The sequence below is a fragment of the Cololabis saira genome, chromosome 13, assembly GCF_033807715.1.
Source record: "Cololabis saira isolate AMF1-May2022 chromosome 13, fColSai1.1, whole genome shotgun sequence".
NCBI classification, from domain to species: Eukaryota; Metazoa; Chordata; class Actinopteri; order Beloniformes; family Belonidae; genus Cololabis; species Cololabis saira.
This window is the reverse complement of record NC_084599.1, coordinates 19,288,475-19,432,653: the sequence shown is the minus strand read 5'-3', so window position 1 is coordinate 19,432,653 and position 144,179 is coordinate 19,288,475. Positions and strand designations below refer to the sequence as shown.

General features: G+C 40.0%; 2 protein-coding genes across 2 annotated transcripts; both read right to left on the bottom strand.

Annotated features, from left to right (window-relative positions):
• Positions 1-37,800: 37,800 nt before the first annotated feature.
• Positions 37,801-109,365, bottom strand: trabd2b (TraB domain containing 2B). Its single transcript, XM_061737122.1, has 7 exons — positions 108,873-109,365; positions 105,823-106,392; positions 67,207-67,353; positions 61,627-61,801; positions 42,257-42,353; positions 40,079-40,363; positions 37,801-38,656 (listed from the first exon to the last, which is right to left on the bottom strand). Exons 1-7 carry the CDS (start codon positions 108,993-108,995, stop codon positions 38,428-38,430), a joined length of 1,626 nt encoding a protein of 541 aa, XP_061593106.1. The 5' UTR covers positions 108,996-109,365; the 3' UTR covers positions 37,801-38,427.
• Positions 109,366-133,371: 24,006 nt separating this feature from the next.
• Positions 133,372-141,956, bottom strand: lpxn (leupaxin). The gene is made up of 9 exons (XM_061738153.1): positions 141,742-141,956; positions 140,848-140,933; positions 140,605-140,672; positions 138,702-138,798; positions 138,120-138,380; positions 137,825-137,998; positions 137,228-137,309; positions 136,998-137,146; positions 133,372-134,800 (listed from the first exon to the last, which is right to left on the bottom strand). Exons 1-9 carry the CDS (start codon positions 141,752-141,754, stop codon positions 134,534-134,536), a joined length of 1,197 nt encoding a protein of 398 aa, XP_061594137.1. The 5' UTR covers positions 141,755-141,956; the 3' UTR covers positions 133,372-134,533.
• Positions 141,957-144,179: the final 2,223 nt, after the last annotated feature.

The following is a 144,179-nucleotide window of genomic DNA, read 5'->3' as shown; positions in this document are numbered from 1 at the left end:
TTCCCTCACTCGTGAACAAGATCCCGAGATACTTGAAATCCTCCACCTGAGGCAGGACTTCTCCAACCACCCGGAGAAGGCATGCCACCCTTTTCCGATGGAGAACCATACGTATTATATGAAATAAAAAAATATTCATACCCATCAACCGTGTTTAAAGTGATTTATTATTTGCAACGTCTGTTTTGTGAAGCACTTGAATAATAAAGTGAATAGTAGGCTGTTATAGTAGACTTTTTTTAATTATTGCTATGGTTTAGTAAATAATTACATTTTGGGTTTTTTTTCATGTAGGTTATCTTGGATTTATCTTTAGAGGTTGTTTATTATTTTGGTCTTTGCCCACCCTGACATCTAATCTAGCTAATTTTGATCCAGTGATTCTTTTGTAAACCAATCCAATAATCTTCAAATCCTAGCAATATGTTGTTAGGATTTAAGAACTATGTCAAATGAGTCTTATTATGTTGTATCTTGGCTACCTCTACCTGGGGAGTATGTTTTGCTGATGGTCAGATAATACCTGAACAGGACCACGTCATGAACATGAATAAGACATGTAAAGCACATAGCGGTTGAAGGAAAAAAACATAGCCTCCTCCGCTGCCTTACTTATGTTACTGTAAGTTGGATAAACTTTTCCCAACATGTATCAATCGGTCTGCCATTTGTATGGACAGATGTGGGGCCTCAATATCCAATAGCTGTGAAAGTCTATGCCACATGAACTCGTTTGACCTGAATCTGTAGACAATGGCAGAATGTTGAAGGCTTTATATACGTTTGCACCTGTATAAAGGCAAGATCGTTACGACTGTAAGCCAAGCATTTATGACTTTTTCCTTCTTTCCTTTGGTAGAGGTCACCACAGTGGATCACTGTGTTCCACGAATAGATTTGGAATAGGTTTTTATGTCAGATTTCCCACCTGACACCACCCTCCGCACTCATCTGAGCTTGGGATTGTCACAATATGAGACATGTCCCCTGAGACAATGGGGCAATGCTGGGTTCATTGTCCTGCAGAGACAATTTGGGGATCGATCTGAGAACATGCTGTTGGGTTGCAACTGACTCCACCCAATATCCTAGCCATACCTAATTTCTTACTTTTCATTTTGCACAAAACCTTCACATCTTTACATTGTGCAGTTGATGCAAATGTGTGAGCTCAGCAACTAAATGGTGCAGGCGAGAAGAATATATCAGCAAGTTACGATAACAGTAGTTACAAGTCACTGTGATCGTGATTACGGAACGATCTAATTTGTTGTTCTGAAGTGCTAAAGTTCAACTGTGTGCCATGTGACAAATCCTGCCGGGCTTTACCTTTTAATGACATGGATTTAATAGGCACATTTAGTTTAGAATAAGAATAAAGTGTTTGTATGTCAAATGAAGTATTTGGAAATAAATCATCTTTTGGTTTCTAATATGAAAACTCTGGCCCAACTAGCTCATTCAGTCTTTTTAAAAGACTTATAACTTTGATGTAATAGTGCTGTAGCCTTCAGTTTAGTAACCATGAATGGTTTTGTTACAAGAGTAGAGGAGGGTTATTGTTATGTGTTATGAAAAACTCTGTTCAATGAACAAAACTGAGACAATAAGTAGCCCACAGGGAAATGCTGAACTTAATTTACCATAAACTTGGTGTGTTGTGCACAACTAACTTTCATTATAAGTTTTATTAAATGATTATGCCCTTTTTGTCACAAAAACACTATATTTAAGCTATAAACTGATTCCAGTAACCAAGAACAGGCTGCTGTGGTTTAAGACAGTAATATGATGCAGATGTTTCCTGACAACAAATTAAGTGTTGTCATAGTAAACCATGATGCCTTCTCTTCTCTGAAGTTAATACCTAAGAAGAATAGTCCTGCTCCAGCTGCCTCACAGCCCAGGCGGTAGAGCAGTTATCTGCCAACCTGGGAATCAGTGGTTTGATTCTTGGACTCACAGTCCATGTAGAAAGTGTCCATCTACGACTTTGGCACTCCAAAGTGCCTGGAGAAAATCTGCCAAAGCCAAGAATTTAACCGGGATTCGTTGATGTGAGGCAACAGTGCTAACCACCATGCTGCATAATCCATAAAAAAAATTCCTTTGACTGGAAGTGTGCTGTTTCCCTCAATTTCCAGTGTTGATGCCATGTCTTGTGGTTTAGCAAGAGAGCTCTCACATATATTTATGTAGAAAGCTCCTTATGCTTTTCAGCTTACATTCTGCGACATTTCAGATCACACTACTGTGCTTTTAGCTTTGATGCAATTATGTGGATCCGTTAGTAACAACTTATCTTGCATGACCTCATGTAGCCAAAAGATTTTCATAGATGTTAAAATTAGTGGGTATGGATATTTTTTTCACCTCTGACCACAAAAAAAAAAAAAACAATGACGCTCACCTTGTAATTCAAACAGCCATAAAAGGAACTGGTAGCAATAGATTTGCATTATTTTTACCCTGCAAGGATCCGGCTGGCCTCAGGGAGGTTTGAGTTTGAGTAATGCAAGTGGAAGGCACTAAAACGCCCTCCTAGAAATGACTCCTTTTCTCTTTATTTTTCACCATCACCCCTTCTCCCCACCGTTCCTGCTCTGTTCTCTCTTTATGGGGACACCAGACTCCCTGACAGTTTGTTTTAAATTTGACCGTGCAGATGTTTCTCTGGGTGACTGACTTTTATAGTTTAGAAAAGATTATATCAGCTTTCCCTCAGATTGTGTTACTGTATTTAAAATGACTGGAGAGTGAAAAAGAGAGGTGGGGGACTTGGAAGAAGGGATTTGTGTGGTGGGAGAAGGGAGGGGACATGAGGGATTTTGTGAGTCTCTAAATCTTCGGTCTGCTCCTCTCCCTCAGTAGCACAGGCTGGACAAGGAGTTACTCGGGAGCATGGAAGATGACAATGGTTAAGATGGAGATAACTACAAGAAGGGCGGCATTCACAGCTGCCAAGTTTGGCTTACAGTATTAGACACAGATTCTTTCTAATTTCATTCCTATTTCAAACGACAACATGAGTGTCAGCTCTGAGGATACAGAGGATGGATAGAGGATAGACAGTAGGGGTAAAACACATTAAGGCTGGTGACGAGGACAAGGGACTCCTTTCCCATTATAGACCCTCATAAATGTTTAAAATTATGTTTCTGCAGGGATCTTTTTCTTATCCTCTGTATATCCACAGAACTCATTGTCCCCTTTATTGTACTAAAGATCAACTGTGCTGAGCTTTTGAAAACCAAATGGAGAACATTTGACTTTGAACAGTTTAACTTTTTACTTTTGTGAAAACTAGAACAACAGTGTATTTTAAAAATGTTGTTATATTTTCTAAAACTCAAAGTATATAGTTTGGAAAAAATGCATGAATAGGACCCAATCATTATTATTATTATTTTTTTTTTTTCTGTGCTCGAAAGCATACACTCTGGTGTCTATAAGAAAACTTTCTTTGGAGTCGCTTGGGTCTGAAAACTTGTCATTCAGTAATCTGTTCAGATTTTCTGGGGTACTGTGACATCAATTACTGATTATCCAGCTTTTCCATTTTTCTCCCACCACCAGGCTTCACATCATACAGTATTTGATGTACTTCAGAAGTGGGTTGCAGTAACCTGTAACACCAATTTCAAAATATGAACACTTGGTAGAGATAAGTGGCTGACTCCAGCCTCTAAAACCAGCTGCTATGAACAGTGACAGACATAGTTTAAAAGGGTCAATTATACTGCATTATCCGTGGAATTGTGGTCAAAGCATTTCTACCTTTGTGTATTTTGCAGACAAGCAAAAGTAATGATAAAGGAAAGATTAAAGAAATGGGACTATAGCACTGTAGAACGGGGGAATTTCGGTAACAGATGAAGAAACAGAAAGTTTTCTTCACAGGTTCAGCCTGTTTGTTTAACAAGGAACTCAGGTTACATTCATTAAACCACAGGCTTGTGCTCCACTGTAAGAGTGTAATGCATACTTTATCAGACTCCATGGCTGAGACATTTTTTTTCTTGCTGACTCCTGCCCTGGTTTGGTGACCAACTCCACCCTGCACACCAGTTGACTGTTATGACCAGGCCCAGTGGATGACTGAAAGATCAAAAACCATGACATGAAACTTACTCAGACTAAAATAAATATCCAGCGTTGATGAAAGAGTAGCACAGAATGAATAACACAGGAAATAATCTCCAGTGACAACTGACCTATCGTAATCATTTAGCGGTATTCAATGCTGTTGTTTCCAGTTTTTCAATGGAATTGCTTGCGTGAAAACATTTTCACAGTATGTTTTCAACCTATTTTGGAGACAAAAGGACCAAAATACATGGAGGAGCATTCAAATGGGACTCAAAAAAACCATGGAGAGATATGACGAACGTTTTAGCCAGAGATAACATGTGAAAGCTCAAAATAGAAAAAACCTTTCTCATTGGGTTGAAGCTTTAGGGAACCAGGTTACTGCAGACTGGATTAATACATTGCTACAAACCTAGAAAGAGCACTCACTATTCTGCCTCAGTAGTGAGTCCCCCAGCACATCTACTATTGTTGTGAAAAGTGAAAAGGAAAGCAAAGCCCGTAATCTGTTTCTATTTCTAACAGGTAATGCTGGCCCTGGTTGCTGTCCTTCTCATGTGTACTCTGCATACACAATCTTATGTTTAATTTTAAGGAAAAGGCAGAATATGGCTGTTTCATCAGTTAAATATAACTGAAATTTTGGCAATTTTGCACAATGTGGGTAAATATCCTAAATTTAAGAAACAATAACATTTCCTTATATTTGTTATTGTTTGCAGATATGTTTTCCTTTTTCAATTTATTCTTCCTTTAGTTTACACTGAAACAAGTGACCATCACTACCATCCATGTCTTGTTCCGATTACGACAATAATCCCAGCTTGCTCTACACAAAAAGAAAAATACCTACTTCTACACTACAGAGCAAATGCAGCCTGGCCGGGCAGCAAGGGAGATTCAAGCTCAAACTGAGGGCTGGACCTCCTGTCCTAAATGGCACGAGTAGTGATAAGGAAGGTTGATGGCGTCTAACTTTAAAAAGATAATTAAAATGAATAAGTTCAGTCAAAAGTTCATCGAGTCCACTTAATACCCGAAACCCCTTTGCTGCCAGAGCAACATGGTACTGCCAATGAACCAAGAGCAAAGCTGGTCTATCAAGAAAAACACCCAAACCAGCACATACATGAGGCTGGCGTGATGCTACAGCCAAACCTGCATTTTATTGGTGCAACACCTGATACTATAATCTGTGATGAGACAAGGAGAACTGGCCTGCTTCAAGTTTATGTCCTTTTGGAGCAAAAGACCTGACAGTAAAAAAGGCAGCCATAACCATCAAAGCCTTTTATGTCAACAATGGAGAAGGCATCCAGATATCAGAAAGCCACAACTGCAATTATCGAATTCAAGGACAGCCACTTTAAACTGGACTTTATTTTGAGATTTTGGAAAGAAAGATTTGTATATTAAAGTATTTCATAGGGGTGTCTAGTTTATCACTACACTGATTTTAAAGCTATATGGATTTCGTATAAATCACATATGGACAAGTGTTGCGAATTAGCACTTGTGCTAAAACACTTAAACAATGCATCTCGTTTGTCCAATGTAATTGCTATGCCCATATCAAATAAACATAAAACATTTAAAAAAATAAAGAACTGGTATCTTGCCTCTTTCTCTGACATCTTTGTCCTTGTGACAGATTATTCACTGTTCCTTCATAAATGTTGACCCTTTACTACCATCAAAGTCTGGTAAAATCATCCATCTGAAAACAGGAGGTGCAAGAATGGCAGACATTTAAACGTAGTTTATTATCAACATTTTATTTTTCAAAGTCACGGTTCTTGTTGCTCGGTAGGTTTGGGAAAAGTCCTTTGTGGGTCCTCCGTTAGCATAATGCTAAAATAATAAAAACCACTACAGCTTGTTAAAAATTATTACTCAGTAGATCAGCAAAAACCATACCTTTATATACTGCATTAGATATCCTCATATCTAGTGTGGTGCTAGTAGGCTAGTAGTAGATCTGATTAAATGTAAAGCTTAACTGCATAAGTTGACATTTACTGCTAGATACTTATCACTACAACTTTCTGGTTGGTAGCTACATTATCTGAGGTAAACTCTCGTGATTAGTGGTGATCAGCTTTAGCTAACATTAGTGCGAGCGAGTTAACTTATTTGAGACAAAGCCTGGTATGTTGTGATATGACTATTGCGATTAAATAACTTTAGGTAACGTTGACAGTTTTCTATATATTGCTGGTGTGATTTATCTTGGAACAAATGTAGACATCCTTGATCATGTTAGGGTTGACTCCTTGTGCTGCCACATAGCTTAATGCATGAGTCCTTAAAAAGGACCCATGCAGGACACATACAGCTAAAAACACCCAAGAATGGCTAAGGACAAAAAATTTGACTATTCTGAAGTGACTTTTATGAGCCTTGATCTAAATCCTACTGAACATCTGTGAAAAGAGCTGAAACAGTCTGGAGGTGAAACCCTTCACACCTGAGACAGTTGGAGTAGTTTGATAATGAGGCATATGGTGCAAATTATCTGTTTACAGGTGCAGAAGTCACTTGATTGCAGTAATTGCTTCAAAAGGTTGTGCAACAAAATATTAAGTTGAGGGTGCCATCATTTCAGTGCAGACCAGTTTCATTAGCTTTTTTAAAAAAATGAATAAGTCTATTAAACCACAGTTCAAAAACAATGTCAGATTTTCATTAGTCAGTTTTCAGTAGACTATTATTTATTACTATTTTTGCGAATTCCGAGTTATTTCAGTGACCATGGGTTTTTCTTTCTTTAATAGAACTGTACTAACAAATTTGTCCATGTGTGTATATTTCTTTCTGCAAAAAAAGGAAATTGGCCTTAGCGGTTGTAATTTTCCTCCTGTGGTTGCCCACCACTGCTGAAAAACGCAAAGGAAATGTTGAAGGACAGGAGAATCACTAAGTAAAGTGTGGTAGACATACTGGCACCCTCACTGACCTGCTGTCCGTCTAATCCATAATGCTGATTCACCACTACAGCCTTTCTCTCTGCTTGGGAGGTATTGGGGTGAAAAGTCTGGATTACTGTGTTCGTTTTAAGATGCATGACATGTTCACAGTGGGAGTGTAGCAGAGTCATAAGTACACCTAGAAAGATTGTATCTAACATCTATTCCTAAATCTGAATTTGTTGTCCCTTCAAATGTATTCATGAACAATTTAGGTGAAGTAATTGTTGTCAAACACCAGACAAAAAATACACATTTCAGCATTAGTTCATTATTTATGTAAGGGCATTGTCATCTATTGGCTTAGAAGCCCATTTTTCAGAGCTCTGGTTGATTCCATTCTGGCAGGAGCCGACTGTGGCCAAACACGGCTAATTCAAAAATGAGAATAAGGGTGGAAAAACCAAACCTGGCAGTTGGCTGGTCAGTTACTGTAAGCAAGCCATTTAAGCTATGCTTAGCTAAGCTAGGATGCTAACTAACATGACATTTAACCTCAGGGCTTTCAAGTTTTGAAAGTTTGTTTGAAACAGTTGGAACAGTTAGAATGAGGAGCACATACTGTATGTCTATATGGTTTGTTTTGTTTCAAAACAAAAAGTACAAATTAAAAACTCTTTATATCAATAAAGAATGGAGATTAAAGTTCTGAGTCTCCTGAAATAAGACGTAGATGGAGGTAATGTTGCAGTGAAGGTAAGTTAAGATGCAAAATATGTGTGAGGGCATGCATGTGTGCATGCGTGAGTGTGTGTGTGTGTGTGTGTGTGTGTGTGTGTGTGTGTGTGTGTGTGTGTGTGTGTGTGTGTGTGTATGTCCAAAAACCAACTCATTCTTATCTATTCATTTTATATTTATTTTTTATTTATACCTGTTTTTAATCCTGTACAGGGTCACAGGGGTATGTCCATCCCAGCTCCATTCTCATCCATGGATGAATACTTAAACAGTGTTCTCTGTCCAGGTCCTTGAGGGTTGTTGTCCTGCGTGATTTAAACGTTTCCCTCATCCAGCACACCCGATTCAAGTGAAATCTGGTCATTAACAGATCTGTGCAAACCTTACTGAAGTTGATGGTCCATTTTAACCAGCCGTTTTGAAGGAGAGGAACATTTAAAACAAGCAGTGTCCCTCAAGTACCTGAATTGTGGAACACAGACTTTGACTGAAGTTCTGAGGTACATTACTTTGAAGATAAACAGAAAATAATAATCTTAAAACGTTAATAACAATAATTAATTTTTTCTGTTAGCGCTTTACTTCCACAGAACCACAAAGATAAGAAACACAAATTATTTGACAGAACTTGGTTGTATCACCACGTCCTCACTTCACAATACCTTTGACTCTTTCTTACAGGTTTGAGAGTTTGCAGTAATGTACATGTAGAACCTGGCATGATTGTCTTGAAGTAGATGAAAGGGCATGTCTGCCTTGAACTTTGAGTGCCTTCTATCTTTTTACTATCTGCTGTTCTGTTCACCCCTCCAGGCTACTCAGAGACGAGGAAGATGGCAGGGGAGACAAAGAGCCTGCACCTCCACCATCTTTCCTTCCCTTTGTAGCGCTCTCTCCATTGCTGTTAGTCACACATGATTATGCCCTGTCAACGGCCGACCAAGTGTTGCTATTTGCCTGTAAGAGCATGACAATCAGAGTCAATCTGTGCTGAGCTCAAATGTTGGTCACACCGTATGCCCTTTGATTACACGTTTTACATCTGGTTAGCATACACAGATTTTGCCATGTTTTCAAACTTCCCATCCTTTACATCTTTTCAGTGTTTCAGAAGATCTTGCGTACAGTTCCTGTATATAAACTGTTAATAATAATATATATTCTTCCATGTACATACCCACTTGAAATAATATTATAGCTTACATCTCAAGGATTTACAATTGTATACAAAACATACTCTCACAAGTGAGTCTGTTTGAAATTGCTTCCACTGTCAACACCAAAGATGGAAAAGAGATGAGGTATAAGGGGGAAAGGATTGACGGAGGGTTAGGGGAGGACTGAAGGTAGCGAGGAATCAATTTTCATCTCCATGTAGTGCTTCTGCCTCACCTTTAGTTTATGGAAATGTATGAAGCACATTAAGTATAATTGTAAGGTGGACTTTAACCACTGAAATCTTTCAAGTGCTTGTTCCAGGAGGAACCACAGACAGGGCCATGCAGTAATCACTATGGGTTCACCCTGCTGATGATGGGGAGGGAATTAATTTACCCAGGAGAAAAATAAATTAAGGTCCTTCTTAGCTGAGCTCTCCGTCACACAATAGCATATATAAATATTTTATCTTGAACGATCCAGGTTACCAAAGGTTTAGTACATCTCCATTTACACAAGAGTCTGCTCTCCAAGCTGTCCTCCTCATGAGTGCATGCTGCCCTCTCCTTCACCTCCCTGTCTTCCTCCTTTCACTCTCCTCACCAGCCCTCCATCTAAAAGTGAAATATTTTTCTTTCTCCTCTTGCACTGTCTTCCATGTGAACTCTCGTCATTGTCGTTTCCATTTTTATCATTTGCCAAAAAAACCCAACAACTAAAAAAAACCTAACAAATTCTGAATAGTCAATAAGTGTCTTAATCCCCTCTGACGCAAGCGTATCACTTGTTGACAGACAGGACTGTGTAAATGAAAAAACAGGATTCGGCAGACAGTAAAAAAAATTCTGCAGAGATTTGTGGACGCATATAAATTAAGTGTGGGGCTGCTCTGTATTATAGAAACAACTTTCTTTCCCATTTAAAACTGAAGCTCTTACTCTGTTGAATGTTTTGGACTGCTATAAATTTGTCCTGGCAAAAATGAAGGGCTTGTTATTTTAGCATCTTGTTTCTTTTGCTTTCCAGATGAACAATAAAAATAAGATGGTGTCCTACTATATTATGTGAAATGGAATAATATAGTAAAAAAAAGAAACTTTCCATTGAACTGGATTTTAACTTTGCTTTTGCCCCTTGTAAAGATATTATCTCAGTTACAGGTCTCCTGAATGTGTTTATTTTATCCCAGATCTGGACGGGGACAGTGTTAAAAGTGGTAACAGTTGCATTTATCTCAAAATATCATTAATATCTGTTTATAGTAGTAAATGATGGATATCTGATAAGCCTGTCCAGAGTGTTTGACTAACTCTTTCTGAATTCATGTAAGGATATGTGGATGCAGAGGTTTTTTTTTCATCAGCACTGCATTAAATTTTGGTGTCAGTTTGTATTTTCTGCTTTTAGTCACCTACTTCCAGCGCAGCTGAGGAAATATTGGGAGCTTTGTACCCATTTGCATTATTTGCCAACTGTAGTTGCTTTCTACTTTAACACAACAGTTTGGTAATTAGGTCTTGCATTGGACTGCACTTTATCATCCATTTCACTGTACGTACTGTACTGCTGCTTTGACAAATTTGATATTTGTTAAATATTTTTGCATATCTTACATTCCCTTGTATGTGTACATAGTGTGCCATCCATTTATTTTTATTATTTAAAGCTGGGAAAATACATTTCATCATGTGGAAGGATAATGGAAATAAAGAGTCTTGATAACAGTAAAGCTGCTCTCGCTTAGAAAAGTAAAAATAAGTAATAATGCAGTGACCTTCGTGAATGTCAGGCTCACTGGCTATCTTATTCCAACATTAAGCACATCGTGCTGATAACACCTGTGTATAGGGAGCCTATTTTAGTTCAAGTCACCATTTGAAGGGTCTGAATATTTTCCACCGCTACAACTCCTGCTCGAGCGGAAATGTGCGTGTATTGTCGTGTTTACGTGATGTTGTTTTTCGAGCCAAATGAGGTAATTAGAGCCGCAGCGGGCCCGTAATGAGTGCGGTGCGGCGTGAGCGCGCGAGGCCCCGCCGACACCCACGGTGAGAAACAGCACGCGCCCGCGCTCCGTGTCCCGCCTCGTAATGAGGCTCGTGCTCTGATGAGAGGGATTTAATGGATTTATAGCGGTGGAGGATTCCTGTGGGTCCGCAGGCTCTTGGCTCGTCAACATAGTAAGGTCTGTAATGAATTGGTGAGCCTCCTCCACATTAACACAACCAAAGAGGAGGGGGGGTCAAAAAAAAAAAAAGGAAAAAAAAAGAAGCATCGCAACTGTTTTCCCACGATGAAACAGGTAATTAGGCCAACAGAAGCTGCGCAGATAAGACGATTGTTGAAGGGGTGTTTGCAGGCAGTATGTGGCCATTCATAATACATTTTTCACATTTCCTGTTTTGGTTGTCATCCGCAAAATTTCTTTAATTATGCTAAACACGGTCCGTCTGTCTGTTAAAAGTGGATAGGCCTATAATAATTTCACTTTATAACGTACAATCTACAAAACACTTTATTTGCCATATGTTATTTGGGGACATGATACATCTTTTCATGTATTCCCAGTTTTCCCACTTATACATTTCAGATAGGACTTCTACTACTACTTCTCTGTATGTCAGGAATCATGTACTTTTTACACTGTGATACCGTAACTTTAGTTAGGTTATATTCTGATTTACTACAAGTTGTACACACAAAATACAAGTGGATGCATTGAAGTGATTTGCACTGCTATATGGTAAGTTATTCAAGTGGAAAATAGTTTTAGAAAATCCTCATTTGATGATTTTTATGATTAGTTGCAGATTTTTTATAGGCCATTTAGTTGGTCTTGGAAAAAAATAATCAGAAGGTTAAGGCATAATTAAAATGATGATTTGGATCATTTTAAATAAATCATTTTAAATGGATTTCCCTTTAGCCGGCTATGTACAAGATCAACATCCTGTTATAACCATCTGCAGGATACAAAAGACTCAAAAGACCCTTTTCTACATCTGTACTTCTACTTTGAATCTTTTAAATACATGTCTTTAATAGGAGCTTTTTTTCCCCCCACTTGGACAATGTTTGCAATAAAGAAGTACTTTGACAATCAGATATTAGTACGTTACCTGATGTATGTATAAAAACTTCTCCTCCAGTGTTAAACCTAAGGAGCAGTTGGCAGGAAGCTCACAGCGCTTAGTAATAAATATACTTTAAAAGTATAACTTAATGGCTCCACAGATGCAGGATTAGGAATGTGTCCTTTAACTGGAAAATTTGAATGATACCAAAACAAAAAATTGAATCGGTCCCATAATGGATAGTCAGCCTGTCTCCTCTCACCAGATTGCAGCTTACATGCCTCCAACAGGTTCAAGTGAGGACAGAGGATGGATGGATACAAGCTGTGAAAAGATCATCTGATGGCCGAAGCAGCTTAAACAGTGTACTTTGAAATAATTTTATTTATGTTGTTTAATACCATGTTCATGTGCATTAAAGATCACAAGCACAACCTGTTATGCTACAAACCAACCTAATGTACCTTGCCAGTGTTTCTGCAAGTAAGACTTTAGATTCTGAGGGACAATTCTTCCATCCAGTCTTTTAATGCCTTTAATTATTTTTTTCATTCAACCTTTTCAGGCTCTGCCTCTTACCAGATGTCACTGACTCGAATTACCCTCTTTTTTGGTGATCAATAGACCAATAGTCTGCTAATTTATAGTTAATATGTCCATTGATCAACTGCCCTTTGGGGCAGGACAGTCCGTAAGCCTATTCTAACTACGTGCAAAGTAATATGACATGAAATTTATGCCAACAATAAAATTAAAAGTGTATGGTGAATCTGTTTTTAGAATAAAACATTTATGTCTCACATGATCAGTTATCGTTGCTATACATGGCAGTTACTAAAATATACAATCCTTGGTATGAACAGCAATGATGTTTTTCTGTTGAAGTCATTTGAAGTCTTTGCTAGCCTGAGCAAAGATTATATCTGAGTTTCCATATTTTGTGTTTTCACATGTGTTCACAACGGATGACAAATATATCAACAACAATACACATTTAATCCAAATATCCTGTCTTACAAACCTCGTCTGAGTTTTATGAATCACCTCAAAATAAAAACAGTGGTCACAAAATCATTAGCATTTATAGAGTTGACAAGTTAAATTCCTCTTTTCCTCCCAGCTCACCGCCCACAGGATGAAGAGAATCCCAGAACAAAAGAAACATTCAGTGTCTCCTTGTTTATTCCTGTGCTCACTCTGTATTTATTCAATTCTGTCACTCATCTTTTTTTCCTCTTTCCACCGCCTTATCCCCTGCGGCTTTCTCTCACACACAGCCGGAGCGATGGCGCTGCAGCAAAGGGAGAAAGATCATGGTGACCATCTGAAACCAATTATGGCGGCTCTGCAGCCACCCAGAAACTAAGTGACGGATGGGGATCTGTATTTATAGCTGGGGTAATTGGCAACATTCAGACATGCACACGCATAACGTGCACACAACGCAAGGAAGTACAAAGAAATAGTAACTTTAAAATGTACACACAGTTAGCGTAGGCACACATTCTGTTTACCCAGAGGAATAGACATCACACACATGCATAGGCCTCACAGGAAGCAGGGAAGGTGCACAGTTCCTCGCCGCATGCATACAAAGTGATGCACCCTGTTTATGAATCAAAGGTCTTTGTCAGGGAAGACAAACAAGGTTCAAGGATGGTCAGAGAAGCGTGTTTGTGTTCTCCATGGACTAATCAGAGCTGATGCTTACAGCCGTTCCTGCAGTCAGGACAGAGGTTGTACATCTCAGCTATCAGTCTCAGCCTGTCAGCGCGTCGAACCTGCATGTGAAAACATATACAAAACACATCTGCCTCTTGTTAGGCGCCATAAATGGCTGCCATGTGGCCTGCTGATAAATAGGCCAGTCTATTTATTGGAGCACAACAAATTGGCTACAAACACTGACAAGGAATTGAAGAACTATAAATATTGCTCTGTGATGAAATCTTTAAACGTGCTGAAAGTATTTTACAAGCGTCCCACTACTTTGCCTTTTTTATGTAGTAGGAGGTATTTCTTTTGACTGCTTTCCTCTTTCACACACCGCCTTGTTAAATTGGTGGGGGGAACAATGGCACTCTCACACTGAGCAGGTCCACGGCTGAGTGTGAGTAGAAGGCTTGGCTACACTAAAGCCGAGCAGATCCGCCACTTGAGAACGATAAAGAGCCCTGTTACGCCCGAAGTCTCTGAGAGACGCAACCAGAAATTCCTGAATGAATCGGCAACAGACAAGCCCTAAACCCCGTGTAATTACATATTTGGAGTTTATCAGGGTTTATGCGAAAATGCACGAGTTTCCCTTCCCTGGTGGTCCTTAAACACATCCATATGTCCAGCATGTTTCCATTTCTGCTCCTCCCTCAGCTCTGTCTCCCTTTCTCTTTCTCTTTTCCCCCTCCTTTATCTTCCTCCTTTTCCCTCTAAGAAGAACGGCTCCGGTGCTCAGATGTATGATATGACCCGTTGGAGTGGTGTTTTCTTATTGTTAAGTTGTTGTTGACTCTCGAGACTCACAGTGTGAGGGATCCAGATTGGTGTTTGGGAGTGTGTTGAGGCCATCAGCTCTTGGTGGAGCTGTGTGCAAACATAGGAAGCCACAGCCTGTCCACATCGCACAGACTGGATCACACACACAAACGTGGGGAGGCCTTCAATCGTGTGTGGGCCGCTTTTTTTCATTTCTTTTCCTCCCAGTCTGACTTTCTCTAACTCCTTCTCTGTCCGTTACTCCCTGCCTGAGAAAAGCGATATGTTTTAAAACACGTGCTAAATATTACCATATTTACATTTTGCTGTTTCAAGAAGGCAGTAGGAGTGTGTGGTGTGGATTTTTCTTCTTTTTTTTCCTGTCAATGGAAAGGTCTCAGTCTGGGGTTAGGCTCTGTTTGAAACTTTAAACCTTTTTCATGCTTATTTGTTTTATGATTCTGCAGGGCACTATGTTTACACTGAGAGTGCAACATCTGGATTAGATAATTTGTTGAGAATTAACCAGGCTTGAATGCTTACCAGACTCATCTGATTACATCTGTTTGATGTTGGGTGCTCTTTTTTTTCTAATATTGATTGTTTTTAAGCTGCCTCATCAGGGTTCACTTTTTGCTGTACTTTTTTTTTCTTCTTTTAGACAAATGGAGATTAACTTTGTGCAGCGTTAACCTTGCCTCTAATCACCAGCAGCAGCAAGCGCCCCGGGCGCTGTCACTTCTCTCCAGTTGCAGCAGAACTGGCTCATCCATGAAGGCTTATAACCATTTTAATCTCGCTGGTAATATTTGACTTTCCAGTGACGCCAGAGGTTGTTGGAGTGAACATGTCATCAGCAACTGCTTCCATGGTTGTGTGTGGTTATATTAAAACAATACCTTCCTTAACCCTCGTAACACTGGAATATGAAACAGGACAATGATAATAAAATGTATATAAAGTGTATACATAATTATCTCTGACATCCTTTGAACTATAAATTTGAGTTTGGAAGACAATGGAAGCAGAAAGATGATGACAAGATGACAAATGCCTACACCATTGTGTGGGCGTTTTATTGGCATTCATCGTATATACAAGTCATGACTTTGAATAGTCATGTTAAATATGTTGTCATCGTGTTTGTGTCAGTGTTTATAATATAATAATTCTCTTTATTTTCTCTCTTTTGTGTTCCTCTGGTCTCCCGGTCTCTGCTCATTCCTCAGTGTTCATGTTTCTCTTTCCTCTTTATCAGTGTCGCTCCTGTGTATTTTATTAGGTGCAAACAGCAGCAAGACCACTTCTTTATGTCACACAGTTAGTTAGACATGTGTCCCGAATAGATTAACAAACCTGCCACAGGCATTATTTTGGTAAGAGCTTTGCCTGTTGCATTACCGTATCAGTCGTGTGTACTGCATTGCCTTGTGGGTGATTAGCTGTCAAAAAAGTTTTTAATATCACACACCCTGCTTGCAGGCATACGCCTTAAATTTAACTTTAAGATGATACTGATGAAAATTGGGGAACATTTTTAACATGTGCTCTTCTTCAAGTAACACCGAAACACAACCTTCAGGCCCCTATCAATGCTACGTACTTTATCTGATTAAAACATGTCATGCCCTCAAGGCCCTATCATGCTTTGTCTCCATTCTGCAATCCATTGCAGAGCTGCCTGCTGTCCCACGGGCGATCTGCCTCCTTCCCTCTAATCTGGCCGAGCTGCTGTGATTCCATCACTCCCATTGAGCCACACAGAAAGATTAGTCAGTCTCTACGTACAACAGATGTGTCCAGTGCTTGATTTGTGTGTGTTTTATTGACTCTGGCCATCTGTTAATACAGTTGCTGGTTTCTCCTCTTGTGTTTGTTGATGCACACAGACAGGGAGCTGAGTGCCAGAAGAAACATTCAGCCGAAGAGAGATGAGAGATAAGGAACAGCAGAGGGAGAATGAAGCCGAGATTTCAGAAAGGCTTGCTGGTTGATCTGCCGTATCTCTGCATGTAACACAAAAGCATTTACCTTTGTTTTTAATTTAGGTGGATTGTTGATTCAGAGTTGCACATGAGCAGTGTTAGATGATGAATGAGTCTCAGATGTTGAGTGCTCTCAAAACAGTAATAGCTTAAATTCCTCCACTAGGAGGAAAGTGAAAGATTGCTTTAGATATCCAAAATTCCTTGTGGTACCATTCCCTGAATTCTCTCTCAGCTCTGAAGACACATTAACAGCAGTTGCTGTCAGCATTCTCTGGATTGTCCGTGTGTGTCCATATGTATGCACATGTATGTGCTTGTGTGTGCTTATGTGCATTGCAGGAATATCTGCCGTCTCAACAATGATGATAATGTCTAACAGTTGCAGTCACTTGTGTTGGGTTGTTGTTTTTTCCCCTCTCGGACATTCCACTGGACTCCTCTTCGCTATCCTTTCTGTGTCACTCCTCTTCACATACTTCACTCCCATGGTGTCTTTTTCACTCTCCTTCTGTCTCGCATAACACTTGTACGAATACCTTGGAAGCCACACAGCTTATGAAAACTTCTGCCTCACATTAATTATCCCCTGTCTTACTAAACTACCGAAAATGTGAGATAGATTACATCTTAAAACTTAACCTGCTCGCTCAGCATGAACTGTGCCATTTAGTTTCCACAATCTGGGAATATTTTCAGAATGACCTGTGGCATCTGTCCTTTTCTCCCTGACTGACTTTCCCCCCTGCATTCCTCCACCCATCTCTGGTGAAATTGACCACTGAAAGGAAAGTTAAAAGATGTCCCCATTCAACTATACTTTGCTCTGTGAGACAGTAGTGATTCATACTACCCTCCCTGCCTTATCATTATGATGTGAGCTCTTAACATAGGTCAATCTGAACCCTGTAAATCCATGTGAATATGGTGAAAGTGAGGTTATATCCAGCTCAAGACTTAAGGGGAGCTAGGGACACAGCCTGTTTGTCCCAGACTCACAGGAATAAATATCCAATAAAGGGTTTGTAGAAACGGGCAGGTCTGGGGTGCTAAACCTCACTCATGGTTACTGAAACCAAGCAGGATTTAGATGACAGCTGCTTCCAGACATCTATAGGTAACAGTTGGGACTGGGTTATGCAAACAAAGATATTCCAGGGAGAGTGCAAAAGACCGATATATATAATATTTTTCCATGGGCAATAGGTACCGAACCGTGCAATACCTGCCATAGAATCGTGCAATACCTGCCAAATGTGAATACTGTATGTTGTCTTCCTGTTTGTGTCCTTTTAGAGATTATTTATTTTTATAGTTGTTTTTGTTTTAATATATATATTTTTTAAACCATGCACCTTAAAGAAGATTGCATCCAATTTCGTTGTACCTACCTGTACAATGACAATAAAGACATTCCATTCTATTCTATTCTATTCTATTCTATTCTATTCTATTCTATTCTATTCTATTCTATTCTATTCTATTCTATGCAAAAATGAAGTAAAAGGGACCATAATAACCATTTTGACAATGCATAAGCAAATGGGGATTAAGTTCATGCTATTGTTTAATCAATTAAAGTTTTAAATGACATCTCAAGAGTATATGACAGTTAAACTTCATGGATGTGCACCTCTACTTGAGTGTCCAGCCTGCATCTTTGCAGCCCCCCCCCCCTCCCCGAAGAAGTATGGGTCTTGCTTTTCATGCTTTTTACCTCGCTGAATCTCTGTTCCCACTTCAGTTTTCAGCATCTAAAGCTCGAGTGCAGTCCATACCAGCGTCAGGGAGACATGGGAAGGAAATCAAAGAGAACACCACACAGAGCTCATTATGGAGAGTTAAATTAGATGCATGTATGTGACACATAACTTAACCACAATTAAATCAATGATATTTAGAAATCATTCTTTTGCATTCTTTTACTTCATTTTTGAATAGAATAGAATAGAATAGAATAGAATAGAATAGAATAGAATAGAATAGAATAGAATAGAATAGAATAGAATGTCTTCATTGTCATTGTACAGGTACAACGGAATTGGATGCAATCTTCTTTAAGGTGCATGGTTTAAATATAAATATATATATATATATATATATATATATATATATATATATATATATATATATATATATATATATATATATATATATATATATATATATATATATATATATATGTTACATCAGAATGTTACATCAGATAATAAATACAAATTTGAAAAGCACAATGTAAATGTTTTGTTATTCTGGGAGGTTTTAGTTTCCTGAAAGGTTCTTACTGCACAGAAATATGCGACATTCACAGCAACTGTAAGGGGGGGCAAATTTTGAAACCAACTCTAAATTCTTCAAATATAAATAAAAAAATTCAGCAGCCATGTGCTCCACTAAGCATGTGCTTGACACTGAACATTAAAGTAATGGGAAGGATCAATCATGCTTTGAGTTTTTGTTGCAGGCAGCAGAGGGATCGTTTGACTGTAGCAGGGAAGAGCTTAATTTAAATAAAACTAAAGGGTATAAGTAAATTTTTGTTGAACAGATAAGAGATGAAGTCAAACCAATTCCTTTCAATTTACCTTTATTTGTTTGGCAACAATTCACAACTAAAGTAATCTCAAAGCACTTTACAAAGGCTTGTCCCTCCACCTTAGTGAGATCCCCAATCCTAAACAAGCACGCGGTGACAGTGGAGAGGGAAAAAAACCTGAGGACTAATAAACCTCCAACAGAACCAGACTCAGACGGGTGGCCAACTGACTCAACCAGTAGGGGGTGTCATCTGAGATGACAGGAAAGGGAGACGAATAAACACGGAGAAATTGGCACGGGGTATATGTGAGACACGAAATAATAGAATATTAATTGTAATAATAATGACATGAAAATAGAAGATTGAAAAAGAAAACAGTGAGAGAGGTAAGAGCCCAAAGTGTTGGAGTTGCCCCAGTCTAGGCATATACCTGCAAAACTAAAGGTGATGGTTAAGGACACCGGAGGCAACCTTAATTATGAGCTTTAATGAAGAGGAAAGTTAGGCCTCATCTAAAAGCTAGATGGTGTGTGCTTCCTGAACACTAATGGGAGCACTAACTGAAAGACCTAACTGAAGGCTCTGCCTCCCTGGAAACTCTGGAACCACAAGTAAACCTGGAGTCTGAGAATAAAGGGCTCTGTTGGGATGATATGAAGCTATGAGTTCTCTAACCGCTTTAAATCTCAGCCTATCCTCAAGCTCCTGCTCAAAAATGACAAGTGTTCCCTTTAAAGGAGGCTCTGATTCTGATCAAGATAAGAAGGACCTAGGCTTTGAGCGTTTTATATGTAAGAAGAGGAATTGTAAATTATATCCTGGATTTAGCACAAAGCCAATGAAAAGAAGTTTAAATTGGAGAAATATAATCTCTCCTGCCTAATCCTCAGCAGAAGCAAAGAGACCACATCAAGGTGTTGACATGCCCCCTAACAATCCACAACCATAAAAAAACTTAAAACATTAAAATCTGTGGACAGACCTCAAGGGCATGAAAACCAATCAAATTTGAAGTCATATGAAAGTAACAATATACAGAAAATCCCCCACTCAAGAAAAAAAGACAAAGTCTCTTCTCAAAAAGTTTTAATGAGTTTTGATAGTTGACAAAAAAAAAGGTATTGTGAAGAAATACTATATTTGATTGGAATAAATCAAACTAATCTTTTTTTTTAAGTTTTAAAAATGCAAAAAAGATTCAACTTTGCATGGATTTAGCGGGTAAATCATATGTCACAATTGGCTCATTCTAATTTGGCATACAATATGCCAAAATAAAGGGTACTATTTCAAAGTGTTTAAAAAAATCTTTGGTTTATATTTTAAGAACTTTAACTGTGCAGTTGTGGCATATGAATGTCAGTGAAGTCATTCTATCTCATAGCAATGGTACATCTTAGTCATCCAGCCGTATCACCACCTGACCCACGCCACAGCCCTTCCTAGTGCTACTCACAACATCTGGGTAGCAGTTAATGGTTTAATTGGCACTTAATTAGTTAATTAACCCCAGTTTGGTAGGAGCTGGGGTAACGGGGTGACAAGGGCTTTGGGGAGAGCAGGTGAGACTTGAGAGGATTGGCCCAAGGTGCTTCCTGTGTCCCATCCACCAGCGGACGTTTCTATTAAGCCCTTTGAACTGCGTCACAAACACTGGAAACACTTTCATCAGGCCGAAGTGTCATCACAGCCGGGTCCAATGTATATGTATGGGACCATCTGAAAATATACAAAGTCCAATTTGCCCGGGAAAGGCCAACCTCAGGATAATGAATCACATGTGATGTGCATCTGATACAGTCTGAGTCATCACCAGATGTTTCGGCAGAATTACATCCAGTTCTGGAGAAAAGCTGTGGACTTTCAAAGAGAAACTAACAACTACTTCTCAAAGACAGACAAAAGATGTCAACAAACATTTACTGCCGTGATGAGCAAAACTGGAGAGTTTATAACTATTCTGCACTGGAATGTTCTCTTAAAAGCAGACCAAAGTGCTTCTTCTACTTGTAATTGGGAGTACATATGGCAAATGAGAAGAATTTTGAGGTCAAGCACAGAAGAGGAAGTAAGTTGGGCAACAGGCCTTCAGATAAAAGCTTACAGGTGGAACCAAGTACAGTGTTACACATGTAAGCAAGCTGAGGTGCTTGTTTGTTCTGGTGTCTGTTTGTATGTAGAAAATGCTGCTCCAAGCATATAATATGTTTTCTCATTCAAAGCTTTTCCTGTACTCTTGATAGTGTTACTTGTCTCTTTCACTCTGACATGAAGCAAACTGTGAGCTTTTGCACATTCAAGTGACTCAAAGCATTGCAGCCTCTCATCCCAACTCATGCCCTTCTGTGTAGTTCAGGCACATATGCAATGTCTGGAGTTTAATCTACCTTGCGTTGAGGGTGTCATCTCCTCCTTACTTAATAAGTAATGGGATTTTTATGGGAGAAGATGGGGGACATGATTTGTGTGTGAATCTGTGTGTGGGTTCCAGCATTTGCCCCTGTATGTTTGTGGCCATGTGTGCATTAGAGAGGGAAGCCCAGCGGGCAGTGTTGTTGTAGGTGAGGGTGAGGAGCCCCCTGATGGGCAGCTGTGGCAGAGAGGCCAGCTTTGATCAAAGCTTAGAGAGGAGGGAGGGGGCAGCAGCCCATCCTGGAGAGACAGGAGGTGAAACAAGGGCTGCAGAATAGGAAACCGGGCTGTGTTGGATGTGTCCTTAAACCCACGGTGGGACCCTTCAACAGCCATGAAAAACCACCTGCTTCTCTATACCATCCTGACTCACTGGAACGCACTTCCCTTGTACTATTTGAAAGCTTGTCATGTTGATAACAGATTGTTGAGGAAAAAGTATTTTAAAAGTTACATTTCTTTGAGCTTTCCTTCCTTTTCTTCTGGGTAACGGGATGACAAAACCCAACTTCATCTCTGATATCTGCTGCTCCTCTGATGAGATTATTATTTAAAAATAGGAGTGTGTGTGTGTGTGTTGGGGGGGGGGTGCTTAGACTACTCCAAACAACTGAATAATGCATTTCTCCAGTAGGCTCTGGGCAGTGTATTGATTGTCGACAGATTGAGTTACAAGAGAATCTGTGGGAAGTCTCGCAAAAGGAGACGACCTAACCAAGCGCATATGTGCAGGGAGCTGTGCGGCTAGACAAATGTATTCAGACGAAATTCATGTGGCTGAGGTCATTATGGCTGCACTTTTGCCTTGAGGGAAATGTATTTAATTGAGATCCTCAGCTCTTCCAAATAAGATGCTATTCTTGCAATCACTTGCTGTTTCGTCACTTTGTTTTTTGTGTTTTCTTTCTTTTGTTATCTGATCATACTGCGGCATGGTGTCTATTTCAGTTTATAAGCACCTTTCACGCATCATGCTCGTTTTTTGTTTTTTGTTATAAAGAAGAAGATGCACTGTCCATGCTGGAAATGTCAACCTTTCACCGTGATAAATATTGGATTATACAAAGTGAGGTAACCTACAGCCGATTCTACAAAGCTCCGAAATTACATTTAGAAATGAAATCAAATCATGAGACTTGTTATGAACCACGAAGCCGCAGTGGAGCTTTCTCCGCCAAGCACAACTGCAAACATCCATCTGAAACATGCATTCGCTGGCCTTCACCAACTCCGAGAGAAGATTAAATTTGACAAAATATATGAATAACAGCGCGCCACTTGATCAGACGTGCAGCTGCACCATGTAACTCATTCTGGGCAATGGACACACTTTTTCTGCTCTCTGGCTCTCGTTATTTGACTTTGTTTATCCTATAAGTTTGTATTCTTTTCATATTAAAATATGTGCAAAAAAAAAAACGATAACATAAAAAAAATGGAATAAATAAGTATATGTATTAATCTCCTAAATCTTGGTGCATTTTATTTGTTTCTCGTTGTTTTGGGCCCCCATTATTAAAAACTGAATATTATGACATTGACCATAAAACGTGTGATGTGTGCGCCAGTTTTTTAGAAGGTTACGTTTATTTCTTTATTGACTTCACAGAGTAGAGTCGGCCCACTGCCAGCGTGTTTGTGGGGATAGGGAACATGTGTTTCAACTTTAACTGTAACACGTTTCATGTCGTGTTACAATGAAAGATAATTATTTATTAAACCACTGATTCACCTGCATAGTAGGCCTTCCGTTTCTATGTCTCTAATGAATGGCGTTTAAAGAACGATGGATTGGGGCCGCATTCAAATAAATAAATGAATAAAAATCTGTCTTCGGGCTGACAAATGGGATTTAGGGTGGGGGGTGATTGACATTGTTAGGCCTCGTGTTATAATGTGTTATAATGACGGGTTCAGCACAGGTTCTGCAAATTGGTGCGTGGGAATGACCATTAAAAAATCTCTCGTTTGCTCCTTTATCGAGCGCAAAAAGAAAAATAAACAACCACAATAACAATTGCCTATAGCCTACTTTAATTAAACGAAATCAGCCTGGAAACATTTATTTCGCGCTGAAATGCAATTTTAACATCGAATGCGTGTCTCTGGTAAATGTCCAGCACGTATTTTTAGATCTTCATTTTAGACTTGTAGGATACTAAAAGTGACATTTGTTTCGTCATAATTACGGCTGTGTACCGTAGTGAGAATGAGGCCGGCCCCGCCGCTCTGCATGCGATGGGAAACGCCGGCCATATGCGTCGCCCTTTACTGTGGTTTTTCGAGCAGTTAAAAGGATGCAGTGTGCACTGTCTGTGCTGAATGATGCATGCGCGCCTGGTGGGGTGTGCTTAAAAAATACAAACGATCAGAGTTGAATATGTGGGTCCAAACAAACGAATCAAAGGCCTGTTGTGTTTGTGTGAAGACAGACCTTCCGCTGTCTCTCTTTTTCTCTGGGTCAACCCTGAGTCCTGCAGAGCGAGACCGAGACAAACAGATGGACTGCAGTCTCTTTTACTCTGACGCCTCTCAGCGTTCATCAGCAGCGTTTTAGCCTCAGTTCACTTCTCTATCTATCTATCTATCTATCTATCTATCTATCTATCTATCTATCTATCTATCTATCTATCTATCTATCTATCTATCTATCTATCTATCTATCTATCTATCTATCTATCTATCTATCTATCTATCTATCTATCTATCTATCTATCTATCTATCTATCTATCTATCTATCTATCTATCTATCTATCTATCTATAGTGTTGCATGGGTTGACACGTGAGGATGTGCTTCTGCTCCATCAGATATTATGACAGGACCAAACAACTGTTGTGCTTAAATTGTTTCATTCCAAAGCAATGTGCTGCTTTGTGATTTACCAAAGCTGTCTGTAAACTGCAGAGCAATGATTAAAAAACAGTAGCTCTGCACAAACTGCAAAATACACTAGGGTTTCTAATTTGTGATATATATATATATATATATATATATATATATATATATATATATATATATATATATATATATATATATATATATATATATATATATATATATATATATATATATATATATATATATATATATATATATATATATATATATATATATATTCTGTCTGTAACGCTAAAAACAAATGGTCAAAAAATAAAAAAACAACCTCATTCCTGTCCCGACACCGCACTATTTGAGCCCCAGCCTCTGCTCCAGACTCTTCCAACTCCCAAGTAGCACACAGAAGCTGCAAGCTCCAGAAGTATATCGAGCCTGAATAGATGGGGGGCAACAAAGCCGTGGAGCCGGGGCCCCAGCCTTGCAGGGTATGCGTCTGCAAGTGTCCAGTGCTGGAAGAGGAGGCAGCATACGGGGAGGGCTGGTGTTGGTGGGGGCTCTCAGTGCATTAAGCAGTAATAGGTTTGGGATGACCTAAACGATTTGTTGACTGGGACAATAAATCTGTTGTGTGTTTCTTGGCATGCTGAGGGGAGGATTACAAGTTGTCACACAAAGGAATGCAAATTGCAAGCCAAACTCTCAGAGAGGCCTGTGGAGTAGCCAGCGATTTGGAGCATTTGTGCAGATCTCTGCTTCTGTCTCACTATTTTATGTTTCTCTATTACTCCTAATAACCGTGAAGGGCCTGAGAGTAGCCACTGTATTCATCTCAGATCAATGGCTTTCCCGTAGCAGGCCCTATGGACCTCCACATTTGCATTCCACCCTGTAGATGACCAGCAGGACAATTGGCGTTAGGGCCCTTTCTTTCAATAAATGGAAATCTTGAATTCTAATTTTTTTTCTTCTTTTCCCTGGGCTCAGTGTGTAAAATGTCACTAGCCTGACTTTTTTGAGCCACATATCCATTACATATAGTGCAAATATGTTTTTTCCTTTTCTTTTTTTTCTATCTCGGCTGTGCAAGCTATCGTTTGCCCATATTTTTCATTTCTTAAAACGACCTTATTTATTTACATCAGGATTTGCACAGACACATCATATTAGTGGGTTAAGTGCAGGTGGATCAAAGTCTATTGCAGAGGAATTGCAGCAGAGGAGCCTGCTCTCATTCACATCTCCTCCTAGTGCCTGCAGGGTGAAGTACAACACTCCTGACTAGAGCTTTGGCGCGCCTCGGCGGAACTGCAGCAGCTGTGATACACAGTTATGGATGAGATGTTTTTTGAAAATCTTGTTGCTTGTTGTTGCGTCTCGTCAAAAAGTGCACCGGTCACTGATTTGCATTCGTCAGATTTCTTTTTCTCTGGCTGCGGGGCGCCTGGGTCAAGTGGACGGAAACGTAAAATATGGATCAGCGCTATCGAGATATCGGGATTAAAATGTTTTCATATCTCCGCAGTAAGTCGGCCTGTAGCTTCTTGAGCCGAGAGACATTTAATATGGAAGAAGCTGCGGGTTCAGGTTAATGTATCCCAACCCTGACACCGACTCATCCTACCGTCAAATATACCTCAGTTTATGGTTGTTGGTTTTTTAATTCATTTATTTTTGATAGTGATGGCAGTTCACATTTTTTTAAAGAGTCGCAAAATGTTGATACTTAGATGTCATTAGGAGTAAGAAATATTATGACAAAATAAGCACTGAATAAAAAAGCAAAATACAAAATATGTTTAATGGAAATTATTTTTTTTAGGGTTATTCTGGAGTAATTGCTAGGATATCCATATTTGAATGCTTTAATATGTTTAAAAATATAAATAAAAGCTATACATTACACTTTTTTTTTTTTTTTTAGAAATGTCTTATGTATTCAAGCATTTCATGATGCTCATTTTCAGGCTGTGCAGTATTTAAATGTGTTTGATTCTCCATTCCAGGTTTGTAAATGAAAGCTGCTTCACAAGTTCTGATGCTTTACTAATTATAATTGCAAAAGACTGAAAAGAAGGATGAAAGGAGGGTTGATTTAATTGTGTATCAGTCAGGAAGTGCTCTGCACACAAACACACATGCACCTACACCACAGTGGTCAACAATGTTTACAGCGGAACAACAGCACTCCACACAGTTCATTCACAATGCATTGTTATACCATTTAGTCACATACCCAACATCCACCCATGTGCCCAAGATGACTGTACTTGGAAGCCCCTTTTCTCCCCCGCTTCTTTAAACTGCACTGCAGAGATAATTTAATTAAAGAACAACATTATCTTATGGAGCAGCTGCACTCCTTGTACTGAGGAGTGTTCTGTTTTCAGTGCTGCGTCAGGCGAGACAGAGGGCATGCGTCTGCTTTTAATAGTGTGTAAAATATGTTGCCACATGAGAGAGTGACGATGATGTTTTACAGCCCCCAGCTTTCAAAGATGCACCATAATATTGCCCCCTGTGATATTTATTATGGGCTCAATGTGTGCTTGCATTTGCCCATGGGTCATTATTTTTAAATGCTCACCTAAAGACAAAATATTTAAGTTTTGATGTGCATCATAAAGTGAGCACTCAGACTTAAAGTTCTATTAAGCATGGTTTGAACACGCAGGTTGGCGGTATAAGTACAGAAGCTAATAAACGCGCGTGGACCTGGAAAAAGAGATACTGTAAGTAGTATGTCATTAAAAAAAAACCTCAGACAGTCAAATACAGAGAAAACAGAGAAAGCAATTACGTATTGGTAGAAAAAAAATCTCCTCTTCACCGAAATATCATATTATGTGTAGAAAAATGTGGTTCTAGTAGTTGTTAAATTGCATTCCTTTATCTAACCTGTTTTAATGGGTATTAACTGGTGTTTGAATGCTGATGTGTTGGCCAGGTGAAGTCCAGTCGGATACAGGATGTCTGAGGCCAGCAGAGGGGGCGGGCTGTTAAAACATTTTCCCCCACTAATCAACATGATCATAACCCCTGCAGAACAAAGGCATTAAATATCCATTTCCAAGGAAAAGGGTGAGTGCCCTCTCCATGCCCCCCTCACCCTCCTCGCCCCTCTGTCTTCTGTAGCCGTTGCCCCGGTAACCCCATGGGCAGAATGCAGATCAGGGGGACCAACGAAGCAGCGGCCCCTTGTCTCCCCTCACAATCCGTCCTGATGATGACTAACACTTTTGTTCATGGAGAGGGCAGGTGGGAGTTACAATACGCACAATACGCTTCAAATCATTGTCCAACCAAGATCCCCCCCCCCTCAGGTTTCCTACCTTTCATACTGTGGTTTCCTACCTTTCTTACTGTGAAAATCTTTTTTCTTTCTTAATTCAACCCTCTCTTTTAATCCATTTTGTCATATTTGTTATATTTCTATTTTTTTTCCTCGATTCCTTTCACTCAGTGGAGACGGCAGGCCCCGCAAAGCTCGCTCACAGCAGCTGTGGCAGTGGTTTGTGAGAGGTCAGTGTTATCTAAACAGACCCATTGGGCCATTTGCTATAGCACCCTCCATCAGGCAGGAAGCCCTGAGGAATCAGCCCATCACTTCAATCAGTCACAACAGCACGCAATGAATTTATAATGGCCGGATCTGGGTGAGGAACGAAATCAGACGAGAACTGAGAGAGGGAGAAGGGTCAGGCTTGACGAGAGAGATAAAGATGGAGAGCAGGAGAGCGTAAAGTGAAGAGCCAGAGGAGGTTTGAGTTTTAGCTGCTGTTAATGACCACTATGTAGCAGAGTGTGTTGTTTGTTTGTGGTGTGGAACAAACAAGATCGTGATGAAGTGAGGAAGCGAGGAGATGAGCTGACTTTGTTTGACAGTTAACTGTACAGCAAGTATTTGTGTGATGTTACAGCCATTCGCACAGTCACACAGTATGTTTGTTTGTCTGGGTGCAGTAATGCTATTTGAATTTATGATAGAGAATCTATAGCAGCATATCACATCAATTTATGTTCATGCAATTAAGTGTATTTATTGGCCTGTGTACAAGGAGAAGCAGTAATCTTATCACTGTTCCGAGGGTAAGTATATGTGACAGTAGATATACACAAACTCTTGATCGCTATCTTGATAGATTGTCTGATAATGAGTTTTGAGACAGACATGGACAATCGCATTAGTGTGCATGTTTTCACTGGCTTAAAGTGGCGGTCCAAAAACTGAACCTGGTCCATTTCGGCCTGGATTTACAAACTGTCCCTCCCACCCATCCTCCCAGAGCAGCCTCTGACCTTTGACCACATTAAGTGTAGTCAGACTCATCTCTGTGTTCTCTTATCACCTGAAATCAAACATTAAAAGAGGGAGGAAGCCGGAGCTACTCATAAAGATGGAGAAATATGGGCACGGAAGAGGGTAAAGGTAAAGACTGTGCGAGGAACAAAAAGGAAAAAAACTAAAACAAAAATAACTTAGCTTGAAGCTGATGAGTGCAAACAAAATGGGATGCAGACAAAGGAAGATAACTGAGCATCGCTATGAGCACAGAAACGGTGAAAAAGAGTTGACAAGCTAGAAAGACGTGCAGCAGAAAAAGAAATGCTTAACTATTGCATTGTGCACTGTCACTTCCAGTTTCTCAAAGTTTGGCATCTAAAGCACATGAGGCGGAGCTCTGTGAAGGCAAACAAGCTGTTTTACGAGTGCCATTCTGCAATTACCTGTTACCTTGACTGTTGTGGTTTAAAGAGCGGCATGGCCTTGGAGTTACCTGGATACACCTGGAGGAGAGCGATAAAAAGAGCAGCGGGTGTTGGAAACGCAGAGTGGGAGCGAGCTCCTATCTGAGCGGCTGCACAGTCTGCGTCCGAAACTCCATCTGTCCGTCTGACTGTCCGTCTACTGCACGATGGCTGGCGCCCCTACTGTACACACACCTTGTCTGTAGATCTGTCTGCTTGACAGTCTGTGTCTGAGTGCACGATTCACCAGCTAAAAGTGAATCCATGCTGCCTGGACCCCTGCACACACACACACACACACACACACACACACACACACACACACACACACACACACACACACACTTCAAGATTTCTGGCAGGTGGTCCGCTGATAGTGACGGGTAGGAAAATATTTGATGTCTCCTGTCTCCCCATTTAACATTCTCACACCATGCTCTGACCTTAAAGACTGTGTCGCACACATACAGTGTGCATGACTTCATGCGTGTGCTGTACTGTGTGTTGTCCGCTTAGCTTTTAGCCTCAGTTAGCCTGTCCAACCCCCTTAGCCCTATTCAAACACCCATACACACACAAAAACACACAGCATCCTATTAGCAGGACTTATCTGAAGCCCATTTGACCTCCACCTTCTCCCTGACCTCCAGCTCCATCCCGCGGGAGAGACAGTCAGCAAGGCGAAAGTGTGTGTGAGACGTCGGGGTGGGGGGGCTGTTCCACCGTCTGACTATGAGCAAACACTGATGGTCAAACACACAGCCTGCTCCACCCCATTGTCTTTGCACTTCCACTGCCATCTCCCTGCTTTCCTTTTTAGTTTTGGATCAGGTCAAGTTCCATTCTTCCATTATAATAACCTTAAAAATATAGATTGTGCCCCCACTCAAAATAAAATCTGGATTTATAAAAAAAGGAAAATATGTCACAGTACATGTCCAAACTTGGTAACTTAAATGCCTTTTTAGTATTCTATCATCCATCATTCACAAAGGGTTCAAATGTGATGGCAAATTATGGCAGTATGGTAGCTGGTTTTGTCCAATTTGACTGGCCGAACTCACTTTGTCCCTCGTTCAACGGCATCAATAAGTCATCTACTAACATGGTAAACATCTTGTCATCTACTATTTACAGTATATGAACCCAAACTTATCATCCAACCCTGCAGTCTGCAGGTGGCTGACAGTGTAACAGGCTGTGTTCCCCACCTTTTGATGCATCTCATTCTGAAAGATGTAGGCAATCTTCTTAGGTTTGTGATGTGTAAGCTTAAATCAACACTAACGGTTTCCTTTAAATTTATCTCCTTCCTAAATGTATGTATCTATTTATATTTTTCCAACCACTCCTGAGGTATCTACTGGAATTAAGTCTCAGTACTGCTAAATTTCACAGAATTTCAAGTCAAAGAAATACATCTATTGCTACAGATCGAGGAAATAAATTAAATGCTGTTAATTTTGAGCAACAGTGTGCTTTCTTACCCTTCCTTTCCTCCACTTTTTCATCTTCCATTCTCCAGTTGAAAAAGGAAACAATAAGGTTAATTATCAGAGGACCTTTCCCCCTTGCCTGTTCCCGGGTCAACTGATGGCCTATGCTGCTTTGTGGCAACTGAACAACATAAAATACATGTTTATGAAAAGGAGAATTAATCACAGTGGATATCTTTGGATAAAGTCATATTTGTTTTTTATACCCTTTCTCCGTCTCTATCTGGGAGGGCTTTCATGTGGCTGTAATTACCATATTTCATTAGCGTGTGGAGTGTCACCGCTGGAGCATCAAAGCGGTTGGCTCTTCGTGTTTGTGCGGTAACCGCTGCCAGGGAAGTACACAACTATCTGTTTTTTCCCCCAGAATAAATTCGCCCTTGCCTGTTTTTGAGTGCACTCTCTCCCTCAAGCTGCTGTCGATATCAAAGAGAACCCATTCCACATGTGAAGTGCCCCTTGTGCAGAATAATAAAGCAGTGCATCATGGCAAAAAACTGTGACACAACACTCTCACCACCACCTCTCAATGCACACACGGACACACATACACACGCGGTATTCCTTTCTCCTTTGTACCATCTTTACTTTCCTTGGTACACATTCACTCTTTCTACTTCAGCACTTAAAAACATACTATATTTGTCTTATCTTGTGTTGTATTACACAACAAAAGTCTAGTGCAAAATGTCTGTTTAGGTTTCTTTTGAAGCACATGGTTACTCTCAGTAATAAATGCATGTAAGTTTTATATCAAACAGTGTGTACTTTGAAAAGCATTTGCAATATATACTTAAAACATTTTCTACTCTGGTGATTTTAAAATGTATTTTTTATTCATGAAAAAAGAAACAAGTGGAAGTTTGTTAAGTTCATCCTTTTTAGCTTTGAACTTACAGTGATTTTATTTATTTATTAAACTTGTCAAACCAAATAAGTGGCACAAACACTGGAAAGTCTTTTTCTTTTCTTTAAAATGTAATTGGAGCTGCAATCACAGAGATGCATGTTTACAGTGTTGCTATAATTCTACATAAAAGTTATTGCTGTTTTTCCTTTTTTTAATTTTGAGTTTACATTTATAAAACCAATAACAATTTATATCTTCAGCAGATACCGTCTCGCTCGTGACACTTGCACCTGACCTGTCTTAATGCTGTTGAAAGGTCACGGGCCTCGATTCTGCCGCTCAAAGCTGCACATCTTCAAGGGGATTTGGACAAAGGGAGAAAATAATGTCTCAACCAGCACAAACACAGATGGGCTCAGAGTTAGCAGAGCCTTCCAAACAGTGCAGATTTCACACCACTATCAGTGGGATTATCTAAAGAGAGAGGAGCTATCTGCCCTGGGACTAAACACACTTTTGTTTTCCCAAAGCTTTATGGCTGCCCTCAGTATGACAGAGAATCAAAGCTGTGCTCGCCACACAGGACATTGCAAGGCCAGGCAGACGGTGGCTGGGAGTCATAATTACAGATGTACTGCTTAGAAAAAAAAAAAAAATGTATAAACATCCCTCAGCAGCAACCATAGGGAACCACAGTGTGTTGTTACAATAGACACAGTTAGCTGAGAGAAAATGGATTTGGACTGGTCACCAGTTGTCAGGTTTGTGTGTTTAACTACTTCCTCTGGCTATTATACTGCAGCCCAAAAGTCAAAGCATGATGCTATTGAAATGCTCTCCACAGCTCCAGCCACCTACGACTGATGTTCTCCTTGTCTCCAGTCACGCTTTATTAGGTATTGATCACAGATTAAGCTGCAACACTTCTTGCCTGCTGTTTTGCATTTAAGCATCACCGTGTCATTTAAAATGTTGACAGTTGTTGCCTCCGTCCAACAACAAGTTAACAGATGACCCCTTATTTCTGTCCTCCCATCCTTCAGTGAGTTGTGAGCTGTCAGTGAGCACTTTAATGTCCTCTCAGGGAAAACACCCCAGTTTGATTCCTAATCCTTTTACCAGAGGTGATTTTTAACAACTTCCTGGTCCCCTTTGAGTGGGTCTGAAAGCCTGTTCCACCGCAGGTTTTCCCCAGGCCCACTAAGCCTTAACCTTGGAGTCCCTAAGAGGCCCAGTCCAACAGGGAAGGAGATTGGGAGAAGTGGAGGAGAGGGGTGGGTAGACCAGGGGGCGTCTGAGGTGTGTGGAGAAACCAAGGACCTGCCACATTATATGCTCTAACATGACTGGCAAATCCACCACGGTTAAACAAACTTAACCTTCATTTGTGAAACGGTGCGAATCAAAGGGCAAAACACGACTTGTGCAAGTAATTACCACAGGGGGAGAGCAACAGGGTGAAGGAAGGATGGAACCGAGGCAGGAGGGAGGGGAGACAAGGGGCTGGACGAGGGGCTTGTGGTGGGGATGAGGGGGCAGGGTGTTCGGTCTCAGGGACAGCGAGCCTTTAACAGGTTGAATGGAAGGAAATGGGAATCATTTAAGGTGAGGGGCATTTTTAATGAGTTTGCTCAGAAATTGATTTTCCAGTGTAATCTTTTATTTATATGCGGCTGACGGCGCGTCCCTGGCGGAGTGAGGGTCAGCCCTCAGAGCACGCTGTCAAGGCCCCCACTCCCTCAAACAACACCCCAAAGCCCAGGGAAAATGGTATTCTAGCTAAGGCAAATATTGTCCTGTCTTGGCTTAAGGAGCTGTTTGTTCTATCAAAAAAAAGTAGCTTTTCTCTTTTTTCGTTGCACCTTATCAGATGATTCTTTAAGATTAGGCATCTCTCCTGAAAACAAATGTGTTGTTGTGAATATAGCATAAGCAGTAATTATTGAGCTCAGTGACATTTAATAGCATTTTATTATTTTTTTCCTCTGTAAAGTTTAAACCTCTTACTCTACTTTATACAGTGTATATTTTACTAATTTATTTATTGTATAAATGTATTTATTTTGTGTATTTTGACATGCACATTAATATTCGTTAAATCATACATTTCACTCTGTCTTATGCATTGACTGTATTTTTTGCGTATACATATCAATAAATGTGGAATAATGGATTTTACAAAAAGCCACAATAAGTCTAATTATGAATTACTGCATAAGCATGCCATTTAATTTAAATCAACTTGACATGTGAATGGAACTGAAATAAAATGTATAATGCTTGGAATAATTTAAATTAAAACTTAAGCACTGGTTTTAATCATTTATTTTTTAAACCAACAATTAAATCATTTATTTTTATAACTTGAAAAGGGTAAGTACGTTTAATTTTGATTTTAATTTGATTATAGAATGAACAAAAAATACTACAAGCAATATTTAGAGATATATATTTATGTATTTGTTTTATTTGCGATCATGTGTTTGAAGAATGTAGTTTTCATGAGCTTTCAATGCAAACTTTGATCATTTAAATTATTGTATTTAATCGTTCGAAATGTTTCCTGCGTGGACTCTGTAGAGCAGGGGTCCTCGATGGCCGGTGTCTTGCATGTTTTAGATGTTTTTCTGCTTCAGCACACCATGATACAAATGATTGCGTCATTATCAGACGTGTGCAGACCTTGATGACATGCCGATGACGACCATTAGGCTAATTAATTAGGTGTGTTAAAGCAGAGGGACATCTAAAACGTGCAGGACACCGGCCCACGACGACCGGAATTGAAGACCACTGTTGCAAAGTATCCAAACTGACAGTGCCTGCACGTTTCTGTGGACGTATTTTGTTCCACGGCTGAGTTTGAGGCCTATAAACCCAATAAGTTTCCCTCTGCAGCGCTGAGTGCGTTGCTGCTGCTGCATTGTTGACGCTATTATGTGGGGCTCGCGCCATCTAGTGGTAAAACATAGTAACTGCAGCGGCAGCGACATTCATGGCAGCTGCATGTTTTAGATTGACATGTTTACAGTTTTTTTCTGAAAGCTTAGGCGCTAATCATGTTCTTGTAGCACAATTTCTAAAACTATTAATACATATAGCAAAACCACTCACTGAGTTAGCCAAACTAAAAGCACAAATACTGCTTTGCACTCAGTTTGTAATTTTGTAACACACATTTTGCAAAACTGTAGGCACAATTCGCTGCTTACACTCAATTGCCAAATTTCCAAAACACTCCTAGCAAAATTATACACATGTATGGCTATTATTTACACTATTTTGCCAACTGTCTGGCACACTTTCACATGTGAAAACAATTTTAGAGAATTAGTTCACTTTGCAATCAGCCTAAGCACTATAAATAAGCCACAGGTAAGCTGTCTGTGTGGAGTACAATGGAAGGAGCAAGAAGAGTAAGAATCAGAGGAGGCCGAGGAAGAGGACGTGTAGGTGAAGGAATTGGAGGAAGAGGACGTGGAGGTGAAGAAGCGAGAGGTTTAGAGGAAGTTAGAGGAAGAGGACAAGGAGGAGCAAGAGGAGGACGAGGAGGGGGAAGAGGAAGGGCCAGAGCAGACCCGATATGTCATCATATGGGACAATGTTACAGTAGTTTCCATAGGGCTGCTTTGGTCCGCAACTGGTTTACCGATCACCCACTCTTCATGGCACTCAACCTCCCCCCATACTCTCCATTCTTACAGTTTTTTCTGAAAGCTTAGGCGCTAATTATGTTCTTGTAGCACAATTTCTAAAACTATTAACACACATAGCAAAACCACTCACTGAGTTAGCGAAATTAAAAGCACAAATACTGCTTTGCACTCAGTTTGTAATTTTGTAACACACACTTTTCAAAACTGTAGGCACAATTCACTGCTTACACTCAATTGCCAAATTTCCAAAACACTCTTAGCAAAATTATACACATGTATGGCTATTATTTACACTATTTTGCCAACTGTCTGGCACACTTTCACATGTGAAAACAATTTTAGAGAATTAGTTCACTTTGCAATCAGCCTAAGCACTATAAATAAGCCACAGGTAAGCTGTCTGTGTGGAGTACAATGGAAGGAGCAAGAAGAGTAAGAATCAGAGGAGTTGGAGGAAGAGGACGTGGAGGTGAAGAAGCAAGAGGTTTAGAGGAAGTTACCGGAAGAGGACAAGGAGCAGCAAGAGGAGGACGAGGAGGGGGAAAAGGAAGGGCCAGAGCAGACCTGATATGTCATCATATGGGACAATGTTAGTTTCCATAGGGCTGCTTTGGTCCGCAACTGGTTTACTGATCACCCACTCTTCATGGCACTCAACCTCCTCCCATACTCTCCATTCTTACTGTAAATCCAATTGAAGAGTTCTTTTCTGCCTGGCGCTGGAAAGTCCACGACCGCCTTCCCCATCAACACGCAGCCCTTTTACAGGCAATGGAGGAGGCATGTGGAGATATTGAGCAGGCATCATGTCAGGCCTGGATACGGCATGCAAGGAGGTATTTTCCCCCGGTGCCTTGGACTGGACGACATCGCATGCCATGTGGATGAGATTTAGTGGCCGGACCCAGAGAGACAGCATGATGGCTGATTGTCTTTTTTTTGTGAATGTATTATTTTGTGTTCTGTGCTGTGTCTTTGTTTTGACGAGTGTGAATAAACACCAATACTTGAAGTTTGGATCCCTGTGTGTTTACAGAACTATGACAAAAGTATGACCTCAAACTGACCTAGCCACCTTGTGCACAGAAAAAGAAAAAAGCCAGATGTGTTTTGTATTCATACCATCAGTGTGTAGTTGGCACATTATGTGCTTAGTAAATGATGGCATGTGTTTACTGTCTGATATGAAAACACCATTTTTACTAAGGTGTGAAGAGTTAATCAAACTGTGTTTGCTTTTGCAAGAGAACTATAAAGTTTTGATAATTTGGTGAAAGGTTTTCTCATTTGTGTGTAGAGTTTAGCAAAAATAGCCAATGTTGCAAAAAATGTACTTAAGGATTCAGAAAAAACTGTACTGTAAATCTGATTGGCATCAGGCATCATGTCAGGCCTGGATACGGCATGCAAGGAGGTATTTTCCCCGGTCCCTTGGACTGGAGGACATCGCATGCGATGTGGATGAGATTTTGTGGCCGGACCCAGAGAGACGGCATGATGTAAACTGATTGTCTTTTTTTTGTGAATTTATTATTTTGTGTTCTGTACTGTGTCTTTGTTTTGACGAGTGTGAATAAACACCAATACTTGAAGTTTGGATCCCTGTGTGTTTACAGAACTATGACAAAAGTATGACCTCAAACTGACCTAGCCTACCTTGTGCACAGAAAAAGCAAAAGCCAGATGTGTTTTGTATTCATACCATCAGTGTGTAGTTGGCACATTATGTGCTTAGTAAATGATGGCATGTGTTTACTGTCTGATATGAAAACACCATTTTTACTAAGGTGTGTAGAGATAATCAAACTGTGTTTGCTTTTACAAGAGAACTATAACGTTTTGATAATTTGGTGAAAGGTTTTCTCATTTGTGTGTAGGGTTTAGCAAAAATAGCCAATGTTACAAAAAATGTACTTAAGCATTCAGAAAAAACTGTAATGTATGTTTCGTATGTATGGTGAAAAACCGTGTCTTTAATCAATCTCTCTCTCTCTCTCTCTCTCTCTACTAGAATGCCATTTATTGTCCATTTTACTCAACATTAGTTATTAGGAGTGGCCAACCCAGAAAAGTTAGGTTTTTAAATCTCTTCATTGCACAGATATTAATAGTTTCCTTTTCCCTGAAGAAAAAAAGCACTTAAAAGTCCCATACCTTTTGTAGAGCTTCCATAAGTTTTTATAAAAAAGAGGCTCTGTCATGGAAGGTACTTTAAACAGTAGTGGGAAAAGGGCAGCTTAACATGTTAAGAAGAGATGCTTTTCTCTGCAGACCGAGGGGAATCTCTTAATATCGTTAAAATGTTGGGTGGCCTCAATTCATACATTTTTTACAGTATCTTAAATCCCGGTGGAGGTGTTCTTAGTACTATAGCAGGGATCAGCTGAGACCCTGATGTGTTGACTTTGCATGTTCTCCACATTACAGTATAATTTTGCTCCAAGTAATTCCCATACTCCAAAGACTTTTATTAGATTGACTGGTGATGCTAAATGCTCAGTCTTGATGAAGTAGGTATAGACATTAATGGCTGGTCTCATTCAAAGTTATTACCGTAGTAATTTATTGTACAGTACAGACTCAGGGTGGTTTTAAATTCCATCAGTCTTTTAAATGTCAACCAGCAGATGGCAGTTTAAGATTACTTGTTGCACATTTGTCCTCCTTTCACAGTTACAGTTTATATGTGCAAAGTAAAATTATGCACACGACTCTGTCTCTTCTTTTGGCTCACAGAAAGGTGTTGTTTATTCATTTCTTTTCTGTTAGTTGCTTCCTCTATTTATATGTGTAGTGTAAGGAAAAAGTCAAGAGGCACTTCAAAAGTTTTAATTTATTTTTTTCATTCATCTTCAAATAACCAGAAAATATAATCTTTTCTTTCTTCAGAAATAATAAATATACAATATTCTTTATGAACAAAATGCACAATTTACAAAGTGGCGACCGAGTCCTCATACGTAGTACTGTATGAAATGAACCCTTTTATCATAGAGTTATAACAATCATTAATATGTTTTATTCTTATTATTAAGGTAAATTTAGTTATCCTATACAGTATTAGTTTCAATAGGTAGAACAGACTTCAGCTCTTCAAAATTACAATTCTTCATGTTTCTAATTGTTTGTTATTTTAATACTTAGATGAGGATGGGACTCCCATGTTCAGTCCAGTACAGTGCATCCATCGCTTGTGCCATGGCTGGGAGCCCTATTTCACACATTTTGAAACTGGAACGTTTTTATGTATTTGACATTCCTTCAGGCTGGAGCAGATCTCCCCCCTGCGATGGAGACAGACTGCAAGACTGTCCCGACCGAAGACGTCATGTCCTGACTGAAACTGCTCTCCAGTTGTGTGCTGATGATGGCCTTCCGTGCTTGTGTTTATCAGACGCTCTCCTGCTCTGGAATGGATACATCGGGGTCTTAAGTGTTTGTCTGTGAGATAATGCTGTCTTGTGGTCAGGAGGTGAGCAGCACGTGTGATAAAAGCCAGGCTAGAATACAAGACAGAGCAAGGGAGCGGTGACCCGGCCCGGCTGAGCTGGGGCTGGGTGATGTAGAGACGGAGGAAGCTTGGTGCCGCTCGGCATTATAGATCTCCACCCATCTGCGCAGCTCCTGGTGGGTGAGTGGTGGCTCCACTGTCACATAACCGTTGATTATCCTTATGTTGGGTGGTGGCGTTGCACTGGAGGAAAGACAAGGATACAAAGTTTGTGTTTTGTTTTTTTATTTTGAGAGAACTGATACTGATTCCATGTCTGAATTCGCAACATATAATGTAAACCAGCACCAGTTTGCTTAAACAGCATATTCTTTCTGTATTCAAAACATCTTTTATTTATGAGTGCATAAATATTCACATCATCATTAACATTACCTCTGGTAAAGAAGCTATGACAAAATCTTTAGTCTATAATTACAGCATGTTTAAGACAAATTTAAGTATGTAAAACCTTCATTTCATTGTGCAAATTACAAATAAAAACACATTCTAATGATTTAGTATTAGCTCATTTTGAGCAAAATATCTCACTAAAGTTGGGAAATGGCGTTGGAAGACTGAAAAAATGAGTAGCACTAAAAAGAAACATCTTGCACGTAACTAGGTTTAGTGGCAACAGGTCAATGAAAAGATCAGGCACAAAAAGAGCATCCTGGAGAGGCGAAGTCTCCACCCATGATGATGGACAGAGATTCGCTACTGTAGAAAAACTGCAATTTGTAGAAAAAGACTTGGAATATCTTGCCATCTAGGTTAAATTATTTTATCAAAAGATTCTGAAAATGTGGAGAAATCTCTGTGCGCAAGAGAAAAGGCTGAAAATCCACACTGGATGAAGGTGGTGTTTGTGTCCTCCAGGGGACTTAAAAACAAGCACGTCTCACGTCACTGTCACAAACCCTAGTTTCATGTGCCATTTAAATGCAGGTTAGAGCTCTATAACAATAGGAAGAAACCATATCTTCTCTGGGCCAAAGTTACTTTAATACAAAACAGAGCGAGGCAAACTGGAAAACTGTCCTCTGTTGAGACAAATCAAAATTGGCAATTCCTTTTAGACACTACCTCCTCTGGATGGAAAAAAAGGGGGGGCGGAACCATCCAACTTGTTTTCAGCCTTCAGTTCAGGCGATATAACAGCCTGCTTGCCTGGGCAGCTCCACATGGACTACGGAGTGGGCAGCTTGCACATATGGAAAGGAAATGTGCTGAAAGTGTAATACTTTTAGAGCAACACGTGCTCCCGTCCAAGCGTCTTTCCAGCCTTGCATCTTTCAACACAACATTGTGAAAACTGTACTCATCACAAAAACATGCCCTGGTAGACGAATCCAGGTGCAGGACTGGTCTGCCTTCAGCCCAGACCTTTTTACCAGTTGAAAACATTTGATATATCATGAAAAAATACAAACAACAAAGACCTGGAATTGCTGAGCGGTTTGAATCCGATGTCAGAATAGAATGGGGCAACATTTCTCTTCCAAAACTCCTGAAACTGTCATTTTTCCTTATACATTTCACTGCTTTAAACGTTTTTGGAATTAGACTTGCATAATATGAACAACTTCAAAGAGTTGAGTAAAGTGATTATGACAGATGTCTCACCCATCACCCATGCGAACCCACAAGTCGCTGAAGAGACGGGGCCGCCCAAGGCCGCGGTGAGTTTTGCGGGGCCGTTTGTGCCGTCCAAACTCCTCGAGCTGGCTCAGGCTGTCGGGGAGCAGCATGTGAGGCAGCTCTTCCCCTACGAGGCCAGGCATGTCACCGGGCTCTTCCAGCTCCTGCTCCATCTCCTGACTGGTGGAGTTGTTGGTGGGAGCCGCCGTGCTGCTTTCAGACTTCTCCTTGCTGGACTCCGTCACAGACGGCTCTGGATCTGATTTACTCCTGGAACAGAAGGAGATGAGACAAAGAACACACGCATGGAGTCAATTAATACTAATTTTTCATTGTATAAATCTTGGCATAATCAGGAGGTTTCACTAAAGCATTTTACTTACACACCAGATGAGAAATAACAAGCCTGTTTTGTATGTCTCTGTGCACTTTTTTTTTTAAAGACTTTTAACCTGCTGCTTTTGAATGTTGTTTTTTCTGCGGTTTCTGACCACTCTCTTGCTTCCCACTGCCAACCCCTAACTTCAATCAAGGACATGAACACCACCAGGAAAGCTTTGCCTTATTAATGCTGTCCTGGGTGGCTGAAATAGCCAGCAGGCAACATCAGAGGTAGTAACTCTCGTGGCCACACTGCATTATCTATCCAAACTAACATCTAACCAAAAAAGACCACCCAGAATCTCTGGCCAGTCTCGCTAGTTTTTACCATGCTCATCTTTCCTTCACCTATTACTCATAAATTGTATCTATTTATTTATTTATTTGCTTTTTTCCTCCTGATATGCCACTCATGCAGCATATTGACTTTCACGGGTTTCTAGTTAAAGTGAAAAAAGATGTTTATGAGTCATACTGGAATTAAAGCTGAAGGAAAGTAAAGAAATGCAAGAAAGAAATGTACAGGGACTTTCCATACTAATGCCAAACTTTGATATTCTGATTAAACAGTACATGATGGACTGTGAAAAGGATTTCTACTCAAGATTTCCAGCAGAACAGCTCACTCATGAGTAAATCTTTTCTCATCCTTCTTTATAAATGCAATGGTTTCTTTTTAAACTCAGTCCACTTCACTACCCAGACAGGTTCCATTGAATTGGTCAGTGTGATGAAAGTTTCTAGCCTGTGGTCAAGCTACCGTAGACCTAAACTCAGCTCTGCTCTGCCCCGTCTGTCAGTCAGTCATTCTTAAAATCACTATTTAATACATTTTGCCAGACAGTTTGAAACACTCCGGGTCTGAGGCTAACAGTTTTCATAAACACCTCTCATGCAGCCATCTTGTGGTGTTTTCTCTAGCCTGTCACGTCACCTTGTATCAGGGAGCTACAAGTGTGTGGTTGTGTGTGTGCAGCATACGCTAATGTTTCTTGACCACAGAAAGTCAGTCCACTTTTAAACCATGAACCACTGCTGGCTGAAGGCCCCAACTGTGCAAACAGACCGGAGGGAGATAGAGAATCTGCGTTTAAAACTCGAATTTGCAGTGAAAAGCGTGTAAAAGCCCCTAATGGCATTTTTTTGTACTATTATAAAAGGATTCTTTTGTTGCACCTCGTTTTTTTCCCCCCATTTTTTTTCTGGTTCAAGTGAATGGAAGTACACGCACAGATAGTAAAAGGAATTGAAAAAGGTTAATGTGAGGAAAATCTCTGCATGAGTCTCGGATAAAGCGAACACGTGTGAGTTGTTGTGTTTGCAACCATGCTTCCCTTGCCTCTTGACATTACACATTATCTCATTCACCCTGGACACACGTGTGTGTGCGTGTGTGTGCATGTGTGTTGTAGGGAGAGCCGGCAGACGCACTGCTGGCAGCTTGATTTGGCAGCCACAGGACAGAGGGAGGAAGGTGAGGGAGCTGATGATGTATCAAAGGCTTTCTGCATAGCTGAGCTTCATTTGTTACAGAGCCCAGTTTGGATCATATCTGCATTGCGCTCCGATAAATCTACTGAGGTTAAATGCTTCAGTTCTAGAGAATTAGACGACTGAAGGCAGGCCTAGGTCTGGGGAGTCACAGGTCTGGACATGCATCTGCTATTATTACCACTATAACATCAATCATCTGAAAAGGGTACTAATTGTCAAAAATTAAGTCAAACCCCATGATGTTGTGTCTTGTCATTTGCAACAGTACAATGTTGTCTGCTTACTCACTCTGTTACTGCTTCTTGATAGTCAGAGGGCATGTGGACAATCTCGTAGCCCTCCTGTCTGAGGATCTGCAGCACGCTGTGGTTCCCCAGGAAGTGACCTAGCACACAAAAACACAAAGGTCATCATGATTGGAAGAACAGAGCACAAAGTTTAAGTACTAGAGTCATTGCTGCATTCATCTTGTCTTTCTGTCTAATCTGGATTGTGTGGTATGGATACTGAATAATCCTAAAAGCAAATGTTCATCAAACTCTGGTGTTTTTCTCAGTGGGGTGCCACGTCAGATGATCAGCTCGGACAGGTGAGAGTCGTCTTGAAGTACAAAACAAGCACAAAAATCCCTTTTGGTTCTTACCAGTTCTTTGAAACGGTGCATCAAAAAGTGAGTACACTCTTACGGCTCTGATTCAAATTATGAGGGTAAGTAGCAGCCAGGAGCCACTAATTAAAAGGAGCTGATGAAATGATTATTAGCCGTTGTGGTCACCTCCCATAAAATCAGATACTTTGGGGATTTTTAGTTACGGAGAATTCATGTGTGTTCTCACACAATGCCAAAGAGGAAAAACATCAGCAATGATCTTAGAGAAACAATTGCTGTTGCCGGTCAGTCTGGGAAGGGTCATAAGGCCATTTTCCATTGACCCCTTATTATTCATAAGTCAATAAAGTTCAAAACAGTTGCATACCTTCACAGCAACATGACTTAAAACACATTAGGAAATCAAAATAGAAATTGACTGCATTTATATAGAAGTTTATAAAGTTTTTGATTAAACAAAGCACTTTGTAGTGTAAATTACAGTCACTGATACACTGGCACAGCATTTATCAATCATAATCACACTAGCATACATGTTAATGCATTATGTGTAACAATGGGTAGTTAAGTGTTTGGCTCAAGGACACAACAAACAGAATTGGGCCTTGATTATGGCGCCCTCTTATATATGTATGCCCCTGCCAATAACTGCTTTAAGTACGCAGCGCCTGCTGCTTGGAATGGATTGCAGAAAACTCTAAAATTAAAGGGGCTCATCAACCTTGGATCTTTGAAAACTTGTGTGAGCAGCTTCATACCGCATTTGTTCTTGTTTTAACGTGAATCCAGAGCCTTAGTCTTAATGCTTTTATCTTGTAATATATTTAATCTGTGTTGCTGTGTGATTCGTGTGTGTCTTGTAATTGTTGCAACTTTTCTATGCGGCTGTCTTGGCCAATGCTGTGGTGGGACCTCAGGACGGTTGTGGATACACAAGTGGAGGGAAAGCTTAGTGAAATGTAGGGCTGTTGTCAACCAGAGTGGGTTAAAATTCCTCTAAAACACTGTGGAAGACTAATAACATCATAGAGAAAATAATAATGCTTCTGAAGGTAGTATCACAAGCTTTTTTTTTTTTTTTTAAAGGTGTGAAATTAGTTTGACTTCATTTTGGTTTTGGTTTCTGTTAAATACATCTGTTCATCTTGCATTTACTTCATTCTACTGTAATGATCAAAATGTTTTACCATGTCTTAATAAATTAAACTTGAGAATGGAACAAGAATTTTAATACAAAATTAAAGTTGTCCACAGAGAGTGATTATAGACTGTTGTCATGACGGTAGCACTTGGTTACGGTAGAGGAACTGTGGTATAGTGAGATTGTTCAAATGCCGACTTTGTTTTTCATCTGCTGAACTAACTTGTTCTCTGGACAGCTCTGGAATGACCCTCTATTGTCATCATTCAACTTCTTGCTTCCCCTCCAGCCCTCCCTCAACTTCTATCGCGTTGTATTTTATTCCTTCAGTCCAACATCAAACATGTGGGTCTCAGCTCCATGCTGATGAAAGCTCTTCTTTTTATTTCTCCCATCAACCGATAATCCTGCGCATCACTCATCCCAGCAATAAGCTGTAATGCAGCCTGACATCACCTTTGCTGATACACACATGCCGTAACAGAGGAATTCATAACCGTGCTCACACATATACACATACCTTCACACGCAGGAATTCAAACACTCACACACCTCAGCTTTCTCCTGCGCCTTATTAACAACATGATGACAAAATTCAAACCTCTTTGCTTTCTGTCAGGGCCCTCTGCTTCCACTCAGCTCCTCACCTCTGCCAATTTTATCATTACAATGTTCCTGATCATTCCAAAGTCAAAGAAAGAGGCGTGCGGCGTTACACTTTCTTGGCAGACGTGTTCAAAGGCTGCACTGGCATAGGCTGCGGACTCAGAGAAGACTTCTAACAACAGCGTCGGCAAGATCAGATGGGATTAGACGGAGCCGAGTCCATTTTTGTCTGGGTGGTGGTTGGTATATCTATTTATATTTGTGTGTTCTTCATTATTGTACTTATGCAAGCGGAATATACCAATTAACTGACAAGCTGCGTCATTTGCTCATTTATTGGAACAGTTAATAAAATGTTCATAGCCGTTTAGTGCAGATCACTTAGAAATGAACAATAAAAAAAAAAAAATAGTGCTGGCTTTCAAAAATGCCTCTGCTGGTCTGTTGCTGCATGTGAAAGTGAAATATATATATATATATATATATATATATATATATATATATATATATATATATATATATATATATATATATATATATATATATATATATATATATACACAAAGACTTAGAGTTACTGATTTCAGTGGAACTGTAACCCCCAACCCTACCTCTTAAGTCTATGTGAAATGTTTTGACAACTGTAGGGTAGATTGTCATGAAATTTTATAAATATAATAATGGTTTCCAGAGTAGTATTTATTTGGCCAGGGGTGATCACCCTGAACATGACTGAGGTTGACAGTGGAAATATTAGTAAAATATTTCATCATTTGGTGGCTGGACTGCGCGGGAAAAGAAAAAAAAAGACTTAGTCATTTTCTGATCACACACACTGGCTTGTGAACAGTTTTGATGTCTGGAGACCAGCGTCCCGTCCCCCCCTCCAGCATTTTTTTTTTTTTTTAATTGGATGTGACAACCTGTTTTTCTGTCGGTCTTCTGTTGCTGAAGAACATTTTGCACATTTCTCTGAACCACCGTGGGTTTGACACCATGAGAAGGAGAAAAGACTCCATGTGACATAATGTATTTCAATGAGAACTGCAGAAACAAAGCACAGTGAAACTTGTCAATCATGAAAGTCCCACCCTAAAACACACACTTTCATCATCTTTTCTCCAAATGGAACCAAAGATTTAAAATTAAACACTGAGAACATAAACGTGTCTGACATTGTCTTATCTGAGGTTTCATTTAAACTCTAGTGTGAGGGCCAGTAGTCATAGCTGCAGCTACAGGACAAGACTAAAGCAGACTCGTCTTTGTCACAGATACGCTCCTATAGACCTACGTTGCAGAGGGACACCAACTGACCGTTGCCCCTTATCCCTTTTCCTCTTCTCTCCTTCACTTTCCTTTCTTCAGCTCAATCCATAGTTACTGATTAAAAGTATCTCATAACCATAATTGTTCTCCATTGTTCTTGTAGTTTCTTGTGCTGGTCTGCCCCCCATTTGTCTCTTCTGTAAATGTTTGCAGGCCAGAGTCTCAGGAGCTGCATGCTGACCTGCAGTCCCACCCTGTGACCACCTCAGCGTCTGTTGTCTACATCTGTTTATATAGTCGTCCCTGTAGTACACCAACTACCGGGGTATCAGTATTATGTACATAGAACTCATTACTTCTCCAGTTAACAGATAATGAGTACTAATATATCTTGTGCCATTGACAATATACTTGTGCCTCTCCTTTCTCTGTCCTTCATTCTCTCTTTCTTGTCTCCCCTTTCCTGCTCTACCGGACTGGCCTTCTGCAGGAGTGTCCCTCCTTGTGAGCCAAGCCCTGCTCAAGGTTTCTTCCCTTAAATGGGAGTTTTTTTAATTCCTTGGGGGTCATGCTCTCTGGAAAGCTCCTGAGGATTCCTTGTATTGTAATAGTTGCTATATAAATAATCTTGAATTGATCTGAATGAGCACGTGGGAGGCTGAACTTGTATGTTTGTTTGTGGAGTATCCCAACAATAAATTGTGGGATGCTTCTGAAGCCAAGAGCAGAGCTAGTCCATTAGTCGAGGCGTAATGAGAGGTCAGCTGTTGCCTAATCGCCCCCCTGCTGCATTCACCGCCAATAGGCTGCAAAGATAATAATGTGTATAACATGCTGCTGCGTGTAAATGTTACTCATAGTAAATGCTTCGTTTAGTTCTGAATGCTTAGTTTTCCATTTTGTACTAAAAGATGTTACTAAAAACCTACAAAAACGTTTTTTTTTTTGTTATTTTCAGCATCTTCCTGAAGCCGTTTTGTCCCATCTGTACATTGTTGAGCTGTTCAAACACATAAAGAGTCCAAAGTGACACAAGACATGGTTTTTATTTGTATAATTTTAACTGAAACAAGAAGATGTATCAGGGAGGTTTGTCAGAATACATGGAATGAGCATTATGTCACGTCGTGGGAGCATGAAAGGTTTTTAAAAGTAAAAACTTGGTGTTTTGGAAAGTTAAAAACTTCTGTATTGACTTGCTTACCTAAGATAACAAGCACTACAACAGGTGGATGTGAAGACACCAGCGCTTCTATGATGAAAAGGTTGGAGGTATGTTCTTTAAAAAAAAAAGTTATGTAGTAGCTAAAAGTTTGGGTGTTCACTGCTGCCTGAGAATTTGTGAGCCCAGTTTAGACAAAGATGCTGATTGATTTTCCATCTTCTCTGTTTCCCTGGTGGCAGCCTGTAATTTCAGTACATTACATGTCCCAACGGTGTAATGCAGAGTTAGAGAGGCTGTACATATTACCCATACTTCAACGAGATCATGTCGATCTTTCATTGTAATCAAACGGTTGTTGCTGTTAAACCTGCATGGGACTATTATCTTAATCCCGCTACAGACTGCAGTTTATTTTTGACCGCCCAGTGACAGCTGTCCCTGGGCAACAAGACTTTAGAAGTAGAAACAATACTCAGAACCCACTTAATGCATCATTAATATTTAATTGGGACTGAGCTTCTATCTCCATCATCATTTTCATCTGTAAATCTGCCATGTGATTTTTGGCTCGGGATAAAACTAAGACACAAACAACATGTTAATGTGGCTTCAAACCACGTACAACCACTCGCACATTTGACCCAAGTTCTTTGTTTTTTCTTGCAAGTCTGCTGTTATCACTTGTACGTTTCAAATGTTTCCTTAAAAAAAAATCAGCTTGAAGGAGCAGCCCTGACTTTTTGGAGCCATAGGACTGCAGGGGTTTGCCCTCACGTGGCTCCTGCAAGCAGAGTTAATGATCCAATTACTCCCCTGTTTAATAACCCTTCCATGCTGATTCCCTTTTACAGTAACAGCTTAATATACTCCATTCCTACCGCTATCTGTGTTAACTGGAGCCACGTCTGGGATGAGGCCTATCTCTTTATCTGTCAGCCCTTCCAGACGTACCGGTAATCCTTTTAAAGCATTTTTCTTTAATTATCACTGGATCTCTGTCTCGTCAATCCTCTATTTGTTTGTCTGTTTTTTCCCTCTCCTTCTTTTCTTCTCTCCATGCATATTTGTGTGTGAATATATTAGGTTGTATTTCAAAAGTTGAACCAAAAAAGGCCTTTTTGATTGCCTTCAATGCTCGGCTCCAGTCATGGTATCATATCTTTGACTGTAGCCAGTCTTTGTCTGCATGCTAATCCGTTATCACTCAGGCCTCCTCTATTCCTGGATCCTTTAGTCTATTCATCTACCTCAAGATCCCTTGTTTTCTAAATGTGTTACCGGTAGTTTAAAATGCAAAGAGAAAATGGAAGTAGAGAAGGAGGACAGGGGAAAATGGAAACTTGAGGTTCATCTAAGAATAGAGAAAACAGGTAGAAAATCATGTCATTTTTCTTTTCATTCACAAACAAATGTGCTTGCAATTACACTTTATAAACACTGCAATATGATGATATACACTAATGGTTTAAAAACCATGCTACATGACTTGCAATCATATAATAAAAGTCTACAAACAAATCACGATGGAAGAAGAAAACAAAACATTAGATAGCAGAAATATTCATTTGATAAGCAGAAATTAAGGACTGGAAGCATGATCAGAGCATGAGAGGGACAACGCCAACTTGCTGCCCATCCAGCAAGAATGCATGCTGGTCTCTGTTCTGATGCTGTTGTCAGAACAAACATAAACTGTTTCTTTTCAGACATCTGAACAGATACAACAGATATTACATTTTTGTGGGAGAAAAAGAGGATACAGGAGAAAAAAAATCCTGTGAACAGAGAGGAAAAGGTTACTTTAATCTCCACATGGGCGTGGGCTTCTTCAGATTTGTTTGGAAATGCTCCCTCTCATCTCAGTGTGTTTCTGAACATGTGTAGGTGTTAAATGGGTGTCAAATTAAAAGGAAATAGTTGAAAAGTGCTGGACCACCATGCAGGGGAGTTTAAACAGCACTTCACATACATCTGAGGTCAAGTCTGCATCATTGCCTTTTCAGACCCCTCTGGTGTTTTTGTTCTTCAAAGATGCACCAACAATAAACATGTAGGGAACACAGGGATCGCTGCAACCTACACTGAAATCAAAGCATCCTCCTTCATTTTATTTTTTTCTAGAAGGAGGCTGTGGGATGTGTAAGATAAAAGTTAAGGAAAACATTCACATATTTATTTCTGAGTCGACAAGAAGATTGTGGCAGAGAACCCAATTTATTTTTTTATGGATCAGGTCGAAATTGCTCAATAAAGTATTGCCCTTGAGTGCCCAGAGTGTACTCTCTGTACAGTCTTGTTTGTACATTTAGCTTTAACCAAAGTTAAGGCTTAGCCACAGTCTAACTTCTGTGTTATGTTCAGTTTTTTCAGATGGCATCATTATAATGAAATCATGACATCAGTGGTGCAGTCAAGCAGCTTGGCAATTATTTTAATGATTATTTTAATGATCTCTGTCTTAGCATTAAATGCTAAGAAAGAGATCATTATTTTCCAAAATACTAATAATTTCCACTTCACTAAACACTAAAACTTTCCAAAACACTGTTAAAGCAAAAGAAATGGGTAAAATGGATGGAACAGTATATTTACCTAAGACTGTTAGTATACCCCGCTAAATAACACTGTAGGTTTATTTCTAAAAGGCAAGTACCGGTACCATGTGATTCACCACGGGAATAAAGATGCAAAATTTTGTCTTCAAGGCTTATAAAATAGTTAAAATTTTAAAATGTTGATTGTAGGGATCCAGTATGTCTATTCTTTCTTTATTTCTTTTAAAAATAAACTTTTCACATTCTATGAACAACACTGGTCAGACTGGAATTAGTTTTGGCTGTCAAATCTTTCCATTTTCTAAATTCAGCTTTCACTTTTGATACAGTAACTCATATCCTCATATGTCTAGGAACATCATTGGAATCTGAGATTATCTTAGTTGGTTTAACTTTGTGACTATGCACACATACAAATCTTGGGAGGAGGTCAGAAACATCAGGGAAGACTAAACAGTTTTAGGCGGATTCTTAAGTTTTTTTATGACCCGTTTCTCTCTCGCTTGTCTCTGCCATCAAGCTCTGACCTTAAATTGCAAAAAATTTGAAGTTTAAGACTTGGCCACTGAAAATATTTCATGTATTTTTCTTTTCTTTTGCATTTAAAAGGGTCTGAAGCTGAATTTGTAGCACCTTTATGGTCATTGTCAGTCTCCCCTTCTGTCAGGGGTCACACCAATAAATGTTTTGCATTGTGAGTCCTTTCTTTCCTCCTCTATACTTTTCTCTTCCTGTCATTCTGATACAGGGTTTATCAGTTTCATATGTTTGAAGCTTTTGCTAGATGTTTTCCGGCAAAATATAATCTGGCTCTCCTATTCTTGAAAGTTACCAGTATTTACATTTTTAGAGGCATCCCTTGATTGTAGATTTTGACAATCATACACCAACCTTTCTCTTTATACACCCAAGGTTTTTGCTCTTTCTTGTAGGTGTATGTTGTTTTTCAGCCAAATGATGGCCTCCATCACTTGTGTGGAGATCTCTTTGGACTTCATATTGTCAGTAAAACAACTACCAAATGTCAACTCAATATGTCACCTCCAAATCTTTTAATCACTCCATTTGTCTTGAAATAATGAGAGAATGACCCAAATCTGGCCAGTAAAGTACTTTGCAGTAATTCCAAAAGGGTAAAAGCCAGATTTGTGTGAAACCTTTTAAACTTAAATTTCTCTACTTTGATCACATTTTGGTTTAAACAATGTTGTTGGTTTATATAAAATCTATTGTGGTAAGGAATAACTGCAAAATTGGAAAACTTGGTCTCCGTTCAAATAACTGTAAGTCTATGTTTCAAGTCTGAGTCTATCAACTCTAGGTATGTGTGTGTCACAGATATCCATATGTGCACCTGTTTAAAGGGGAAGGTCTCCCTTTGACCCGTGTATTAAGACCCCATTTTCCTTGAACAACGTATGAGTAATACAGAAAAGATTGTAAAAGATTTTAATAAGCCTACCATCCCTGCGCCTTGCTGTGCATTTCCATTTACAGCTTAACAACACTGGGATTCCTTTATAAATCACACAGCAGCCTTATGATTAACAGGGACAATCTGGAGAAACAACTACCCACAGCAGGAATAGTTGAACCACTGCCACTTTCACTTGATACGTAAATCTACAATAGTAAATTCCACCCCTCAGTCTTGTTCCAGGTTTTTAGAAGCAGAAATAACGGTAGTCTGCAGCCTCAAAACAGCCGCCCGCACTCATCCCTTTACACCTCTGAACCATTCCTCATCTCCATAATGACTTCATTTCCTTTGCATGCAGCAAGACGTCAGCCGGTCTCCCTGCACCACACTGAGGTGTTATGAATGACAACTGTTGACGGGGCCGCTCATGTCCAAGTTCTGGTTGACATTCTGGTCAAATACAGAGATCAAGAGAGCTGTGGGGATCAAATCCAGAGGCCAACCGCAGCATGTGGTGGGCCTGATGTTGTGCCACGCTAGAAACCTGGAGGGAAGGCTCAGTGGTTCATTGTTGGAAGCTTATAAGTGATTCTCCACGTTTAAATATTTAAACTGTGAGCTTGCCGCTGCAGTTTTTAAAGCTCTCCTGTTGCACCGAAAGGGAAGAAAATGAGGGAGCTGACGGGAAAAGTATGAAGGCTCAGAGATGTAGTGAGAGGAAAAAAGAGCAAGTGGCAGAAGGGGAATATAGAAATACAGTTGAAATGCAAACATTTTCTATGTTTTGTTTCTTTTGAGCTGTGGTCTTTAATGTGCCCATAAGCACAAGAAATGGAAAAAACTTTAACATGTTCAGGTGTCAGCTCATCACTGCCTCCTTTCCTCTCATCAACTCATAAAACAAAGTTTAAGTCCAGTGAGGAAGGATCTAGCAGAATTGATGTCAACATGTTGAAAATAAAGATTGCCGATTTGTTTCTATTGTTAAATGCCGACGCCTGTGTTCTTGTGCTCATGGTTTCCAAATGATTCTGTATGAGGGTTTAAAGTAAGTTAACCCATCTTAAATAGACGTGTGTGTGTGTGTGTGTGTGTGTGTGTGTGTGTGTGTGTGTGTGTGTGTGTGTGTGTGTGTGTGTGTGTGTGTGTGTGTGTGTGTGTGTGTGTGTGTGTGTGTGTGTGTGTGTGTGTGTGTGTGTGTGTGTGCACCGACTGAAGCTGTCTCACGTCAGCTGTTCCTCTAAAGCCGGGGGGGGGGCAGCTGGTTTTCATTCTTTCCTTTTAATCAGTAACTGATTTACACCTGGGACAACAGGTGAATGCAGTTAATGAATACCAGAACTGCCACTAGTCCCGGGACACGAGCCTTAACCTACATAGATTCTGCTTTGAGCATATAATGCATTTTAAAAGCTCAAAGATCAAAGCAGGAGAGACTGAAGTTTCCGTGCATTTATGAAATGTATACTGGCATTCAGCAGACAATAAGAAGTTCTTTCAGCTGCTAATGAAGTGTGTAATCTTAGAACAGGCTAATGAACTGTAATGATTTAATTACAAATTGGAATTCACCCCATTCACCAAAGAGTTGTCATAAGATGCTAACTCACTGCAATACATTCCTTAAGATTTACTAGACGACAGAGCCATAGCAAAGGTCATTCATGAACTGGGTAAAAAAGTATATATTTCTAACCTTAATCCACTGTGGCTAGAGGGATTTTTCAAAGCAAAATTGCAAAGACGACGAGTCTTTGAACCTAAGTGGTGTATTATAATATAAAAAATAGATTTTGAGAGTGGTGAAATACCAGTGAGAAAGGCCAAGGCCTTAAACCACTGTTGGATGCACGTGATGTTTTGTGTGCTCAGGCAGCATTTGCCTGAGAAAGCATCATGCGCTATGATCAATATAGCCACATGGGCACAGGAGTATATTGGAAAAACCATTGTCACTCAGCACAACCCACCACTGCTTCCAGAAATCAAGTTTCTGTAGCATCTGCACAAACCACAATAGCATGGCTTCATAAACACACAATGTGTGTGTGCTCGCCTGGCCTGCCTACGCTCCAGATCTGTCTCCTGCTGTAAATTTATCCCGCATCATGACGAGGAAAATCAGACAGTAATGAATGTTGAGCAGATGAAATATTGTATTCAGCAAGAATGGAAACATATTTGTAAAACTGCCTGTTACAGCATATATCATCTCAGTGATTCCAGGCATCTTCTCCGATGGCGTCGTTGTCTTATCATTGCGGTCAAATCAAACAACCACATATGCAGCCAGTCCAAGGCAAGCTTTCTAACCATCTGTATCTTAATACAGCACAGTTCCCACAATATGATGATTATATATAAAAATACATATCAGTTCCCATTTTACCATTCCCAGTAACTGACAAAAACAATAAACAATTGTGTGCGTAGGCCACACATGCTTTTAATAGTAATTGTGTTGGAAACCCTTGACTTTAAAATTTGTTGTGTGTCACAGTGCATGTGTTGTAATAAATTTAATCTAACATCATCATTGACATTGCAATATTTAGTTTATAGAAGCAAGTTACTGTTAAAAAAGAGTATAACTTAATCTTCCTTACTTTATTTACTCATATGAAATGATCTTGTGTATCCTAAATGCGTGTGCTTAGCCCACTTAGGGTAAGTAAAAGATAAATGAGCTAAAAAAAAACACAAAAAACAACAAAAAGGAATAATACTTCCCTAGAAATGTAGATATTTTGCCAGTGAAATGAGCTACCTTTACTAACTGGATCATGAAGTGTGATACTGGAACCAAGTCAGAGTCAGCATATTAAAGTGTATTAAAGTGGTTAAAATTACTTACAGCTTAATTGCCTATTTGAGTAGACTAGTGAACTTGTCCAAAATATCCACGCATAGGGGGGGAATACTAGATTTATTGAGTAAGAATGCAATGTGCCCTGTTTTAGCTTCTTTGTATTTAGCTTTTTTTGATTAACTTAATGCATCACAGACCAAACCAGCTGACAAACAATTTAGGCAGCAGTGAGTTGACAACTCCCGACTAAATTATCTGCCTGTGTCTGTCTTCAGCTTTGGAAGTTAAATGCGATGTAATTTCTTTGGGACCAACATGCGAATATTCTTTTTTTTTTTTTTTTTTTTAATGTTTTTTATCCCTGATTTTTTCCCATTTTTATCACCCAGTGCTACCTAAGTGACAGTCCTGGGCATTGCCATCCTCTGCCAACCCCGGGAGGGCCCTGCACTGAGCTCAGGTCTCCTCCTTAACCTGAGGAGTGAGCAGGCCGCTTCTTTTCACCAGACAGGGTGGGGTTTCTCCGGCCGGACGTAGCGCGTGGAAGGATCACGTTATTCCGGCCAGATCCTCCCCACCCCATCTGGCGCCCCGGTTGGCCAGAGGGGGCATGTATAACCCAGGACTGTAGTCCGTCTGGTTCTGAGCTGAATCAGCGGGACAATCCCATGTAACACGTCAAACCAAACGGAGCAAATACATAAATATTTCCGCTATTTCTCATCATAGGCAGCACGGTGGCTTAGTGGTTAGCACTGTTGCCTCACAGCAAGAAGGTCCCCGGTTCGACTCCCAGGCCCAGCAGGGTCTTTCTGTGTGGAGTTTGCATGTTCTCCCCGTGCTTGCGTGGGTTTTCTCCGAGTACTCCGGTTTCCTCCCACAGTCCAAAAACATGCATACTAGGTTAATTGATGATTCTAAATTGCGTGTGTGAGTGTGTCTGGTTGTTTGTCTGTATATGTGGCCCTGCGATGGACTGGCGACCTGTCCAGAAAAAATAGCTGGGATAGGGATAAAGCAGGGACAGATAATGGATGGATGGATGTTTCTCATCATCAGTTGCTGCATCGGCAGGACTAAGACCTCTCCAGGCTCCTGACGGCTCTGGTTGAACGGCCCAACAAACCATCTCCGATCGCGCTGTTTACTTTACCGAGATCTAAGCGAACGGCGCTAACGCAGTTCAAACAGCAGGTGTATCCGCCCCTTTAATCTGATTGGTTTACGAGTAAATCACACGCCCCACATGGGGTGCGCTCTTATGAAACAAAGGAAGACATCTGATCTGATCTGATTGGTTGCAGATCCTTCCGTGTAAAAAAAAACATATTTGTGGATCGAGTCACGTCAGGGGAGTCTCAAAAGTCACACGCAAATGCAGCACAGCTCACAGACAAAAAAACGTTTGTAAATCAGGTTATATTTGTGTGTGCATCAAAAATACATTTGTATATCTTGTCCTACGCACGTGTGAATTGTTCTGTGCATTTGTGAATTTTGTCCTGTGCATTTGTGAAACGGTGTGTGCATTTGCGAATTATGAGACTGTTCTATCTCCATACCATCGTGCCCCCCACCAATTCATATTTCTGGCATCTGGTAACATGCAGAAACATGCAGGTGTCTGAGCATCTAATGATACACGTGTTTTCTTTTTGCCTCTTGGAAATCTTCTCAAAATTCACAATGACGGCTTATTACATTCAAAGGGTAATGCAAAATTACAAATATACTAACGATATATCTACATCAACCCCTCTTTTTCATGGGTTTTTTTAAGAGCATGACTCAGAAACACATGACTTGTTTACCTATTTTCTGTGTCGTTTCATGAATTGCACATAAACTGTGTGGAGAAAAAGGAAAACATTTAAGAATCAGTAAAAGGGCGGTGGGTTTTTTTTTTTTTTTTTTTTTGGTGGGGGTTTGATAAAAGAAAAAAGACGAGCAGATGTAAAGAGTTGTGAGAGCAGACCTTATAGGCATAAGATAGGAAATACGAGGTAAGACAGGTAGAAGAATGGAGCTGTTCTACCAACAGATGAGGGGTTTGAGACGGATAGATGAGGAAAGGGGCTGAGAAGATCTGATATCCATAAAGACAGTCGCAGGCATAAAGTGACTTGCACGCCAGGCAGGCGCTCTCCCTCAGTCATCACTTCAACACCATAAGTGACTGCAAAACACATGGGTCTACCCTGCCAGCACAATGGGCCATTATGGACATGCAAAGTGGAACACATTGTACCTACAAAAATGAAGTTTCAAACAGATTTAAAGTGGATCAGACTTTAAAACAAGCAAAACTACACATGTACGTTTGACCGGGACTGCTTTTCTTTGTGATAAATAACTGGGAATCATATGACTTAGTCTCGCAAATATACACAGACACTCGTGTAAGTGTGTGTGTGAAGTGGTGTCTAGGCCGCGGCAGCGTCAGGAAATTCCATGGGATGTTTTCAATAAGAATGGGCAGCGGCAGCCAGAGAACTGGCAAATGAAAACCTGCTGAAGCACTCCACACAGCTCAAGCAACACACTGTCTACCCCCACAGTGATCCTCCACTCCTCTGCAGATTATTCCTGTGTGCCTGTGCATGTTTTTAGTTTATGTGTGATTGGATGAGGGGGCAAGAGAGAATTAATTTTCTTGAGTGAGCTATGGAAAAAAACTAATTGAGCTTTTTATGTATTTACAATAGCAACAGCATAAAGTGTCTAGTGTATGAATGCCTTGTCGGTGAGCATGCTTTTTCCCTTTACTATTATCATCTGGTGTTGATGTGTCATTTTGTCCTGAGGGAAACTGTGATGCGTTCATGTGGCCATATGTTACATCATTCTGAAATAAGTTCCTTTGATTGGAGCCAATTATGTAAGAAAGACAGTAACCCGAAGAGCAGCACCCACAGCGATGTGCAAGAACAGAACAAAAAGCGTTGAAGGGGACAAAGGGAAAGAGGAGGGATCAACACAGAAAAGCTGGCAAGTACTGTTGACACAATGAGCTCGATAAGGTGGTGTTCTGTTGCATTTAAAAGTGACCGTACTCAAAGTTCAAAATTGAACTGCAAATCCAAGTAGGATTTTTAAAAACACAACATTTCAGACACAATATATATATGTATATGTATATATAAAAAAACACATACACCTGACATGTATGGCCCCTCCTCCAAGTGGTGAGCCCACAAGAGGGTGAATCCATGTTGCTTATCCATATGGATGGATGGACAGGCCCGCCCACTGGTCACTCACTAGCCCCTTTTACATTGACAAATACCCCGCGATTAACACACCGATGTAGCGTGTCGTGTGCCCCTTTTACATTGGCCGATGCAGGGTAGCGTGTCAAGCTGCCCCGCGAATAGGTCGCTTATTCCTGGCATTATCATGATATATTGTTTCATAGTGTATTATTATATTAAGTTATGAAATCTCATGGGATGTTAAACTATAGTATTATTATATTGTTATATATTATAGTATGGTGATATCATTTTGTTATATGTTATAATATTATAAAAAATATTATGTTATATTAGGATATTACTATATTATTATGCTATATTTAGATTATATTGTGCTACACCACTCTATATGATAATTATTATTAATTATTAATATTCTTAATTTATTTATCTACTTTCATCATCTTATTTACACGCACACACACACACACACACACACACACACACACACACACACACACACACACACACACACACACACACACACACACACACACACACACACACACACACCTAGATACATAATATTGTAACTGATGTCTTCTTTTGTCGCTGTTTGCACTGTATGTTAATAAATAAAAAAATAAAAAATAAATTATTATTATTATTATTATTATTATTATTATTATTATTATTTATTTGACGTTTTGTTTCGTGAAAAAAAGCCTCCCGACTCGCCCTTCGTCCCTTCAACTCGCCAGAGGTGACAAATTACACGCCTACATGTTCATCATCCAGCGATTAGCGGGATCCAATCTATAAACGGCTACTGACAAGTTCCTCATCTGATTCCTAGTCCAGGAAAAAGACCACCAGACCTCAATAGAATTTCATTAGTCTGGCCCGTCTCCAAGGACCAATTTTCCTTGCGACCCCCCAGGAAATGCCTCAGAATTCTACCAGAAGAGCTTCTGGATATGGCCAGCTGAGGCTACTGCCCCTGCAACCTGAGCTCATATATGCAGAGGTTGATGGATGGATGGATATCAACAACAAGCTATGTCTTTTACACATCTAGATCTGAATCTCACATCTAGTTATTTGATATGCTGCCAAAAAATTAAAAAAAAGACACATGCGTGACACTTGCTCACAGCTTTACTGGTATTCCGTAAGTTAGACACACTGCTTAAAAATTCCACTAGTTACTGTAAGACTAATTACTTACTGAAATAAGCGCCATTGGTGACAATCAACATCACCCAATGTTGGTACGACAGCAAAACTAGTATTTAGTTCTGTTTTATCAGTCTTTTGCTATACCCCCTGGAATTGATCAAATATGCTGTGTGAGCAACTTTACCTCCATTATTTAAATACATAACCTGTTAGTGAAAGTGATGAAAAGAAAGAATGTGTGTTACAGCATGTGTGGCCTTGTCCCATGTGCAAGACGGAGGAAAAAAGGCAGACATAAGAAAAGCAAAAGCATATATTTTAGCAGCCTTTTGCTTTAGGAAGGTGTTTGTGTGGACACTAAAAGAAAAAGAAGGCTTGTAAGGAAGGCGCTGAGCTGAGCACAAATGGATATTTTCCCTGACCCATTTTATGCACACATTGTATAGTTTAATGAACATTTTGAAGAAAAACAAGCCCCTGCTGCAGTGGTAGTGCTAGAGGGCATTGACCTGAACGTTGTCCAGGCTCTTTTCTGACAGTCTTGTTTTCCTTCTTTTCTTTGTTCATGCTGGAACCAAGAACTACTTAAAAATAAATGCCTTTCGGATAACCTTAAAGATGACTGTATAGCATAAATTCAGCAGTAAACCCAAAAGCCAGTAGTGGAGGCGTTCTATTAGAAAGGCATTATGGGAGCATCAGAGAAAAATGCAAAATATCTCAAACCTTGTGTTATCATTATTACTTTTTTATAACCCTCAAGAAGGAATGTATAGTCCATCATTTACACATCATACACCTTCAGATTTGACCATAAAGATTGGATTTTTTGTTATCACATTATTGTTGTGGCCATATTTGGCTTCCAAATGGCTGAAATTCATCTCCCTAAACTATTTAATAGGAAAAATGATTGAATAATCTTAACCTGTACACCCCCTCTTATTTCTTTTCTCAGTTCTGAAAAGAGGAACATGGAGATAGACAGATTTCTTGAAGTCTGGGATGTCACATAATGTATCCTGGCATCATTGGGTTATAAAGTTTCATGGCCTGTTACGGCCAGTGGGAAACTGGGGCCAGCATGGACAGTTACAGGACCATAAAGATATGTGTAAGGGTCCTGAACTGAGAACATTTGTGATTAGAGCCAGAGAGAAAGAGGGAGGGAGAGAGAGAGAGAGAGAGAGAGAGAGAGAGAGAGAGAGAGAGAGAGAGAGAGAGAGAGAGAGAGAGACCATTGATTTTGATTCATGAAGCCTTCAAATGTGTCTTAGTTGAGAGTTTTTTTTCTTTCTTTTCTTTTTCATCTGTAATTTTAAGGTCCAGTTTATTTCAAAGACAACTTTCTCATTAGTTTGGAGCATTTGTCTCCTGCTCACTGAGAAGCATACAGTAGCTCAAGTGTGATCCAAGCACATTTGTGCTGGTATATTATTGAAAGATTATGGTAAAAAAGATGCAGTTTTAAAACTGTTACAGTATATTACAGTATATTTCATCATGAGTTAAAATAGTGCAGTCCATAATTTTAATGTTATCTTTACTTTGCATACCTTGCACGCTGTCATAGTGACACTGAAACTTGCAAATTATATTACAGTCCATCAGAATACATGTATTAGTGCAGCTAACCTTTGATGAAAGTGATCACAGTACCCCATTTGTAAAAACTGCGGCTGCTGTAAATCAAACTCCAATCACATACAGGTTTTTGTGCCAAAACATATACTTAGCCTTCTGTATTGATTGAATTACATTTTCATTGAATGTTTGTGAGCAAAATGTGTTTGTTACAAAGTATGCATTTATACTTGCCCTGGCACAGTACACATGTTTAAGTCTGTCCCTTCGCGCTTGTATGTGTGGGAGCTTGTTCACCCAGCAGGGTAACTGTCATGGTTCTTATCACTTCACACTAGCTGTCAGTCTTGTCACACACAACCCTGCAGCCTGGACGTGACCCGTCGCACATGTTCACCCCTCATGTATCCATGAGTCTCACAGGAAAAACCAAAGTAACACAAAGCTGATTTGCCAAATAAAAAAAATTTGCTTAAAAGTGAATTCAAGCTCCAATTTTCTAACTCTATAGACCGATTTTTGTCACATATCTCATACCTGTGCATGTATCAAATAACATTACATTGGTAACCATCTTTAGGATGAAACAGATCTTTTTTCAGATCATTTAACTTTTCTCCACTACAACTCATCAGTGTCTTTTTAATGCTAAGATTCTGGACAGTTTGCTGTTGGTTTTATATCTTTTTTAATGTTTCATTAACACAGAGAAGAAGGACAGTGTCATCTACGTTTATTTCCTCTAACACCAGTTAAAAACCTGCAACATTCTTTCACCATCACAGTTGTAGTACGTACTGGGAACTTACCGTGTTACCGAGTTAAAACTACACAGAAACACATTTAAGTGCAGGATGGTGCAAGAGTGGAACCACCAGGCCCAAAGGAAGCTAACTCACACCTCCATATACACACAGTCTACACAATCTATGCAATTCCCATGTAGTGAAACAGGGTCTGCTTCTTTTCTAGAGCACAAGTTGGCGAGACCTGATGACGAGTGGTGAGGGAGGAACAAATCTCTATCTGCCATCAGGAGTGTGTGTCTATTTAGACTGATTTGGATGCATTAAGAACTTTAGCTCATTTTTTGTTTTAATCCATCTTTTCCTGTTCAGGGCGGTGAGGATGTTATGTCAATGATATTCAATGTTTTATTCATTCATTCATCATTTGTGGTATAATTGTGCCACAAAGAAAATAGATTTTACTGCAAGATACTGCAGGTTAATGTGCAGCTTGGAATGGAACTCATTTTACAGATTTGTTGACTTTATTCATCCATTTGTTGACTTTATTCATACTGGCATCAATATAACTCCATTGTGTTTGTATCATATTGAATGTATGGTGACTTGCGTCACTGCCTTCTTGGTGCAGCACTGGTAGGAAGCACTGGTCAGGGTGCTGGTCCACAGATGGACAGTTGTACAGTAAAACGATACCGAGATAACCACCCACCACCTGTTTATGTGCTCAAGGACTGTGTGTGTGTGTGTGTGTGTGTGTGTGTGTGTGTGTGTGTGGGTGTGTGTGTGTATATAGCTATACACACACTTCCCTCAGGACACACTGCACCACTCAGGAAACATTAGCAGCATTAGCCAGGAATGCTAATTGAAACAAGCTCATGGTTTCTTCATTTCTGAGGTGGGAGCTGGCTGTAACTGAGATTTCTGTGTATGTGTCCGTCTGCGTACTATTACATATACACTCATAGCTCTCGCACGCCAAAGATCTGGGAACTATTGTACACTATTATTGTCCTGCTTTTTCTCCGGTTTCACTTTCAAACGCAAATAAGAGCAAATTTGTTCACCATAAACAGACATTAGGACTGACAGAATCGTTATTCCATACTACAGTCTGTCTTCCACATCACAATTACATGTAAACACACTCTCAGCTCCAATAACAGTGTAATTGGAAAGACTTGATTTAATGAAAAGAAGAGAATCAGGCTTTAGTTGCTGCCATGACAGATTTCCCTGCAACACAGAGAAGCATCCCACAACCAGCAGGTCAAAGGGGAGCCCTGTGAACATGGCACCTCCCAATGTCCACCGGCAATAAACATGAAACTGTACCTCATTAGATTCCAGATGTAATGCCGGGGATGGCCTTACCTGCTCCAAAGGCAAAAAAGTAAGTCTGTTTGGGTTTTCCCTGCAGCAGGGCAGACACACGTTGCGCCATTCGCTCATTACGTTTATAGATGAGCTCCTGGCGAAAGTAGCTGTCAATCTGCTGGGCTGTCATGCGGTCATGTGAGGGCAGAGAGCTGTTGATGAAGTGAGGCAGCTGAAAGAAAGAGACAGGCTGTCAGTAAAGAAGAGTTTTAAAAACATTCACATTGACAGCAGCAGACTTAAAAGTTGATGAATCATTCAACACTGCTTTTTTGACTCCTGGGTCAAAGGCCTTTTTGATGTGATAGTTTGGTACAGATTGTTCTGTAGAAAATAAAACATTCATAAGTTAAGTATTGTGTGCAGGATTTTGCTTGAGGGTGTGCAGGAAAGACTGAAAAATGTATATTCTCAACATGTGTTGTTCCCCAGTACACTACATCTACTGTGAAAAAAAAAAAAAAGTGTTTAATTACTGTGTGATTTATTATGAGTCAGGCAGAAACAGACCACACCGACTCTGTACCACTTTTGGCTCAATCAGTGGATTCAACAGGTTGTTAATCTGCTAGAATAAGTGGAGGAGGGCTGATCAGTGAAAAAACAGGGGTTTGGCATTAAAATCTGAGAAATCCATGCGGGGAAAACACAATTAAACATGCACATTGGGGTTTGTGCAACATTCAATCTTTGTTATATCCACAATTAATTATTGTTTAGCTTGTAAACATAGTTTTTCTGATTGCACAGATCTTCAAAGGGTGAGAATGGGTGACACTCACTCACGTTCAAAGATCAATTTAAAATCAACCCAACATGCGTGTTTTTGGACGATGGGTTGAAGTCTGACTGTGCAGAGGAAACACTTGTAACATGTAGATTTGCATTCTAAGAAATGTAAGACTGTATTACTGGTACTTTATTGGGCGCCCAATGAATGTCAGTTCTAAATACATTTTTTTTAAGGTTTTCATGTTTAAAGTTTGTGTTAAGTCTCATATGTCATCATATGTCAGACAGTTAGCAAATCTATGACATCTAAAGCTAGATATTGTAGATTATTTATACAAATTACAAATTTCATAGAAATCTTTTGTTCCCCTCCATGAATTATAAAGTAAAACTCTTTAAATAATCACTCACAATTATGCTTATCTTCCTTCAGGGATCAAATAAATAATAATTAGGTGATGAGGGAAAGAGTATGAGCCACATGGGTACAACAAGAATACCATAACTATGGAACCATAACTGACTATTTAAACTTTTGTGTGGACATAATGTCACCTAGCAAAACAGTGAGGTGCTTCCCTAATAACAAAGTCTGGATCACCAGTGACCGGAAAGCTTCTCGAGAAGAAAAACAAAGGCTATCTGTCTTGTTATTTTACAATAAAGGGGAAAAAAGGCCTTCAAAGGTGGAAACAGGGAATTATTGAGGAGTAAAATCAAGCTAAAGAGACATCCTGGAAGTGCACAGGAAAAAGCTGGAGAGCAACTGTAGCAGGATAACATAAGAGATGTGTGGTCATGAAGAAGGTCACAGGTTTCAAGCAGAAGGAGGAGCAGATAAATGGACGTCTGGACAGGGCCAACAGATGGAACAGTTGAGAACCAAGCTCAGCATCCTCCTCTCTTGCACCCAGACCTAGACTTACACCTCCATCCTCCGTTGACCCACAGCTTCCCTGTCATACAGGACCTCAGCTGTCTCATCTTCCACCTCAGGATCTTGGTGCTGCTCCATTGTTCTCTCTCATCCCCCACCCCCACCCCCTTTCACGCCTCCAACTTTTCTGTCTCTAGCATCAGCAGCGTGGTCCTGAAGGCCTGTGAGGACCAACTATGTTTGATTCTGCAGCACCTTTTCAACTTCTTCCTGATCCAGGAGACGGCTCCAGTGCTGTGGAAAACATCCTGAATTGAAATCCCATCCATTTGTCCTTTACAACTACAGAGCTGTTGCCTTTATATCATGAATCATGAAATCCTGGAGAGACTTTTAATTGGGCCACCTGACTAAGCAAACAAGCACCGTCCAGCAGCAGAGCCAGGGACTTGTTTTGCTCTGGGGACCCCGGGAATTGACTGCTGTGCCAATTTAGACTTACTGCTTCCAGATATGCAACCGTTCGTGGATGTCATCTGCAGCAAAAATCAAGATAATGCCTAACGCATTGAAAATAAAAAGATAGTAATTCATGTTAATTATTCTCAGAAAAATTTTAATTGTGTCTTTTTTGTTTTTTTGCTTTGTTTTGTTTGTTTGATTTTAGTGCTGCATTTCCATGAACACCCAACTCTATGTTTGCTAACAGTCCACACATGCTATTGGTAAATGTTTAACTTTCAATTACTGACCTATGAAGATAATCTCCCAGTTGTCAGATACATTTAAATATGATTAATCCAGGATCTTCAATTCTGCAACCACAGACATGGTTTTGGCAGTTGATTATTTGCTTCATGTGTAGTTTCTGTATAAGCACAGCTGTATCTGGTTGTTGCTTTTTTTGTCTACGGTCATGAGTTCAAGTCACAGACTCAACCCTCCATCTCTACTACACAGGCCCCCACTTTGTTTTTACTATTCCATTTGGCTAACAGTTCATAGTTAATAATAATAATTACAAAACCTAACCTGAAGCATGTCAAAATGCATTGCGGTTTAAACTGGTGGAGAAAGTGTGTGTCAGAGCATCTTCAGTTCATACAGTGTTTATAGTCACACTTCATTCTTAAGATCGGATCACCACAGACGCGTATTAACAGCCGGTGTGAACAAGACAGGGAGTTTTCCTGAGGCAGTCCAGTCTTCAGAAATACAAATACTGGAGAGCTGGATACAGACAGATTTGGGCGTTTTGTGTTTAAAATACGCAGATGTGTTAATCCGGATTTCTATTAGAGTGTGACAGAAAGAAACAAGAGCTACAAGTTGACACAACAGCAGAACAGCGGTTAATGGAGCATAAATGAGTGTGAATATCTCTGCGTGTGGTTTCTGAAGACATGGGAGGATTTATTGTACCACATTGGAACAAGGTTCTCTTCAGCATGTATCCAAAGTCTGAATCCAACACACTTCCTCTCAGTCCCAAGCTGCTCTTCCCACAGACTGTTTCATATAAAGGTTGAATGGTTTCAGTTCACACTTATACAAGATATATATATATATATATATATATATATATATATATATATATATATATATATATATATATATATATATATATATATATATATATATATATATATATATATATATAAAATGAAAGAGGGGTTGAATGCACTGTTCTGCACTGTATTTTCCAAGAACAATTTGATTCTACAGCACATTATGTTTTTTTTGCAGAAGGGATGATATTGATTGATTGAATGATTATAATATCCTAATACATGAGGTATACATACTGTACGTTCAATAACTTTTATCAAACTTTTTGTTGCAAAAAATAACTTGAAGAAATCATTTTATGTGTGATGTTGCAAAACAAGCAAGCTGGTGGAACGGTGATGATTTGTGACAGTTAGACAGTTAGAATGATGTGCTCGTATGTTTATATGGTTTGTTTTGGTTTTTGGTGATTTGTTCAGATGCAACAGATGATCTTTTCTGCTATGTCCTTTTTAGAGACAAGGCCTTTTCTTGGCAATCCCTTCAGTAATTTCTAACTAAGCATTTAACATCTGAAATTGAGGGCTGTTTGTTGTTTCCGGCTTGTAACTTAGGGTTTTCTCGGTGTCTCAGAGCATTACAGACTGCAAAAATATTTCCTCTCGAAATAAGCCTAACAATCCATAAATCTTTTCAAAATTATCTTATTTTAAGTAAAAAAAACTTTTTTACATTCCTAGAAATGAGCAGTCTGATCTTGGGGTGGGATAATTAGTACCCGACTCCAACACGTTGAATAAGGATACAGGATGTTGTTGTTCATCGGTGCCTTGATTTTTAGACCTTGTAAGGTCCAGACAAACTTTTAGTATGCCTAACATAAAAATTTATAATTGAAAAAGGTTGTACTTTCTTCTTTTCTTTCTATGTATTTTCCCAGAGTGAGTGACCTTGTTCCAGACTATCAAAAGCCACTGATTCATAAATAAACTAAAGCAGACATTGCTGATGTGATAGTATAAAGCTGCAGGAAAGTCCTTTGGCCTCTCTCTACTCCAACATAAGGAAATGTGGTGATGGCAGGACATGTCCTTCCCAAGTCAATGCTGATACCACTCTTCCCTCACTTTCTCAGCATGCAGCCTGCTATGCATGGCTGGTCAGGTGTTGCTGTCCTGGGTGCATGGGAATGTTAAAACATCCTGCTATGGCTCAAAGGGAAAGGAAAACTGGTATAATTTAAAGAAGGAGACAGCTGCAGGTAAAACTATAGTTAACAGGGAGTAAGTGGGGAACTGAACCACACAATGAGTGAAAAAGAGAAAAAGATGAGGGAGGGGACTAAAAAAAGGATGTGTGTCTTGTTTTGGCTTAAGAAGAGAGCCTTGTGTACATACTTTCTTAAAGTCGGTGTGCCTCAAGTGAAAATGATGTGGAATGTCTGCAGTCAAGCGGTGAGTTGAGGTTACATGGTGTGTTGGCTTTAAAGGGACTTAAGGATCAGTGCGAGAGGTTGACATGCAGCATAATTGAGTTATGATGAGAGCTTTTGAGTAAATCTGCATTCGAGGGTAGAGGCAGCTACTGCTTGTGCAGTTTACCATTTATGCATATGAGCTCATGCTTAATGGGGTTTTGACAGCTGGAGGGAAATGTAGTCAAAGAGGCCATCTGTAAAGGAGCAGGGAGTACTGTATGTAAGAGAAGGTGAGATGGTATGTTTCCATTTGAGTCCAGAGCTATTAAAGTGTCACGCTATCAAGTAATGCAAGACTGAAAAGAATTAATATGGCAAAGTGCAGATTTGTAGAGGTCTAAAAGTTGGAGGTAATGATTATGTAGAGGCAGAAAAGTGGGTTGAGAGCTATGCCAACTCAAATCCACGGTCTTGACAAATTTGGTTTTCTTAACACATGTGCAGATGCCTTTAGACCTAAGCTGTAAGTAGTTGGTATTTGGTCTGAATATTTTATTCAACCAGAAAATCATATTTTACGCAGCATTACAAGGATTCACAAATTACAGACTTTTTTCTGCACAATATTTTTTATTTGCCATATGCAAAACATTTCGTACACCCCATGTGGGCCCAGGTAATGACCTGTGTGATCCTCACATGAAAGTAATTTAATATCTGACATATTTTAGTCTGGGCCTTACAAACAGAGAACATCATTGCTGGATCAAATAGAGGCTTATAAGTGGGAAAATATGAGAGATAATATTTCATTTAGTGTGTCTTGGCAAAGTAAGGTTTGGCATCTGCTTCTTAGTATTATGTTGGGCAGGTGGCTTATTTTATGTTCTGTATGTTTTCTGAAGTTAATCTCTTAAAAGCCAGTGGTTTTTAATTGACTTCAGTTGCTCTTCAAGGCTGACATGATACTGATCAAGTTAACTCACTTGGCTCACGGAAAAGTGAGATATTTGATGTTATGTTACACGTAGAGGTGACCAACCTGTGAGGTGTCATGGTTGAAGATGATGGAGCTGAGATCCCCGCAGTTGTAATGAGTAATGAGATCTTCTGTGGTGTAGGAGCCTTGCAGGCTGCCTGCTCGAACACCCTCATGTTGCAGCAGCGTCTGGTTCAAAGCAAACAGCACCTGAAGGAGAGAGAGGAGGAAATGCAAGAAAGGTGTTCTTACTTTGTGCATCCACAGACTCAGTTTTTCTGCCTTGTACTCAAGAAGATTTCAGTAAAGGGGTGAAAAACTGCAATTGCGCTCTATATGTCCCTCTTTAAAAACATTGCATTACCTTAGTCTATAATGAAGCCCAGGCGTGTGCTCAGACTCAGAGAAATATTGTTTTATTTGCAGCATTTTAACTTCTATTGTAGTGTTTTCATACACTTTCCATGAAAGCCAACTACAGGTAAAAGAAGACCACAAAAGACATAGCTAGACTCCACTGAGATTTTCCTGAAGGAATGAGAAAATGGGGGAATAAAAGGAAAGTTGAAGGAAGAGAGAAACCTTTTAAAAATAATCCTTCTTTCCCTCACGCTTGGCCCAGGGTGCCAAAAAATTTACAGCACCCATTAAAATCAAAAGTAAACCTGTTTTTAGAGAGAATTTATTGCGTGCAGCCGTCAGCGAGCCAAAAAAAAAAAAGAAAAAAAATTGCAGCTGGTTTAAACACCAGGGGTTAACTTCCCCACTCACATCCCCCTACAATCCCACGCCACCTCTGACTGGCCTGGCAACCAAGACCAAACTGACAATCACCCTAAAAGTCTCTTAGAGACACCAAAGTTGCTGTGGATTGACTATTTCTTTTTTTTTTTTTTTTAATTCTGTATTGTGCTGGAGAAGATTTTCACAATCCTACATTGCACCGAGTAAGACAGTCTCAGCTCACTTGATAAAAACACAGGACTCAGCTCATCATAGCCTCAAACAACACCAGACTGATCCACGTCTATGATCCTAATTACCACAAAACCCAACTTTGGAAAATACTGCCGGAGGAATGTCAGCATGCAGACTCGGATGATTTGTGGGGCAGCTTAAGACCTATACAGCTGCACAACTGATTGAACCCAATGTCAAAAGTCTGGGTTGTAATTCATGCAATCATTTTTTCGCAATCATAAATGCCCGTTTTGTGCATATTTAATGTTTAAACTCCATGTAACCTTTACGGTGGGATAATCACAACCAAGCTCTAAGCTCAACCTTGTGACTCTCCTTCTCCCACCATCTGAGCTCGGTGTGTTTGCTCACCAGTCTTTTGGGTTTCTTTTAGCTTTAGTCTGCTTTTTTCATAATCTAAAGAGACAACTGATGAACCAACATCATATATAACTCTCTCATTATCCCCCTTTCCTTCCTTACTTCTCTTCCTCTCCGCTTTCTCCTCTTTCACCTTGGAAAGACGCCATCCTCCCCCTATCTCTGCCAGGACCAGACCTCTACGCCGTCTCCCTTCTGTACGGCAGAGAACTAAGTCTGATCTTATTTATTATTTCTGACATACTTCATCAAGCTTTTTTTTCCCAGCTATGCTTTCATCCTGCCAGAGGCAAATAGTCTCAGACTGGGTCTCAATCAAACCTGCAATCACTGCAGTCCAAAATAAATATTCGCTTTGGTGCTTTTCTCAGCTTATATCTTTGCATCCAACTTCTCAAATACAGGAACTGGCTTTGTAATGTCACTATTTTAGTTTTGACTTTAATCTGATGTGGGATTCATAATCGCTCAGAAGGTTTCAGGTAATGATGAGGTGTGATGCCAGTTCCAGAGAGGTTAAAGCTGCCTGGTGACTAACTCACCAAAGCCATTCATTTTAGCTTCAATATAAACTGATTTTTTGAAAATGAGTTTCCGAAGCCCCAAGTACTTGACCCAACTTGCCACACCTCAAGGTTTTTCCAAGAGAAACACTGCCGGCAGGCCCTGCCTGGGCAGCCTCAGGGTCAAGAACTGGCATAGCAACACACACCTGCCACCAGTGTCTTTGTAACCAGCTTCAGTAGTTCCTCTTAACCCAGACACTACAGAAATCAGGATGAATGCATGGTTGGATGTGTCGTTAAGGGAGTTGTTATTTCAATATTGTCTGTCTCCTGGGTAAAGAACATCTCTTCAGCTGTAACCATGGCACCCAAGTTTGTGTTGGCCTGAATGAAAGAGTACGTCAGTCACTGCATAGGAGGCAGAGTAGGAGAAGAGAGAAACCGTGCAAACATTCCCACTGTATGTGTGTTTGTATGTGTTGTGTGTACTTGTGATTGCATGGTCATAAGGATACATGTGAATCCGTGTTTGTGCGGTTGAACACGTGTTGACTGACGGAGTGGGTGTTCTCTTGCTGAAGTTGTCTACTCACTCTGACGGACCAACTCTTTTGCAGCCAGGCATCTTCAAAGTAACACACACTGAGTCAGTTCACCACATAATTTACTACTGCAGGTTTTGATGCTGTCCTTTTTTCCACATCTTGTCTAAAACATGCGTGAGAAACTCCCATTGTAATTAAATAAAAGCTTTATAAGAACAACGCTGGAAGGAGTAGGGGCACACGGACGGTCTTGGAACCTCAGATCAGAGTGCAGCACTCCAAAAATTCATTAACGAGAACTGGAAGGAAAACAGAAAGACGGGGTTGGACAGGGTGGGGGTTACGTAAAATAAAGAAATTAGAGAGATCTTTTGAGTTTCACAGAATGTCACGGATTAGCATGTGTACAGTACAGCAACTGATGTTGAAGTGCTTTGAATCAGGCTGTTAGATAATCCAATATTGTTTGAAGTTTTTAGTGTTCCTAAGCATGTCACGAGAAGGTGCCAAAGATAATGTGTTTGAACCTAGAGAGCTCAAACTTCTTGACTGCATCATTCCGTTTTGACGCGTCTGTTAATCTGAATATGAGATTGAGAGGGAAGGATTAACCTTAAAGGCTGCAGGTTGCAATGGAAAAAAAGGAAAACATGAGTCTGGTCAGTCTGGAGGCCACACACTGAACATTAGCAAATTATTTATTTGAAAGAAGTATGGAGGTTTCAGAAATGCAATTAACTTATATTCTGATTGCTTCAATTTATTCTTCTCCATTGTTTGCTTTTCCACTGGAGATAAAAGAATGAGGTACTAGGAATGGGCGATATTTTACCGTTCACGATATACCGTCAAAAAAATTCCCCACGGTAAGAATTTGTCATCTCACGGTAAAAACGATAAATTCCCGTTGATGACGTTTTTGTGTAAAGTCGAATTTATGGTTCTGCGTTACGTACGTGAAGGAAGGAAGGAAGGAAGGAAGGAAGGAAGGAAGGAAGGAAGGAAGGAAGGAAGGAAGGAAGGAAGGAAGGAAGGAAGGAAGGAAGGAAGGAAGGAAGGAAGGGAGGATGGGAGAAAAGGAAGGGAGAAAAGAAGGAAGGAAGGAAGGAAGGAAGGAAGGAAGGAAGGAAGGAAGGAAGGAAGGAAGGAAGGAAGGAAGGAAGGAAGGAAGGAAGGAAGGAAGGAAGGAAGGAAGGAAGGAAGGAAGGAAGGCGTTGTTGTGCGGGGACAGGCCGAAGTCCGACACCTTGGCTGCAGGAGGAACACACGTGACCATGGTTTTATTAAATACCTCACATATCAAACTTATTTAATTATTATTAAATCGTTATTGATTTACTTATGGTCATTGGTTCAAGTTACGATAAGTGATCATAAGTTAAACGCATTGTTTGAATTGGTTGATGCTATTTAAGAATGTATGATTTTGTATCGTAATGCATTATATCTAAATGTTTAACGGAATGACTGTAACCTTAACCCTTTTGCTGTCTTTGGGTCAAGGGAGGGCGAAGGAAGAAAAGAAGGAAGGAAGGAAGGAAGGAAGGAAGGAAGGAAGGAAGGAAGGAAGGAAGGAAGGAAGGAAGGAAGGAAGGAAGGAAGGAAGGAAGGAAGGAAGGGAGAAAAGGAAGGGAGAAAAGGAAGGGAGAAAAGAAGGAAGGAAGGAAGGAAGGAAGGAAGGAATGAGCCAGAAAGAAAGAAAGAAATGAGCCAGAAAGAAAGAAAGAAATGAGCCAGAAAGAAAGAAAGAAAGAAAGAAATGAGCTAGAAAGAAAGAAAGAAAGAAAGAAAGAAAGAAAGAAAGAAAGAAAGAAAGAAAGAAATGAGCTAGAAAGAAAGAAAGAAAGAAAGAAAGAAAGAAAGAAAGAAAGAAAGAAAGAAAGAAAGAAAGAAAGAAAGAAAGAAAGAAAGAAAGAAAGAAAGAAAGAAAGAAAGAAAGAAAGAAAGAAAGAAGGATAAATTCCCGTTGATGACGTTTTTGTGTAACAAACATGGCGGATCTGAGAGCGAGATAGATTTATAGTTGAAAAGTTGGAGTTGAATTGGTATTTTTTTTATCCTCATTTTTATCGTTATCGGGATAAATGCCAGAAATTATCGTGATACATTTTTTAGTCCATACCGCCCATCACTATGAGGTACTACTACTTCTACTAAATGGAAAAGAATACTGTAGAAGAATAAAGGAAAAAGAGAGGAACAAAAACAGAGACATGAATGTACAACCATGACGTATAAAGTGTTTGCTTCTCCTACAGAGGAATGGCTATGTGAATGGGAACTACGTGTGTGAGCTGGGTCTGATCCGGTATTCAGAAGTCCATCCATACATTTTCTATATGTGCTTAATCCTATTTACAGATCACGGGGCCCGCAGGGGAAGCCAGCTTTGAGCTGTGGGCTGAAGCTGGCCAACTCATTGCAGGTGAAAAGGCAGGGGTACACGCTGGACATAGTCTGTCACAGCGCCATATATATAGACAAACAAACACCTCACACAGGCAATCTAGAATCGTCAGTCAACCTAAAATATACGTTTTTGGACTGTGGAAGAGATCCTGAATACCAAGAGAAAATCCAGGCAAACACGAGGAGAATATGTTCCCAGGAGTTGAACGAGGAACCTTTCTGGTGTGAGGCAACAGTGCTGACCACTAAGCCACAGTGCTGCCTGTATTCAGGTGTATTTAAGACAATTAAAAGGTTGCCAGCTTTGAATAGGAGGCCAGTGTTAGAAAAGTTTTCCTTTTTCTTTATTATCTTCCGTCATTGTTCTCACACAATTACTTTGTTTCTAAATAAATAAGTAGATTGTGCGCATTTTCTTAGTTTCATTACAACTGCTCGTCTGGTTCAAATTTGCATTCACAGTATTGAGGCTGAATTAAATCCTCATGAAGGCTTTCATGATGCTAGATAGTATTTCTCTGGCCCTGTTTCACTGTTGTACTTTTAATCAAATGGTAAAAACAGGTTGGCTATCATATTAATACATTTATGAGTTATGCGGTGATATTTCAAATGTTTATGGTACCCTTTACATTTCAGACAGGCCAAATAGAGTGGGAACTCTGCACTTTCTCCACGTCTTTATCCCTGGTAATTTAATCAGCCCCTGATAAAAAAGACCAGTCCAAACAGTCCCAGAATGCTGTGTTCCCCTCAACATCTACAGTTTCCCTGAAAGCTGCTTGTGTTTCATTGCCCAAAAAAAAGAGGAGCTAGTCCCCTGATCCAGGACACACACTGCTGGGCTCCTCTGGGTCAAAGCTGGCGTCCCCTGTGGGCCTCAGCTATGCGGACTATTCGAGGGATTGGGTTCACGCACCCTGGGGTGACTGAAGGGAAGAAGGTAGGGAGTTGAAATAACATCCTGGGCAACCCAAGAATAGGAGAGGTGCGATATCTCATCCCTGTTCCCCCACAGAGCAGCCCCAAAAGGGGTGGATCACGATGTGTGTGAATGTGCTTTTTCTCTTCTTGGCAAAACTAGAGACCCCTTAAAAGGCAGTCATACAAAAACAACCCCTCACATCCATTTTCCTTTTAACCTACACTATCTGCATATGATTTCATGCTCAAATGTGTGCTCACCAGAAGATAAGCTATTTAATAACCCCGCTGCTGCCACAACTCTGAGAAGCACCTTGAATACATCAGCTCGATAAAACGTGTCACACAAGAGCACTTCAAAGATGTCCGAATAGTCTTGCATGATATCTTTACGGTTGTCTATCCAGAAGTCCACGAGACCTTATGTCTTGTTTTTATCATTCAGATGGAATCATGTAACCTGTCAAGGGCTTTAAAGGCAACACTCAGCCGTAAAAATGTCTGAAATATGACCTCCAGCATTGCCAAAATAGTTTTACAACTCTTTGGCGCCTTCTGCGTTTGCTTATTTGAAGGTAAGCAGTACTTTCAACTCATCACATATGGCAGGAGCTACAGCAAGGCAGAGCATTGCTCTCTTCCAAATCTTTATCCCTGTTAATACCGAGCACACACACAACACACACATGCATGTACGCACACTCAAAACCACATACACAACCACCCGTAAGCACACATGCTAACAATTACACACCACAACCCTCTTGGAGCAATACCTGCATATGAACCACATAATGCCAAAATCACAACACCACTGTTTGGAAAACTGTTCTCTTTTGTCTCTGCCTCTCTTTCTCTTCCCACTTCTTTTCTATTTTCTCTCTCTGCCTCAATAAGTCTTTCGCTGGGCCTGGTCTATACCTCCTGTCTTAGCCCAGGAAATCCAGGGATTACCAAAGGGACAATCCAAGTGGCAGAGGCCTGCTGCTTCTGGCTTCCCCAGAAAGCCTCCCTTTCTCTCCCCTCCGTCGTTCCCGTCTTATTTCCTCTCTAAGGCAGGGGGTGTGTATCTAAAGATTGGAGATCTCCCTCTCGTAGTTTCATATAACAAAAAATAAAAACACTAAACTTTCACCTCTTTCTTGTTTTTTGTCTAATCTCCCTTCTTCTGACTAAAGCTCACTACACTTTCACTACGCCTGCTCCCACCTACACTTCTCATGTTTAACTTCTCCCATAGGTACTCATATATACAGTACACTCTTATATACTCCCCTTTGGTGAACTATCTCTCCTTCTAATAAGAGTCTCCAGTGGATAAAAGGTTTAGGTCTCCCCTACACTTGTCCACAAATAAATTCTGCTGTTTGACTTGGCACCGCTACCGCTGTGTCAGTCATCCTGGCTTTCCTACCGCCCCAGAAAACATAGAAAATAATAAAGTATCACTTGAACAGGAGTGAAAAAGCATGCCGCTTGTTCCTCTCTGTGAATGACCACCGGTGAGCAGCGCAGCGTGGAGAGAGAGTGCCAGAGATTTACAGGCAGGAATTGTGCTACTTTTTGTTGTTGGTTTTAGAAATTTCAATGACCTTGAGCTGTTCAATGTGAAAAAATGTTTCGTCCAAAGACCAGAGCGCTGGGCAAAAGCAAAGCGGGTGAAGAGAGGGATCCTTTTTCTCTATAAAACCTACTGTGACTGTTTCTGACTTTAACTTGTATCATGTTTTATATGAGAAATACAGACTTTTTGAAAAGAAATATTTAACATGGATGCATATCAATTTGGAGGAAAAAAACAATAATTTCCCAATTTTAGGTTATATTGTGAATCAAAATACATTTAATGTCGTTAATCAACAAATTGCTCATATCTTGACAGGGACAGGATTGTTTTATCAAGTTTTTCTCCTACATTTACATCATATTAATCTTTAGCAAGCGCTTATCCAAAGAGGAGCAGGAACATGACGCATATGAAGCTGATTTCTTACAATGTCCTGGAAAAAATAAGATTAATAGGTCTTGATGATCAGTTCAGGTCACGCCAACGTTACCATCTCCAAAACTCATAGTCAAACTCTCCCATCACAGCGTCCGCTAATCCTAAAACATTTCACATTCACATTTTTCCAAGGGAAAGACTCTCATTGAATTCCATTGGATTTATCCAGCCTCCATTATGATGTGTGATGCTATGCAAACCAGATGAGCTGGGTCTTCTCCACAGCATGGGAAAAGAGCAGTCGTGTATGTTTAAAACATGCCTCACTGCAAACCGAGGCCCAACCGCTTTCCCTTATCTCCAAGTCTGCTCCGGTTGGACTAATGGCTTTAGTCAGTATAATTCCCAAGAAAATGATTTGCCCTTTTCACAGCACACATCCAAAGGCCGGCTGAAACATGAGAGCAGCACATAATCTCTTGCGCGAACATAAATTGCGTAATGCAGGAAATTCTGCATACAGACAGAGAAATGGCCAATGACTGAAAAGTTAGCAAGAACTGAATTTACTCCAAAAGATGGATTCCTGGAGGAACTTCTGACAGTGTGCAAGTCAAGCTCATGCACATCTCTCAATCATCACACATCATTTTGATCAAATAAAGCCAAGTGGCAGGAGACCTTTCTTTAAAAAAACGCACATCTGCAAGTAGATAGAACACATTTTTTTCTTTTCTTTTTTCTTTTTGCACTACAATGTTCGATGCTGCATAAAATATTAGTAAAAGAGGAGTTTTAAGCCATCCAAGCATAGAAAACGTATCCAATGTTCAAACTGCCAAATATTTTTCTTCCTTTCTTTTTTTAAATATTTTTCAGATTGCTCAATTCGGGAATTCAGGAATTCATCAACAAATTATAGGATTAAGAGATTTCAAAAATACAGAGAAAACCATATTTGAATAATTATGAGCTCTGGATTCCCAAATGGTACCACATCAAAAGTTTAAAAAAAAGGTCCATAATAAAACAATTAATAAAATAATTCCTCAGATGCTGAAAAGATAATGAATACCTTCCTATTAGGGTTTTAGGATCCGATTCTTCTTTCTTGACTTTTTCTTGCCTCTCCTACTTTTGTTGTGCTTTTTCTTTCAACTCCTTTACCTCCGATTGTATGGTTCATTTACATTTACTGTTTTACTTTGACAGTCTTTTTTCTGCATGTTAAGTAGGGGTGTGCCAAAACATCGATTCACATAAGAATCGCAATTCTCAATTACTATGATTCAGAATCGATATAATATGTCCCAAAAACGATTTTAAATAATAATGATATACAACAAATCCCTTTCCTATCAGCACAGCTTTCACTTGTAACTACACGGGACTTCTGGATGTCACCATGCAGCCGGTTCTGGAACATACCCATGCATGGAAAGCACCTAAACAAAGAAGACACTGCAACAATGCAGGAATAAATCTGCCATCATCAGAGCTGAAGAGGAGTTGAAGAGGTTTTTCATAAAGAAGTATTTTTGTTGTCTTAAGCAATATGTAACAGTTGCAACTATTCTATTTTAGCATGAATAAATGTTTAAAATTTAATAAATGTGAAATAGACACTTAAATGTCTCCATTTATCAATCTCTTTTGCAAAGCAGACTGGGGTAGATCATGAGGACCCTTTGCATACCCATAGATCAAGGTAGGAGTCATTATGAATCGAATTGTTTTGAATAGAAAATCAAAAATCGTAGCCCCAAAAATCAGAATCGAATTGAATCGTGAGATGGTAAAAGATTGCCACCCCTAATGTTAAGTTTTGGTTTCACTTCCTATGTTTCACAGCTGGGACTCGACAGCCACGGTGAGTGTATATTGTCTTGTCTTTCCTCCTTTCACCTCCAAGTTCATCTGCTTTCCTGCTCCGTTGTGTTTGTGTGTTTCAGTTTAGAAGTCTTCTAATAGAATCTCTTAGATCTTAAAACACTTTTAATGCAAAGAAAGAGAAAAGAAAAATGGTCTTGGTCCAACTGTGTAGAACTATGTCTGTCTTTAAATAAGATTACAAATATTATGGAAACACTCAAAAGATAATCTAGCCGCCTTGATGTTTCCCCTCCATTATTATCTTAATTATCATCAGCTCTCCATCCGGTGGATGTGTCCCAGAACATCTCAAGACTGGCTGTCAGCAGCCTCTTGATTAAACAGAACAACAAAACGAAATAAAAAAATGCAGAGAAAGTGGTCTGGTTCCATTTGAATGCAGCCATTACAGACCTACTTGATAAATACTTCTCATTTCAAAGTTCCTTCGTTTCTCTGTGCCTCTACGACAATCAGGTCTGGGTTTTACAGCACTGCTTCTTGCAGTGCTGAATGATCAGTTAGAAACAGCTGGTTCTGATGATTGTTCCATCCTTATGTCTAGACATGTGTAGCTTTATACTGTCAAACATTCTGATTGTCAGGCTGCGATGCTGGGTACCAACATCTGGAAAAGTATCTCTCAATATCTCACAAAACAATGTATGTATGGATGTTTTTTCTTGTGTTTATGTCCTCACTGTCTTGCAAATTGATATCGTTAAATGTCCTTTTTTCGGGGCAAGTTAAAAAAGTTTTCTTTACCATGACATGTTTGGAGGAACAAGCTTACTTCCTTTCTTCTTGCTCTAACAGATCTGAGCCGGTCCCTCCCTATCACACCGACACTGTCCTTTATCATCACAAAGCCCTTCCATCCTCAACAATGTCGGCATCCCTTCAACATCTACTCATGTCTCTTCATCATCGATTCACTCCTGGCCTTTCAGTCACCAGCCTTCCTCCCTTTCCGCTCCCAGGTTAAGTGTTCGCAGTGTCAAATCTCTAGATTATATAGTTCAGCCCTTCACAGCACCCCCCCATGTCATCCCTCCAAAGTTCTTCTCTCTTTCCTGTCATTTGATGGCTGCACTCCTTCCACCGTCACTTATCTATGTTTATTTAGCTTTTATGTCTTTCCTCCTTCCTGTGCTCCACATCATACACACTTGTACACACGGAAGGAGCATGCACTTGTAACTCAATGCTTGTGTGCATACTCGCCTGCATGAGCACACCATGTCTGTGATTCCGTGTGTATGTGTCTTCAACCCAAGGTTAGTCAAAATCGCACAGTACTATGACTGTTTAATGTCCTGGACTAGCATACGTTGCAGTAAATGCGCCAAACTTTTTCTCTTATTCTCTTTTTTCTCTCTGTTAGCCCCAGCTCTTTTTGACTCAGTGCTGGAGCTAAAAGTGTAATCCCACACAAGCACACCATTTCACGGCAAATCAGCAGGAAAAATGTTCAATTTCATGGAAGTATACTCAGCCGGGAGAAAAACAGAGAGAGACAGAGTAAGACTGTAATGTGAACCTCTTGGGCACAAAGAAACTGACTATAAGTAATTAGCATGTGTGTGCGTGGAAGCGTTAAATTGGGGTTTTTAGTGATTCAAATCTCAGTACGAATGAGGGTCACGCTGCTTAGTAATTTTAAATCCCACTGTCGTCACATCCATGAGGAAATCCCGCTCACATATCCTACTGTAATTAGAACAATGAGAGATACATTTTAGCCAAGAAGACATCCACACAATTCTTTATAACATTTCCAACTACTCTCAATCAAGGTTTGTCAGCATCCAGAATTTGCTGGACCACCACATAGAGTTTTGATGGAAAGTCTATTGGCTGCACCTTTTCTTATCCCCCTCACTGTCCATTACAATTTGATGTGTGTTGTTTGTCTAAAATTGGTGTAACGACCAGTAACTGGCAAGTGTTTCAGCTTCTGCCAAATGGGGAGGAATGGGCCTTTCACAAACTCAATGGCTGTCATGGATTTCACAATCATCAGGGGTAAGCCTACGTTAAGACATCATCTGGATTTTGTTCAGAAGACTTGTGTGAGTATGAGTGAATCCATCAGGCTGATTCTTTCAATGAGACCGAGTTTGCTGTTGGTTGTTGTGAGAAAATAATTCATCTGGTTGCAGTTACTCCTGCAGGTATTGCAACTCTTCATGTGCTGGCTTTGATATATTTTGAATGTAGAAATCTACACAGACATATTATATATATATATATATATATATATATATATATATATATATATATATATATATATATATATATATATATATATATATATATATATATATATATATATATATATATATATATATATACATTTTCCGCAGGGACCACTAATTACATATGTAAGGCACTACAACAGTCAAGCACCAACCAGGTGTAATTCTAGACCTTGGTTTTTACTATTTTTTTTTTTTACAAATATTCCACAACATTTCATTAAGTCCTTTATTGGTATAGTTCATAACCCCAACATTTTCTAGCATACCATTCAATCTTTCTTCAACATAACAAAGAAAAAACACAGCCTTGAATTTGAAGCTGTTGCTCCAGGGATACTCAGAACATTTTGGAAATCTTACTTGTTTGCTGTTAATCCCAGAGTTTGATTAAAGGTAAATGCAGTTCTCTTCTTTGTGTGTCCAGCAAGCCCATCTGACAAAGTCCCTGCTGGCCTGGTTTAGCATGGTAGCTGGATATGGATTGCTACAGCCAGCAATAACACTGTGACGCTTTTAGTGTCACATTGTGGCTTGTATGTTTATGTAAAAATATGTATACACAAGAAAAACACAAACATATAGTCAAAATATAAATAAAATAAATAAAGATTTAAATATAGAGCCAAAATACATAGTTCCTCATATTTATATGTTCATAAAATTGTTGCATCTAATTTTACATATTTATTTCTGCACAATATAATTTTATAAATTACAATAATTCCCTAAATGTTGGCTAATCCCTTTAAATTGACCTCCTAATAACATAGTGGGATGATGCATTTTAAATCAAAAGATTTCCATTTAAATGAATCCAAAGTTTTTGTATAACTTTACCAAACTATGAAAATAATAAAGAAGGCTTCTTAGAGCCTATCAAGATCTGGTCAAATATCTTAATATATCTTTTGTATCTTGTGTATCTTTTGGTTTGGAAAGTTATGACATGAGGCAGCAGGCTCTTGATAACTTCTGATGTTAAGAGGTTTTTCTTATTTTATCCTCAGCTGGAACATTTGGATGTGTTCATACAGTCAGCCACCAAGACTACTGACATTTGTACTGAAGGGGGATTAATCGCGTTTTACAAGCAGTCCATAAAAAAGTCCGCCTGCATTATCAATGTAACTCATCGACAAAAGAGAAGAGAAAAAGAAAAAAAAAATATTTGGAAGACTTTTGTGTGAGTAGCAACAGAATAAAATAGAAACAGAGGAAAAATATCTGTGTGGAAGAGATGAAGAAGCCACTATAGAGACAGAACACAACAGATAAACAGACAAGAAAACTCCCAGAGGCATCATTTGGGAGGCAGTAAAGGGGGAATTAAAGCAGTGATATGATATGGGAGGTATTTATGCTGCCAGTGATTTTTAAGGTTGGAAGAAGGTCTGGAGAGTATGTGGTGGAGGAGATAGAGTGACGCTGGCCAAAGATTAGCAGCGCCTTCTCTAGCTGGTCTTCACTGGGAGCAGTGCTATATCAGACATTTAACTGCCCTCATAAGATTCTCATTATTTCATAAATCTGCACTTTTTGTCAGTCGCCTCGGTTAATTTCACCTCCTTCCAGGTCTCAGGCAATGTTTTTACAATCTCCTTAATTTATTTACAACCTTGACTTGTTCCTGTGTGTAAATGTATCTGACTGGGGCGGTTATGAAAGCAAGAGAAAAAGAAAATCTGGTAACAAATGGAGAGAAGTGCTGGTGAAAATAATGGAGATTACCCACTTTTTTGTGTGTGTGTGCGCGTGTGTGTAGTTGGGGATATGGAGGGTTTGGGGTGGGGGTGAGGGGAGGCATCTAAAAGGAGATGTAACGTGTCATTCCGCAGAGCGCTAACAGAGAAGTAAACTTTACCACTTCTGCTGCACATATGGCATTGACTCTGATGAATATGTCTTTCATATTCCAGTGGATCTGGCTCTGTCACATTCTCTGGTGCTTCTTTATCCATTTCTTCATTTATTTATCTATTTTTTTTTATCAAGACTGGTGGTTCTGAGAGTCATGTTCCCCGGTGGAAGACACAGCCTTCTTAAACACCATCTGAGATACTTAAATAGACATTTGCATTGACCGAAACCTAATATTAAGTCTAAAATCATATATAAATATATGTATTTATCTCTGTTCTGCTCAAATGTACACTCTTTTGCCTCTGGAATGAAACATACTATTAAAAGACCTCATTTACTTTCCTAGACATGCTAATTCCTCGTCTTAATCTTTAAAAGCTTCTCATACCAACCAGTATGCATTTTTCTCTGCTTTTGGCTTTCATATATTTGCTATTCCATGTAAATCTGACCTCCAACCATCTATAGCGCTCAGACGTCTAACCTCAAAGGAAAGTTCGTGGTATGACGACGTCCAATACGATTAAGACTACAATGGCTGCTTTTAATTTTTTTCTCACCCAGACTCTATTAAGAAAATCACTGGTTTTGGACCACAGCTTGGCAAAAGTTTCTGATAAAAGGGATCCGCGAGTGGAGAGGACTCATACTTCAGTGTTTGACATTGTATGTGCAGTAAGTCCAGACATCTGTGTACATGTGCTTGAGTTGTTGGTTTTTGTTTCCAATATTGTCTTATGTGTATGCAGAACTGAGCTCATGCTGATGTTACGTATGTGTTCTTGTGCATCCTACAGCAGCTCAAGAGCAGTCTTAGTCTGCCACACTGATAGTTTGTGGTCACCCTGACCAACAGATCACAGGATTGTGGCTTTAAATGGGCCACAAATCATCAGAGGCCACACCGATGGAGAGGAATGTTGAAGCAGACGGGAGGAGTACTAGATAAACAAGATTACAACTTCTGCAGTTTGTCTTCACAGGAAGACAAATAATAAAAACCTTGAAGAAGTAGCTCGTAGCAGAAGTAGAACACATGCTCTGTCATTTCTTCGTCATGGTGTTAAAACTGTTTCGGATAATGATATGTTTGCATCTCGTGCCTTTTTGCAGGGTTGATTTTCATGCCATTAACTGATCTATATCAGGTAAAGACAGATATTTTTTATTTTTCTATTATTTTGTTTCAATCTGCCCAGGGTGTTCCTCTGCCTTTAACACAAACAGATGTAGGATAGGCTCCAGCAGATCCCCATGACCTTAAAAACAGGAACATGGTACAGATAATGAAGGGATGGATGGAGATTTTTTTTTCATTTGTTGTTTTACTTTAATTTTAGAACTGATTTATGCATAAAGCGGAATTGTATCTCCAAGATGACTAAGCTAGCAGACGTCATTCTTAAAGATTCTTAAGCACCTGACAAATGATGATCCATTTAGAAAAAAAAAAATATTTGAACCAATCACCACTTCTTTTTAAAATGTTCACCGTTGTAGATACAGTTAATGGTGCATTTCGCCTCCATTATTCAATATCAGCTTAATGCAATTAATTGATGTATTTCAAATCCATCCACAATCTTTATCAGTGTGAAACCATTAAGTTTATTCAATACTCATCCGTAGCAAAAATGTTAGATAAACATAACCAAGGGTTATTTTCCCTCAATTAAACCAAATAAGTTTTTTTCTAAGCCATTGCAATAACTTGCAACTTGGACAAGATTGTTGATTGTTAGTTCAATAAAATCAAATCAAGTGACTGCTATTTTCACTAATTTATACACCAGTGAAAACATATTTATGTACATAACTCTCCTTCAACCTTCTGAATATTTTCATTGACTTTCCTTTACTAAAAGGATTTTAGGTTGTTTTATTGGATTCTTTGTTACTCCATCCATTCATATGTCAGTGTATAGAAATTATGGAAATGGGTGTTTCAGACAGACAGGACATTCAAAGCACCAGGAGATGTTGTAACTTGGTAGCAGCCCTCCAAGCTCCAATAATAACTGTTTCTCAGTGTACTGCAGTGACTGGATATTCAGCTAAATTAAAACAATTTGGGGCTAGGACTCAAACAATCAATCTGCATTAATTAAACAATCCATTTTCAAGCCTTAGTGAAAACTGTTAAGATGCTGTTATAGCAATTATCGCAGCAACAGCTCAACGATCTTCAGAATAACAATCAACTTCACCCCTGATTTTAACCAGGAGTATAACAGCTGCGGTCTGGACTGATTTGCAGTTTTTACTCTGTCCTCAGTGCAATTATACATTTTATTTACTTTTCTCAAGTAAATAAATAATTCCATCACATAATGTCTCTAAACCTGTTGGAGCTATGGTCGAAGATCATTTGTGGTGTTTTATTTTGAAAACTTACCATATTCTCTTTGCCATTCTTGTATTTGACTTCCTGCAAGCTCGAACTGCTGTGTGTAAATTGTTGCTGAGTGCTAAAATAAACATGCATATCTTTCGTTGAGCAGTAATTTCTTGGAGGCATCTAAATCCTGCTGCACCGGTTCTGGTGTGACCACTTGCAACAGTGACTAAGCTTCACAGCTGGTGCGCCACTCACAGTGAGTCATCACACTTAGGTTTAGGCACCAGAGTTTTTTAATTGATGTCGGTAATTAAAGTTATTAAGGCTATAATTAAATCACAGTGTTTGCAACGTGTTGGAAAGCTTTTCGTTGTTGTTGTAAGTTTCCAGTGTTATATCTATCCAAAGACACAAATACATTTCTGACACAAAAGAAACTTCCTTTTGATACACATTCCTTAAAAAATGTAAGAGTCATCACAACTAACCTACCTCGAAAAATGTGATTGTTCAAAAATAGATGCAGTTGATGCAAGCATATCTACAAATTGGATATATTGACAATGGCTGCAAAATGTTACTTTTTTAAGAGGTGCTGTGACCTTATTTGTGCAGGTGAAATCACAAATCTAAGACAGAAAACATTGGAAAGGTCTTTGCTTCTTGATCCAAATGAAAAATGTGACACAGACATGGAACAGAGTACATGTGCAGACAAAGCACACTTCATGGAGGACAGGCCCAGACACACACACACACACACACACACACACACACACACACACACACACACACACACACACACACACACACACACACACACACACACACACACACACACACACACACACACACACACACACCACATTCTACTTTGTGACCCTGGTCTAACCTCAGTGTTATCTGCCTGAGACTACAGGTCAACTGTCTGCCTGAACTGGAGCCGGAGTAATAACATATCATCACAGTCTCATGTATACCTCTGAAAGCAGGGCCTTCAGAGGAGACAATATCCTATACAAGATGCTGCCATTTTTTAATTCTCACTTTTTATTCACATATCAAACCCCCCCCTCTTTGTAATTCCTCAAACTTATGGATGAAGTCTTTATTTTTTATACCACCCCAAATTCTTAGTTTGCATCTGCCCAAGCTCCCTGCTGGCCTGAAGCCTACCGGTATCTTAATTAACACAGGGGATTTTATTAGATAGCTGTTTGTTTAGCCCAGCCCATGTGAGCCCTTGCAAACAGAGCAGCAGTGAGGGATACGATGATATTGGCCTAGTAACAGGGACAGAAGACAGTTATCTTGGACTTGTCTGTGAAGTAAAATTAAGCAGCCTGATAAAAATACTAGCTCCAGTGAGCTCTACGCGGCCGGCTAGTTTGTAAAGCTTTGTGCATTGTGCTGTACAGCGTACACGTACTGGACACATATAGGCTGAAACAGCAAAGAAGAGAAGAAAAGACTAGCTTGCGCATACGTCCAGTATAAATCACAAGCTGGAAAGCGAGGCAAAGAGAATTAATCAAGTTTTTGAGAGATAACTGACACTCACAAACCAAACTAACTGAGGTAGGTAGAAAAGTAGCAGCTCGGAGTTTCAAGTTGCTTTTTTCTGTTGCTGGATCCGGGAAATGTTCAGATTTTGTTGAAAGTGCAGGTCCAACTTTGACCCTGGTTCTAAGTGAGCTGGGGTCTGTTCCAGAAAGCAGGTTATGTTGAAACTGAGTAAGTCTGAGTTGGGGTTTTCCGTTCAAAAAGTGAGATTAGTCTTAGCTCGAATTTGTTACCATGGTAACTGACTCCATGAATTGATCCTCCTCGCTGGCAGGTTCACCATAAAGAAACCCTGAGTTTCTACCAGTCTCTTCCCACATGAAGCAGCATTCAGGACATGGGTTGTCATAGCAACATGATCCCGGAGACCGAGATGCTCAGTTAATACACACTGATTTACACATAGAGGAGGTTTTTAAAACCTCTAACAAAAGTGTTATCAGCACAGGTGATTCAGATCTCTCTGACAGTCCCCCTGAATAGCTGCTGCTGCAAATGTTCATTCAGTGTACTCAGAAGACTACACATATGGTTGAGGTGCACAATGGGGTGAGATAGGCTTCACCATCTTGCTGTCTTATCAATTGAAAAGGAAACACTTTGTTAGTCGAGTCACAGGTGAGCCATTGAGCACTTTGCCAAAATGAAAAATAGTTCAGCTTAATGCTCAAGAGATGAACCGACAGCTGAAACTTTCTGAAACTTTGAGCTGGATATAGAAGGAACCCTAAAACTGTTCAGGAACACTCCACTGGCCACTTTTGTTAATATGCAGTATACAGTATATACAGTACAGACTAGGGATGCCCCGATACGATACTGGTATCGGGCTGCGGAGGAAAGCCCGGTGTTCTGCCGATTTTCTGCTGCTTTGCCAAAAAATGCTACCTAATGGTTTTCTACATTTGTAGAGCTACAATTTTGCTGCGTTTTACTCCCTAGCCCACTTCCTTTTCTGTCCATTTTTACAATGTGCAAGAAATGATGGGCGTGGCAATCAAATCGACTGCAGAACCACAGAGTAGCATTTCTCGGCAGGTAGCAAGGATCGGCAGAACACCGGCCGGCTGAGTTTTGTTTAAAATTGAATTTCTGTTGCAAATAAAACCTGTCTTCCAATTCATTGCATTTTTCATTGCATTTTTAGCCTAGTTATTTTTGTTGTAGAAGTATCGTATCGGTACTCTTTATCGGCGAGTACCTAAATCAAAATACTCGTACTCGTACCACAGACCAAAATTTTGGACACACTTCCCCATTTGCTTGAATGAGAAGGTGTGTCCAAACTTTTGGTGTGTACTATACATAGCAAATGGAAGGAGAGGAAAATAATGTTGTCCATTTCAAAAACATAGCAGGTCTATATGATAAAAATTGTGATCCGAGTAGTGCAGGGCCTGTGCCCCTGCAGAGCTTTATTTTAAGCAACGCCTCTGGCCCAGGCTACACAGAACCTGACAGTAAACAAGCGCTTCAGCCGAGGCTGAGACTCCAGTGAGTTTACTGAAATGAGAAAGTGTCACACAGACATTAAGTTTCAAACCTCATGGAAAACAATATCTGACACAGTCAGTGAGTGGAACTGAGCCACATCAAGCAGTGCCATAGTCTGAGAGTAAATGTGCGTCTCAGTGTTTACATACTCTGTTGCATGCATCAGTGTGCGGCAGTGACCAAATCATCAGTGTGGTTACGGGTGAGTAGCCGTGGTTTCAATGGCTCCGTATACTCGTACACATACAAACACAGGGGCCTGCTGATCGATGCTTAACACAGTTGAGTTACAAAAAAAAATGCAGCTCTTGTGGCATCACCTTGACATTTTCTACTGAGCTCATTTTCCATTAAAATGCTTATTTTGTTCCCGACATTTGTCTAAGATAATTTACATCCATGCTGTGCTGCTTTTATATGTAAATTGGGACCAGGGAAGGGGTCCAGGTCGAGGTTTAGTTTGAGGAAAACGCGTGTATAAACATATTGAGTGTTAAGGAGAGGGTGAACTGATGAGAAAGAGCAGTGCATGAGACAAAGTAAAGTAAGCTCAAAAGAAACAATCACAAAGAGAAGAAAATCACAAAAAATATATTTGATATGTAAGAACTGATTTGAGGTTGACATCTCCACTAATTCATCATAATGGCCACTAATTCATTTTTCTTTAAAAATACCAAGCATAAGAGCTTATTGTTTTTTTCATTTTTACCGGCAAATTAGAAACAATGTGAAAAGTTCTCCAGAGCAAATGCATTCTTTTCTGCTGTCTTGCAACCTGATTGGCCTGTGCACATAACTGGTTGCCAGCTGAGGATAAGGGAAATCCAGCGCATCAGGGATTTTCTTTCTTTCTCTCTTCTTGTCTCTTTTGAATTTGGATGGACAGACACGGCAAAAATGTACTTTTGTACTTGACACAGTTTTGAAAGTAAAAAGATCCAAGCAGTCTACCTTAGTCGACACAAAACATAAAAAGTCTAAAAACTGGGGCGGGCTCAAATACCACCATACTAACAGGGTCTGGTGCTTCAATAGAAGATTACAACAAATATTTTTAGCTTCATCTGTGGAGGCCATGGTGGTGTCACACTCTACTAAAGTTGACATTCTGAGAGGATTGGGTTTTACGCCACAGTACTAGGTGAAGACCTCCTTGGCATGGCCATATTGTGAAGGTATTATTATTATAACAAATAGATGTAATATATTTTTTCTATATAAGTATATATTTTATACCATTGTTATCAGTGTCCTAGCATCTAGATGCTCAATTGTACAATAGTCAATATTCACTATTTTAAATAACCTATAGCACATTTCCTAACCATTTGGTGGATACTGTGTGAAATACAGTATACTGTATTTACACCTCATACTCACACTGTTTTTACCTGTTCCTTAAATACGGATTTGGCTTTAACTTCGAACATTCAGCGGCCAGGTGTCATGTTGAGCATCACTGCACTCAGTGACATTGAGCATCAAAATTCTTCCAAGATTTTCCAAATTAAGAGTAAAGTGTAAAGAGTAAACCTGAGGTAAGACACTAACTATTCATAAATGCTACTCTTTACTCCACTTGAATAAAATCCGTTAAAGGGCTAGTATTTTAACCAATGTGTTTGTATTAGAAATAAAGGACACCTTATAAGCTAAACAAAGCAGTATCTAAAGCAAAGCAGAGGAGCTCGGAGGAAAAGGGATGACATGGACTTCTATCTGTTGCTGTGCTGACAGCGTGATGGCTTTTGTCAGTTGACACTCTTGCCGCACATTTACTCGGCTGATGCCAAAATGGTGGAGGTGTTGCAAGTCTTAGTGTGTATCTTCATCTATGCAGTCGATGTCAGGAGCCTGTGTCTGTAAAAACACAGTCTCACATGCCGTCTGACGCTAGCGCACATGCATAAATAGAGTGGAGTCCTGGGTATGGGGGACACAGACACATGTTTATCATTGAGGGGATTGGTTGGATTCCTTTCATGTTAAAATGGCTGACTGTTCCCTCGCTCCCAGCCTGACCTCTTGGCTAACTTTATCTCCCTCTCGCTGTTTGTCAGGCTCTCCTTCACTTTCTCCTGAGCTCTCCCTCTGTGTCTTATGTCTCTTATGTCCTCCTCTGTCTCTCCTGACTTTAACTCTGACCCCTTGGCCTTCATCTGACTCAACGCTTGTTTTATTCCTGCTCATGTCTCTCACTCTACCGCTCTCTGACGACCCTCCCTGTCCATCTGCTTCCCATCTGAGCCCAGACTGACGCGTGGAGAGAGCCGGTGGTTAGTGCTGTGATGCAGTTAAGTGGGGAGGAGCACTCATACCTCACAATTCCAATCAAATTCCTAAATATTATTACTGCTGACTGATTGATGCAGATGGAGCCTGTGTGTGTGTGTGTGTGTGTGTGAGCGTGTGTGTGCAATTTGACTCTCTGTGTGTGTTTATGTGGGCACATTCCTGCATGCATGCGTGAGAAAAAAAGAAGACCTATTAAGACTCACCCAGGCTGTTTGCCTTCTCATAATAAATGCGCACATATATTTGGCATGCTCTTACCCTCACACACACATATACACACATCAGTTCCTATTGCGATGAGCTGTCAGTCCCTGTTAGGCTTGGCATCCTTGTTAGCAGGCGGTTTAGATCCCCTTTCACAGGAACTGAACTCAGGACCTTTCCCCCTCAACACTTTCAGAGAGTGTCAGCAGCCAGTGCTGGCAGGAAAGCAGCAAACATGAAAGAAAGAGGACAGACAGGAAGTGAGAGCCAAGGAGCTCTCATGATATTGGAGAGTTTGTATTTAATCATTTGTTGAAATAGCTTCCATGCTACATGAGCTCTACAATTCACAGTGTTTTCCAAAGCAGTTTCGAATCCCACCTCTGTTTCCATGTGGAATAATTGTGTGTTCATCTAAACCACCACAAGATCACCCTCGTGTGTATCAAAAGGCCAGCTGTGGGGGAGAGAAATCAAGCTTAGCCAAGCACATTTACCTTATGAATAATGTTACCTTAAGATTTGATTACATCCTTTCTAAATGAGCCCCCGAAGAATCCACTGCTGATTAAAAGGAATTTATTTGCGTTTCTCTGTCAGACAAAGTCCAGGAGAGTTGTTCTTTGGGTTAGTTTTTTTTTTTTTTTGAAAGAGTCAGATCATCAGGTCTGCCTGGGTGGGCAGTGGTACCCAAACTGAGCCAAACATCCTTCAAAATGATTTCATCCACAGTCCCTGGTCCATTGACTTCAACAGATCCAAGATAAGCATTTGATTTGTGAGAAAATTGCTCCAGTGGAGGTTAACATCAACCACCCCACAAACATTCATACTTTTTTCAAAGCCTTGAGTCCTCCCAACAATAGAAAAACTCTAATCTCCATGAGGCATCCTTGGCTTGGCAAAGTGAACATGGACAGAGCTCTTGGAAAATCTTGTGGATGTAAATACATCTTAATATTCTTAATTTAGCTTTTGCGTGAGCGTAGAGCCGGCAAAGGACAGTTCAGAGCTTATTTTCTTGCTGTTGCATATAATTAGAAACAGCAGACACGTTGTCGATACGAACCCCATAATTTGATCAAATCATTGGTGTAGTGCAGTTCTCAAAAAAAAAAAAAAATCTTCATGCTTTACTGATTTTCTTGCCAAGTTTTGGGAATGTTGTTTTTTTTTTGTTTTTTTTTTAAATCAAAGTGCAGATTTACAGCATTGTTAAATGCCAGATAACATTCCATACCACATACGAGTAACAGCAAAAATAAATATATCAGAAATGTTTGTGTAAAAGTCTTTGAAAAGTACGTGTAAAGTGAATATGACATGGAATAAAGTCATTAAGAAGACAGACCGTACTCGTCCGCTGGACGTGCTATCTGAAAAGCTACAGGAGTCTCCGTTTTGCTCTCACACATTTAATCCATCCATTTTTCTTTCTGCTCTTTCACAACCTCCTGTTCTCTTTCCGCTCCTCATCACACTCACACTCTCTCGCCCGGTTTCCAAGCAGTGTTCCAGCCTTTGTCTGGGGCCATTTTGTGTAAACAGCAGTCAGGCTGATTTAGATAGAAAATTGTATGTGGTTTTTATATGGCCAGTTTGTTTCATCAGTACTCTTCATCAGATAAATACACTTCAAATACATGATGGCTCTTTAATGTTTTTTTTAAATCTATTTCATGACTGATTAACTACATCGTTTAATATATCTGTTGTTTAATGATAAATTGCCTAATTAATTGTTTGAAAGGTTCCTTTGTTGTAGACAAAGAGTGAATATTCACTTTTTAACCCTTTCTCAGGGAAAAATAGGCTCCTAGCAAGGTGTCTCTTCCAAAAATACATGCAGCGACTGATAGAACACACAAACTGAAGAGCAACATCTGAGGTGCTTGATACCCAGTCTTAAATATACAGTACATGCTGTTTCAAGTTCAGGTTTTAATTGTCATTCTTTTAGATCAACGGTTGACACAGTTTACAGTTCCACATGTTGAAACTGGGCAGATGTCTGGAAAGTGGTGTCCCCACAGTCATTTAAAAGCAGTTTGAATTTGCAACTTTTTAGGTGCGATTCCGGTTTTATTTTGAAACAACTTCCATGTTTTCTGTGTTTTTAGTTGTGCTTCCTCTTTGTGTTCAAGTTATTTCATTTATTGCAACAAATGCACTATTATTCCTTTTCTCAGTAATATAAATGCAACTCCATTTCCTTTATTCCCTGCTAACTTCCAATCACATTCTCCTCTTTATTCCTATTTCTCCACTAAAGCAGTCTTTTGTTCTAAACCTGCCTAGCTCCTGCATTTCAGTTTTCCCTTCACAACTACACTTGTGAGACTGAAGGCGTGACTAATGATGGTCAGTGGATAGTTAGCAGTCCCTTTCACACAGCGATCACACTAGGAAGAACTACTGGTGATCCACTCTTTATCCTGCTTCAGTTCTCCAACTGGGCACTCACAATGATCCAGAACACTGTATTCCCTCTCCAGTCTGTGTATTCTCAAAGCATTATAGCATTATCATGACGGTCCCTTTCCTGTACTTTGTAATCCACATCCAGCAACAAGTCTCCAATGTCTCTGGTCACTGACTGTTTCATTTCAGTCAGCACTGAATAAAACACAGCACTGGAAGCAAACACAGCACAAACTTATGTTTCTTCCTGGTTGTTTCTGTTGGACACATGTGCTGGCTTCAGTTTCTCCATCATTGATAGTTTATAATATTCCCGCAGAAGGAAGAAGGGAGCATCGGCACGATGGGGCTTCAGCTGGTGGATGCTCCTCCAGGTTGCCAAGCATCACAGCAGGGTTCGCTAAGAAGCTGGTGCCCCAATTCGAGTGACAAAGCTTCAAATACGGCCTGCCCCGCCAGTTTCTGCCTCTCTGACCACTCTGACTGAACGCTGTTTTTTAACACTGTTTTTTTTTCTCTTTCTCTGCATGAAGTTTGCAGCAAACCTTGTGCCCCTCTTATGCCTCTCTTCTACACCGATTCATACACAACACATTTGTCTCCATTTCAACTCTGTTACTACCTCCCAAGGTGGTTCAAGGTGCTATAGGGCCACACAAACTGCCTGTGTAAATGGCGCTACCGCGTTCAGGAAGGTTCAGGGTGCAAAAACATTGTGTTCAATGTGAACAGTAACACCACCAAATGTCTTGCTTACTGGTCCAGACTGGGCCTCGGCACGCCATTTCTGCAGGAATCATTTTAGCCAGATAATGTGGTATACTCTGCAGAGACCAGACCAGCTACTAAGATTATTAAACTACTCTTACTTAAAACAGCAAATAGTTATTTGCAACTGTGTAAAGCTATACATATTATACAATTCATACACTTTACTTATCTAATATTGTAATAATCTGCACCATTGAAACAAGAGGACAGTTTAACTTAACCTTTAAGGAAAATCTTGCTTTATTACATGTTTAATACATTGCAAACTGTTTATAATAACTGTTTATAATATATATATATATATATATTGTATTTTCTGCATCTGATGCAATTTTAGCATTTTTTGCATTTGCGGACGTGATCCATGGGAAGAGTGTTAGATGGTAGCTTGAAATGCTATGTGCTGATCAAGGGGGGGAAAAAACATGGAAAAATGAAATATGATCATTTTTATTTTATGTTTTACTTTGTTGTGGGGAAATATGTGATACAAGGCCAAGACCAGATCAAACAAAAGTCCAGTCCAAGTCAAGACAAAGACAAGCCAAGCCCTTTCTTCTGACCACTGCCACAATATGGTTCTAATTAGTCGGGACTGTTGTAGATATCAGCCTTTGGGTATACTTAGTGGGGCATTTCTTGACTGCAAGTAACTCAGCTTAAAATGAGTGTATAATCAGTAGCCAGCTGGACAGTTATCTACTGATAGTATAGCAATAAAGGCAATTATCCCTGTGATTTCTACATAATTAAAACTTCATTTGTGTCAGGCAAAATAACAAGACCTCAAGAAAAACAGTGTGACATTACCAAGATAAATGAAGCTGGAGTCAGAGAAAAAGACCACAACTTGTGCAATCACTAATAGTATGAGACCCAGATTGCACCAGGGTCTGGGAGCCGTACAGAGCCTGTCAGGCAGGCAGGAACGCAGCGGTAGTGGTCAGCTGGGACCTCTTGTCCAAACATTGTTGTCACTCTCATCCTTTACCCATTCTTCCCATCCTTTACTACAGCCCTTCATCCACTCCGCCAGCTCACTAAATACCCTGGCTGTTAGCAGGCATTAAAAAGCCATTCACACTGCTCTCAAGTGCTTGCATTGGCGGTGTCCACAGCTGACTACAGAGGCTGTGAGAAGTTCTGCTCTCTCTCTCCCTCCCTCTCTCACTCCCTTGCTCCGAGTCTCTTATACACTCTCTGGTTCGCCTTTTAGCAAGCTGATAAAAACAGACTTGTGTTTCCATTCCAGTTACTCACTCGCCCTCCGAGCTCTTCACAAAGATCTAGCTTTTGGCTGCCATTAATGGCACACATGCTTCCAGAGTACATCAGTCTTTTGGCTGCTCTGGGTGTCGACACTATTACTGTACCTGCAAGAATTAACAGTTGAACAATCTATTAAACATACAGGGTTTGTTCAAATCAAACTAGAGCATGCATTGGCTCAGACTTACTCAGGCCATATTTTTCGTATTATCTGATTCTGTAATGGCTTTGCAGAGCCACATGATGTTAGAACGTTTTGGCGAAGGGAGTGGCGGACACATCATCAGAAGAAAATCTGGATTATAACATCTTCATTTTAAATAGTTTTCCTCCTGAGACCGCATTTGCCTGAACTATATAAAATGTAAAAACCATTTTTCTAATTAGTTCATCATTTTACATCATCTCACTAACAGAGATAGTGTTATCTGGGGGAATTCTGGAGAAAAAATTGCTGAGCCCAGTGAAATTCTCACCCACTTCCAAACCTTCCCTACATCAGTTACCTCAAATACATGCTTCATTTTGTGATGTTCGTAATAATGATCACATTCCACGTTAAGTCAAAAGATCAGAAATAATAATCCAAACCCTGCCAGACTCAGGCAGCCAGGAACTGAACCAGGCAAAAAAACACGTTTTTTATGAGTCTTTTTGTTGTTGCATGAGAAACTGTTTGCCTTTTGATTCACATTGTGTGAATTAATGAGTCCTTTCTTTGCCACTGACCCAAGTTTGATCAAATTTGAATTGGTACCTTTTGCTGTTCTTGCTGGAAACCAGACCTGTTAAATGCAAAGATTCATTAGAATCCACCTTAATAACAACATTTTAAAAGAGGACTTTTTACATACTATTTTTCCAGCATTCTCTTTGTGGTCATGCATGCATGTAATAAAATTGTAGTAATAACTTGCACAACGGGTACATTTGTAGCTAATACAGGGGGATGAATCGTATCTCATTTGAAATAAGTACTGAAAAATACACTACAAATATTTAATGATATGACTCATATTTACATCATATCTGTTGTTATGCAAGTTAGACACCTGCTGGTAATGATGTCCCCTTTTTTTGTCAAGGTGATAAGTAATTCAGACTATGACATTAAGTCATAAGTTTTCTTCTTCCTGCTCCTTTTCGTCATGGTGATAATGTGTACTTCTTGGAATTATGTACAACATTGTAAGAAGATATACCATGAACGGAATAAATGAAATGAAATGAAATGAAACATTGTTATACCACTGTCGTCCACACTGGGTGGTATACTATGGGATTCTTTTTCTACTGAAAGGCAGGTGGTTTGGCACAGCACTGACGGGGGCATGAGAAACCAATAACTTCACGTGTTTACTCAGTGACTTTTGTCAGCCAAGTCAAACGTACATATGTGAATGTGCTTGTACGGTACGTCCATGGGAGTTCTTTATGGCTCTTATTCTTCCTGAAAGTGTCTCATTGCCTGTCTGCCTGTGTCAGGTCAAAAGCTGCTCACTTTGTCCACCATTTCTGTTCCTAGTGTCAACTTTCCTTTATTTTAGCTCGTCGGTATGATTTCTTCATCTTCACAGTGTACATTGTAGGTTGCCAATTTCTGGTCAAATATTCAATATTATGTTTGTCTGTTTTATAATCATGTAAAAAGAAATTCAAAAGAATTGTTTGAGGTATTTAAAAATTAATGCAGATGTTCAATGTTACAGAGTATGTGTGGTTTCAGTCTCTTCCTGTTAAATATGTGTCTGGTCTAAGCACTTATTTTAGAAAAGCCTCAAGCATTTCGAAAGAGTTGGCCTTAAAATTGGAAATTTGAATTTGAAACCAACATTAATTCAGTGAACGCGAACGAAGCATCAGAACTCTGTAAATTGGTTGGTTTTGACCATATCAAATATATTTTTTTAACAGCGAAAAATGACAGTTCTGATCTGTTGATGAGTGCCCACGACATCAAATGTATCTGGGCCACCTGCTCACCATCAATAGCATTACTCCATCAAACTGTTTCCCACACAGTCCCACATCTGCGGAATCACACAACACACACATTCACCTCTGCAGTCCCTCAGGCTGACATGTTTCCCTGCTAATCTGTTTGCACAACTCTGGTGTGACCACAGGCCAATTACACATGGTCACATGAGACACACCCACAAGACAGGATGAGGAAGAAAAATGAGAAAAGAGCCACCCACTGAGAGTACCTCTTTCCCAACTCCTTCCCCTTTTCACCCGGGCTTTCCTGCCCATGTTCCCTCTTCCCCTGACTCTCTCACTAATCCCACTCTTTGAGGCTGTAATTACAGCTGCCCATCATTTAGGATGCCCCTTAACAATGGCACCCTGCAGAAATGACAGCCCTGCTACGACTTTCAAAGTCAATTTGATTTCTCATATTATTTACGTTGCATAAACTCTGACATATGTTTGATATTACTGTACATTTAAACAGTTCCAACAGAGTGCCTGCCTTGGGAAAGGTAAGGAAACCGTGTGGAAAAAATTGCTCTGATAAATGACAGGTGAAACTGATCGTAATGTTGGGGGGGGGTCAAAACATAGAGATGAGGGTAGAGAGGTTCTTTTGTCAACTTTTATTTAGACATAGATGAAACTGTCGCGTGGATAAAGTCAAACACTTCCTTTTTTATTGATGCTTTGCTCGCTACAGTCGTGAAAAAAAAACCTGAACAATTTTATTTTTCTCTTTTCTGTTTCCACTTTCTCCTGTGTGGCACAGCAACTGTTTCCTCTCCCAATCCCTGCTCATGTCTCTTTGCTTTCTTTTAATCTACTTTTCTTTTGTTATTTTCTGTCATGGTAAATACTGACCAGGTCACACGTCATCAGAAGGGTTTCCAGTTTTACCCTTTATTTTTTATTTTTGTCCTTTTTAATCCTCTGAGCCAACAATAATTTTCACATAAGGATAGACAATAAATTTGGACACAAAATCGGTTTCCTATGGGTTTTTTTGTTGTTTTTCTTTTTACAGTTTTTTATACAGTATGTCCACCTAAATGTGCTAAAACACTGAAAATTAAACTTCTCCATTCATTTTTCTTTCGCTAAATCTCTTATCTTTTTGAAACGAATATGCAAAGACTAATTGACTCAGGCCTTTGTCATAACGAGGAACAGAAAATGTCATGTTCGACCGCAGTGCAATTGGGGGATTGGGGGGTGGTGCCTGTGGTTGAGACGACAGAGTCTCAGCCAAAGGAATAGGGTCATCCAGGGGACAAGTGCAAGAGCAATGGCCTCTCTGCAGGCAAATACAGTGTACGAACACTAATTTTAGAGGCAAAACAGAGACACAAATCCCCAAAATCCAAAGCGCTATTCAAAATCCATTGAGCTATTGAGGAAACACAGGGAAAAAATAAATATATTGATCAGGATCTAAAGGATTTTGGAGAAAGCCCCAATAACATGAGGTCTGCTTCTAATCCAATTAGCTTGGGAGAAAGTTTTAAGTATAAGTCCAACATATTGTTTTTACACCCCCACTAACCTGATACTGTACTTCAGTAAAGGATAAAAATGAATGCATCACATGGCCTCCACACCTAGATTTGTAAATGTTGGAATTTGTTCTGCTATTTATGTTATGGGACTGAGCTACTGAGCTTGGCTGCAGTGTAGGGGCGGGTGACAAAGAACAGGTCTGCAATGGGAGGAAGAATGTTTGGATGGAGGCTAACATTTTTTTAAATAAAGCTCAGATCTGTAAGGTTTGTGCTTGTACTTGCTCTTATCTCTGAAGTAATCTATCCCTGCAAAATGTTGTTTTTGCTGGTACCAGAACATCTGATGTTTATTTAATGGTACTGGAACTTCTCTCCTACTTCTCTGCCTCCTTGCCCATGTACCTGAGGTGAGGCCCTATTTCCTGGCTGACTGTCTGTCTGACTATTCACCTCCCCTCTCCCTTGTCTCTCTGCTCACCCCTGTTTCAGCTAAAAAAAATCACCTTAAAAGAGAAATATGCAAGGGGAGTCACTGTACCCACTTGCACAGGAAAATGCAAGAGGATTTATGTGCTCCCTAATAAACTTTACAAGTCAACCCTTGTTTCAAGAGCTCCAACAAGCAGTTTGCATTTTAGTTCATACGCGGCACAGTGATTGGAACAATGCTTTATGTCCCTTTATACAGTATTTAGGAACAAAGTGAAATCATTTAAATGTAACAGAGCTCCTATGGAAGTCAAAAAGTGCCATAGTCAATCCACTGAAAGGCGGTTGTCTTTACTTTATACAAATCGCTGCATTCTGTTACTGATGGATAGATAGATAGATAGATAGATAGATAGATAGATAGATAGATAGATAGATAGATAGATAGATAGATAGATAGATAGATAGATAGATAGATAGATAGATAGATAGATAGATAGATAGATAGATAGATAGATAGATAGATAGATAGATAGATAGATAGATAGATAGATAGATAGATAGATAGATAGATAGATAGATAGATAGATAGATAGATACAGTACAGGCCTGACACAAGCACGACTGTAAAAGCACAGTCTTTAACTAAAGCATGGATATTTGACTCACAGGATAACCTAGCTAATGTTGGGAGGGTGGACATGAGCTTGCCTTGTATTTTTTGGGGAAAGGGAGTACAGGGAAGGGAGGGGTGCAGGTTGAGAGCAGAGACAAAGTGCTCCACTGGGTTGTGCATAATGGCAGCAGGGCAGAGGGGGGTAATAATGAAGCTTAGGCCACATTAAAACCAGGTTCACTGAGAGGACTCTGCCTTTGCTACTTAATCCCCAAACAGCCTGGGTCGCACAGCGCAAATATACCTGCTGTTGTGTATTTGTGACTGTTTGGCCAGGGGTGTGTTAGAGGTGTGAGAGTTATGTGTTGCTGATGTCACCCATGGCAGACCAGGAAACTGAGTTCATCACAGACCATCGAATGGACATGGAAAGTTGCATACCAGAGTATACGAGCAATCATTTTTTCCATGTTAGCCTAAGCTTGTTGATAATGATACACCACACCTTCTGGTTAGTGGGTTGTCAGAAGGTGTTGCTGTTTCATTTTCACACTAATACAAAGTATTTTTGAAGAGGCTGAGCAACCTGGGCTCACACACGTTCCTAAATCAAAAGGCCTTTCATGTCAGTGGGAAGATTAATAAAGTAATACTAAGTTTTAATTATAAGAACACAGGCCTTTGATAAAAATATGAATAATGTTTGCAGTTGGAACAGAGGAAGTACTAATGTGACAACTGACAGACATGATAAGGAGGATTATCAAATCCAATCATTAAATGCAAATTCTTCACTATCAGCAGAGCAACAAATTAGTTTCAAGAACTGTCATACCACAAACAAGAAGAAGAATCATGTATCTCCAATGTTATGTTAAAATTATGTGATACGTTGGGCAATATGGCAGAAGCCAAGTATTTCAAACATAAACATTGAGAATTTTAGAAACTTGCCAAAGAGCATGAACTATAAAAAAGTATATATATGCCTCACACAATTTGCATATACATACAATACATGCATTTAATATGAGCAACAACTTTAGCCTTGTCGTTCACCCAACTGGGTGTGTTTGTTATTTCAAAGGACTCAGACGCAGATTCAAAGAGGTGCTAAAATTAGGTCAAATTAAACTTCATCTCAGTAAGGAAGGAGATCACCAAACATGTGGTATCTTCATTGTTAAGCATCTGCAAACTTATTCAAGAGAAGCTTGTGTTTTACTGTACAGAGAGAGCTCATGTAAAGGATTCGGGAGCTGATGCTCATCAGGTTGCATTAGATGCAACTAAATGAGCCGGGTCACTCAGACGTTGTTTTAAGGTTGTTTTTTTTTTTTAAAAGAACTTCCTGATTAATGTTACAGATTTTGTTGACTTGTGTAAAACTATCTAAAAAGTTTGAACTGTTGTTCAAACAGAGATACAGTATATATAAGTTTAGTCAACATAAGAGTTTAATTTTGGTTATCAACATCATATACCCTCCATCCACTGATACAAAATATGCTTTTAATACAATAAAATGTAGAATTATTTTTCCTTATGATGTAATTGTTATGTGATGCATGCATTATCAATTCATGTTCAACTGGCTAAAGTTATTTGCAGCTATTTAGTTAGCCTCAAAAGAAATAATGTGAATATACATTATATACTGAAAAGATGGTTGTAATGGACACAACATAACACCAGTATAGACGTTTTGGCCACATTTTCAACAGTGTTGTATTTGAGTGCAGACAAATGTAATGTTACCAAATGGCAGCAACTCAGTGATGCACCAGCAGGTTTATAGTCACAGTAATAGCTGTTTATAGACATCCCAGGAGTGGACTGTCGACTGTCAGGATAAATGGCTGTTTCTACATAAAGGAAGTAAACAAAGGAAGCTCAGCTACTGCAAGCTACAGTGCTCCAGAAAAGAACCTGTACCACCAAATGGCAAAACACAAGCACAAACACCAACAACAACATATTGTAGTTATTATACATACAGTACACTATTTTTGTAGTTGCCACATAGAAGCATAAATCACGCTTAACGCCTATGATTCTGTTACCTGTTAGTAATATATTTTTTTAGCAAAAATGAAAATTACTTTATTTGCATTCAAATCACATCTCAAAGGGAAGAAATAAATATATTTTGGAAAAATTGAATAATGAGTGAAGTGTCTGAAAAAAAGCTGATGCTTGGTTCCTGCAAGGCTAAACTGGTTAAACAAAGGTTATAAAACAACGAGGTCCCAAAAGACAACAACATTCCAGAGGGGCCTAGATGGTCTCTAAGGAAATCAGTCACATTCTTGTCTGTGATCAATCAGCCTCTGGCTCAGACAGCCTGAAGTTAAACTCAGTAGTCCTGCATTCTACAAAAAAAAAAATCGGCAGCCATGACCAATTTTCTACTGTCCCTTTTGTTGTAATGAGCAAACAGGACTACATTCTTCTGCAGAGAGATCTTTGATGTTTTTCCTGAGATCTGCTGCATGGTGCCACTCTCCCAGCTTGGGGGTCACAGTCCCAAGTGCTCCTGCTATCAATGGCACTGTTGTTGCCTTCACGTTCCACATCTTTTCTCGTATGCTGTGCCTCCCTGCATCATACACCCTGCTGTTATGTCTGGGACTGTTTCGGGTACATCTTTGTATCGCCTGCTACTGGGATCTTTTCTGGTGTGGTGGACCTTAGCCTTGATTACTCTTAAATCCTCAGGTGTATAACTATTTCACTGGTAGGGATTATCAAAATTTTGCCTTGCTCCTCTTTTGGAAAGAAAAATAGTGTGGGGTACCGATGAATCGAGCATGTGACATGAGGTCGTTAAAATTAAAGCAGAATGGAATGCTCATTTTCTTTGTGGGCGAAGGAAAGGATTTGGAACAATGAACAATGAAGTGTGGAAGAGGACTCCAACCTGCAACGCTTAACTCACAGTCTCTGCAGATCTCAGCTTAGTGACAATGTGGTGGAGTCATTACCTTTCAGTTCAGAGCAGGAGGGGACGCGACCTCAGACAGATTCACTGAATCGAGACACTGCCTTGAGTTTATAGAGGTGCACAAGGTTCACAGGTTTCTTGGTTAGCCTCAAACAGATTTTTAATTTTCTTTTTATTTTATTTTTTTTTTTCAAAAAACCTTGGATACAAAATTCCTTTTTGGATGACACCTCTTTCCATCCATTAATTCTGTTTTTTGTTGAATCAAAAGAGAGTGAAGTATTTCCAGTTAAGAAAACACCAAAATTACAGTATTTATCATCAACCCAACCTTTCCTGTTTCCACACATTCATTCCAATTAAAAATGTTCCCTTGCCTGTTAATGAACTTTCCGTTCACAGATTATTATTTTTTTCTCGAAATATGAATAAAGCATGAGATTTATCGTCACTTAGTTTGTTGTCAAGTGCACAGTGCCCCTGTACCTGTACCCATCTGACTTGCCGTTGGCCTGAAAAGCTTTGGCCAAAACATAATTGTTTAAGTGCTTCTAGATGGCAGTGGGCTATTTGGTCATTAGGAAGTCTATTAAGTCATTATTGTTGCAGTGGAAATGCTGTCCGTCTGCTGACGGAACCAGATGATCGGGCTGATGTGTGCTGCATTGCAGGTTTGCACATATTTGCACAGAAAATTATGGCATGCATTTGAAATACCCTCAAATGTCACATTTAAAGAGGGTGTATACGTCACTGGGACACTTTAAAGCTAATCTCCTGCTCTCCTTCTCCTTTTCCTCCTCACCATTATTTCCCACTCACATGGCTGCGCTGATATTGTGCATATGTGCAGATGAGCAATGAGTCAACGATTAGACATGTCAGACGGAAAGGTGCAAGAAAGAGTCAAAGAGGAGAGAGGAGGTCAGAGGAAACAAGAGCAGAGAGCAATCGCAGAATTGTTTTACCATCAGTCAAACTCCCTGACCAGCATATCCCTCTTAACCCAAACATAGAAAGCCATCATCGAATGCAAATATTTGGATATGGGCTTGGTGGGAAGTGACTTAATTCCATCCTTAAAACTGTATTTTTTGGGTGAGTACATCCAAGGAACACAAAGAAAAATGTTCCACATGATTTGATATGACGCACGTGAATCTTATTTTGACTATAGCAAGCCTTGTCCAGGCTTTGGAGACCTTGACTCTGGGATTTCAATATTATATCAAGTGCTTTCCATAAATGCTCATCAAGTAACTGCTATGCGCAGTCAGACATCTTTGGATGTCTACAGATGAGAGCATTCCCCTGGTTTTGCAGCACTGCTGCCTCATAGCAAGAAAGATCCTGGTTTGATTCCCAGCAGGGGCCTTTCTGTGTGGAATTTGCATGTTCTCCCTGTGTTTGCATGGGTCTAAATGTCTGCATTGTCAGTTTTTCAATTGTAAATTGCTTTGGATGAAAGTGTCTGCTTAGTGTAATGTAATATGCTGTTTTTACGTGTACTATTTTTAAATCATTTTCAAATTGCTGATTTCTATCTCAGGGACATGCACTTAAGTTGGTTTCATCTGAATTGGAAAACCAAACATAAATCAAATGGAATATTCATATTGGCATATGTAAAACACAAACTGGGTGCGTATAAAGAGAGTTAAAGAGTCTTGGCCCAGACACAGAAAAAGCCACTGTATGACCACTGTGTGTAAACTCAGAGGTTGCTTTCTTTGCACCATGTATTTTTTGTAATGTGTTTTCATGCATATAATGGTGAAACTGAATGTCATTGCACATTACCTTACCATGAGTAAACAGTGTTGTTATATTTTGGCTGCATCTGAAAGCCCAAATGATCCTCAGTGATACCGCAGTATGTGTGAGGCTGCAGCCTCAGAAATGCAGAGCCTCAGGCTAATGTCTGCTGAAGTCAACACGTCCTCCAATCCATATGATCTTACAAGCTGCTTATTCATGCCCTTAAAATGCATAAATGTATCCTCAAAACTAGTTCCTCCATAGGTGACAGGGGTTATTGCACATAACAGAGCTGAACCACCATAAAGGACCCACAAATGTGACATTGGATAGCTTAACAGAGACATTTCAGAGGAGCGGCACTATAAGTATGACATCTACTAAAATAGAAACCAAATCTCCTGTCCAGCAGTGAGATGACCCCGGGATTCTGGTGAGAGTCAGCCATCATTCTTTCTGTGTTCTCACAAGTCACAGCATAAAATAGCCCTAGCTGAGGAAAAGTCAACCCAGTTAGAGGTTGAGCTTGGTGCTCTATCAGATCGGGCACAGCATGCCTGCTCAGCAGTGCCCAGACTTGACCTCAGCAGACTGGCAGTCTCCTCACTGCTCCGCTGCTCGTGGCCCCACTACCACCTCCTACCGTGACCCATGACCCCTGCACAGGAGAAAGGCGCCACCAATATGATGTAATTTCTCCTCGACAAGGGCCAGGGACCTCGGCTACAATGTGACCCCAGGAAAATAAAAGTGGGTGTTTATATGGTGGAAATGAGAGAAATTCATAGGTCCAAAACAAATAAAAACCATCATGATTAAAGTAAGCAATTACAGTTTGGTAATTTCTGTAACATCAGTTCACATTGTGATGCCGAGACAACTGATATTGTTACACAGAACCGCATTATTACAGAGGGTTCATTATTATTAAAACGATGGACAGACTTGACAAATTATGATGGGACTTTAATGGTCCACTTTTGTAGGAGAAGAAAGGATTCAAGGTGATACTGACTCCCAAAGCTGTGGTTGTGCTGCTTGAATTCTTTGAATTGACTAAACGTTTTCCAGCCTTTTCCAATCATTCGTACTATCTGGCCTGCCCAGCTGTCAAGCGACATCAGCTTACAAAGAACTAGAAAAGAACCATGCAGCATGACTTTTCTTTGTTACCACAGCCTTTAAACTGCCTCCTGCCTCTCACAGAGATATCCACACCTCTCCATAATCTAAAGAGACCTTTGAGAGGTCTCAGACACACAGAGCTCTTATTCGGCCACAATGTCATAGACAGACCTCTAGTACACTTTATGTCCCTCTATCGCCTCCAAACTACAAAAGATTACAGCTTTAAAACATCTGTTCTGCCTCTTTCTGCTACTCTATATTTGCTAAACCTTTTTTTTTTTTAAATAACAACCTTTGAGGTCATTGGTACCCCAGCATTAGCTGAACTCTGAAGCCGGTCAAACCAATGCCACACCCAACTCCCAGTGGTTTTAGCACCGTTGCAGAGGTGACACCTGAACCAGGTGCTTTAAAGGAGCCTGCAGTGTTTCAAGGAATAGTTCCCCAGCATCCACAGTGAGTGTTTCTCAGTGACATCAAAGGTTCAGGGTATTGTAAAGTCATTCTTTTTTTTAAAGAACAAATAAGTACAATATTTGGAATCTTATTCCCCTTTCTCTAATTTTGAGGTTAGCTTCCGCATCATTCCATCAGCATACCTGTATTTACACTTTTTCTATCCCTCACTCAGTGTCTGCTTCTCATGTTCTTGTTTTCACTTCTATTCCTTCTGCACCCACACAATTTCTCCCTTGGTCTATCCATCTTCCTGACCTCCCCACTGGTACAGTCAAGCGTAAAGGCATCCAATCAACCATAGCGTTCAGATTAAACCACATATTATTTCAATTGAGAATAATGGTTTCCATGTCAATTTCAGCAGAGCACTGAATTGTTTTCATATAAATGTGGAAACAAGAGGGCAGGAGGCTCAGGAATATGGTTTTGCTTGGACAGGAGTTGGGTGAATTTCAAGTTCATGATCCAGTTTTGACAAGATTTTCATGGCAGTAAACCTCTTATCTACATTTGAACACCTGCCTTGTAAAAAGCTTTATTGCTCACTGCATTCTGCTTTTTCAAGGATGAATGCATTTTGAAGATTGGAAGCAACTCAATGTTCCCCAGATATATAAACTTTATATTTGGCAGCTGGACTTTTACTTATAACCAAACATGTTTGGATATAATTACAGTTTGGATATAAAAACAATTTTGTTTTCAAGGGTGGTTCCTGCTGCACTGAATAATGTTGTTAAACTACAAACACACTCAGAGGAAAGGAATCTTTGACGAAAGTAAGAAAACAGCATATCTGCAAAAATTTAACAGATTAAAATTCTACAAAGCCGACCCAGCAGCATTTGCATGCGTCCTAATCATTGATTAGAAACAGTCTGACCTACAGATATCATAGAAGCAATGCTGTCAGGCATGTGCATGGCATGCCATGCCACTCTGACAGTGTAGTTAGGAGGTGCTGATGAAAGAGGAGAAGTTTGATGGCTGCTGCCTCTCAAATTAGCTGCAAAGTGCTCCGTGTGCTCGCATGGATATTTTGCCCCTTGCAGATTATTTTGCTTCTCACCATAAAGGTTCCTGGACCTTTTTACAGTGTTTCTATGTGAGAGTTGTGCTGTACATGCATGGTATGTGTTTGGATGCAAGTGCTTCATCAATGCAAGTAATGAGCTGTATTTTTTTTTTCAGAGAAGATTAAATGTTTATTGTATTTGCTTTTCCCAACAACCTTTTCCCCTTTTGTTGAGGGGTGAAAGTCACTCTCGTTTCACCATTTTGGGCAATCAGGATTTTAGGTTGTTTCACTCATCTTCCAGTCTCCAATCACAGTCCAATCCTCCAGAGTGCCAGTCAGTCAGCATTAATTAATTAAGAGCCCCTTGCTCCTCTAATGTTCTTTAATCTATTTTTTTTTGCCTTTTTTTTGTTTTTTGGGGGCGGGGGGGTTGTGTACACTGCTCCACCTGATGCCCTTTCTCCAGGATTTAGCTGCTGGCTATGTTTTCTTAGCGAGGCAGAGAGTCATCCCTAACCATAAAGCTGTCTCAGTGTGGACACTTTTTTTCTCCTCATTGTCTGCTTCCACGTTGTCTGTTTCTTTCAGGGAACTGTGCTACTACCAAAATCTATGCACTAAACCATTGTAGTGGACTAAGACAACTTTCTTTATCCTACGTGTCTTTACTGCAGCCAGAAAGATAAAGGACATGCAAACTGAGCATCCGCTCATGTCCTCTCTACTCATGGCTTGTGCTTGCAAATTCCCCAGCTGTTCCAGCTGTGTACACACAGGGAATATGTGGCAAAAAAAAGGCCAAAGTAAATGTTTTCATTTCACCTTCTTACCTGAGAAAAGTTGAGCCCATTGAGGGGGTGACACTGCTCCTCCACCCGCTCCACCGCTCCTGTAATCTTTCTCATACGTTCTGCCTCTTGAGCCAAGAACAGGTCCAGTACCGGAGTCCCTCGGGAGCGGACATCCCACTCTGTCAGGGAGTTGACCATCAGCATTACCCACACTGGCCTCTTCCTCTCCCAGTTCCCTGCAATAGCATTGAACAGGTAGTCGGCATACAGGCCTCGGCCCCGCTGGTCGGGCGTCATCCAGTGAGGCATCATGTGTTTGACATAATCCAGGTGTCGCTTGAGGCGGCGGTACAGGTCTCGAGGTAGTAATGTCTGCAGGTTCTCTCCATGGGGAAGCAGCTGGCAGCTCGTCAGTTTGGAGATAGTCAGTGGGTCAGTCAAGTCTAGCTCAAAGAAGACATTATTGCTGTTCTGGAAAGCCTGCTTGGAGCTGTTGGGGATGTAGTCCCAGACGCGGGTGTAGGGCACGTGGATGGTACCAAACAAGTAAGAGGGCGGGTGAGGAGGTGCACGCTTTACTCTCCACAGGAAAGAATTCAGGTCGCTTTGCTGTTGAAGAGGCAGGGAAAACAGGGATAGAGGGATATTCACATTAGACCACTTCAACTTGACACATTTTTGTGGTGTACTGGCTCAGAGGTTAGGGTCAACAAGTCAAAGACTGAAATGCATGCTACGAAGATTGAAGGAGAAGTATGGAGGCTAATCACCTCAGGGTTGTGCTGCAGGCAGGGAGTTTATAGAGAAGCCTTCTGGGCTGTAAACACACCCCTGTGTATTGTTGAGGTGCAAGGCTCAGTTGCCAAAGTCTCTTTCCGCCTGGGAAGCATTTTCGAAGCAGGAGTGCAAATATACTCCACTGGAGCTCATAAAAGCCTAAGCCTGAAAGAAACCTGCTCTCCAGTCTGACATAATACTTTTCTTTTGATGGTAGATGTGATGCTGACAGCCTAGTATTTTTCTGTGGTTTGTATAACAAAAATTGTTGTCTTTTACGGTTATCTTCACAGAAAACAATGACACGATGGAAATTTTAAATAATGCAGTCATTCTAAGTGAGCATTAGCCTCTATTGCATTTTAAATATGTTTCTTGTTAAGTGCTAAGCCAATGTGCTGAGCATGTGCTATGACTTTGATGTTGGCATTATTCAAATATGAAAAAAGAATTAGCTTCTCTAAACAATATCAAACTTCTGGCCACTAAGACATAGTGTAATCAGAGATTTGAGGAATGAAGCCCATTACTGTAAAATAAAGTTATTCTTAGAAAATGTTTGCTTCTAAAATTGAATCATAATTTGAGCTGTTTTCCAGTGGTGTTCCACACAGCCAAAGCTGCATTTAAAATTTCAAATATCAGCCAAAAATGAGAGCATTCTTCTTGCAAGATGTTCTCCTGTCCTTATTCGTTTGCACACAAAAAAAAATCAAAATCTTCAAAAATGTGTTTGGTTTGTCAAATCAAAAAGAACATTTTAATAACTTCATAGCAACGTGTTAAAGCTTAAGTTAATTTTTAAACATTGTTACTATAAGGTTTCAATTTTAAACTTGGGCCACCCGCTGCTGCACACGGACACGGACACGGACGGGGAAGTTTTGGACCGCATCTTTTATGCGTTTGTGCGTCCTCCATCACTTTCCAAGAAACTAATCGAGCATTTCTGCACGTGCAGCACTTTAGCCTCGAGCAAATATTCACTTAGGCTTCTGCCCTAAAATGATGCCTTTTCGACATGGAAAGTGCGGTATTGTTCCACTTAGAGGTCCTGAGGAGAGGCGAGATCCCCTCTGCTGAGACAGCGCTGACTTTTCTGGAGAGGCATGACGCGCAGAGCTCATTTTTTTATGGCGGTAATTACTCTTAATGCAAAACAGAGACCACTGTACTGGACGCATACAAATCACACGAAGTGAAGGAGCTCGAAGTTTGCACTGATCTCTGACAGCACATCCATTATGAGACGTTGTGAGCAATTTAACCAACTGGCAGCTTGATTTCTGCGATTCCAGGAGGTTATGTTAAGGCTGTGGGGCTCAACTGCAAGAGTATCATCCGTTTGATTTTTTTTTTTTTTTGCAGTCAATTTCAGCAGGAAAAGCGTCTTGGACATTATTTCTGCAGTCGGGGGTTGAGCGAGCTTGCTCTGATCTGCGCTGCTGCACTTCAAGACACATCAAAACTTTTCTGCCCGATATGTGTTTTAATAAGCCGCGCAAAGGGCTGACACGCAAGCGCTTCTGAAAGGTCAATGAAACTTTTCCAAATGAAGTCAAGTCACCCGTGGGTGTTCCCCGCTTTGTCACATAAACAGCCATAAAGTTGGCGCGCACTGACCGTTTTTCTTGGCAGCCTCATTCATTGTTAGACTCGGATCTAGACCCGCTTTCACGGTTGTGTTTCTTCAAAAATAGTTATGTTTGGGGTTAATACCCTACCTACTGTACAAAAGAGGGTTTACGATATTATTATTCTTAGAATTATTATTAGTGTCATTATTATTATCATTATCATCATTATTATTAATATTGCCTAACTGTCAGGATTCAGGATATATAAATCCAATTATCATAATATGTAGGCCCAAACACTTGTCAATCTTATTGTTATGAAATAATGACAAATTGTTTTTTTTTTTTTTTTTTAACTACCAAAAGTTGTTCACTTTATAATTGGCCAAATTGGGGAAAGAATAGGCGAATATAACTACATTTATGGTGCAGCCTGTAGTTTCTCCTTTTCAAAATGAACACATGCCGTTGTTTGGCTTGTCCATTCCTCAAGCAGAAGTTTTTGAATTTTAAAATGATAAATTATGACCATAAATGACACAGGTCTGGAACTAACGTTCTCCCTTAATTTGTCAAAAAATGATAAACCTGCCAGAATCACATGTTTGAATTAATTTGCATACACTCGGTAAATTCCATACACCCGTCTCGGTAAAAAAAAAAAAAAAAAGAAAGAAAAGAAAAGGGGGGGGGGGGGATACTCCAAACTTAATAAAGTATCCCAATAAGACTTACCGACTTTGGTGCGTCGCACTGCCTGGGTCTGGGTCTGGCCGGTAGGTCTGCGCCCCAGGGTGCCACAGTCTGCAGCAGCAGCGCGCTCAGCAGGACGCAGCTGAATCCCGGCGAAAACACCATCGCGCTGCAGTGACAGGACACTTGTGACGGTCAGGGCTCGGGCGACTTTTATCTCTCTCCTACTCTGTTTTTCTCTTTTAAACTGCCCTTTTTTGAAGTAGGCTAAGTAAAAACGCTACCGGTGGCCTCTGGGCTCACTTAAGCAACTCGACAGGAGGACCATTCCGCCTTCTCGCCATTCCCTGACGCGCTCCACTTCAGAGTTTGTTTTGTTTTCTGTTTGCAACTTTCCGTGTCTCCCTCCGGCTCAGAGCAGTCCTGAAGCAGGAGGTAAGAACTCTTTGGAGAGTTTGCTCTCTGCAAGTTTGGAGCGCCTTGACTGGGCGAGAGAGAGGTGGGACGATATTAGTACCCCCCACCCCATTACACACGAAGTCTGCACAGGCTGCTTTTGAGAAAAGCGAGCGCAGGTTCAGAGCGGGGATGACAGGTTTGCGTGAGTAAAGCCCCTAAAGACAGACCTAAGAACTGCTCACGAGGAGATGAATGCTCTTTTAATGCTTGTATAACACGTTCAAGTTTGACTTTCATTTCCTGAGATGGTTTTAATCACAGATTGATCTTTCAGATATCTTAATTAGCGGGAAGGAAGCTCTCTGGGCAATCACTTACAAACCTTATTGAGCATGATGGTATTTCTCTTAAATTCTCTTGCTGTAGAGGTTTCATTGAGATTATTTTGTTTAATCCTTGCAGTTTGAAGCTGTTGTAAAAAATGTTTCTTTCTCCCAAATGTCAGTTTAAATTCTTTGTGGTTCATTGTGTCTCTTGTATTTGTATAAATTAAGGTGTATGAACCTTTTTTCATTAGCAGGAAAAAAAGAGGCAAACCCTGGAGGTCACATGAAAGTCCCAGTTCCTGCATCATAGAGGTTTGTTTTGCCTAAATTTCAGCATAGTCATTTCAAAGATGTAAATGAACAATATTTCAAATGCTGTCATGTGCTTCCTCTTCCAATGGACTGCATTTATCTAAGCCCCTTTTCAGTTTGACAAGCTTTTGTTATGGGTGTGTTGTTGAGGCAGATAGGCTGGGACCCTGTAGCATGATTAATGCACCCAAATAAACAGATTGGAGTAGAGACAACTGTGTGGAGTGTTTTATTTATGTTACCTGTGCTGCTACTCTTAAGATATATTATTTGTGGTGTAGAGCAAGCAGGTCTGAAATAAATGCAGTGTTGAGAGAAAGTGACCCCTCTCTGTGCAGGCCACAGTGTCAGAGCTCCACTACTCTGCTGTGACCTCAGTTATTGTCCAAGTGGCAGACGGTGTGACAGAGTCAAGTAGTGGACATTTATCATAGGGACCCCCTCAAACGAGCCGCACCGGGCCCCTGCTTGCAGGCTGATGGCAGACATACCTCGGACAAGCAACTCTTTGTCCTCTGTTGTGTTCTCCCCTCCTTTCCACTCGTCTTCTCACCACTCCGTGTTCACTCCTGTTGCCGGGCTGCTCTGTTAGCAGCCAACCGTCTCTCCGCACCCTTGTTGTATTTTCCATTCAGATGATTGGCCCACTGTGCCAAGTGACTGATCAGCTGGGTCTTTAAACAAAGTTTTACTTTGTGAAACTCTCAAACTTCTTCCTTTTCACACTTGCCTCCCAAAACCTGGTGCAATTCTTTTTCCTACTGCGATGGGCCCCCGTTAAGAAGTTAAATATTATGACATATACAACAAATGTGTGATGTCCACATATGTGTAGGCCAGGTCTTAGGAGGTTAAACTTGGAAAAAAGTTTACTTGGTCCTATTCATCAACTGTTGAAACTCTCAGAGGCAGGAAAAACGATATGTCTCTGTCTTAAACGCAGTCTAAGATGTTCTAAAATGCACGGAGCAGCACATAAGGGAATTATAATTATAACCTTGCTACTATTTATCATCCCTTTTGTAGTTATTGCTCTGATACAGGTGTGGGATTTCAGTTAGCTGATTCAACTGCTCCAATGTTGCCACCTGTGGTCTCAGGTACCTGCCTTAACCACACCTTGTAGAGGGCATCTCTTTGAAGGAGCATTTCACATTCTTGGCTGGTTAGAAGAGGGCTTATGGGCGGCTGGCTGGAGGAGATTCCTGGACAGAGGCCAGTGCTTGCAGCGTGGTGTACGTATGGACGGGAACGAAAGAAGTCTTTAAAGTTAATGTTCTGTTAGCAGATTGCAGAAACGCTCACTTGCAGTGCACACATCTGGGGAGACATTTGCCAGAAAGAAGGAAAGTCTCGCTCCTCTCCAAAGGTATTTTGAAATATTAAACAAAGTGTGTCTGTAGCTGTTAATATGCTTTCCAGCACTTTTTTTTTTTTTGCTATTACATTTTGTGTGAGCAAATAAAGGAAAGCACACGTTGAGGAAGAATAATGAGACTTTGTTAATGTCTGGTGCCTTGCAGCTGCAAGGATCCTGTGTCTGCTTGTCCCAGGGGTTGCCTGCTTTTCTGATGCTGTGCAGACATCCCCTTCAGGAAAAAAAACAGTATTGACTCATTGCCTCTGCTACAATATCACTGAATTGAATTCAGTTCAATTAAGTTTATTTATATGGCTTCAATACACCGCAAAAGTCATCTCAGGGCACTTTCCAGAGAAAGTAGAAAAGTTAGATTTGAGTCAAATTAATTACAGTCCAGTTTGGTTCAATTATACCTCAGTTCAACACAGTCTAATTCAGCATAATAGTATTCATAAAATGCCAATTTGTAAAAAGTTGTCTAGCAAAGAGAAGCAAATTGATTATGTTGACTCTTTAATTTGACTCAATTTGATTACTGAGCATGCAGGGGGTGCCATACGACAGAGGAAACGGGGATCACACTTTTAACGGGAAGGTTCCCCTTAGGAGAACGAACCTCAGGGAGGGTGGGCATGTCCTTTGACTGGTTGGATGCAGAGCCAGGGACAGCAACAGCCCACTCAAAGTCAGAAGTTGATTGTTTTCAATGTACAAGTTCTAATTGTGTGGCCAGATTTTGTGAATCCATCAGAAATGTATTTTTGTATTGCTTTTTTTGTTTGTATTCACACTTCTAACTTCTGATTGAGTGAGCAGACCACAGTCATGCTACTTTTAGCTCCACAGGGTTTTCTATAGGCTTTAGAATACACCAAATATAATTTGTAATTGCAGGACACAGTGAAGCCTATAGTTGGATATTACATGTGCTAGCATTACAATTTGACATGCTGCAGGAAGAATTGTTTGTTTAGTGTTTTTTCAGCATAATGTCTGTGTAAGTTAGATCCATCTACAACTAAAGTTAGCCTTTGATCTGGCAAAAGGCACAAAACACAAAGGTGAATTCCTCAAACCTGGATTAAGTGATCTTCTAGGTTGTAATGTACAACACAGTTTTTGGTTAGTGCAAACTTAATTCTATTGTGAAAATGCAAAAAACAGCTAACTTTGCTGGTTTTTAGACAGCCATCATCTTAGACCAGCTTTATACCAAAAACAACATACTTAGCCTTCTCAAACATGGATTAAGATATATTTTAGACAACTTTGTGAGTTTTAAAACATTTATTCTATTTGTTAAAAAACATGCAAAAGCAATTTCTTGGTTTTTTTTTAATGTTACATTTTCTTTCGTTTTATTTTGTAATTACAGTAGACCACACACGAGCACATTCAGAGGAAAAACAAAAGTTAATTGCTCAAGTTAATTGTCTCATTGGTTTAAAAAAAATGACAACAAATTATTTTATGTCTAAAAGCAATGGACTAGCCCGTTTTACTTTCTGCTGAGTCGTAGGTGTAAATTGGAAATTAATTCCAAAGTCCCCTCCCTTGTCCACATTATCAAGAATCCCAACACCCTGTCACTGCACCATGCCAGTTAAGAGAAATGGTGACCAAGGCTGAAAGGCTGACACCACCCCTGAAAACTGGCTGCTATGAATAGAGATGTAAAGACATGGTTGAAAAAGATACATTTGTACTGTATCCTGGAGAATTTTGAACACAGCACGCTATTGATATGTCATCAATAGCTTTATACTTTATAAGGCTTTATACTTGAGCAGAAGGATTTAACATTCTGTCCTATAGACTTTTTCAGGAGTCAGTGAAGAAAATCCAAAATTGAAGAAACATAGCCATCTTACTGGTTCTCATAAACACAACGTTCTGAATCAGCAAAAGGCTTTCCAGTTAAATTTTAGGACAGCCAATAAGAAATAAGGAAAAAAGGATATACTGATATGATACTCCTAACAGCAGCAGGATGCCAAAGTGACATACTGTACCATATAAAGCATTTACAAAGCTATAGTGTTGCTGAGGCAATTATGTCTAAAAACAACATATTCTCAGTTTTTTCTTAATTTACAAGCAAAATAAAATCAAATTGGGGCCTTTATATACTTTGGACTTGATTTCAGTTTAATTTATTTTATATTTGACTGAATCTATTGAATCTATATTAGATTTCATGCAAGAGTATCAATGATGAAATGTATGAGTATGAAATTCATACCATGCCACCTAGTTATATTACCTCATGGAAGTAAATCGTATATCACTTGAAAAGTATCCGCTCAAGGACAGAATCGTGCAGAACACCATGAGCGCCTCTAATAAGGGGAAGACTCATTATTTACACAAAATAACTGGACTCTGGACATTACTTAAATTAGACTATTAGACTGTCTCTGAAGCCGTGAATAAATCATTGTTAGCTTTCACCAGGGCTATTTCTGTACTATATGATGTGATCTAAATCGTGATTGAAACTCTTTGAACAGATCATCTCTGTGAAAAATTCTCGCATGATTTGCAACTGTTCTTTCAAGAAGTCATAAATAAAATGGGATTTGAGATGGATCTGTATTTGGAAAACACTCCCGAATGAAGAGTAAGTAACACTATTTTTTTTTTTCCAAATAGACTGTATCAGAGCTGCACACATGAAAATGAGGCATTCTCCTGTGTACCCTGAACTGTTATTGCAGAGCGAAGCGTGCCTGACCCTGTGTGGAAAATGTTTTGTTTATTATGCACACAAGGACCCCTAGTGGTGTAAAAAAGAATTAAGCCCATGCACAGAGAGGGCACAGGTAAGAGGGACAGAGGTGCGATGGGTGGCTTGAGGGCAGAAAGATAGTTCCTCAAAGAAACTAAGTGTGATACATATGAAGGAGCAGCTATTTGCTTGAAGCAGACATATATCAGAGACTGGGGAAGGGCTCACTTTCTCAACTTTTTTTCTCTCACACACACACACGCACTCCACTACCTCCACCCATCTTGCTCGGAGTCCAATATCCTCTATCCTGCTTTGAAGATGTCAAGGAATAATATTGACTGAGTCTCTGGTGAAATGTTATTATGGTTTCCCTTTCTGGATGTCCTGGGAAAAGAGGGGGCAATAGGAAGGGGCAGGAGGTGATAGAGAAGCAGGGCATTTTTATTTGGTGGAGTATATCTTAGAAGGGCAGGGGGCTTTGGAATGTATCTGTTTAAGCTAGTCAGGGCAGGTGGAGCTAGTAGGCAAGTCAAAGTCTGGCAGCTAATATCACTGTCTGGAACGCCATCAGAAATCTCTCACAAACCAACTCTGTTAAATTGTTTTGGCCCCGTTAGTGCACGGCTATCTCCCTTAGCACGTCAACACATGCAGTGGATGGCTATCTGTCTATCTTCATCTTCCGGAATGAGCAAAAACAGAAGGTGAAAGATGAGAGGGAGATATAGATGACAGGGGTCACAGTCAAGTTTGTTTATAAAAGCTGTCTATTATCCAGATTTTAAAAGTAAAATACATCTGTGATGGTTTTGGAGTGACGTAACGAGAGAGGTACGTGGATCTGAGTAGAAAGGATGACCATTTGCGGTTAGAGATGAAAGGTAACTCTGCTTCGGAGGTAATTTTATGTTGCTATGATGGGACACAGACAACACACCTTTCAGCACACATTTTAAATCTTCATTCACCACAAATCAAACAGCAGCAGGTCTTGTTTTTGAAACTATACAATTTCAGTACATTGTATTACATTAATCCTCTTTTAAATGCAGACTTCAGAGATATGCAAAAAAAGGATTCATGGGAATCCAACTTAAAAGTCAAGCAACAGCAGTATGTGCATGTAAAACACCAGGGGTTTTTACATGTAAAAAAAACAGCCTCGTAATAAATTACACACGAGAAAAACATCTGCTTTCTTGGAGAGACTTAGATGAGAAGATGTCACTGTAATCATATTCTTCCATTCTATAGTAGCGTACAGATCTGGTTACATTCTTATAGACTAATCCCATTTGCTGGTTTCAAACTAATTAGTAGCTTGTTTCAGCCTGATGGAAATGACAGTGATGTCCTGTTTAAAAAACGTTGTTTCTTTCCACTATTACTCCTTGCATGCGTGCAGTATTGAATCAAAGTTCAGATTGAATGGTGTTTGTTTTTTCTTAGCAGAAAACATTTTATGAATGAGCATCGAGGCCTTAAAACAGCATGGTTTTCAAAGGCTTACACATTACCTTTTAGGGCTACAGCTTGTTTTTCATCGTTGCTTGAAAACGAAAAATCTGAATCTGAAGATAAAGACAAAGTAAACCTTTTTTTTAAATTAAGATTGGTGTTTTGTTTTTGGGGGCTTTTGGGGGGCAATTTAATATAGTAACAAAAGCACTGAATGGTAACGGTGGGGTGTAGGTTGATATTAAATGACAAAACAAAAACAGCATCATGAAAATATTTTTTGCTGCAATTTGTTTGAGGAAAGATGACTTTTATATTTAAAAAAGAAGAAGAAAAAACAAAAAATATCTGCTGATCATGGGGGACTATTGCAATGCTATAGGAATTAATTTAGTAAAATATGACCAAATTCAGTAAGCATGTGAAAAGACTTCTACAGCCAGTCATATATCCGTTAATACACCTCAAATTCACAGTAAGGAGATGTAAGTTTACTGTATTCACAGTTTCCCAATATGATTAAAATCTGTGATTAGACTGCTAAAAAGCAATGGGTTCAAGACGGCCCGGGAATCTTACTAAACCGCGCGCCTTTGCCGGAGGGGTGGCGTAAATCCAACAAGCTATAGTACTTGTCAATGGGGAATTTGTTGAATACTGACCTCATGAGGTGTCCAGAGTTTGCTCAACAACTGTATCCTCTATTTTGAAACATCCAATAAGTAAATGAGTTTATTTCACGTTAAAATATCATTTTCACTTTAATTTGAAGGAATATATGCTTGCTTTGAGGAAGCATCATCTAGTTTACGTGGTCTCCAGTCCCTACTATCAGCAAAAACAAGCCAACTAATTCTGGACTCCTGGTCATCTCTGTGGCAACTGCATATCAGTTTATAACAATGTAATGTCCCAGATCAGCAATGATGAAACTAGCTCACAGCAGACACCATTGCAGAGGCAAATAGGAAACACAAGGAGACACATGACAGAAGAGAAAATGATCGACTGACCACACAAGAAACAAAACCAGAGCCATTCTTTGACAGCATCAAGGAAGTTACTTTAGCTCCATGCTTAAAAAGTGGACTCAAAGTAAAACATTAGAAAAAGTTTCTTAATAGAATAGAGTAATAGTAATTTTGACAACAGCGCCCACAAAATTGCATGTACCGGTAGTTGTGTTTCCATGCGAGATTTCCACTGAGAGGATTATTCAAGTTCCATAAAAATCATGAATACAGAGGCTGTCGGTGACCAAACATTATATGAACTGAATTGTCCATTCGCTGTCTTTTGGGTGAGACCAAGAAAGCCTGCATTGTTAGTGTCAAAATACTGCTGCTGTCATTATGGAAATGGTTCGTGATCATTCACTCATTCGTTCATCACGCTATTCATCTATTTTTGTATACACACACCTGATCCCCTCAGAGAGACACATATCCCATGTTTGTTTTCTAGACCATATAATGCTCTCACATCAAAGGCCTGGCTTGGAAAGTCACCCTGTGATGCATTATGCTCGCTCCCACTGATCATTGGCATTGTGAGTAATTGCATTATCCATATCTGTAACCCCTCTTCTTTCTTCTTTCTCCCTCTGCCACATTTACCCCCTGAAAGCCAAAGCAGAAGAGGTGGAGGAGTGAAAAGAGCCCTCTTGCTGTTAACCAGATCTACCTTTTACCTATTTGAATGGCAAAAGAATAAGATGTAGAAGGATAATTATGTTTCCTCTCTTGTCATTTCAGCAACTATAGCAGTGATGTGACAAATCTCATCTCTGAACAACAGTTTCCACTGATATCATAATAATACTGAAACATAATATTTCCAATGTTGGTCTCTGTGGTGCTGTTACTAGTTACTGTCAATGTCCTGTTTGTGGTTTATTCAAGCAGAGGTCCAACAGAGGCTTCTATGGCTGAATAAGGCATTATTCATTGACTGGAAATGCAGTACAAACAGCATGCGCTATGATATCACAGAGTCAAAACCTCAGGTCTGCGAAACATGCATGAATTCCACCTTCAACTATCAAATGAACCCTTCTGTAAGTGGATACAGATAAGGATTTGGACATGACCTCCTTTTGAAGGTGACCATCTAATGAGCAGACTTTGAAGATCCCCTTTTCATCCAAAGTGCTTTAATGTTGCATTCATGTTGACTTTATGGCATCCAAGTTTTTTCTCAGTCAGAAGACATCAAGCTTATTTTCTAGCTTGAGTGCATTTCTACTTAGCAGAGAAAGCTAGTCCTGCACTGAGCCAGTCCTCAGCTGAGTGTTTAGTTTGGTGGCAGTGAAGCTGTTTATTCTGCATTTCTTCAGGGTTTATTTGGTGTCCTGCACTACTCCGTCTCTGCTTGTATAACATTAGTTGTGGTGTGGCCTTTGTTGTACATAATCGTGTTTGATGGCAGAGTCTTAGTCATAGACTGTCTTGAGGCAGGTGTCCAAAATACCCCACAGTATATGCTTGGCTGTTTGGGCAGACTTGTGGCTTGAACATGTGTTTGAAAGTCTAAAGGAACATATCAAAAACCAGACCTGTGCAGTAGATCAGTTTCCTTTGGGTCAGAGTTGACCCCAGGAAAGCTTAAAATAGGCCCAGGAGGGGAAATATCTTGACACTGCTACTCCAGAAAGGAATGCTTTGATCGATTTGATTAATAAAACCCGAGTGCGGCAATAAGGTCAGTGTAAGTTTTGTGGGAGAAAGTGGCTGAAAAAATCTTGTAGCATGAATGTAATTGTTATGGTTGAAAAAATGGAAATTAAATTGACATTTCATGCTTCCTCTCTGTCATCTGTTCTTTTGTTGGTCTCCGTCTGTTTCCCTTCACATCTTTGGTTTTCAGCTCTGTTTATTTTCAAGATCAATGCGTGGTTCTGCAACACTTGGCTGGTATGCTTCCGCAGACCTCAAGAGTTAAGTTCACGTGTCAGACTGGATATGCATTCATCTAAATATGAGACGTGAAGTGACGAGAGCGAACATGGAGGCGGTAAAGAAAGGGGGAAAGAAATGGAAAACGAAAAGGCGTTGATGGAAAACAATTGATGTGAAGGCACACAGAAACGTTGCAGAAGGAGATGATTAGGTGTGATTGATGACTCTGTATTGATACAATGCAGGCATTATTTACTGCTTTTAGGGGCATCTTTCAAGTTTGTGCAATTAATGGTTTGTGGAAAGAGCGGAGGAGGAGGACCTTTTCATGATGTGTCTCAGTTGACAAGTCACATAAACACACATGCACATGCAGAAACACATAAACACTGATAAGGATACACACACACGTAGGTGTGCAGACATCCCAGACTTCCTCCTGCTCTCTGGGCATCGTTCCTTCAGCTACTCCTCACTCTCGCATTGAGCCGTTTTCGTGGTTGACAGGGAGCAGTGGAGCTGTCAACAGGCCCAGAGCCTGCAGAGAAGCAGACTGCACTGCTATGCTGCATGCTCACACACACACTCACACAGTCACACAGTCACACACACACACACACACACACAGTCACACGCACACACACACACACACACACACACACACACACACACACACACACACACACACACACACAAACGCTGATATAAACACACATCCGCACAGGCTCACGCAGTTGAAACATGTCAAGCAGCATGGCTCTTTTGACAAAATACACACAAAAACACACGTTGTAGGTCAGGAGGAGCACATTAAGCAGTCCTGCTTGTGTGACTGAACTGTAACACACACAAAGAGCAGGAACACATTAAACAGCATGACTCTTATAACTGAATACACAAACACACACGGACACATGCACAGGAAAATATACAAACAGTCCTCAAAGGAAAAGTCCACAGAAGTAATTTTCTGCTTTTTCAGCTGATGTTGAACATGTGTCACGATTTAGTCTGTAATCTACTGTAAGAGACTGAACAAAGAAAATACACCAGCTTCCTCTGTTCTTTCATTTCTAGGTTTGTTTATGGACTTGCCTGGAGCCGTGTTTGGGCTTCCAGGGAATGTGGGCACGCTGCTGTGCTGCTCTGCTGCTGTGTGTGTATCGCCAACCCCTCAACTCTGTTGAGACGCTTTCATTGAGTGATGCGGATAATGGATATCAGCCCAGATTTGTTGTCAAAACAAGCCTCTTGTTTATCGTGTTGAGATTATTTTGTGACGGGGAAAGATTATCGTGACTCTTTTAGCAAAGTGAGCGAGGAGAAAAACCTCGGGTGCTTCACATCAATAACATGGTGATGACAGCCCTCAGTCTCCACCTGGCCTCATGCAAGATGAATTACAGCCTGAATCTGACTGAGCTCTGACATCCATGCTCCAACAGGGATGTCAATGATCTGTTTCAGCAGACACACACGCATGTACACTGGAACCTACAATCATATGCACGTATGCATGTGGTGACTTAACGTTTGTAATAGAGAAAACTGTGTTTAATGTGTACAGTGAGATCTTGGGCACGATTTAGTAAATCTGTTCTGTGTTGCTGCAATATCCAGTTGGAAGCAGCTTGCAACATTATCTCCCTGCGAAGAGTTCCAGCATGTAAAAGATTTCAGCAGGACAATAGTAATCAGTTAAACAGTCATGTTTATACAAATGCTTGTATTTTTTTTCAATGGAAAGTCTCTCATTCAAATTTGTGAATTAATGAGAACTTTATTTCTATTTTGTTTCGCATATCAAATCTTGGCGAGACCAAAAAACTAAATCCTTCATTTGAAAGTATTTTCCATGTCTGCACACAATTATGATTTGGTTTCACTTTCTAAAAGTTCATTGACTTTAAAACTGAAATAATGATCTTTCAAAAGAAAAGTAAGTAAAAACAAAAGCTAAACATAAAAAAAAAGCTAGTCATGTGGATGGGAACAAAATGCCCTTTTTAACAGGACCAACCTTCCTCTCTATTCTTTTACCCGTAGCGTCTCTATTTACAGTGACAGAGTCCACAGGATGCACTGACATGGCAAACTACCACTCCACTATCACTGTTTGCCAACTGCCAACAAATATAAAAGGATGATGGCAAAAAAGAAAAATACAGAGAAAAAAAAGGTTGCATCATTTCTTTTTCTGTGTGCCTAAACTACGATGGTGACGATGCTTAAGAAGAGACAACACATACTTGTAGGGCACACTGAGATGGCTGAAAAATACCATCCCTGCCAACAGCATATCCGATCAGCACAGACTCAACACCGACCCCCTCCCGGCAGCTTTTCCGGGTCTCTCTGAGTTCCTCAACCCACAGCAGGTATGTGTTTCTGTCCTGTAGAGGGTCCGGGAAGTCTCCTTACGGGGCAGTTGCTGATAATAGAGACACGTGTTGATGATTTAGGCCCCGTAAAACTATCCCGGACCCCCGCTAATGGAAACGGGCCTGGTTTTTGGACTGTGGGAGGAAACTGAAGTACTCAGAAAAAACCCACACAAGCATGAAGAGAACTCGACACAGAAAGGTCCCAGCCAACGTTCAAACCAGAAACCGCCTGGCTGTGAGGCAGCAGTGCCAACTAGCAATCCACCATCCACCCCTCAACTTTACATAACAACAAACTGTTCTACTCATAGTTTTGTTTTACACTGTGTTAAAACTGTAATAACAAGAATACTCACCTTTTGGGTGTTAACTTTTACTTGAGACGATACACTTGGAAGGTGGAAAACAGAAAATGGGGCATAAACTTTCTTCAGTCACTTGGGGAACAATTGTCCGTGGACAATTTTTGCCAGCAAAGAATATGTACTTAAATCAACATTTAACAAGAAACGTAATAAAGTGAGCCGAAACAGTTACTTTGGCGTGGTGAACAGTACAATTGACGCTGTGTCAGCCTTCTGATTGGCCCCTGACTGACCAATCAGAAAAATCATTCTCCGTTGCTACATCCGGGGCAAAGTATCCGGTTTGACAAAACAGCCATCTCTTGTTCACATAATTTGAAAAAGCTTAGTTTTTACTTATTTTGTATCAACATTTAAATCACTTGATTATTCTTTTAAACTTTGTATTCGTAAAAGGAACACTTGGGAACACACTGCACGCAGGGTAGTGAGGGTGCAGGTATTTTTTATCCCTTACCTGGCAGAAATCCGATCCATGCTGCCAATACAAAGTCGGCTCGGCAGCAGGATACAACCTATAGCTACAACTGTGAAAGCCTTTATTTCTTTATATTGAAATGATTAAAGGAGCTTGAGGCTCCTTTTAAGAAATGAGACTCTCTAGCGCCACCCTTCACCACGACGGCCGTTGGGGGTACTGCAGCCAACAGTGAAGCCGGCACGGGAGAACGGGGAGAACGTGCATGCAGCGTCATGTGACGTCACATCCGCAGCCCAGCGGGGGAAATTCGGGACCGAATTGCAGCACATTTTGCAGCACACAGCCTGTTCAAGGCAAAGGAGAGATACACTAGAGGGCTCATTCTTTTGGGTTTGGAACGCTTCATCTGACATTATTACTAGAAAACTTAAAATGTATACGGATTTTTTTCATAAATCTGGCCACAATCCGGCCTCAAGCTCCTTTAAGCGGTGTGCTTGGGGCACTTGTAAAAGAGACACCCGCTACCCATAGAGAATCACAGGAATACATTTTATCCCAAAACCCTTCCCTTCTTTCCCTTCGGGGATGAATAAAGTTCTATCTATCTATCTAAAACCAATGGTAAATTACAAAAAAGTTTTTTTTTTTTTATAAAGCTATGTGGACAGCCACACCATGCTATTAGCGTAACTAATCAAAGGATCTTGTTTTTGTAGAAAACTTTAATTAAGTACATTAATTAGAAATAAAGTGATGTAAAACCTTGTTTTTACAATGGAAGCGGACCGGCGAGATGACAGTTTTGTCCGACCTAGCAACAGGGGCGGGGCTTGACAAAGGGTCAAGTGTTTCATTTTCGGTCACCAACATGAAAAATCCCATTAAGATGAGAAATTTCACCTTTTTGTTTTTACAATGTAAACTTTATAAAATAAAATAAAGTGGAGAAGCAATGGTTACACAATAGACATGAACCCCCATCTAGTGAGTGACAGTCCTGTATGTTATTCCACTAACACCACCACTCCTCCTGATGCAGTATTAGTCACTCTTTTGACACATGGGAAGAATGCAAAGTTATTGTCCATTATAACAATTCAGCAGCATTTGCAGTTCATGAACTTTCATAATAAATACATGAGTTGTACAACAAAAGGGAGACGAGGGTGATGTCTCTGCTGACCAGAGGCTCTGCAGGAGCAGCCTGGCCTGACTGCAGAGGGTTAATACATACCCTGCATTGCTCTGCAGGGAGTTCAGAACACTGCAAGTGAGACAGTCGGTTGATTTATGAGCCGGAGCCAAGCCCAGCACAGTCTGCTGGGCTGAGGCACGCCACCATGATTGAAAGTCACATCTAAGCCAAAGTACTGGCCTCCCTCTCACCATGCCGCACATACCCAGAGATGACTGCGCTGTGTTTTGATATCAGAGCTTCACAAATGAAGTTGACAGGTTAACATTTACAAAGTAATTTGAGCACACAGGATACAGGAGTCTACTGTTTTAGCAGAGTGGCTTTTGGATTTTGTCTGTCGTAAGTCTCTCGTTCTTTTTCTTTTTTTAATTAACTGTTATTTTCTTATTTTCCTGATCCTACCATGTGCATTTACACAGAGAAAGACACAGTGATTTTAGGTTTTACAGCCTTTCAAAATCAAATGATGCATATAGACGGAGATCGTAAAAATTTGTTTTTTAGTATCTATGTCTCAATATCCCTTCATCCGCACTGAAACTGATAATTGTGTCTCTTGAAATCACTTTATCTGGTTTGATTTAATTCTGCTAAAGCCTGGATGTCAGATATGGGGCACTGCTCACACAGTATGTCTTGCAACTAACCCTGACCTCCGCAGTCACATTGTGGAAGATTGGGTTTTCTTGTGGAGCAGGTTATAACAAGAGTCAGCTAGCAAGGTTTCACTGTCAGCAGAGTTCAGCGATGGCGTCTCGGCGGGTGGATGAGACATGGCCTGTTGCAGACCGAGGAGGAAGATAACTAGCAGCGTGATGCTGGCTTTAAGCAAATCACCAACACGGCCAACAAACCACTCCGTAAGCAAATATTTTGAAGCATCAAAATGAATTGTGTGTTTCTTGTCAGCGGTTAGAACTAGAGTGTTTCGAGCATGTATTGTAACCGCAGTAAAATTATACCGGCCGTTTGTGACAACAACGTCTAATCAGGTTCCAAAGCTTTGTGCTCAATTATGCAATGTTTCTAAACATGTAATTACAAATAATGAACAATTTCCTGACAAAGTACCTGATCAAAGGCAGCTCTTTGCAGAGTAAATGACGATGAATGACACCACACACCAAAATAATAACACATTTATATACATTTATATAGATGTATGAATATAAATCTAGATACTAGTGTGTGTATATACTAGTAGATATTTATATATATATATATTATATATTTATATATATATATATATATATATATATATATATATATATATATATATATATATATATATATATATATATATATATATATATATATATATATATATACACACACACACACATCTTAACAGTGATGTGCACAAAACATTTTCACTTCTGCCCCCGTGGTCACTTCTTGCCTTTCCCATCTTCTGTGTGTTGCAACATCAAACGTTACACATGAAAGCCTCTCCGCTGTGCCAGGAAGAGTTTCTCTTTTGAAATGTGTTTCTCATTTCATGCTATTATCATATCACTGGACATGTCCACATGCAACTTTTGTTTTGAAGATCCTGGACTCAGAGAGTAAATGAGCCACAGAGTCTGTAATTTGAGCCCTAATCCCACCGTAAACTCCAACGAAGACTCAGCTGTTTAGCTGAGTTTCTGAAGCCAGACATCATTCAGGCAAGTGAAGTGAAGAAGACGCTGATAAAAATGACTAAAAACGAGTAATCCTTGAGTCCCCGTCTCTCTCGGGTTCAGTGGGGGCCATGTGTTGCTATGCAGAAGAAATAAAACAATTGAGTGAGATTCTGAAGAAGAAGGGGAAATTTCCTTTTGTGTGTACGTGTTTGTGTGTGTGTGGGGGTATCCTTTTATCAGAGAGAAGGTACATTAGGTCGTACATCTTCTCGTTTTCTCGTTTCCCATCTTCTCATTTTCAATCTTTTTTTTCGTTCTTGGCACGGAAAGAAAATGCCTTTTTTTGAGGGGGAGGGGGTATATGCTAAATCGTTCTTAGTATACACACTACAAAGGCTTAAATGAGCAGTGAAGACTAATAATTCAATTCAATTTTATTTATATAGCATCTATTACAACACAAATTGTCTCTAGGTTCCTTCCAGTGACCCAGAACATGATCCCCGAGCAATTATTACATAAACAATGGCAGGTAATAAACCTCCCCTAGTGGGAGAAAAACCTTAAGCCAAATACCCCTTTAGGAGGGAAGCTTGAGAAGGACGTGGCTCATAAGATCCTCCTGCTGAAGGCCAGCTGGGCGGAGCAGGAAAAGAGAGAACAGAATGAGAATAAGTACTGTTTGCATTTGTGAATGAATATTCTTGTTACATAAATCCCTTTTATACATTTTATAAGACAAAACAAAAATAATAATAAATATAAATAATCATAATAAAACACAAAAGCCCAATGATGGAACAAATAATGCAACATTTTGAAGAAAAAAAAACAAATGTTGGTGTTTATTGCACTTTTGAGCCATAGTCCAATTTAAGGTTTTTACACTTTATTTTAATCATCTTTACAGGAATATAACTTTAAAGTTTGTTTTCATCTTAAGAGTATGAGATGTTTGGGTGGTAGTATATCCTCAAAAGGAACTTTCATCTACAGATGAATGAACCAGAATGACCAAGCTTACAGGATGAAAAGCTAATGAGTGAAGGTGTATTCTCTAGGACAAATGCAATGCATTAGTTTTGAATTACTGGACACTAAATCTTTTTTTTTCAAAGGAGAACCTCCAGATCCTTCATCACATGGCTTTGGGTGAAAGTGAAGTAAGGTGTCACTGAAAGCCCTGGGTGATTAGTGATTTAAAAAATATTTCCTCCGAAGCAAGGCTTTGGACTGTGCTGTTAATGTATCCTCCTCCAGGGCAAACCTGAAACCTCTCAGGCAAATTTAAACGGATGAGCTGTCAAACGCTCCAAAGCTCAGGTGCTGGAAAATGGACACCTGCTTATGAAATTAACATAAAGTCCAGTTGGAGTTCCCTAAAGACATCAAGGTTTGTAAATCTGTTTTATTGTGTTCTTAATGTTAAAACTATTACTGTTCAATTACAAGTCCCAGGTATGTGTTTGTGCATCCAAAAGTGTTCTCAGTATATTTTGCATTTGGAGGTTTGACAAGAGGCCAGCCTCATGGGCTTCCTCTAATGGTTGTGATTTATCTATGAGGCCACTCACATATAGTCCTCTAGGGGTTTCCCAGCCCTCAGAAAGCCTTTGTGAGCTTGTTTAAACTCAGGACACCACTCAGCTCTCAGGCAACGAGGCCATATTGCACTGTAACAAATCACATAATGACTTATGCTGTGCCTGTTTCTAAGGCAGCAGATCTGGATCAGAGCCATGTTCCCCACTGGTCTTTGTTCCAGTACCAGAGATGCTGCGCTCAGTATCTGACCTTTAGTCCGAGCTTCAGCCTTGTCATCCTGACTGAGCTAATACTCCTGTACTGTCAACAAACAACCACACAAAGTGAAGAGATCATTTCTAATCCACAGAGACTCAAAACCACATCTGAGCAACCACATCTCCATTGTCAAAACCCAATCACAAACACAATTTTGACCCTTGAAAAAAATCTGGCCTGAACATCAGCAGAACAAACCATTAGTCCACCGTCTCATCGGGAGCTCCACTGGTTGAACTTACAGTTTCCCCCGTTCTCTAAAGAACTGCAACATTGTACTACAAGTCACACATGGACGCAATGAAGAAGCATAATGAAAGTACCCAGCTCCCTGGAGACAAGGATACAGAAGGAGACCTCTGTCTTATAAATCTTTCTCATAACCCCGGCCTGTTTGGTCTGTGCCGTCATTAGGACCTCTCATTCTTTCTGTTTTTCCATGTTGAGCAACTGAGACTTGGCAGAAGATGTGAAGAAGATGAGACAAAGATGTGTAGCGAAGGAACAGGAGAAGAGTTGTCTTAAGAGCGTCCCAGAGCACCACCCCCACCCCAGGAGCCAACTCCATCTAACACATAAAACTGGAGACTTCAAGTTCACTTGGTTAAGGATCAGTGAGCACACAGGGCGCACTGATGGTCACACAGATATGGTTTGTGTCAACTGAAACCGAGGCAAGCATCGTTTTCTTGGCTATACATGGACAGAGACTGAGAGCAAACTCATCTAAAGCATTTGCACGTCTACTTGTGTGTGTTTTTGTCTGTGTGTGGCTGATCCTGGCGACCAAATCCAAAGATGGTGAGCATATTTTTTAAATGATTCATGTGAAAGTGGTTTTACTATTCTTTATGAGTTTGCATTTATGTGTTGCTGTGTGTCCGTGTCTGTTTATGTGATTATGTATACCAAATCCAAAAGGGCATGAATGCAAAATCCCTAAATAGTATTTACAAGATTGTTGGGTCTGTGTGTGTGTGTGTCCAGATTTATAATCCTGATGTTATGTGAGAGAGTGTAAGATAGCAAGGAAAACTCCAAGTTCAGCCAATAACAACAACAAGCTTCCTTTGGACAGAGGAGCCAGTCATGAATCAGGTGTGATACCTGCACCCTGCATCGGCAGAACGCCAAAACAAACAGTCCTGAAGTAGATCCGTGATCCTGCTCAGCTTCTCTCCGTGTGAAAGTCATTACTGAGATGCTGATGCTGTCCCTTTTTTGAGAAAAATAAATAATAATAAATAAATAAAAAAGATATACAATAATAAATACGTTTTTAATGTTCAGTACCAGGAACACTTGTATTTTATACTGACGGGGAAGCTCTCTCCTTGATGACTAACAGTTCATTTGAATGTTCAGTCATGAATAATGGATATCTTATGGTTTCTTTTTTTCAGACAAAGTTCCGACTTCTTACCTTCCATCTGACAGTTTCTTCAGGCATGAAGACATGATGATGTAAAGATCATAAAGGTAATCCAGTACATCAAAAATATATCAAAAGCTTTATGATAATCATTTTCCATGGATGGATGCTTTCTTTTTCACCTTTCTTTCCTGTAAAGGCTCCTTCGGACTGTAGTTTAATCTGTTTGCCATCTAATAGGTTAACCGGAAGTTTAACTGTGTGATATGAGTTTACTTAACTTAACCTCAAACTACGTACAAGACAGACAAACCCAGAGTGATGTCAGGGATGTTTTAAACCCTTGAGTTTCAATTTGATCTCCGCCATTTTACTTCTTCGTAGCCACAAGTGACCATGCAACGATGAGAGGGAGCAGCGCAACAAGTTATCCACAACAGCAGCACCACCTCGGTTAGGTGCATCTGGGATCCGCTGTTGCTTTGTCCTTACAGTTACTATAAAATTGCATATTAAAGATTAAAAATATTTTTACAAGGATGAAATAAAAAAAATACATGACTACAAAACTAAAAATAAATAAATAAATAAAGGAAAGCAGTGCTCTGGGAGCAGCTTCAGGCAGTTAATATCCAGCTGTGTTTTATGCTCGCTTTCACTGCTCGGCCTGCTTTGTTCCACTAACTGCCTCCAGTTTATAGGTCTGTTTAAGGAATAAGTGGTACTCGTCTCTCAAATGCCTTCTGATGTCTCTCAGCTGCCAATCTCTTAAAATCCCACCTCCTCCACAGCTTCCACCGGTAGGCTCTGGGTCAATGAAGGGATTTAAGTTATGATAAATCATGACAATATTGTGACTTAAGCCTAATAAAAGAGGATGAATTAGATCCGTGCCTACACACCACAAAACGTATATGTTTTATCATTAATAAAGTTTTTGAATTCTTCATTTGGTGGGTTAAGAATCACTACTATAGGTTTGTCGCACAAAAAACAAGTTACAACTTTATAGCAACATTTGGTTAAAATGAGCTAATGACTAACAAACGTGTCCTGTAATCCCCAAACAGATTTCTATTTAAGCCTTGAAATATTCATATTATTATTTACCAAAGGACATCCTGCACAATGATGGGAAAATCTTGATAACAGCGTAGTAGTGTCGAAAAGTCAAAAATCATAAAAAAACATGTACTAACTTGTTATTTCATGGGGGGCAATTTTAAGAACACCTTGGGAGTATTCCACTGTGAGGAACTTCCACAGTGATTCTTTCTTTTCAGACATCATTTCTGGGCCCATGTGTTATAGCCTAGAAGGCTATATATATATATATATATATATATATATATATATAACAACGGTTGAGTCAGGTGGTGTGTGTTTCTCTGCAGAGAAATATCAATTTCACATGAATATATGAACATCCTTACATGAAATACTACTATGTTTTAGATGTAGTGACCTGCTCCATACATAAGTACATATAGTATACCGATCTCCACCCTGAAATGATGTCAGTAATGGGATCATTTACGCTTTACTGCACCTACTGGAGCTGATTTCACTGAGCTGTCACCAGTTGGTGTTACATGAAGGTGAGTCAATATGTCTACAAGCAAATGTAGTGATTAATGTACCAAAGACTTATTTGGCAGTTTTGGGTTCAGAGCTGATGTGAACTTCTGGTTTAGGGAGTGGCTGGCTTAGTGTGACCCACAGCGGGGCTGTAATGGTCCGGACAGCCCGCCTCACCGTCCCCATCAGGGGTGGCCTGGCGGACACAGCCGTTTTACAGGAGAGGAGGTTAGCATTTGGTTTCAGTGTCACACAAGAAAAAACTCTGACAGCGTCACCTCTCATGCCTTCTGGCCCACCTTTGCCTCCCTTAGCACCAGTTTCCCTTATGTCCCAGCGTGCCGCTCACTCTTCCCATTGAGCTCTAGCCGTCATCTTCTGACCCAGTGCCCTCCAAGACCGCTCGTACTCTGTTTCACTGCTGTAAATGTCACCTGAGTTACACTCTCCCCACTTTCCACAAACTGCCCTTTATTCACCATCCTTTCAAAAGGACCCCTGCTCACATTTCATGTTTTCTCATTTTTACTGCGTGCCAGAGAGACCTTTTCCTCCCAACTTGCTCGACCGTACAATAACTCATATTTTTCTCTACAAATGCCAGAATTTGTGTAACTTCATACTTTTGTTGTTTCTGTTTAAAACTCCTTACTTTATACATTTCAGTAAGAAATCTATAGTTTATAGTTCTTTAAGCAAAATTCAACAAGGCTTCCAGTCTGAGACAGTTATGGTCTACACATAATGATCGGTTGCGTTTGGGCAAAGTTAAGTTAAAACATAGTTAATGCAACAGTTAAAGGTATCATTTTACAATGTGACATTTTATAACTGTGTTACCTACTGAGATGAGATCCAATATGATGTTGTTCCATACATGACTAATACTGGAAAGTGCACTTCCTCTTGTATCTTTAACACCATGCAAATAATTTTATATTATAGTAAATTTGCAAGTTCAGTAAAAACTGGCTCCAACTCCAGTAGATCATAAAACACTTACGATCCGGGCTTTTGGGTTCGGACCGAACGGGATTGACTTACACTTCTTCCATGATGCAAGGTCCACATTCTGCAGCGGCCGTTTGAGACCTGAGCTGACGGTGATGACAGCTTGATTAATGCCCTCCACTGTTCCCACTCACACCCTGAGTTTGCACAGTGAGCCCATGTGGCATGCACAAAAGAAACTGAGGTAAGCTGCCCGGAGGGAAGATAAGACATTTGAAATCTTCATGCAGATATGAGTACAGAGATGGTTTTTGCATAGTTTGCTTACTTATATGGTTTCATAGAGTTAGTTTTATGTGTACTTCTATACAGAAGTTCCATGCAATGTAAATATGAGGGATGCATTTTACATTGCTCGTGTGTCTCATGCTGGCTTTTTACTGTTGTGTTTTTCAATTCAGTGCGGTGAATAAAACTCAGCTGTGCTCCGTCATATTTGCCAGCATCATTCCTGTTGTGCAGAAAAAAATCTGGAAGTTGGTAGCTGCATAAATGCTGTATTTTTGATGTATGGTATCTTTTAATCACCCTCACAGACAAAACATAACAGATCTGGGACTTTAAGTGCTTTTAATAAAATTATAAAACAAGGAAAATAAAATCAGTTTGTTAGCAATGTAAGCACACTTCTGAACTCTTTTGTAGTACTGTATCTGATATATCAGCCAAACATGTCCCTGAATCTTCTTCTCCAAGCGCAAGCCATCTATATCCGCCAACAATGAATCATTGCAACCACGAAAACATTCAAACGCATTTGAATAATTAGTTCCTGTTTTCTCATAGAGAGATGCCAACAGTTTGGAGTGTTTATCAGTCTGGATAGTACTCCACTGTAAAAAGTTTTCAAATCTGTGTGTATATGAGAAATTCAGGGAGCCACTTTCATATTCACTCAGAGAGTCCTGGACATTTGTTTACTGACTGCTGTTTGGCTTCACTTCTGAGGGTGCAATAACTACATCCATATTTTATATGCAGGCGGTGAGTCGAGTGCAATGAAAACTTTAAGGTAACTAAGACATTATATATATTTTGACAGGAAGGGTCCAGTGTGTAATTATGGCTTAAGAACATAAATTATGGCAGTTTATAATGGCTATTAAGTAATCAGAAATGATTTTAGTTAGGTTGACGCATTCAGATATTAGCCTTTATTTAACCAGGTCGGTCCCGTTGAGACACAATGACCTTTTCTTCAAGGGAAGCCTGGCCAAGACAGCAGCATAGAAAAGTTACAACAATTACAAGACACACAAGAATCACACAGCAACACAGATGAAATACATTACAAAATAAAAGCTATAGGGCTAAGGCTCCGCCAGGGTACTGAGGAGGAGAATACGGCCGATAATTGAACCTCAGATTCAGGAGGAACAATGCGGTTTTCGTCCCGGTCGTGGAACACAGGACCGGCTCTACACCCTCCGCAGGGTGCTTGAGGGTTCATGGGAATTTGCCCAACCAGTCTACATGTGTTTTGTGGATCTGGAGAAGGCATTTGACCGTGTCCCTCGTGCCATTCTTTGGGGGGTGCTCGGTGAGTATGGAGTCCGGGGCCCTCTACTAAGGGCTGTCCGGTCTCTGTATGATCGGAGCAGGAGTCTGGTTCGCATTGCCGGCAGTAAGTCAGACTTGTTCCTGGTGCATGTTGGACTCCGGCAGGGCTGCCCTTTGTCACCGGTCCTGTTCATAATTTTTATGGACAGGATTTCTAGGCGCAGCCAGGGGCCGGAGGGGATCCGGTTTGGGAACCTCAGGATTTCATCTCTGCTTTTTGCAGATGATGTTGTCCTGTTGGCTTCATCAGACCGGGACCTCCAGCATGTGCTGGGGCGGTTTGCGGCCGAGTGTGACGCGGCGGGGGAAGAGAATCAGCACCTCCAAGACCTAGGCCATGGTTCTCCACCGGGAAAGGGTGGCGTGCCTTCTCCGGGTGGGTGGAGAAGTCCTGCCTCAGGTGGAGGAGTTCAAGTATCTCGGGATCTTGTTCACGTGTGAGGGAACGATGGAGCGTGAGATTGACAGATGGATCGCTGCAGCGTCCGCAGTTATGCGGTCGATGTACCGGGCCGTCGTGGTGAAGAAGGAGCTGAAACGAAAGACGAAGCTCTCGATTTACCGGTCAATCTACGCTCCTACCCTCACCTATGGTCATGAACTTTGGGTAGTGACCGAAAGGACAAGATCGCGGATACAAGCGGCCGAGATGAGTTTCCTCCGCAGGGTGGCTGGACGCTCCCTTAGAGATAGGGTGAGGAGTTTGGTCACCCGGGAGGAGCTCGGAGTCGAGCCGCTACTCCTCCACATTGAGAGGAGTCAGCTGAGGTGGCTTGGGCATCTGTACCGGATCCTCCTGGACGCCTCCCTAGGGAGGTGTTCCAGGCATGTCTCACCGGGAGGAGACCCCGGGGAAGACCCAGGACGCTGGAGAGACTATGTCTCTCGGCTGGCCTGGGAACGCCTCGGACTCCCCTCGGAAGAGCTGGAGGAAGTGTCTGGGGTGAGGGAAGTCTGGGGATGTCTGTTGAGACTGCTGCCCCCGCGACCCGGTTCCGGATAAGCGGCGGAAAATTGATGGATGGATGGATGGAGATTCGTATCATGGATGTGCAGCTGACAAATCTGCAGTGACTTCGTGATGCCATCATGTCAATATAGACCAAACTCTCTGAGGAATGTTTCCAGGACCTTGTTGAATCTATTCCACGAAGGATTAAGGCAGTTCTGAAGGCAAAAGGGGGTCCAACCCAGTAGTAGTAATATTTACGTAATAAAGTGACCGGTGAGTGTATATAAGAGGTCGCCATAATTAAGTACAGGGAGGAAAGTCGCAGTAACCAACTTTTTCCTGGTAGAAAAAGAAAAAGCAGGATCTATGACGGAAAAAGAATCTCAGTTTCAGCCGTAGGTTTTTTACCAGGTTTTCTACATGTGGTTTAAAAGAAAGCCGATCCTCGATTAAAATGCAGAGATACTTATAACAGGTCAGAAGTTCAATCTCACATGTACCTGGGAAATGGAAAGTTGGAACTCCTTGACTAGGAAATCCAATTTCTTATAGCATTTCACTTTTCCTAGATGGAAATTGGAAATTCTGAGCTTCCATTTCCATTTCCATTCCATTTCCACGAGCCCTGCTATAAACTTTTCAGTGTACCTTTATATTAGATAGTTCACAACATACAGTTAAATTCACTATCAAAATACTTATTTTTTCGGATTATATGGAAAAATGTATAGTTGCCTACAGACCAAAAGTTTGGACACACTTTCTCATTAAAACAAATGGGGAAGTGTGTCCAAACTTTTGGTCTGTACTGTATATATAACTTCAAAAAACCCACAATGCAACTGTAGAATAATATTCAGCCTTTGAAGAAGGTTAGATATCTACAGTCAATGCAGTTTAGAAAAGAGAGCAAAGGACAACATTTTGATCTTGTTAAGACTGACTGTATAAAATATTCAAACAAATCTGCACATTTACATGAATGAAACCTTTTCACAAAAAGAACAGCAGTACAAACATCTCACATTCACATATCATCCTCCCTATTAGTAATTGGTGAAATAAAAAATGTCGAACCTTAACAAAATGAGTCTAAATGTGCTAGCAACCACTGAGGCATTAAAACACTTTGCGGTTCACTCATCCTTCAACAGTCAAATGGAGTGCCTGAAGAGAGGTAAGGATGTGAGGGAGCTCTCTTTGAAACTACCTTTGTTAACCTCAACACATTCATTAATCTTGCATAGGTAGCCATAAAGGAGCCTGTGTGGAGAATGAAGAGGAATCCAGTGCTTGCCAGGGGCTCAAGTGGTCAGTCAGAGGAAAAGGAAACTCAGGCTGGCATGTCAGTTGCTTACTGGTCACTGCCAATACAAACCATCAGGCCGCATTGACAGACCCCTTGGCAAACTGTGAAAGAGTAACTCCTGACTGCCAAGTTTTATGGCAAACTGAGAATAGCTTTATGGAAACCATGGACTTAAAACAGAACTTCTGTGTTTTTCTTCCTTCATTTGTAAATATCATGTGATCATGGTGTGTGAAGTCCTATAAAATTTAGATCAAGTGAAAGAGGAACACCTTTTAGACCCAATCAAAGTTCCCATATGTCTTTTTTTTGTTGTTTTTTTATATAGGAAATATTTCTGTGTGGTCTACAACCATGTCCCCTAAAAAGAAAAACACACTTCCTCTAATATTTCAGCATAACGTCTTCAAGATTTAGAACTTTCTTTGCCATTATATTAGTTCCCTTCATTCATTGTATCAGTGACCAAAATCACTTGTAGCCAAGTTACACTGCAAAAAGTGAATGAAAGGTTTGCAATGTGATGTTTTGTTAAAACAGTCTGATTCTTCAATCATACTTGTATGACTAATTAATATCAACAGCAATGGCAGTGGTGTCAGCTACATTACATATGTGCCACTTCCTGTAACGGTCTCACAAAAACAGCTTGTCAAAGCAAGCCGAACAGTACGGCTTCCCTTTCTGCTCCTTAAAGATGCCCTGGCTGAGCTGCCGCAGACAGAAGGCGCACACAAAGTGCTCGGGGTGAAACTTGCGATCGAGGGCGGAGATGCAGCGGCCCGTGATAGGCTCGCCACAGCCGCCACACAGAGTGCCCTGCCTGGAGTGAAAGTGCAGAGAGCAGAGAGGTCGACCATCCAGCTCCATGAAACAGCCACTGGTGAAGGGCTGCAGACAGTCCTGGACATAAAAACATAATAAAAGTATTTGATATAGTTGTCGAAAGCATAAAAGTATACCACTTAATTATTTTCCATTGATTTTGCTTTTAGCTAAGCTAATTAGGTGGAAAAATAAGGATACATATAACATTTTATAGTGATACTCAAAATGCATAATCTGTAAACCTGCTAAGATGTGAATTAAAATCTAATAACGCATTAATGAAGTGACAATCATGGAAAATAACGTACAGTAGCACAGATGTTTAATATGAAAACTCAAATAGTTTCAGCTCTGCTTTCTTTTAATTACTGCCAGAATGTAAATGGAAGCTAAGAGTATACAGCATTGACGCTACATGTGATCCTAAATATGTTTGCAGACTTTGCAAAGCATTTTGGCTTGTCACAGTGTGGCAGTAAAAGCACAGGTGCAACTCATAACATGACTAGTGGATGTGTTTCCTATAGCCTTTCCTGAACTAATATATCCCAGTCTTACAGGAAAATGGGTGATAGATGTTGTCCACGTAACCAAAATATAGTAGGGTGACAATAAAAGTGAAGAAACTGTGAGAAGGGGAGGTTTTACTTTGATTGTTGTCTGCATTTGATGGGACTCAAACTTAGTTCTCTGGCATGTCCATGATAGTTGCCAATATCACTCTTGGGAGCACATATAGGCATGAAACAATTTGCAATAGAAACTGGGAGGATGTTATGTTTTAAGAGTCTTCAAAATATATGAGTTCTATGTTTGATGATACTTGACAGTTTTATGCAGTGCAAAATGTCCACTGGAGAACCATCCGCTCATGGTGTGCAGAACCATTTCTTTAAAGTCACATTGAAAGAATTGAATATGTTAGAGAGCTCTATAACGGAAAAAAAAACAGCTAGGCTACAATGACACCGGTACAGAGAAACTGTCATTAACAACTATCCTTCCTGTAGAGCTCCAGCTTATTTTGAAGATGTGCTGGAGGCTGATGATAGCCTGGCCCCCTGTATCCATTCACTCTGTTTCACATGAAATAGTTCTGGTTCCCCTCCAATTCAGATACATCCAACGGTACAGAACATACCGAACCAACTGCATGGAAGAGGAGTGGAGTTTAGGGTATGACTCATACAGAAGTAGCCACTTTTTGCAACAACTGGTGGAAGAATTGAAAATAACATGTTTGATCAACGAGTTTTGACTTAAACCGAGAGCATTCATTTACTGGTGTTCTTGCATTCTCTGATTGGCTGTATCCACATCTATTGGGGTCTAGAGGCAGTTTCCTCTGCATCTGATTGGTGTTGCCCCCTGGAGATCAAGGATGAATCCAGAGGAGCCACACTAATTCTTTGCACCAAACAAACAAATGAGGATGTCGAGTCAGGCGGGTTTGATGATCCATCCAACTCAAACCTCTCTACTGATACAAACAAGATACAGTAGAAGTTAAACTGATGATAATAGCTTTGGTAATATTTATTCAAAGTTGTATTAAAACTAAATCTGTTAATTTGGAGTGTCGGCTCCATCTTCCTGACAGAATGTGTCCACTGAAAACAGATTTGGGCCATAAGTGACTGATTCATATAAAACTATATTTGGGTTCTACAGTAAGTTGCTGGTTGTGAATAACAATTGTGATCATTTGTATTTCATTATTTGTATAATACTGGTGATGCATCACCAGATGCATGCAAGAATCGTAATTCATATAGCATATAGGTTATTTAACCATTTAAAGCCTGACATATGAAAGAACACTGAAGAAATATATGTTTTTAATTTTTTATTTGAAGTCTTGATTATATATTGAAAAACACACTAATTTTTATGAAAAATAAAAATTAATCATTTTTTTGGTTTTTATAAAAACATTTTTACAGAGGATTCAGAAATGAATGTATCAAATATTGAGTTTAACTTCAATATGACACATCTAGCATTATAGCATTAAGCAAAGTGTCAGCTGCACACTGCACCACCTTTGACCGCTTGCTGCACCCAGAAGTTGCTTTGAAGATGACGTAAAAGATAACCACACATAGCAAAATGGCTTGCTTGATTTGTGTGCATCATTTCAACCACAATATATTCATGCCGCATGTGTTTTTCATCAGCACTGTGGTCAAAACAATATCTCTCTAATTTATTCTCAGGCTTGGAGCTAAGTAAGAGCTGTGCGTGCGTGGTAAGGCTGATGTAAGAGGCTCACCGCACAGACGAAGCACTCTGGATGCCAGGTGCCATTGGCAGCAGTCAGGTAGTTCTCCTTCACCGACTCCCCACAACCTGAGCACTTGGGAGCAAAGAGCTGGTAGAAGTCCTTCGAACAATAGGGCTTCCCATCCTTCTCCAAGAAACCTGGGGTAGGAAGAAGATAAACTGATATGCATGCTCAATAATTTAATTGGAAATAAAATCAAATAAATAAAAACCTCTCACCTTCTTGCCCAAACAGGCCTCCGCAGTGTGTACAGAAAAAGTGCTCGGGATGCCAGGTCTGGTCAAGAGCTGTCAAGATTTTCTGGTGAACCAAACGTAGGGTTGAACTTAATATAACTTCCTTTAAGGCTTTTTCATCTCACATGTTTGAATGTCAGGAAGGATAAAAGTGAACCACATGAAGTGAATCATAGAAAACAACGCTTTATTGTCTGATGAATATCTCTGCTTTCAGCGTGATGTAACCCCAATATGTCTTTTATTTGCATGACATGATGTTTCATGCAAATAAAGATAGGATGTTAGGACAAACTAACTCGATACAACTGTGTGTCATCACCCAACGTTCAAAAGAGTGTAGTGTGGTTAAACGGATGTGAAATTTGACAGGTCATATAAGAGTACACGTCAGACAAGAAAGGAATAACTGAATTTGAAGAAGTGTTTGTAGTTAGGGTATGACTCATACAGAAGTGTCCAATAGCCACTCTTTGAAACAACTAAGATGGTGGAGTTACGTTCCATAAGTGTCACAGAGCCAAATCTTTGCTGCTTAAAACTGAGTTTTAATATTTTGTCTTCCTGCTTCCCACTCACCGTTACGATGGCCCCCTTGCAATAAGCACAACGTGGCGAGAAGAGCTGATGGTAGTCTTTGTGACAGTACGGTCGTCCCTCTCTCTCGAAGAAGCCGGTAGTGCTCAGCTCCGTCTTACACTCCACACACACAAAGTGTTCGGGGTGCCACACTTCACCCAGTGCTGTGATCATCTAAAGAAATAAAGTGGAAGCGAATGAGGCAACAAGAGCTTTTGATCTGTTTAATCTTGTTGAAATTTCTACAGTTCAACACCGGATAGTAAAATCTTCCTTTTTGTGTTCTACACTGTACCTTTCCCACAATGCTTTTGTTACAGGAAGCACAGTGACCCTTAGCAGTGGTGCGTACACCAATCTTCTCCAAGTCAGAGCTCAGCCCTCCCAGCAGGTCATCTATAGTATCTGTTTTTTGTGTCTTAGTCGAGGCTGTTGCGTGCGAGCCAGATGGGCTGCAGTTGGTGCTGCCCTCCTTTTCCTTCTGTTGTCCATCTCCTTTCTTTATCCCAGACCGTTTTTGTGTCAACGGCGGTGGGGTTGATGAAGGTTCTGGATCCTAAATGAAGGGAAAGATATGCACAGAGTTTAGTTTATTGAAGATTGATACTGAACAGTGTTACAGAGCTAAATGTCTATGAGGCTGTGCGGTGTGGACATTGGGATAGTGCTGCCCTCTGTTGTTAGAGGTTGTTAATGTCACGCACATTTCAAACTTACTGAAACTTCATGCTCTCTCTACCCATGTATACCAGTACTTCTGATGAAATATTGTTTTACAAGCAGAGTCATGGCATGCATTAGAGCATGAGCCTTCACTAAGCACAAAAGATCATTTGCGCTGATTTTCAGTTTTGGGAATATTAAAGACTATACAGACCCCTCGTGCTAGATCCATCATATCCTGCAGGATAAAGTTCAGCTCCTCAGTGGGTGAGTCAGGATTCTGTGAAGCTGCCACAGGACCTGGAAAATCACTACATTCAAGCAAGAGACAAGTTAGATACTAAAGCATGACATCTACAACAAACAAAATTCCCGATAATGTCATTAATTCATATTTAGCCATTGTTGGACTGATTCAACTTATGTTATGTAACTTAAGTTTGAAGGGGGTTTCGGGTCATAATGAGATAAGATGAAATCTTTTTTTGCAAATATCATTTGAAAATTTTAGTACATCATGATTGAATACTACTGCCAATGAAACAACCCAAGTTATGATAATGTTGTAAAAGTGTGTAAAATGTAAATATAAACAGAAAGTAAAAGTAAAAAAACATAAAATAAAAAATTCTATAAGCATAAGAATTAAAGGGGACCTATTATGAAAAACACATTTTTTTTTGCTTTAACATATAAAGTGGTCTCCCCTCAGCCTGCCAACTCAGAGAAGGAGGAAAGCAACCAAATTCTGCAGTGTCTGTACAGCCGCTCGGATGAGCCATCCAGTGTCATGTGACTTTTACGAGCCGTTCAGATTTACATAGGTTGGCCTCCGATGCGTGAAACGTTTTTTAAGACATTCAAGGCCTGTTTAAAATAGGTATTAGATACCATAATAGGTCCCCTTTAAGTAAAGATAAGATAACAGAGCATTTTAAGAACTTTATCAATTAATTTCTGGAGCCATGCTGCTGTCACACATGTAGAATGTGATTTAGTAGAGTCTCAAAATCCTCCGGGCCTTTTCTAAACATGTGGTATAAACGATTCCTTCATAGGTTCTTTAGATATCTGTGTCATGTATGGAAATGTTGCCACATACTATCACTGATGCACTGTCACTGATGCTGGCATATGAAATATTGTATGTGCTGGTGACAAACTCCATGGTTCCTATCTTTATCATCTCCAGGGATGCAGCAGGCATTTTTCGAAGAGAATTTCATATTTTACTTCATCAGATGACAAGACAGTTTTTATTCTCCACCTCTGTCAATTAACATGAGAAGACTTTGCTGGATCTCATTAATCTGTCTCCTTTGTTGGCATGGAAGTGTTTTAATTTCTTGGATGGATGGATGGATGGATGGATGGATGGATGGATGGATGGATGGATGGATGGATGGATGGATGGATGGATGGATGGATGGATGGATGGATGGATGGATGGATGGATGGATGGATGGATGGATGGATGGGTGGATGGATGGATGGATGGATGGATGGATGGATGGATGGATGGATGGATGGATGGATGGATGGATGGATGGATGGATGGATGGATGGATGGATGGATGGATGGATGGATGGATGGATGGAGCACCTACTGCTGAAGGATCTGAAGCTCCACTGAGCCCATTTCAATGTGTTACACCGAGTGTTCTGATTCTCCTCCCCTGGCTCTGACTTATTTTGAGATGCATTCATGAGCAAATGAAAATTAAATAAATACAGATTAAACAGTGAAAAAAATATTTTAGCTATTTGAGTTTTCACATTTTACACAGTCTTCCAACTGTTTTGGGATACGGGGTCCATAAAGTCAACATGGAGCCCTGTAAAACATGCGGAGAAGTATTACTTCATCTTGGACATTGTTTACATTTATGCCCGTGTATGAGATCTGGTTCATATATTCTAGAAAAATGTTCTAGTAAAGTTCAAAGGCATTCATTCAGCCTGTAAGAGCTTTGTGTACTTTAAGCTGCTTTATAATGAAACAGCAGAGCTCTGAAATCATGTGTAACATATTTCAAACAATTTCCTGTTTCTACTACAAAGTTTACACAATGAAAGAGCGAGTGAGGGCCACCAGGGGCCTCAGGTCTGTTCTTCACCTGTGGACGTTTGAGTAGGCAGAGTTGTTTTCTTTTGTCTTAAGTCCGAGAAAAAGTGCCCCTGGAGCCTGTGGAGACAACCAAAATATGCTCGAATTTCTGTGATTTTAGAAGGATGAGTTAATGTGTTCCTCTAAAAAGTATGTTTGGCAGAGAATTGAAGATTAGTTGACAAGTAAGTCGGGAGTGTGTCAGAAAACTGCTCAACCATTTAGTTCATAATGTTCATTGGTTTTGCATCACCTTCCCATCAGTTGTATTCTTGTTTCTGTTTTCTTGGACATTGTCTGAAGCTGTTGAACTCAGAGCCAGCTCCTCTAACAGCAAATCTGTAGCAGGATACAGAAAAAATAGTTTCAAAAAGCTTATGAGCTCACATGCAGCCGTACTCACACACTTGCAAACATTACACTGTTAATTCTAGTTATCAAACATATAGTTACTGACAGTGGACCTTTGTCGTCAACCACGCAGCAGCACCTATATGATTCGTGCTGAGTGAGAAAAACAACCCCTGACATACAGATCAAGGAGGCAGGTGGAAAAGATGAGGTTGCTTTATACAAGCTGACTTCCTCAGGAAATGATGTTGTGACATTTTGCAGATCTGAAACTGCTTCTGAAATGTTGCAAGACTAGTGACATATGTAACATCAAATCCAACTCTTCTTCACAGATCAAGGAAAAAGGGAAGATAAGAATGAACATGGCACTCTCAACATGTGACATGAACAGAAGAATAACTATGAAGAAGTGGAAATAATGACTGCTGAGTAGACATGAAACATGCTACGCTGAAATTGTAACACAAAGTTGGTTTTATCTTTCAGACAAAAGTTGTATAAATAGTAAATAATCAATTTTATTCCATCTGATTAACTTCTTACCCTTAATTTGTACCATGTCAGTAATGTTAGATCAGGATTTTTCAAGAGTAATTCATTAGATTATAAATATATTCAAAGATGGTGTGAAAACACTGGAGACAATTCATTCCTCGTGCAGTTTGCTGTAATGAACTGCATCAGAAAGCACATTAAATACTACATAATCACATTTTCTTATTTCATTTGTACTGTCACAAGCATTATGTTTTATCAAATCAAGAAAAACAAATATAACAAAGAGTTTTCTTACCAAGCTCATCCATGGCAGTTCCCGCTCTCAGTACAAACCAGAGTGTGAAAGTAAGTTGTTGCTTCTGGTTTGTCACTAAGGAAACAAACTCGATTTGCAGTCAGATTAAAAACTGCCACTTCCTCTGGGGGAGGTTTGTTTTTCGCTTTTTACTGCTTTAAGATGTATTCAGTATTAGTATGAAAAAATGTCCCTGTGAAGAGGAAATCTGCAGCTGTTTGGTAACTATGTGCATGATGACAGTTAAAAAAAAAAGAGAAAAGATAACCAACCTTTTACTCCCAGACGATGAATGGGTGTGTCCATATGATCAGTGGTTGACTGTGCTTTTTTGACATAAAATCAAACACATCACACACAAACTCCCATCCCAAATGCACAAAAGAGAATTCTGACTTTACTTCCACTAAAAAGTAAAAAGAAAAAGAAAAAAAAACAATTGTTTGTCTGAACAGAATAGATCAAGGTGTATACGTATAGTCTGAATAAATAAGTAGTGCAACTTTTCACCGCGCTGTTCATTTGCAGCATTTTTTTTAATTCAGAGTGGAGGTTTTTTTTTTGCATGTCTTGTAACTTAATTTAGTATTTGTAGTGTTTTTAGTTATTTGAAACATGTTTAATTACTTGCTTGTCCTGTATTTTTAGCAAATAAATGACAATGTTATACATTAGTCATAAATGCATACAAAATACTATTCTAATTCAAGCAGCGATGAACAGGCCCTCGCACTCATGACCACCCCCCATAAGCATATCAGAAATGAGTCTTTATGTCAAACCATTCAAAGGTTATGGCAGAGAAAAGTATTATAGGGGGCGCTGTTGAGCCATCTTGCCACGCCCATTAATACAAACCATGAAATATCAAATTTATTGCCAGGCCGGGCTTGCATGCAAAATTTGGTGACTTTTGGGGAACTATCAAATATGGACCAATCAAATGAAGGGGGGGCGCGCTTTTTCGCGTCGCCACGGTAACGCTTTTGACTGAGAAAAGTAATGTTGTCGCAGGATGGAGACGCACATTTTGATGTATAACACACCTGGGTGCACGTTACGGTTCGGGCTCTGAAGCGGCTGAAGAAATGGCATAAGTTTCGCCAAAATGACACGATTAATTAAAAATGGCCGACTTCCTGTTCGGTTTCGGCCATGGCGCCAAGATACTTTTCTTTAAGTTGCGACATGATACAGGTGTGTACTGATTTTCGTGCATGTACGTCAAACCGTATTGTGGGGGCTTTTCTAGTTTTCTAGGGGGCGCTGTTGAGCCATTTTGCCACGCCCTGCAAACCATTAAATATCAAATTTTTCACCAGGCCTGGCTTGCGTGCAAAATTTGGTGACTTTTGGGGCACGTTTAGGGGGGCAAAAAGGCCCTCCTTTCGTCAGAATAAGAATAAAGAAAGAATTCCTACAGATACAAAAGGGCCTTCGCACTGTAAGTGCTCGGGCCCTAATTATGTAATAGCTGAGTACAAGGCTAAGGGTGGTACAATCATCACGAACACAATCAGGAAGTAAAGCAACATGGAAATATTACTGCATTTGCTGTAAGTTTCTTGGAACAGAACTGTGAAGGAAAATTAGCCTGTTTTATAGGCAAATAGCACTATTCTGAATTATATATAATTCCATTTTAGACATTTCAACAGGTTTATTAATCTGGTGATTAATATATCCTTTAAGTGACTATTTATAAAAGTTCAGAATACCTCTCAACTCAAAGCAATAATATTACAATGTTTGCTTTTTAGTCCAACCAACAAATGAGGAAAATACAGTGCAGGGGCCCTCCTTAAAAAAAAGTCAAAGAACAAATATGTGCTGTATATATGTTATATAGATTATTTTGATTCATTAGGCTTTTGAAAACAGAGTATACTGTACATTTTATAGTGTACAGCTGCTTTGCTTGAGTACTAGAAAAGATGTTGTCTACATTTGTATTGGATTGAAAATGTTTTCAGTCAGGAGCAGATCAGTAATGCAGTTGTGTGCAGAACTAAAACTACAATACTTAAAAAAGATCAGAGCATTTGGATTTGAATCACAATTTGTCATTAGTGCCAAATTGGCAGGATGTTACTATGTTGGCCAAGCCATATTCAAGACGTAGCCTACATCAAGACATTTGAACCATACTAACTGTGGGACAAAGCCCCCATTGATGTGAAAAGAGAGAACAAATATATGAAAACATTTACAATTTAATATACTTGCAGTGTATCTTCACAAAACATTCATGCATCCACAAAATAGAAGTGATATGCTATACAAGCTTGAGTAACCAGGAAACTATTGTAAGGTGTGTGCAAACCTGTTTTTAGAATAGCAAAATAAACATTCACTCATTTAAAAGCCAATAAGTATTAGATTGTAGTATTTACAGAATGAAGTATACTTAAATTTCATCACTGTAGTTTCTCCTTTTC

Excerpts from the sequence above, each read along its gene's own strand:
- lpxn (XM_061738153.1), bottom strand. Across the intron at positions 137,310-137,824 it reads GCAAGGGGGCCATCGTAACG|AAAATCTTGACAGCTCTTGA; the intron begins GTGAGTGGGAAG and ends TTGGTTCACCAG. Across the intron at positions 137,147-137,227 it reads AGGCCTGTTTGGGCAAGAAG|GTTTCTTGGAGAAGGATGGG; the intron begins GTGAGAGGTTTT and ends TTCCTACCCCAG.
- trabd2b (XM_061737122.1), bottom strand. The coding sequence starts at position 108,995 with ATGGTGTTTTCGCCGGGATTCAGCTGCGTCCTGCTGAGCGCGCTGCTG. Across the intron at positions 40,364-42,256 it reads TATCAAGAAGCAGTAACAGA|GAGTAAATCAGATCCAGAGC; the intron begins GTGAGTAAGCAG and ends CTTCTGTTCCAG. Across the intron at positions 38,657-40,078 it reads TGGGTTCGCATGGGTGATGG|TGCAACGCCACCACCCAACA; the intron begins GTGAGACATCTG and ends TCTTTCCTCCAG.